Raw genomic sequence first — 121,885 nt, forward strand, 5'->3', positions numbered from 1 at the left:
ATAAAATCTTCTGTTACTCTATACATATAATGATGCATTTGTAGTTGAAAAAGAAGCTATTCTTGCAGCTGACAACATTTTTAACTTCTGTTTTTCTGACTGATGATTCATCCGCCCCCCTCTGGCATTCACACTACGGTAAAAGAATAATGAGGAAAAAAAAGTAAAAAATAAACTTGAAATTTAAAGCCTGTTGCATAAACTCGACACACTCACAGTGGTAATATATGGCAGGTCAAACAAAACTCCAGGAGAAAATGAAACCTTTTACCTCTCCTCCAGGGTAGCGGTAATGATACTTGTCCTGGTCTCTCATAGCATACTCCTCTGGGTATTTTTCCTCAATCATCTTATAGGTCATTTCTTCACACACTCCCTAAAATACAAAGTAATAAGATCGAGACTTATCATGTTTTCACTGTGTCTGTTCCTATATATGCAGGCAAATACAGTTTCACACATGAAAATGACACATTTATTGTAGTTTTGGCTCTGTAGACATCACAGTTGCACACAACGCAAACAATCAAGGAGTCATTAAAGTGCAGACTTTAAGCTGTATTTCAAGAAGTTTAACAAAAGTTTGTATATATACAACTTAAGTAATACCTACAGCATCTATTTCATTGAGAATCTTCCACTGTTCATAGGGAATACCCAGCTCCTCTGCTGTCTGAATGGTGCGTCTTAGCTGGCTGGTCCAAACTTTCAGGTCCGACAATTTATGCTCTTTCACAAACCTCTTCAGTGCTACTGCAAACTGTCAAACATAGCATATAAAAACACAAATATGTTTAAGAACTGACTATAAAGTCGTTCTTCCCATGTTCAGTTGAACTGTATTTTACAGGTTCAAGGAGCAGGACCATAAGAATCAAAAACCTAACCTGATTTAAAATGTTTAGGCTGCTTTTAGATCACTCTCTGCAAGTCCATTCTGACAACTTGCATGTGTTCTTTAATTTCACAACGATGCCCCTCCTTAAATTCTTCAATTGCCACCTTGTCGTGATGGACAGGTTTGTGCACCAAACAAGAAAGGCTAGAAACTAGCGGCTAGAAAAACTGAGTATAAGTGGACCATGTTAAGCAGCTCTATTGCCAAAGCTGAGAGCTACAGAGCTGTAGCTACAAAGTGCATGGCGGTAACCCCTGAACCAGATGATGGACACCAGAGGTGAAGAAGGAGTCAGAGTAGTAAGAGTCCACCATGGCTGCCCTTCATCAATGATTCTGTTCACATTTCTGCTTTTCACAGATGATGTGGTCAGACAGTGACCTCCAGTGTGCAGCAGGGTGGTTTGCAATGGTTGAAATGGCTGGGATGAGAATCAGCACCTCCAAGCCTGACACCTTAGCCGGAAAAGGGTGGATCAGGGACAAGTTACTGCTCCAGGTGGGAGGTATTAAGTATCTCAAGGTCTTGTTCACAAATCGGTGGAGAGTTAGATTTACTTTGCTGTACCGGCCTATTGTGGTAAAGTGAACTGCAGTCTAAAGTGAACAAAGCTAATTATTTATCAGTCGATTGACATTCTTAGCCTCACCTATTGCCACAAGCTCTTGGTAGTGACTGAAATAATGAGTTGCTGGATACCAGTGAGGGTAGCATCTAACAAGCATATCTCCTGGATGGATTCTAGGTAAGCTGGTTCGCACACTGTCCTACCAGCAAGAGCCCAAGTACATGCTGGAGAGATTATGTGTCTCAGCTGGCTTGGGATCAGATGGAGGGGGTGGTTGGGGAAAGCGAGCTCTGGGCATCTACTTAGATTGCTGTCCTCATAAATCAAATCCAGATAAATGGCAGAAAATGGATGTATGGATGACTTCACAACGGTCTTCACATTTATTTAGAAAACACCCCTTCCTGTCTTCAAATTTTTGTGTCCCGTATCATTATGTGGTGAGAGCTGTATAAATGCATAGTGAAATCTTTTATTTTTTTGCCTACAATATCTTCACTTACAATGTGGCCAGATTTGTCTCCACATCACATAAATAAAAATCAAGGTAAAAGTGTTGTTGATACACTGGAGAAGATACAGCACACATCGACTTTTTACAGGGTCATCTAAAACTAGAAGTCGTGTTGAAAACTGATTTTTGAGTTAGACGTCCTTCTCCCAGAACTTTTTGATCACACCTCTTTTTAAAGCTTATTGTTTTGAAGGTGATATTAGCCAGAGCCAAATCACCCATTACCCTCTATTTATCTGTTTATGCTAAAATAGCCTGTTGGTGTTAATATTAAATTTAAAACATAAATATGGGCATTGTTACCAATCTCATCTAACTCTTTACAAGAAAAAAAAGCACCTCTTTTCCTCTCTCTGATAGTTCAGAGTCTCCCCCTATACGTCCTTCCACATTGTGATGGCTCTCTCCGTGTCGGCAGAGGTAGATGGAGTGGGAGTGGACGTGGATGTTCATGAGGTAGTAGACTATCTTACTTTGAATGTAATCCTGCACCCTGTTGACCAAGAAACTACGGCCAACGTTGATGACCTGGATGAAGGACAGGTTCCTGTAAAGCAGAGGAAAAGATAACAATAAGTGAATCACATAAATCTCAGGCCAATAAAACTCAAGGGTAAAGAAGACATATCTTGTGCCTTTGGTATAGTGTAAATACACTGGGAAATTCTCTCTCAGTAGCTTGTTAACAAGGTCATAAGAAGTGAGAAGCAGTAAAAGGATCCACAACTATTCTTGCTTATTCCAGTTAAAAGAACACTGTATTATCTCAGTGAGATCAATAAAAATCTAAAAATATTATCAGTGTAATTATCAAAGACTTTAAACAAACCACTAAGCTTCCAAATTTTAAACTAAGTTAGTAGGAGTTGAGGAAGTAATGACCTCTGAATCACTGCTTTGCACTATAAATGAGCTTCTGTTTCCATCTTCTGGACAACTTCTGCAGGTACATGCTCTTTTACATAAAATATCTCCTTAACTTTAAACTTCCATGAAAAAAATATTGCCATTTTAAATTAGAGTTAGATTATTAGATTAGAACAATACAACTAGTAGGGGTATTCTTACTTGTCGTGTTCGTCTGGATCTAAAGGTTGGTAGGTCACTTTATAACATTCGATTCTCTTCAGAAAATCCCCCATGACGCTTTCTCTGTCCCTCTCAGGATAATCTGGGCTGGACACCTTCACGTCCTTTGTGAAGGAGCCATTTACAGTATATCATGAGCTTCATTACTTCAGGGATACAAGCTTGCTGATACATGAAGACAAAAAGCAAGTAAATGTATGATTTACCATAATGTTTTCAGCGATGACATCTGGATCATCACATACTGATTCAACAAAAAACACCTGAAAAATAGAAGTGCATAATTAGGGGGAAAAAGGTGTAATTTTACATTTTTAAACGACTGCAACACAAATTAATTACTGTCTGTTATACAGTTTGAAAAAGGCACTGAAACCAAAACAGTGTTCAGAAAAGAATGTTCAGCCTGTCCAGTCATGAAGATTTGGTAACCTCTGGGTGTCTTAAATATCTGAGATATGCTTCTTGGAAACTGGCTGTAAATGGAATTTTTTCCAAGAAAAGCCTTGCCAAGAAGAGCCATTGCATACTTCATTATATTACTGTGATCTGACAACAAAAGGTTGGTGATCACAAACTGTTTCATTATTCAGTTATAAGTGCAGTTCCAACCTTATATGCATTATCTTTTGCAAAATTAAGGATGAGTTCTCTCCTCTCTCTGGTGGTGTTGGTGGCGTCGAAAACCTGAGAGACAACATGGAGCATTCGGCATAAATCAAACCGTGCTTTAAATGTATTACGTAATACAAACAATGTTCAGGGGGGTTTTTTTGTGTCCTTACAGCAATCTGGCCTCCCTCCTCACTCAGATAGGTCTTCACATCCGTAAGTGCCACTATGGCACACTTTCTGTGGAAAAATAAGCAGGAAATCAAAGCAGGAGCTCATAAATGTTATCATCATCGTGTGATGTGCTGTAATAACTATGCCGCCATTTTGTTAAACAAACACAACGGGCTCAACAAAGGAATTTGCATGACTGACCTACATGGAAAGTAGCCAGGTGCATTTAGTGACAAGGACTACTTTATGAAAGTACGTTCGTATATGAATAGGATTTCATTTACTCACTTTCTAATTTCCATTGCTTCTTTATTGTCATGTCTGAAGAAGTCATAGGACTTGTACGACTTCACTGCGTTTCTCCTATACACTCCAAGATTAAAAACTACAAGGGAACAAACGAACAAACAGTCAGAGAATGACAATAAAACTAAGTGAAAAGGATTGCCTCTGCCTAACCAGCTGTATCTGTCAAACCAGTTCTGCTGCATTACGTATACATTGAAACATAGGTGAACAACAACAAATAGAGCCATGTGTTTAGGGATGTTGACATATACAACTACAAATTAAATAATTTGCCTGAAGATCAAGATTTTTATTAGATGGATATTTTTGCAGTCTTGATGATCATAGACTCCATCATAACCACCCTAACTTTGACTGATCTACAGTTTTATTTTTTTAACCTACATATCCGGTTTTACTAGCTTGATTTCCTGCGAAAAGGTGTCTGACTTTGTGAAACAGGCATTGCCTGATTACTGACCCTTTGTCGGTACTCCAATCCAGTTGAGGTAGCGTGTGAGCTTCTTGGACATATAGGTTTTCCCCCTAGCGGGCAATCCGATCATCACGATCATAGTTGGAGAATTGGTCATGTAGGAAGCCCAAGCTGCAGTTTGCATAAGTACAAAAAAACCAAACCAAAACAGATAAACTTTATTAAACTTTTAAACTAAACGATTAAACTTTATTAATCATTCAAGGACATTTCAAAACCAGCCGCCCCCCTCTAAAATCCACCCTTCAAAATAAAAGGGCAGGTATGCATACTGTATACAGTGACAGCAAAGAGTGGGAGTGTTCTGTAATAATAAAATGTCACCTCTGCAAAGTTCACTAACTAGTTAACCTTTATTTTACGTAACAATATCGTCATCTCTTTGCTGCAGGTTAATATTTCTATATCACAGCATAACCTTGTCTGCTCGAGCATGAAATGGAAACATTTCTAACTGATTTTTTTTCCCCCTTGCTTTTCCATCACTGTTTGTGGAAGGCCATTCTCTGGCAAGAACAGACATGACTGGAGTTTCTCACAGCAGATCCCATTAACACTGTGTAGTTAAAGAGATCTGCTGAATTCCTACTATAGTTGAATTCCTACGTTAGGCCCTGTCCCACATTCCAGATTGAAGATAACCAGATTAAAGCCCGACTGTAAAGTTAAAATTGAGCTCACCTTACAGACATTTTTACTGAGCGTTCAACGTTCAACAACATAATAATTCGTTAATAGAAGGTAGATTACACCTCTCATTTTCATATTGCATGTAAAGAACACAGAAAGGCAACCACTCACAGCACTTCTTCTCATTGGTCCTGGCTGAGCTGTCTGAAGCAGCCACAGGTCTCTGGTGCCTGGCAGCCATGAGGCGTCTGATGTGTGCCCTGCTGTCCTGGCACAACTGGTCTTGGTCAGGGAGCACTGGTCACTAGTGAAACATGTCAGACAGCAGCTGATAAAGCGGATCCAAACAGTGTGCATGCAGTCAGATCATATGCCCACCATTTTTATATGTATAAGGTGACGCAGATGTCCTCTGAGTGAAAAAAAATGTTTTATTTTGGAAAACCATTTAAACCAAAACATACAAGTGAATTATTTTTTACCCTTGATTCACTTGTTGATTATTTTGTGGTCCTGTCAGGAAAAAATAGTAGGTATGTTCTAATGTCTTGTTTTGTCCTACACTGAACCAAACTTCAAAACTAATAGTAGCTAAATTTCATTGAATACTAAGAGAACAAGCAAATACACATATTAGAGAAGCTGGAAATATTATAATAGTTGGATTTTTTCATTAATTCAAAAAGACGAATTTTCTTTTAAGAATATCTATTCATCAGCTACTTAATGTAGTAACTAACGAACTCAGTTGTACTTAAATTCATGCAATACAAAATACATTCTTCTTCTGCCAAATATGCCAGATATATGATTAGTGAAGCTTATTCGCTAAAAATCTCAAGCTAGTTAGATTTAATTCAAAACTGCAGACTGATTCTCAGCTTTTCTGATATTATCACAGGAGAATTTTGCGGATACAGGATATGCAAAACAGTGAGAGCAGAAGCTTGTATCAGTGTCATCCTGCCAAACAGGTATAGCTCTGACTGCCCTTGGCCTGTAAAGTTCATCACTTCTGCTTTCAGTTCAATATTATGTCGTTTAATAAGAACAAAACTGGTTGCAGAAAAGCCGCGATAAAGCGAACAAATGTATAAACTTACCAAAAACAAAGCGCAGGGATTTGTTTCGTTTTATTTTCTTTCTCACAGGGCTGTCATCAGTTGACGTTCAACGACACAGGAGACGGTTCCTTGTTCTTCACGGATGTTTTAGCTCCTCCTCCTCGGTTTCTGATACCGGAAGTTCAGTGTTAGTGTCAAGGAAGATTCTTTTCCGGTTACGATTTCCAAAATAAAACATTTTAGGGTCTCTATTTTCCAAAAAAGACGTCAACTATTAAATGACAAATAACGTCCGTGTGTGTCAATCTTTCTTTAAAGGTGATGGCTTGAAAAGTTTTGAATGAATTCTAATAACTTTGTAGAGGTGTAGAGTGGAGTCATGGTAGCAATACATCAAAATTTGGTCTTCAAGGTCAACTTACTGATTTATTGGTGGAAAAAACTTGAGGTGTGCATTGTCAACATATAAATGGATTGGTTCTTATGTATAACGTTTCTATTCTACATGAGCACTCAAAGCGCTTCGGTCACATTCCTTCAGGTTCAATAGATTGATCTGGAACTCAAAGGAATAATAATAATGCAATATAGAATTATTTAAAACTATGTTTCTAACTGTCCATGTGGTTTACTGACAACATGTAGGTGGACACGGAATTAGATCAGAATTCTGAATTTCATGTTACTTTGGACCTCTGACCTTTTATTTAAGGTCAAACCTTCCTAAAATCTATTTTATCTTTAAAACTATTTTTTTTTATAATTCTAATACATTTGTTAGCTGCCCAGTTAGGTAAACATTTACTGCAGTATAATAAGCTCAAGTTATATTCATGTCCAATCATTTACAAATCGTTACTTATTATCCATTACCTAGTCCTGCATAATGATTATGTAATCAAAGTAAACATTTGTCATGCTACTCTTTCTGATTTTTCCTGCACAACAAACATCTCCAAGTATGCTTAAAAAGAACAAGAAAAACAAAATAAATATAAAAAAAAAAAATACTGTTAACTCTTAAAAGTTAATAGTGCCTCAAGTGTGAGCTGCTTTAGCGGAGGATTACGCTCTAAGTGCTTCCTGTTAAATTTAGTTTTGAAAGTGCTTCATGCCATAATATACTATGTAAAAAGGATAAAGCTTCAACTTACTCAGTGATCTCCTAATCTTGACTTAATTGAGTGCTTTGCTGTAATTTGTTTACTTTTCACTGTAGAAAAAAAGCTGTTGATAATAACTTAAATAAAAAGCCTTATTGTTATATTGAAGGAAAGCAATGATAAGCCACTGAGCAGATTATTGTGAGAATAGAAAATATTAATGAGAAAACAAGTTTATAAATATAGATATTATTTACTACAATGTAAAAAATAATCCACCGCACTGCATAGGATTAAAAATGCATTTACAGTCCATTATGGTAACAGGTCCATAATTGGTTAGGCAAGGACACAATATTTGAAGTTTTGCCTCTGTGCACCACCACAGTGGATTTACCGGTAAATAAAAAAAAGTAATAATCAACATGTGATTAAAGTGCAGACTTTCAGCTTTAATTCGTGAGATTTTACAAAAAATACATTTCATACATAGTTCCTGAATTTAAGAGGTTCAAAAATAACCGGACAATTAAACTGAAAAGCTGTTTCATGATCACATGAGGCCTGTCCCCATGTTATTTCATGACAACTGAAGCAGGCATAATATATTAAATTGTTGCCAAGTGTTGAATTTGCATTGTATAGCTTTTAATTAGAATTTTAATTATGAGGGCCAAAGAGATGTCAGTACAAATGAGGTAGGCCATCAGACTAAAAGTAACTAAATTTATGAGCAGCTAATGCAACAGTCGGGTGTATTAATTAAAAGAAGCAATTCTCAGGCCAATTTTGTAACACCAAAAGGCCTGAAAAACCACAGAAGACAACTAAAATGCACGATGACAGAATCATTTCCTTGGTTAAGAAAAGCAGCTTCATAGCATCTAACTAAGTCAAAAACACTGTCAAGGATGTAGATGTATCGTCATGTCAAGGTCTACAATCAAGACCTTACACTCAGAAACATCTAAAAGAGCCTGCACAGGTATAAAAAATAAATAAATCTTTGGACAGATGAAATCAAGGTTAACTTGTACTAGATTAGCAGGAAGAGAAACGTATGGAGCTCGTGCTCGGAGCTCATGACTTGAAACATACTGCGTTATCTGTTCAACATGGTGAAAGGCGATGTTATAGCGTGGGTACGTAGGTCACTGATGTTTACTGATGATGTGACTGCTGATAGAAGTGTACAGGGCTATGCTCTCAGATCTCAATGCAAATGACTAATGAGTCAAAAATACTGCAAAAGCAACCCAGGAGTTTCTTAAGGCAAAAAAACCAGCGTGCTTTTCAGTACATGAAGATAAAACTTAATGCAGAGAGACCTGCAAAAAAACAAAAAACAACAAAAAAAAAAGCAGCACTTTAAGGCAGCTGCTGTTCTTACAAGTTCTAAGAACAATCCTCAAAATTGTGTCTGTCCAGTTAATTTTGAGCTTCTGAAAATAGCTTTATTTATTAAACATTTGTATTATTATTATTATTATTATTATTATTATTATTATTATTATTATTATTATTATTATTATTTATTAAACATTTAAACATCTTTAATCCACTGAAGAAAAGAAAGTCTGCACTTTGTCCAGCAAATTATGGACCCAACTGTATAGTCTCAAAAGTGGAGCCACATACTAATATTATACTACTATATACTGATCTATTAGTGTCATGTTGGCCCTGTTGCTGGCCTCGTTAACTGCTATTGCCCTGATGCCAGATAATATGGCATTTTACCTATGCAGTGGCTGACCTTTAGCTGTTGTGATTTTGGCTGCATAGACTATCATTATAGTTGTTATGGAGTTGAAAGGCTTTAAGATAGTTCAGTTATTTTGTATAGGAGGTGTAAATGACAGCAAAAATAAAATAAACACACAAAAATATAATGACAGCAACTATCAGCTCATTAAACATTTTATCATCCCAGAATTTCACGCTTAAAGTGCCTAAGAAGATATCTATTGTACTTGCTGTCTTGGTAGTGATATGTTTTCAGTTTCACTGACAGTGTTAAGAATAACCATAACTAACATAATATGAAGCACATATTATTAATGTACAAAAAGCTGCTGAATATAAAATGAGCTGAAAACTCAAATCCAGAAGACTTGCAAGTGTTCACTGACAGAGAATGTCTCTAAGAAAACCTCTTCTGCTTTTACTAGAGTCTGTGTTTTCAATTATTATCACCCACAACACTCTCCTCTATGTTTCTCCCTCATTTCATTTGCTCTTTTTCATCCGTTCTGCACTGTAGTTGTAATGTAGTAATAGGGATCAAATGACAGGAAGTATGAGTGTGATGCAGCACAATGCAACAGGGCAGTAAGAACGTCTTTGCTTTGAGCATGCTTTTGTTTTGGTTGTGTTTTGTAATTGTTATTTTTATTTCCATGTGTTAACGTTATATGGCAAAAAAGTGTGTTGACACTTTCATATTATGCTTATATGTTATTGCTTTTCGGAATACAATTGAGAGCTTGGATGTACCACTGGAACTGCAACTACAGTAATGGGAGGATTTTTCATGAAGTTTTGAAGCCTGGCTGCTGGGATTAGCTCTTACTAATCCATGAGAACATTTGTGAGGTTGGCCAGTCTTGTTGTGTGATACGGGGTTGCTCACAGTCTGTGTTCAAATTAATTAGAGCAGTGTTTGACTGGGGTTTATGTCAAGCCTCTGTGGAAGCAGGTCCAGTTGCTCAACACACAAACTGACTTGGTTTAGTGTGTCGTGTTTGGTGTGTGTCGTGCTGAAACAGGAAAAAGCCTTTCCCAACACTTAAAACAAAGTTGGACACTATTTGAAACATATTGGATTATTTTCCATTCATTTTAACTAAAAGACCAAAAATAAAAGCCAAAGCAAAAAAGCAGACAAAAGTGACAAATAAAGTAAGAAAATCCTAACGCTTGAACTGAAAAAAACTGACGACATAAAGTACTCCACTGGCACTCTTCTGGAAGATATTCCCTTAAACTGTGTTTTGATGATCACTATTCAGTGACTCCTTGTGTCCCATATATGGAGGCATTGTCAGTGTGGAAGAGGCCACTCCCATTAATATAGAAATGTTTCATCATAGATTAAAGGTAATCTTAGCTATTGTATTGTTTTGCAGTGTGTTTGCATTCAAGTACACAAGTGGAACAGAACCTTCCTGCCATCAAAAAGCCCCCAGCAGGATGGAAGAGCCTCTGAATCTCTTACAAGAAGGGTTACGGGTTTGTTTCTCTACATGTCCTTTGTCATTGTTAGTGTTACCAGGACAACATGCCTAGATGGACTAAAAAGCTGCAAGAACAACCAAGATAGAATTGTGGTATCTTTTTAAAAACATATTTCCAAGGAAAAAAACATACAGTGAACTTCAAATATGAGTGGCATTCCCATTTAATTCTACATTTAATTAACACAGAAAAAGTGCCAACTCATAACTCATGGGAATCACAATTCTTTATTCTCTTAAAAGAAACTAGCCTCACAGTGTCTAACTAATACACCATAACATTAAACAACCCTTTGTCTGCAAGATATGTGCTTATTTTGTAAAATAATGTTTGTCAGTACGAGATAATCTGGAACTACATAGTTTTTGCTCATTTTCCTGGCTGGTCTCTGAGATGACAGATATGTGGCCACAAGGGTGGGCACTGAAGTCAGAATGGGCTTTCTGTCCATTAATCACAACCATTGACCCACTTTTTACCCAAAAGATTACCCAAAATGTCTGTGTCTTCAAAAACTTCTAGAAACGTCTTAGCCGAAGAATATTGCCTCGTCCACATGGTGGCTGAATAGCAAATCCACATAATCTGCCTCTAGAGTTGCACCTTCTGGTCATCATGTGTCCATTTTGTAGCCCTTTGAAACTCAGGAAGTACTGGTAAACAAACTGTCTGAAGATCCCTGATCAGGTCTTGCTCTCTTAAAAGTTCAGTACACAGGCAAATAAAGGGATCCAGCTCTCAAATGATAGAAGATAAAAAGTAAAGGACTTTCCACCATTTGTCACAGTAATAAACACTTACGTACAGTGCATACCCTGAATGCCTTACACAGATTTAATAGCTTCAGATAATTTGTAAGACCCATTATATGGAATACTGAAAATTCACTGGCAAGGATCTTTGTATATTTTATATGTAAGAAGGCCATGCTTTTAGAGATTACACGGTAACAATAAAAGATCTACTCTAATGCTTGTGATTTATCTGTGTAATATTAACTTAGCAGCTAATATTACTACCGTTTCATGAATGAGTGCAATAAAAACGACAGCAGGAATGATGACAGGACATGTAGCAAAGGGATGTTTAATGATTTCTTTGGACAATGAAATGCACATGTCCATTGTTGATGTAATACAAATAAGAGAATAAGAAATTTGACAACGCAGTGTTGTGTCAGCATTCCCAGTTCAACTTCGTGTCTTTTTGGACGTTAACTAAAAATTCAAAATGGAGCAGAACAAAATGTCTGGAGTGTCATGCAAAAAACTGACCAGTAGGGGGAGAGCCAGCTCTTGCAACAAAAAAAAAAAAGAAAAAAAGAACAAGTGAGTCAACCTACACTACCTACACTTTTGCATGAGTATGTGCTATGCCCTGTTCCACTCATATACCCTTGGCACTTGAGTTTCCATTTAAGAAACTGGAAACATGGAAACTATTCCAGTCCCATAGCCAAAGTGTCATGAGCTCATACAGAGATGAGGCATAGTATATCTGGAGTGAGCAGATGCAAACACAAACTTTTCTGAGAATGCACACACAGGCAACTGAATTCATGAGCAGATTAAATAATAATAACATTAAATAAAATCCTAATAAGATGAAACTAAAAGGTTGATGATCATTGCCACGTTGGCACAATATGAAATCCCTCGCAGCACCATTTATTATTGTAAATTACAGAAGTCCACGCATGTTTAGATTGATCTCATTTTGGATGAATGTCACAAAAATGTGTCAAATGGCATAAAAAACAAACAAACAAAAAACCCCCAAACATTGTACCACAGTTCTTCGTTTTCAAAAGGGGTGGGAGTTCTAGCTGCTAGAAAGGGGAGTAAAGGAATCGTGATTTCAGAGTCAAACTGACCCCTTTCGTTACATCACCGAACTTTACCAAAAAGTCCTTTTCCTTATAGAAGATCACCATGTAGGCCTGGAGTCCTATGGAATATTTGGCAAAGGCTCCAAGATTTTGGCCCAGAGGCTGTATAATAAATATTCCATCCATAGTGGTTTCTACTGTTGAGCTTAAGTGTTCAACCTGAGATTCTTGTTATTTTAAGGAAAGTTAGTTCATAGAAGAACAAGAAAAAAAAAAAAAAACATTCATCCTTCATGCTAATAAAGTCCTACTGGAAATGTTGATTAAATAACTTAAGACTGGGTACCTACTGCATTGCTTGTTCTAATATGATTTTATTATTGCTATGCTATTCCATTTTCTTTCCAGAAGCAAGGAAACCCCCACCCTCACACAGTCTGGTTGAATGGGAATGCCATATCAAGTGGTGAATGTCTTGGTCCCCCTACATCGCATGAGGATGTAGTGAAGGTCAGAATGATTAGGATAACAAAAGGTGGGCAAACTTGATCTGAGGTGAATGGAAAGTGCAGTGATCAAGTCAACATGAGCTGCAAACGCATACATTTCATACATTCCACTTTTTCCTCACTAGCTGGGCGATCCTTCCTCATATCCCTTACCAAAAACTAACCAAAGTAAGATTTTAAGAATGGGTATCCACAGACTGTGTAATGTGCACTGGTGAAAAGAAGAGGAAGATAAATGGGGAGTGAATGATTGCATCAAGTGCTAATATATCATGACAGTAAATGTACTCGATCTATAAAAAACTACCTTGGTACTGAACACTGACCTCTTTCTAACAAATAATCTGGTATACAACATTTACAAAATGAACATTGTAATAGTGTGATATTTATAATATATATGCTACTGCCTTCCTCTGGTTCTCTGCATTTTAAACCTCTGAGTACACTAACGCCATCTTATAATTCTTACACAGTAAAGCGTACACACCACACCCAACGAGTGGCAGCCAAATACAAAGAGAGAGAACAGGAAGACTCTGTGGACAGTGAGTACACCTGCATGTGTGTCCTGAGTGTGTGTGGATGGTCGCTCAGCTCGTAAACCTGGCAGCCGCAACTTGCCGGTAGACTCAGCAGTGAAGGGAGTTTTTAAGAGAGTAAACTTCTGGGATACCAAGATTCTTCAGCTCACAAGGTACAGGATGTCCTTATCGAAGATACTTGCACATTTAAGACAGTCTTGAAATACTTTAGGAGATAATAATAATTATTATAATATCAATAATAACAATAGTATTTAACATCTGTCAAGGTTACTTCTGTCCCATGGCAGCAGGTTGGTGATCTGCATTTTTCTTGATTATTTGTGATCCCCCACATAGCTCCTGTGCTGCTATGAGGGATCGGCCTCTGTGCATCCAATATTTTATTTATATATATATATATATATATATATATATATATATATATATGTATATATAGTGTGTGTCTCAGATTTGTGTTGTGTCAATGAATGTCTGAAGTGCGTTAGCAATTTTTTTGATCAGTGCTGGTTTGCTCTCAGAGGCGGGTCTGGGCCTCGGGGACATAGATTTCGATGCTGTCAGCACTTTCTGTGGCGGAGTTCTGTCGTACTGATGCCGCACGCTTTGCTGCCATCAACCTTTTTCTGGCTTCTTGCCGCTGCTTGTCTGCAGCAGAGTCCACGCTCTTGTCCTTCTCTGCTGACAGCCGCGGCTTACTCTGCTTCTTTGGCACAGATGATGGAAGCTGCTTGTTTTCATCCTGAGGAAATTATGTCAAGAGGGGAAAAGAGTGAGATATGGTGTGGCACTAGCAAAACACACTTTCAGTAGTGATGATTAAGTGTCATATGTAGTCCATTAAGCACTTAGGAAATAATTTAAAATCCTCCAGGCTTGCATTTACAACTGAAATTAACACTCATTATTGATCAAGCTGTCAATTAAATTAAAATGTCAGAAAATTCTGAAATATCTTCAACTTCCTTTGGCTTAATGAGCCAACTATCCAAATAACAATGGTGTCCAATTTCTAGCCATTTAAAACAGAGAAAAATTCACACTGCTAAGGAGCTGGCACCAGAGAACATTTAGCAGTTTTACTTGAAAAATTACCAAAAAAAATATTATGCTGATTAACTTTTTGTTGAATGACTAATTATGACAACTCTACGCATGGCACTAATCTAAAAATCTCAAGTGAAACAAAAATGTAAGGTACCCAACATCACCTTCTTTTCGGGAAGCTGCCAGTTGTTGGCTTTAAGTTGGTAGAGCTCATCAAACTTCATACTGATGTCTTCTATCGAGAGCTGTAGCAGATCCCAGAACCCTGCAAGGTCCTGCGATGTTGGTCGTGGGTTGGCATTTATATTCTAGGGAAAGGAAAGCGAGACAGATGAATGGATTTGGACCAAACAGAGAAAATTAGTCACATCCTTACCCACACAAATACTTCCCGGGCAGCCTGCCTTTAAGCAAATAGATGAAAATAAAATACATTTGACGCCAATCAACAATTAGAATATTGCAGTAGGACAAGTGAACAATCATGTAAGATCGGTGTGAAGTTTGCATTTCTGCTTGAAACTTTCCTAATTAACATAAAATAATGAGATCTCACTTTATGTAGGACAAATAATGGAAAACAAATGATCTTTTACAATTGGGCAACAAAAGTAGGACAGCAAACACACACACACACACACTCAACAGGACATAATGAAGCCACTCACCAAGTTCTCATTACAGAGCCCTCTGAACTGCTCAAACTTCTGTGATATGAGGAGCTGAGCACTGCCTACTGCACTGCGGATCGTCCCCAAAACTACAAAGACACAAATATGACAAACCCTTAACAAGCAAAGAAACATTTCCAGTTAGAATAAAAAGACACATTAGAAACAAACTTTGAGTTTTAGAGTTAATACAGGAGTCTTTTTGCATGTCTGAGTTCAAGTACATAAAGGGTCAAGATGTGAAGGGGTGTGATGCAATGTGTTTACTAACAATTACCATTTAACCTTGCTTGACAGTAAATAATTTTCTTACGAGTATTTTATAAACTCTTTCATAGCGTTGACAACAAAAGATTCTTTATTCAGTCATTTTCAGTCAAGTATTTGCATGTAAATGGAAATTCATAATTCAGGTCCACAGAGAGTAGGAGGAATGATCATCTGAAGGAGCCTACACTGCTCATCTGCTTCTTGCTCATTCATATTTAAGGCACTGCAGAGATTGATCTACTTAAGAGCCTGAGTGGTATTTTGGGACATGAATAAGTGAAATGAGTCTGCAGTGGCTCTGTTATAGCTAAACTAATGCTTACCCTGCCCCCGTCCTCTCTAATAAGCTGTAGTACTGTGAGTCAATGGCAGTAATAACTCTGTCATGCTTTGTCTCTGTGTCCTTAATCAACAGGGATGAGACCTGACCTAGTGTCCTGTCTGTGAACTTCACTAACAGGCACAGCAACTCAATTCTTCTTGGCAATTAACTGATAGCAGATTTTTTCAATTTTTATACAACTATGGCTCTTTTAAAAAACAATATCTTTCTTTGTAGCACATTAACATCTAACGTTGAAAGATACTCTTGAAATCAACCTAACATGCTTAGTTTTTTAATAATTTCATTTCAATTTTTCATCACTAGTTGAGGATTCAAGCCAAATGTTCAAAATGTAAAAAATAAGTACCAAGTAAATACTGTGCGTAAACACAGCACTTTCTTACATGTATAAACTGACATTCATCTCACATGCTGTGGGATTTATCTGGCCCTTGATCTGTTTTGCACTTGAATGACAACAGAGATAGTGCTGATCTGCATGGGTGAGTGAGAGGGAGTAAGAGCGACAGAAGCGATAACACCAGTCTGGAAAAGGTCCAACCCCGATTTGCATGTTGCGTGGGAAAATTAAGACAGATTGCAAAGAGATTTGTGATCTGGCCAACAGACAGACATACAGTATATGTGGCAAAGGTCAAATGAGATTATTATATCTTATCTGAAAACAGGACACATGACAAAAGTAAAATGGGGCCCATGTAAATGTGCTGATAACCACCTTATCCATTTCTGTCACCTACCCTCCTCTGAGAGCTTGTTGTCTTTGGTCTCCTGCTCCATCTGCTGACACCATCCCTCCATGCGGCCTGTTTCAGCCTGCAGTAGCTTCAGAAACCAGTTGCCGTCTCTGAGACATGCTGGCGTGGTAGGCTGAACAGCATCTCCCTGGCTGCTGCAGTTTCCAGACTCGAGGCTGGGATCTGGAGGCGGCAACGAGGAGGGGTCTAAAGCTGGGTCGAGAGTCTCTGGGGGTGAGATGGATATCCTGGATGGTGCTGAGTTGTGTTTAAGTGGCTGCTGCTCCATGGCTTTGTCCTGTCCATTCTGCGCAGTATTCACCGTCTGACTGTTGGCGCAGTTGGTTGTGTTGTTTTCTATGGGTGCGGCATCCTTAGGCTCCTGAGGCTCAGTCTCTGTATTTTGTCTGGAGGCCATGCTGCTGTCCCGGCTGAGACTGCAGACACATGCATAAATATCAGCTTCTGACAAACTTCGACAAAAAAGACAATTAAGTGATGGGGCAAACATGTTCCACAGTAACAGATCTAGGTCAGTGCATTTGGATTGACAAGACTGTGGCAGCTGATTGTGCATTATCATTTACTGCAAAGACTCGGAAAGATAGCATTGAGGATGTGACAGTACAGATATAGAGATTGACAGACCACGTGACTTTCGCGCATTGCATGCCGGGAACTGGTGGCAAAACAATCCAAGTACCGCATCAAATGCACGCATTTGCAGCACCGCAAAACGTTCATTTGCCGGTTTCAATGCCTTCTTGCTTTTTCTTTGCTCCCCAAAAAAGGAATGTACAAAACGAAGGAGAACAATGCCGGACCGTACAAAGACAGACTCGACGAAAAGGCAAAGAAAAGATATGAGGAAAAAATCAAAGGAGTGAAGGGGTTAGACCCTTACGAGCACACAGAGTGGACAAAAGACGTCAGCGTGCTGCTCAACTTTCACCACGCTCAGATTTATAATTATACGGTTCTTGGAGTGAGTGCATACACTCATGAAGTTTTTAGTAACTTCAGGTCACTGCAGCAAGCCCAGGTACAGTTTACCGACGGATGGGTACAGGACCTTGAAATGCACTGTGTAGAACACAAGACCATCGTACGAACAAAGGTAAGTTTACCAGTCTCACAAATCGTCGTCATAAATACACATTCGTTAACCGTTTATTAATAGGAACTTTGAGCTCAACGGGAATTAATTAGTAGTGGAAATAATTTCTGGTACGCATTACAGAAATGTAGCAGTGACAATAATATTGTATGCTGTAACCGTACTGGGCAATTAGTGATACAAAAAACTGTTTTATCCTGTGAATAAAAGTATATGTTTTTGTCAATGTACCGTGGTAATAACAGAAACGAAACGCAATATTCTGTCAGGACAATTCACTATTTATTCAAAGCTGAATATTTACTGTCCAGGCCATCCGTCGCCTCTTCGTGACTTCGGAGACATGGCTTGGACAATTTCTCTTCCACGCCGGAATCTGATAAAAACCAATCGCTTTACCCGTCGGCTTCACGCAGCTGTCGTTCGCCCGGCTTGTGCAGTTAATAATACAACAGCTTCTTGCCATTTTTTGTTTCTTTTTATCGCTGTGTAACTGATTTCAATTGAAAGCCTGCTTGCGCTAGTACCTCTTGCCACGGATACCCACAATGCTTTGCGGTTTTACCCCTCAATGACGTCACATTTTCAATCTCTATTAGCAACAAATCAGGTATACAACATGAAAGCTTATCAGACAACTGGCTTCACAGATAATGAGCAGGAGAAAAAGAGTGGACTGTCAAACAAATGTGATTACGGGAAATTACAGTGCTCTGCAAAAGTTTAAATGGCCTCTTTCTCACTATGTTCAGCTCACTACAGTCAAAACAAGAGTAAAAATCCATCAATCAGAGCGCTATGCTGCTGCCAGGCTGACTGCTGAATGACCTTAGCCACTCACTGCACGAGCAACAGAGATGAAATAATGAGACAGTAAGTGCATGCAGTTAGGAAGGGAAAAGTACAAGAGCTACAGCACATCAAAACCAGGCCTGACAGTAGAGTTAAAAAAAACAAAACAAACACCACCACCAGAATACCATTGTTTTAAAGCCATTAATATAACTATAGCACATATACTAAACACTAAAACACAAACAGCCTATTTAACATTATCCAACCCTCCCCATCTTGTACTGCTAAAACAGGTGTGACCCATCTGGGCATATAAAATGGACCTCTGCAGGAAGCTGATCGATGAAACTCAAATCAAACCATTAATGACAAAAAATTAAAAATTAACATCTTCTGTCACAAAATCTATTTTCTTTCTTTATTGTGTTTTACAATTATAATTATACTTCTACATCAGATCTACCTCGTAACTTCAGGTTCCAGTGTAGGAATGAAAGCAATTTCCAGTTACCTCATAAATTAGGACATAAATTTACCGCAGAACTCTAAATCAGGCTTAAGCCTGGAAACACTGCAACATGAGTGTATACTTACGGCCTGCCGTTTTCAACTTGAACTCCAATTGACTGAAACTTAAGAGGTTTAGCCAGTGGCAGGGGTTCTTCTCTTGGAACTGGCAGAAGACAATCCACCTGAAAAATGAACAACACAATATATCAGTGAAATGCAACTCTGTTTGTCTGTCTGTCTCTGCTTGATTATATCTCCAGCAACAACAAAAAAAAGAAACTTGCTTGAATTCCAATAGAGGAAAGTTTCCTCTTGGGTGCAGTCGGGGGCTGCTCTAGAGTGGTACCAGTGCTTAGGGTGTCATTTTGGGACTGAGTAGATGTGGAAGTGGTACTTGTAGCAACAGTAGTGGTTGTGGTGGTGGTAGGTGGGAGGTCACGGGGGGCTGGAACAGGAGGTATGGAGCCTGCAGATGGTGCTGGGGTTGCAGCAGGGACAGGCGCTGGTGGAGGCTGGGTCCCCTTAGCCAGGCTACCCGTGCGTATGCTACAGAGGCTGTCAGAGGAGTTGCTCCGTCCTGACTGGCTGTTGACCTCACTGCCACGGTCCTGCTGGTCAAGGTATGTGTCTTGGGCTGACTCGGTGCTGCTCTGCAATGTCACTGAGATGAGGGGCTTGGAGGTGGTACGGGGAGGGACTGGAGGAGGAGCTTTCCTATTGCTGACTGCTGACAAAAAAAGAACAGAAAAAAAAAGAAAACAAAAAGAACGAAAACATAGGGCTTAGAAAGGGAATCCTGCACTTTGTCACATAAGACTACTGAAACAAAGCAAGACTAAGCCAGCCCTAAGCCAGCTGGTGTGTACCAAATGCCAAAACATAAAACTATTAACATGGCTATCTGAAAAACAAACGTGTACCTTGCCCTTATTGCTGTCTCTATTGGGCCGTACTAAAAGCTACCTCTATGCTTACAGTAATGTACTTCTGTTGGTGGCTGTGTTCCATTGACGTCAGCCTGTCTCTGGAGAGCTTCCTTTACATGCCACACCTTCACAGGCCTTTTGCTCTGGGGACTGTCAGGCAGACAACTCTGCCTTCTCTAGTGATATTCAGCTCAACAGTTCTAGGTCTTATGGATCCAGGAACTGAGGGTAGCAGCCCATTTTTGAGCTTTTGTTTGTGTTTTCATCCCATTTGAAGTACAGATTAGTCAAATAAATAAAGTTATCTTGTTGTATTTTGCTTTTTTTCCCCAGTCATGCTTGACATGTTTCAGTAAATGTATGAATGGAAAGGAAGCAGGAAAACGCAATTCAAAACTTGACTGGCTATCTGTGTGTGTGATGTTTTTCTTTTGTCTCCACAGCATAACAAAAAGGAACCAAACAATTGTATTTTATTCCCCTCCTCCACTTGCTCTGTTCTTTCAACTACCATTGAGCCTCCCCCTTTCATTTGTTCTCAATACATTCAGCTTTGTTAGACCAATCAGCGACAACTGGCCTTGTGAACACTATATCGGCAGCAACATACATAGATACATAGAATTTGGTCCATTTCTTATCATCATTTCCTCCTATGGATTTTTGGCTACTAGTTCTTAATTTTTCAAATCAAACAGGATAGAGTGGATCAACTAGAAGAGAGAAACTCCACCGATGACTAGTGTTTTCAATGATGACATTTTCATTTTACAAACTCAAATCCAATACTCAACAATTACTATTTTATAATTAAGTATTTAGTAAGTAAAAACTAGAGATGGCACGATACCACTTTTTTTATGTCCGATACCAATACCGATATCATAAATTTGGATATCTGCCGATACCGATATGAATCAGATACAGTGTATTTTTTAATTAATGAAACTGTTTTTTTAATATCTTGCTGCATTTTGTATAAGTTCATACTCAAGTTTAAAAAAAACAAAAACACTAAAGCTATTCTGTTATACCTGTATGCAAAAAATACACTGCACCCAAAATATTTCATAGTTCAGCAACACTGATCAATCTAATAAACTTAAACCTACACATTCCTCCCTATTCTGGTATTTTAAAGAGTACTTAGCGGAAATATTAAGCAACCTAACTAACAGGGTTGCAAACTCCCAGCAAAAAAAAAAACATAGGGAACCACCCCCCACCCTCCGCCTCGCGATGCTTAATCGACATAATCAACTTTAATTTAATGCATGTGTAAAAAAAAAAAAAAAAAAAAAATGCACAGAAATCAATATTCAATCAATTCAATAATCAATATTCCACAATAATTAAATAGATTCAACATCTTTCTTCAACAGAATTGCAGACTGCACAGATGGTACTTTCCCAAAGGAAAAAGTACTATAGCTTACTAGGGTATATTAGACTTAATAGTTACTATATACAGTAATGGACTTCTATACATTTTACATCAGATTAAAACTTTGGGTGTAAGATTCAGATAATTATTTATTAAAAGCTAGACATTTTAAATAAGAATAAGAAAGAAAAGCATGTCTTTGTGCCCCCCTTTTCCCTGTTAATGCCCTACCTGCCCCCCTGGCTAAACTTTGCTAGACCCGCTCCTGCACAGTTACCAGCTGTCAGCTACGTAGAAAAGGATCCTGGTGTAGAAAATAATATTAAATACATTCTAACAACAGCTTATCAAGCTTAAACGTGCTGCTGTTGTTCAGCCGCCAGTTTCCTCTTTCTGGTGCAAAGTGGGCCAAAAACAAACAAGAGAGACGGGAGTCGCGACAGAAAAGCCGATCAGCCGATCATTGATCAGTTTCATGACTAAAGTAGCAACAGGAGAAGGAGGGAGAGAGAAAAGGCAGTTGCTCCTTATTCAGTATCAGTTGTTAAGCTTAACGTGAGAATGCTTTACAAACATTCAGAGATGAACTTACACACTTGCTTTACTTCTCTCTGGGATAACTTTCTCAGAGATGAAATGCCGGTTTGGTAGCGAGGCTCCAACTGTTCAACCAGACCACCGACAGGTCTCGCACACCACAGCCGCTCTATCACGTGACGCATACTGCTCCGACGTGCTAAGGTAATATGCTGAGTTAGGCCATGTTGCAAGTTTTGTGAGGCGCTTTCGTGATATTTAATGGATCGGATTACATTTTTTATTTCTCTCCGATATCCGATCCAGTAATTTAGGTCAGTATCGGACCGATACCGATACGTAATATCGGATCGGTCCATCTCTAGTAAAAACACTGTTTGTCTTTAGCAGAGCACTTCTTTACATAAAGCTTCATATTCTGGCACTCAGAAACACATGAAGCATGCGCTTACAAATTCTTTCAAGGGAAACTGAAATGAGGCCTGAAAGTGGATTACCACTGAACTAAGACAATCTGACTCAGGGTGAAGGAATGGGAACGGTGCCTCTTTTTCTGTCATCAGTCTGAATGCAGGGTTGTGGTGCATGATATAGAATGAACTACAATATGAAAAAAAAGCAAGGAACCAGGAAAAACCACAGGCTTTCTACAAGAAATAAGGGGAAGCATGCTATTTAAACAGTGCGATAATCAGCAACATATGCCTCAAAGAGTTGCAAAATACACAGTAGCAAATGCTTCTGCCCACATACAGCATTTACTGACACACATGATGGATGAAATATTTCTTTAAAATTAGCTGACCAAGTAATTTAAAGCTCACCACTTTGAATCAATAATAAAAATGCAGTATTTATTCTACCCGGTAGTGGTTTCAATTTAAATAGCAACCTAACACCCTGTAATTCTGTAGGCACTGCACTCCCATCATCAGCCTGTGACTCACAGAACCAGTAAAGCCCTTATTAAATCCCACAAACATACACAAACATGTCTGTGGATTGGAATCCACCCTATGTGTCGCTCATGCAGCCCTGGCGAGCAGTGCCAAACTCAGAAACCATGCCTTCGTAGGAGCAAAACAGAACATTTATTATTTCCAAAGAAAGGCACTTCTTGTAGTACTCATAGCTTGGATGCATGAAATTCCCAAAGTTAATTGTGTCGTACTACATACAGAGTCACAGCACATGCCTCAGTTGCATTTGCTGGGTGACTGCACTGGGTCTTAACTGCACACTGCAATAAAATTGATCATAAGCCAAATATCTGTCAACACTTAACCACACATGTGCACTTTTCATTCAATTCAACAATAGCCCAATTTATAACAACAACAAATAGGTTAATGGGCCTTTACAAACATTCAGTCACAGTGAAGGGGGCTGACTGCAGATTGTTTACACCTCTTGCAAGTGGCATAACCTATTTTGCTATCCTATATGTGATATGACAGTTGCCCTCATGTGCCATACTACAGGGGTAGTGCAGAGAAGCGATGGACGAGGTCTGCGATGCCTGAAACATTGGGTCAGGATCAGCTGATAGCCTGATGATGGTTTATCTTTGCTGCCAGAACTTCAGCCAGTGTATGACAAACCAAGAGCACCTCCAAGTCTAAAAAGCCCTGCTGTCCCTATTTGCTGTTTTATACATGTAAAAAACAAAACAAAACAAAAAGCTAAAGTAGAAGTATAAAGAATGCTATAGACTGTTACTTTTTGTTCAAACTAGAAGTTGGACGTAAACTCATAAATGGCCTCCTAAATATCTCAAACTTTGGAGCGTGTGCACCTATGAAAAAAAACAAAAAGTAAGCATGAAGCTCTGTGTGGCCAAACTTAGTGCTATGAGTGCGCCGACAGGGAACCAAAACAATAAAACCGCTGGATGGTTAGCTAAACAATGAGTTGAAACTCTTAAGTGTCATAAAAACTAGGGGAGTTGCACAATTTACTTACATTTCTCTGTAGATTCATCAACACAAGAAATATATTTCAAGTTGTTTCCAATATTTAATCGAATACACTATTACTGTAATCATTGTTATAGTAAAACAAATTTTTCATTTAATAGTAGTTTCCATGTACCCACTTTGAAGGGCTTAAAAGCTCAAACATTTCATCTAATCTCTTACTTTTTACATTTTCTATTCTTAGTCTAGCTATTTGAGACATTAAAAGCCACTAAGCTAACAGAACTCAGAAAGCCCATTGCCAGTTTGAAAGGTTATATGGACAGCAGGAGTCTTCAAATCACTTATTTGAGGTGCTCTCTCTTACTCAGAAAACAATTTAGATCAATTCCAATGCTGTCAACACCACTATGATCATCAAACAATTCTTAAATTGCTTCCCTTATGAGAGCTATGCAGTCTCTGACCTATAATATGCTCTGGCTCCATCAGCAGGTCTGTCTGAGTGCTATCAGATGACCACTAATGCGACCTGAACACCAGCCTCAAACATCCATGTATATGACTGACTATTTTCATAGCTGTGTACTGATGCCATTAGAACTGTTTATTATTTTTTTTAATTTACTTTCTTATTTTAATTTAAGATATCTGGTGTGCCAGTTTGGGATTTGAGTTGTGATCACAGCTGATCTCATTTTGAGTTCTGACTTACAGTCTGATGTGTTAATTAGGCTGCTGCAGAGTGAACTTCAAGGGGAGACACTGTGCTTTAACATTAGTTTCTACTGAAGCACCAAGTTCGGTGTACATAAAAGCAAAGCACACACCAACCCTCACAAACAATATTGTAGCCTATTGTGAATAAACCTTTCGGGACATCAGCCAAGTATCATGAAAAGAGGTGGAAGCTCTGTCCAAGATTAGCCAGTGTTACTGCACAACAGACAGACAGACTGTGGGAGTCACAGACTGAAAGATTAGAGCAGGACACATGCTGAGCATGACTTCTGACAAAAAAAACCCAAACAAACACTGTGCACACATACAGGAAGGCATTTAGAGATTCCAATTATATGTAAGCTGGAAATTAGTTTGAGTTTTATAACACATTTGAATTAGGCATGGGGTATCTGTTGAAATTATGGATATATTTACACGAGGGATTCTGCATCAAAAGGATCTTAGACGTCACAAAAGAGGAGGATATTTGAGTTTGAGTGTGTCTAGGCTTAAACCTGTTATTGTTTGAGGTACTCTTTGGAGGCGTGTCAGAGTTTTTAGTTAAACATTACCATAGCAGGATAACAAAGGAATGTCAAATGTTATTTAGAAAGAGAAAGCCTTGGACTTCTTAGACTTTTAAGGTCACAGCAGGTTACTATAATGTTCATGAAAACTAACACTTGGAGTGAAGCCAGTCACCAACAGTTGATCTTTTCCTGCACAGTAGAGCTGAATACAGCCTACTGTAAGGTTTTCATGCAAATTTTAGTTTTTGTATATATTTAAATGACAGGTTGGTTTGCGCTGTAATTTTGCTGGTTTCTACAGCTCCATTATGTGACATGTATTAATTTTGTTACCACAGTTTTAAGAATCGGGTATGGATTACATAGTGCTTTTCCACAACTCTTTAAGAAACAAGGGCAACAGGCTTAAAGGTGTCAGTGAAGACACAGTAAATCACTGGGTAGGGCAGGCAGACTTCATGGGAGAAAACTATCTATTGAGAAGGAAAGGCAGCCAGCCATTAAACAGACAAAGCTTACATACTGATAGGAAAAGCAAAAGTGCTTACACAAAACACAGACTGCAACATCAAACCAAAAGTACATTATGAAAACAAACAGCTATGGGTTCATTAATACTACAGTTACATGTTCTTCATTATTCTGTCTACTATTATAAGATTAAATGTTCCATATAATTGTCTACAGACAAAAACATGTCCAACTGTCCTACTACTGGAGATCATTTTCTACTGAATTGTCTGACATCTTTAAGGCCATCTGTGGTTCTACATCTGACCTGTTGGAGTACGTCAACAGTCTGGGTTGGAAGCTAATCAGTTAAATCAAGGACACATGCCACAAGTCTCTGAGATTAGCTCTTTCACAACTCCATAATTTTCACTGCAAAATACAGCACTCTCTTTCAAACTAATAATGACCAATTAAAAACACTAAGCTCTACATGAGTGAAGTGTGCCCCTTAGAAATATAACTGAAATAAATTAAACAACCTGAGGTTGATTTGTTTTTCTACACAGAAACACATACATGATTGTCAGTGTCAGTAAATATGTTATGTCTGATGTCTAGACTAAATTTAGGTCATCAAATTCTGATTGAAAAATCAGACCAACATTACACCCAAGTATACAGTCGAGATATTTTCATTGTCAATTTACAGTCAGTCAATAAGCTATAAGAAAAGTGTATCAAATGCCAACAATACCATGAGTTTGTCTGTATTTTCACACTCAAATACTGAATACTGAGTTTATTATAAACAGAAGAGCCAGCAAATATTAATATCTGCTAGAGCTGGGCGATATGACCCAAAATTCATATCTCGATATTTTTTTAAAGCCATAAAGTAAGAACAAAAAGAGAGTTCTTAGTCAAAGCTGTGTCCCAGGTGTCACACAGGCACTTTTATTAACATACAGCATAGATGTACATGAAAAAAACTACTCAAAAATAAATTATGAGCATTTATTAAATAATGATGCTCTATAAATAAAAGAAAACTATGTTGTTTTGTGCATAACAAAGAGCTCACAATTGTGCAGTCATAATGTAAACTAAAAGACGCTGAGCATAATAACAGACAGATTTCACAGCTGCTCTGTTCCCAACTTCTACTGCGTGACTGACAGCCTGGAGTTTGAAATCCGCTTCGTAACCATGTCTCTGAACAGGTGCCATTTATGGTCCTTATACACACACAATACGGTAATATTACGTTGAAGCACAGTACGTATTACTCCGCGAGGCTCCTCGGTAGCCGTAATGCTCCGACAATCCGTCAAGCAGTGCAGCTCCCTAGCTTACCAAAGTCGTACTAAAACATTTTTTGACAGATTGCTGAGCGCTGTGTACCACATAAAATCGGTTCGCGGTCATTAAGCACAACCACAATTCATACAAAAGGCGCGCAGTCAACTTTTGAGAAAATGAAAGGATTTCAGGCCGTGCAGTTAGGCGTTAGCGTGGCTAGCTCGTTAACACGTTGACGCCGTCCAGCCCCACGCACGGGGCGATGCGCAGTAACTTGTTAACGGAGATTTGCCGTGTCCATCTTGTCGCTGCCTGCAGGTGAAGCGATGGGGGAGGAGGGTGAGTTGTGTTCAGTGAAGGAGAGGTGAGGTCGAGTAACGTTGCGTAAAGACAAAAGTGGACGAAAGAGAGGCAAATTTGCGGCTCCGCAGCTATAATTATAACGTAACATAGACTATATCGATATAAAAGATATTGTCACATCTTATATCTCGTATAAAAATATATCGATATTTTTAAAAAACTCGATATATCGCCCAGCACTAATATCTGCTACATGAAACTTTATTATTCTTGAAAAACACATAATGACTATTTATTGAAGATATTCTCCTGATCACCTCAACTACTCATTTAAACTCCAAATATATCAAAAGCAAAGCACACAACTAAAATGTGTCTCAGTGTAATACGCAAAATGTGTCTATCAGCACGCAAAATACAACATAAAGTTAAAAATCAACTGTATTTTTTAGGAGCTGGCGATTTTGGATTGAACAAAAGTATTTCAACCAATGCGAAAGCAGTTCTGCATTCCATTAGAGCAGGAAATGGGACTGGCCTTTACTGTAATGTCCAACTGTGTTAACAAATAGCTCCACATTCATCACTAGAAAGCCCGTCTGCTGCTGACCTTACTGAGAAGCTACATTTGCTTTGCCATTCAGTCAAGAGATTACCTCATCAATGAGTGTGAGAGGAAGAGTGTGTAATACTGTGGAGAATGACTCATAGTCTGTCCATGATAAAACACAGCCACACCAAGTCTTGTTTAATGTAGTTCTGGATACAGTGAACACACCTTTTTTTCTGAAACTTCAAAGCCACCTAGTTTGATTACACCTGGTCACATGTTAAGCAGGATTTAAGTTTTTACTTTCTAACTTTACAATGGTAGTCAATTTAAACACTAAGGTACTGTTACTGTGTTTCGCTCTAATGTTACAGTGCTTTGTGTGCACATCCTAGTTGTTTCAGGGGTCCTAAAAAAAGCCTAAGCAGAAGTGTCCGAACTGCAAAGCACTACTGAGTGCAGGAAGCTGATAAATTATTGACTGTGCCCCAGGTCTTGAATGAATAAAGATGGCCCTTTGGACCAAATATAGCCACTTGTGCCAGGTGAGATAAAATCATTTCAAGAAGCTGGATTGTCCAGACAATTACTTGTTCCTTTCACACCACATGACGTCTAGAAAATAAATATACCGGTACCATTACAAGTGGAGTCGACTTAAAAATTACCTAGTTTCTGTCAACAAAACAACACTATGAGCTTTAGTACAGCACTCACTTTCTGACCTATGGGGAAGCATTTTATAGTAGACTAATATGATTGTACATGTGGGTTCAGATAAACGTGAATCATAGCTTTCTTCGTGCCTCTGGACACACATCACTGTCACATGCCCGGGATAAGAGAGAGCCGTTACCTCAGCTAACGTTAATCCAAAAGACCACCGGGGAGATCAATTAAATACCCAATGAGCTCAATTTAAAGCACACTGAGCCGCTGAGCTTCTTTATCGTTTTAATTAACGATCTGTGGCAGTGGATTACGACTTACAACCGTCTCTAATAAAAACTTATTTGGAAATATAAGATCAATCACCCACACAACCCACTAGCCACGGTTAGCTAATAAACGGGCTGGTTAGCCAAACTAAGCCCGCGCCGGGATGTCCCTAACGGGCTGGTGACGGCTCGGCTACCGTTAGCCTTTGCTGCTAGCCAGTCCAGGGTTTGCCGCGGCGTGCTATCACACAGGGTATTTAACGTTGAGTAATGCTACCCGGAGGCGCTGTATAGTTGATATCAGCGGGGCAACAAAGAGATGGCTTTTCACTCTAAAAACAGGCAGCCAACATTGCTGCTCCTCGCCTCGCTCAAACAGCTTGTATCAGGGTTTCATCCTCTTTCTTCATCCACGTTAGCTAGCTAGTTAACCTACCACACCATTAGCTTACGTTAGCTCGCTGTTGCTAGCGTAGCAAACAGCAGAACCATAACGCTCAACCGGGAAAAAGGTGACAAAGACCTTACTGTTAGTGGTGGACTCGGAGAAATCCTTATTTTCTGTTCATTCATGAACGGCGGACGAGATGGACACGGGTGTAGTGCCTAGGAGACACACAACGAACACTGTGAAGAAAAGATTTGTAGTACACGCCCTTGACGACGAGGATTGGAGTCCACGTTTTCTCCGTAACCGATTTCTCTAAACGATTGGACAGAGCCGGACCTCGAACTAATCGAATACGAAGGTGATTGGTTTATGTCTGGGTATTACGTTGTTTATGAATGTGTTCACGGTAGGTGCGCTTCAGTTCGTCTGCGGCGCCGCGGGAACGGACTTAAGTCTAGACATAAAAAAAATAAGCACATATCCAGCATGTGGTGATCTATTGTTACCCCAACAAAGGAGTGAACTGAGCTATTTCCTCCTATGTCCCCCCCCCCCCACTATATATATATATATATATATATATATATATATATTATAGCCTTATTCTCCTATTACAATCATGCTATAATGCTGTGATTTTAATAAAAAAAAAACCTGCAAGAAACCAGAAAAATTAGTCTTTGAGGCACGAGTACAATATAAATATAGGGTTTTCATATATAAGATTTTAATAGAATTAGGCACATGAAGCAATGAGACATGTGAATTGCAGTATAGCAAATAGATACCCTAGACAGAAAACATTTCTAAATTGCTGGGTAGTGCGTAGAGCTCAACCAACATTATCAGCTTATATTCATCTTTCACAGATATATATTGTATCGCTACACAGGTAAAAGTATTTGAAAAGTATTTCCCGAGTTCTTATTTTTTGTATGATTGTCACAATTTTATGTTTCAGATCATCCGACAAACCAATATTAGACATAGATAACACAAGTAATCATAAAATACAGTTTTTAAATTTATTAAGGGAAAATAGTTATCCAAACCTACCCGACCTTTCATGAAAAAGGTGCCCCAATAAACTGTATAACTGGTTGTGCCACCTTTGGCAGCAGTCAGGCGTTCGCAGTGACTAACAATGAGTCTTTCACATTGCTGTGGAAGAATTTTGGCCCACTTTTCTTTTCAGACTTGTTTTCTTCTTTTTTGTGCCATTGATGGTTGAACTTGTTGGTGTTGGTTCTCTTTCAGCATTTTCTGGTAGAGATCAGAATTAATGATTCCATCCTAAAGCAGCAAAGCAGCCCCAGACCATTACACTACCACTGCCTTGTTTGACTGTTGGTATGATGTTCTTTTTATGTACTGACACTGTGTTAGTTTTACCCTAGATGTATCAGGAAACAAACCTTCCAACAAATTCAACTTTTGTCTCAAAACTCCACAGAATATTTTCCCCAAAAATCTTGGGGAACATCAAGATGTTTTTTTCTTGGCAAATGAGAGAAAGAGCCTTTGTGTTCTTTTGGGTTAGCTGTGGGTTTTTTGTATCTCTCTGATGGATACCATTTTTGCCCAGTCTCTTTCTTATTGTTGAATCATGAACTCTGAACTTAACTGGGACAAGTGAGGCCTGCAGTTCCTTAGATGATGTTCTGGGTTCTTTTGTGGCCTGGATGAGTTGCCGATGTGCTCTTGGAGTAATTTTGGTAGGCTGGCCACTCCTGGGAAAATTCACCATTATTCCAAGCTTGCTCCGATTGTGGATGATGGCTCTCACTGTGTTTGACAGGAGTCCCAAACCCTTAGAAATGGCAATAGCATTGTAACCCTTTCTAGTCTGAGGGATGTCAATGACTTTGTTTCTCGTCTGTTCCTGAGTTTCTTTAGACAGTAATAATAATAACTGTGGAATGGTGTGTAGTTTTTAAGGTCTTATAAGCTACTTCACTTTGTCATACAGGTTTTATATAAGTGGTGTCTTGGTTCAACAGGTCTGCCAGTAATCAGGCCTGGGTATAGCTAATGAAATTGATGTTAGCTCAAAAAAATGTGGTTAATCACAGTTAATTAATGACTTAACAAGATGGGCAATAACTTTTTCACATAGGACCAGGTAGGTTTGGATAGCTCTTTTGCCTTAACAAATGAAACTCATAATTTAAATATTGCATTTTGTATTTTCTCAGGTTATCTTTGTCTAATATTACATTTTGCTTGATGATTGGAAACTTCCAGTGGAACAAGTATATAAAAAATAAGAAATCAGAAATGGGGCAAATACTTTTTCCTGACACTGCTGAGATGAAAACCTTTTCTTTACAGAACATAAAGAAGAAGAAAAAAAGATGTTTGTGGTCATTTAGAAAAAAAAAGTCACATAGTTTGTTCAGCAGAATAGCTCCAGCGTCATTATTCAAGATCTTCATTATTTAAGATTAGATCTCTCTGCAGTACATGTAGCAGAGTAGACAGCTGAGCAGAGGTGATACAGAGTCAAGTTCTGCTCTTACATTAGCTTGTTAACTATTTTTTAAAATACATTGAGTCCATATAGAGTCCAGCTTTTTCCCATTCGCATATGTACAGAAGCAAAAATCAAATCAGATAAAAATTAAAAACATTAATAATCAGAAAGTTTAGTCCCTAAAACTTTGATTCACTATTGACCTAAGAAAAATCCACCTGCCTCTATGTTGTAGTAGTTAACAAATTTGCCTTACATGTGAAAGATCCCTGTCTTGAGACCGCAAAGGGAAATAAAACCAGCCTCAGGAGATCAGAGGCTTGTGTGTCCCTCATGCTGGCCCAGATAAATCAGAGGGTGGCATCAGGGAGGGTGTAAAACTGTGCCAAATCAAACATGCAGATCTTTGTGGTGAATAGCTAAAAGTACCTCTAAAAGTATCTCGGACTATAATTAAAATTTTTAAAATACTCATAAGTATGAATTTATGATTTAACATCAAAGTCATATAGAACTCTTTAGAAGAAAAATACTAACCACACATCACAACTCTGACACTTTTAAGCTACAGGGCAATTTGTTCAATAATAATAATAATACACAAATATATACACACATGCACCATAAAAACAGAAGTGAAGCTTGATTTACCGCATGAATTTACTATAGACACAGTAGATGTTTTTAAGAAATGTTCAGATTTTACTGCAACAATGCTTGAACTGAATTGTAGGCGAAAAAATAGATAGTTTTCTTTGCTTATCTGCAAACCTCTCTATCTCTCTAAAACAGCATCTCTAACCTTCACCCTGTCAGCCTGGAGGAGTCATTATTGCGCACTTTTCCCTGAAAACATAACAATAATGTTACACATAAATGAAAAAAGATACAGAAAAAAATGTGCGAAGCAAAATGTTCTTGAGTTTAGTTTTCCATCTAATAATGATTATGTGAAAGGTGTTGTACTTCTTCCATCCATTTTCTCAGCGATAAAGAAGAGAGCAGCCTGCAATATCCAGCTGCAGACTGAATATGCTGCAAACTCTTATTGTTAAAGCATGAGCACCTTAATACCAAAAGCCCGTACTCTGGTAGATATGTGTTTATCTATTGCAATAAAACAAGAGGAATACTCTACATAGATCTTTAAAAGGATCTGCCTTCCGTATTTCTAAACCACAGTCATTTAAATTTAACACTTAAACCCCATAGGTAAAAAGGTAACACATACACACAAAAAATTATTATAAATTTTACAAAATGGCTGGGATTAGTTGATTTTTTTTTTGCATGTGCTACCTTTTTACTTTATGTTTTTAACAATGGAAAGTAACCTACTATTTATTTGAATTATACCTATAATAGTTAAGGTGTACAATATTGTCAAGACTATTATAATAGCAGCACATGTGGTGTCTTTTGCATACACTAAATATACACAGTAAAATTGTTACCCGGTGTACTTTTCAAAAACAGTAAAACAAGTTGGATTTCAGGAAAGTGGCCTCTTCCTTTAAGGGGCAATTTTCCAGACAATACTTATTTTTGCTATTATGAAGCGGAGTAAATACAGCAGAAATCATCTGACCCTGAACCATGCTTGCTTTAGGCTCATACTTGCCATGATGCACTTTCTTCTACGCTCCTCTTTTTTACTCCTGATACATTTTACCTTTGTCCTCTCTCCCATAGTTTGTCTTTCTTCTTCTCTATGCTCTTTCTCTCTTCTCATCTCCCAAGCCAGTGACCCTAGATGACTGCCCCTCCTTTAGGCTGGTTTGCTTGCTCACAGGGGATCGTCTGATTGTTGAGGTTTTTTCTCTAATATTGTAGGGTCTTTTCCTTATAGTGTAAAGCACCTTTAGGCCACTGTTTTTGTGAATTGGTGCTATATAAATCAATTCAAAATGAACTGAATGTCTCGAAGGTAATTTCAAATCTTTGTAATCTTATTGCAATCACTAAGACCACCTTCTTCTCTCGGGTACTCACTGGTGTTGGAGCTGTAGCTATAGCCTGGAGTGGTGGGTGGTGGTGACTCTGAATCCACAGAAGCTGTATCTTCATCCTGGGAGCAGCCTGCTTGGATGGCCCGCAGGTAGCTATGGCTGCGCGACCGGAAGCACGTAGGCGCAGGCAGATCCAGAGCCTCCACAGCCTGCGATTCCCCCTCACAGTACGGTACAGAGTGCCCACAGCCCTGCCCGCATACCTGAAAGAACGTGTGCAGACTCACACGCTAAGGGCAGAGGGCAGACTGATAAACATGCATTAAACAGACCTATGCTTATGATGGAAAAACTGCTCAGATATAAAAATCTTACTAAAGTAAAACCAAAGCATCAACAGCAAATGAAGCCAAAAGAGATGCGGTAAAAATGTCCCTGTGGTTGTGTGAGGAGTTTCCTAAAACTGCTTTATACATTCAAGTATTTTATGCAGTGGTTTTAAAACTAGGTCTTGGGTGTCATCCAAAGACTAACAAAACAAATCTGTGGGGTTGAGAGATGAGTGATGGGGTTGGAAATAAAAATGTGGAAATATGAAGTGTGTGGGCAGCAGTCTAAAAGTCTATAGTAAGTAATAAAGCTGTAGGATACTTTAAAGAGCGATGGCATTTTTAACATCTGTGTTCAGTGGTATAAAAATTGAATACACCTAAAACCTAGAATCAGGTTAATCGTCTTGTACTTGCCTCAGGGTCAGTATGAAAGTAAATCACAATGCATTGTCTGAGTTGCCTAAAATAGCTTTCATTGTTGCATGGATTTGTGTTGTCACTGCACGATGGGAAAAAGCATTGACATCCGGCAGCAACTGAAATGTTTGATCAAGCGACATAAAAAGAAGCAGAAACAAGCATCAGCAGTTATTTTTATATTTGGCATTTCAGGACCAAATACGAAAGTGTTGTGGGTGGCATATAAACAAGAAAAATTAGGCCTGCTCATTCCAAAAGCTGTGCATGAGTACCAAGAAATCCTTTAGGTCCGACTGACTTTACCTCTGGCCTAAATCGAGTCTCTCTATCATTAATATTAAACATTTCCAAAGATAGTGATGCCATTACTTCTCTATGAAAGGTATTTTTGCCTCCAATTCTGCTGATGAAGATGTACAACAAGCTCCCTCAGGTTTTTACTGAGTCATATCTTCCACTCTGACATTCTGCAAACACTCTGAGGCATCATTTTGATTCGTCAAGTTTATTCCCGACTGGTTTATTCATAAACCATCTCTGCAGTCTTATAGACATTTGTTTAAATATTCTCTCACAGTGGCTTCAAAATGTAAAGGTTGTGGCAGTCTATTTTATATACACGTTCTACGTTCTCTTTTCTTGGAAGTAGGGCGGGTTCTTGAAGTCAATCAAATTTATGCAATTTTAGAAATTTTAGAAGGTATGTATACTTTAAATATTGTTGCATTTAATCCAGCTTTAAATCTTTCCTTCATTAAATTCATATTTCAACTGTTTTCAAAAGACGATTGTTGGGTTTTTTGCAGTTTGTGATGCAGCGCTTTGGATTATTTTGTACACTGCTCACTTAAATAAAACAGCAAAAACTACTTCTCTGTGGGAACTTATTAATAAAAGACCCAATTCAAACAGACTAATTAAAATTATCTTTGTCAATAATAACAACAATAAATAATAAAGAGATCATAGACATACCTGAGTGCCCGAGCCTCTGCCCAGTGTGCCAGAGCATTGGCTGAAATCATTGTTCCTGTGGCGTGGAGGGGCCTCTAAAGGACTCACCAGGCAGTCTAAGTTATCAAGGCTCCGATTAGTGGACAGCTCTTTCAGGGACGGCAGGGTGCTGTGGAAGTGAACGTAATAATCAGCCTCTCAGAAGTCAGAGCCTGGAATAAGTAAGGGGCTGTGTTTAATTGATGATATCCAGGAGTAACCTAAACCAGGGAAATGTTCCCCTGGGTTTTTTCAAATTAAACACGACTGAGATGTGTGGATAGTGATGTGTGCTAGTGCTTAAATAGCAGTACAGAGGAAATAACGATACAAGAGTAAAACTGCTAAATAGAATTTGAGAGATTTGCATTTCAGTTTATTTTAAAAAATTTTTTTCCTCTGTTCTGCCTTGCCTAGTTGGCGCCTGGTGTTAGTGAAAATGTGTGTGCAATAAGCAACAGGGTGTGCTGGAGTGATTTTCATGGAAAGTTTACATATTATGAAATCAGGGCTTGAGAAAGTGGGTAAAAGTACTAACACGCCACTCAGGGTACCTGCAAGGTGAAAGATGGAACTGTGGGTGGAGAGGAAAATTACTGGCAGGGTTAGGCAAAAAAAGTGATGGAAAACAGTGGTAGGATCACTTAGGGTGGTTAGGGCCACACTGCCTGCCTCTAGGTTACACTGACCTCAGATGCTGCATAGAGCACGCACTTTGTAGAGGAGACCACAGATAATCCTCCCGCATGAGAGCGTAGCAACGAGGCCTGTCCGTTTGGATGTAGAGGTAAAACACATGGCAAAAAGTTCACCGACTGCTTTTGCAGCACATAAAAATGGAATGTATGTAGTTTCTTGTCCCCTTTCATTAGACTGCATCTTTATCTCCAATGTATATCTTCTATGATCTTGTTTTGACCAAGTACTTCTGCACATACTGACATTTATTCATGACAGGATGCTGCCACCTGCTGACTACCTTTGGAGGCATGAGAAAAATACCCTTATAGCAAATACCCCTTCAGTGCCTGTTTATATTTTAATGGATGTAATGTAAAAGGGCACAAAATCAACAGTGGCAAAACAATGAGCATGATAAACAAGGTCATATTTTGACTCACTACACTGTGGGACTCACTTGCGTGGCGTCGGTGGCGGCTGCTGCTCACTCAGTGACTGCTGGGTGGCTTTCATGTAGCTCAGGCGACGAGCTGCAGATTTGGGCGAAGGTTTGGGGCTTCCTTCTGAGTCATCACTGTCCTCTACGTCTCCCATAGCTTTGACATAACTGCCACTGCGCATCCTTCGACAAGGGATCTCAGTTCCTTTGGTCCTTCCATGACCCAAAGTTCCTGCCCAGTCGCCCAGGGGGACCTGGATTATGCAAACAAATGCTTTGTTAAAAACTTTAAAATACAGGATAATACAGTATCCCTGCGTGCATTTCCTAGTATTTCGCAATATGATTGTGAGGATGTGCAGCAATGGCTTAAAAAAGGTGATATGATTGTCACGACTTGTGAGAAACTCCGCAAATGTGACAATAAAGATTCCTGGTGCTCAAACATTAAAAAACAAGACATGCACAGAGAAATTATAAACAGATCCATGCAAACTTCCAAAAAATGATGATGGAGATGAATACTCACGAGCCCTCCTACCTGAAGGAACTGTTGTGCCAAGTCTTGGTGGCATGACTTTGATTTAAGCAGGGTCCTGTTGACTGTAGCAGAGCCCTTCTGCAACACCTGCCTAGCCTGGGTAAGTGTGAGAGTGGACCAAGAGCCCCTCTTCACCAGTGTATCGTCCTTGCTTCCCCTAGTTCTTTCTTCCTCTTCCTTGGATCCTACTTGTGTTGCTGGGCATGCCAGGAACTTGAGGTCACTGCTGCTTTTGGAGGTCTTGAGAGTATGTGCAGAAATTGTGTTATAGCCCTGTGGAATATGTCTTGGAGGGGCCTGGCTGTCTGACACCGCTCTGCCAAGAGTCATCATGCTCAGTGGGTTGCGGTAACCTACAGCTATAGTGCCAGCTTTGGTAGTGTCAGTGTCCAGGGCATCATCTGAGCCCCAGAGGCCTAGTGTACTAGGTCTAGGTCTCTGCTTTTGCCCTTCAGTCTTAGCCCTGTCTTTACTTTTGCTCCTGCGGGTTGGTCTACCACTATCTTCACCACTTCCTGTAGTCCCAGTCATTCCTCCTGCAGAGCGCCCATTTAAGCTACCCTTGATTGCAGAGTTTTCCAAGGACTGAGACTTGGCAAACAGCTTTTGCACAGAATGCATCAGGTGGCGTATGCGTCCTGGGCTCTCACTGCGTTGCTTTGACATACGGCCTCTGTGGAACTGCAGTGTACTGAAGCCATCACGCTGTAGGGGCAGGTGCCTCTCTAGCTGATCCAGTAGGCTGGAAGGTAACCGGTTCATCTTTGCTGCTGCTGCAGACGAGATAGTGGCCGATCCACTGGTGATCATAGGGGCACCAGTCAGGCCCAGACCCAAGCCCATACCCATAGACAAGGATGTGGATAGTGTCCCTGCCCTGCTGCCCTGCCCAACTCCACCACCAGTAGCCATACAGGCCTGGGAGCAGTCAACCTGGTCAGTCTGAGAGGTAAAATGCAGACGAGGGAAAGTGCTGCTGTTGGACATCTGGCTGAAAGGCAGCAAGCAGTCAGGAGTCAAGGTGGTGGGGCTGGTGGGAGGGCACTGGTGGAGATGGGGGTCCAGAGTGCCATAGTGGTTTATAGTAGGGCTCAACAGAAAGGAGCTGTGAGGGTCAGAGGTCAAAGGACACAGAGGCTTCTGGGAACAGCCCGCTGGTTCACACGAGTCAGACAGGTGACGACTGCGGTTGGCTCCTAACCCTTTCATGGTGGCTGAGGTATTGTCCTTAAAACATGTCTCCAATTAGCGCGGGTCTACTGACCTGCTGGGCCCATTCTGCAATGCAGACAAATGAAATACAGAGAAAACATCCGATTAAACAATGGAAATTCAAGTCTCTGTTGCTGATACTCAGTACATGCAGTCTGTTAAAAAGAGCAAATACAAAAATGTAAAGACTTCAGGGCACATTTGTGCCATATTTTTGTTATTTCCATTGACTGACTAGCTTTTCTTTCTTCCTTTCTTTTCTTTTTTTAACCCTTTTTAGCTGCCCTTTCTAAAAGTAATGTTTCATTTTCTTTTTAAAATGTACAGGTGTTTGTCCCATTCTAGGGATTGCTGACAGTCCACCAAGCCATTTGTGAACAATTTTAAGCTTCATAAAAGCATAGAAGTAACTCTACATTCCCATATTTAAAGCTAATGACCAAATTAGAGTTGGAGCACATTTAGAAGTGTTAATCCCTCTGTGTCCTTGGATTATCAGAGGAGTAACTGAAAAAAAAAATGTGTGGTGCATTTCACAGAAAAAACGCAACAATGAAAATAATGTGGAAAGGAGATCTACTGTCCTCTACAGCACTGTAAGTTCCTGCATACTGTAAGTCGATTAAAAAAAAACACCACTAGGTGGAGCACCAGTAGCAAGTGCCTACATAACAGTGTGTTGCTTGAGGGGAAATGTACACACACATTTTGTATTTGGCTCTTAAAGTACACTTCAAATTGAATATATCAAACTTAACGAAGTATATGTGTATGAAATATTAAAACAATCCTACTATGCGATAGAAAATTTATTGCCATTTAAACGCTCTGAACACTTTATAAGCAGTTTTCCTTCAATCACTGTCTCTATTATTCTGCCGCTGAATACATAAGTGCAATAGAGCCACAAGATTGAAAAAACAAAAGACAGTAAATCACATATTATTCACAGGGAATAGAAGAAGCTATTCAGCTTACTGTATGAATTGTTTCACCTAAGCAGGAAACTAGACAGCCAAGGGCCCAATATAAGACATCATTATGATGTACAGCCAGGAGATACTACACTGACAGTGCATAGGAGAACGATTGTGTGACTCATACATGTAAATGAGCTTTATATTTAAGAAGCACCATTTGTCTCCAAAGCAGGAAATAAACCCTCATTTCCACAAATCATTTTTGGTCCTTTGCCATCCTCTCAAATCTACTTACTGTACTAGGAATTGTGATTCTTTCTTTTCTAACTAAAGGGAACAATAAATCTTCCCTAAAGCTCACTAAAAGAAGAATTTTGAGACAAAGCAAATATTTTGCGGTTGCACTTCAGAGGAAACTATATTGGGTACAAGCGGAAATAAAAACAGAGAGCAATCTGAAATAAAACTTCACTCTAATGCCCATGTCACAGCTATAACCAGCAAACTGACAGGGGATGACAGCTCTGATGTGTAGCTAATGGCTGCTTTTTCACTGCCTTTTTGGGGTAACACTAAATCTAATGTAGCCTCCTCGTCAATAATAAACACCACAGTTTCCAGTGCAACAACGATAATTTTAACACAGCACTTCATCATCTATTGCATAAGATGTATCTCTGTCATAAAGTGCCTCAGCAACACATCAGCAGGATGACCATAAGCAGAAAAACAGACACACAATCGAGAGCAAATCAAGGAAAGAGAGATATTTGAGTGTGACTGTCACGTGTGTCTTCTATCACAGGTTTATTCATCCTCAAAGCTCACTATGAAAAGACAGTAATATTGCATCAAGGTTATGAAAACTCATAATTCACAAAGCAGAAATCCATGTTGCATTAAATTCGCTCCAACAGATGCTGTCTGTATCAGAGTGGAGTGACTCACCGATCAGTCAATGGTAAGAGCCCTCTCCCACAGCAAGCATGAAATCTTGCCTGGGAGCTGAATGCAGAATGTTAACTGCACACATTTTCATTTTGCTGTGTTGGTTTGTCACTTCTTACATCTCTCCGACCTCCCATACACAATTTACAGTGAGGGAGCAGCCACTTATCTGAGTCAGTGTTCCTGGACGGGCGCAGCAGTGTGCTGACAAATACACCAGCGTTTTACAACGGCGCAGGCTGCTGTAATTCATCCGCCTGAGCTGACTGTAGCCCCACGTGTTCGCGTCCTGTAGGTGCCACTGCTGACAAACTGACACACACCTACACATGCTGGCACACCAACACACACAGAAACGTGCTAATTCGCCCACCTACCCATCCACCGCACCAACGTAACCCTGTCAAGTGTTGAGCATCACAGGGGGAAGATGAGAAAGAAATACTGTTCACAGTTCATGTAACTCTGTCGCAGGTTCAGCGCATCTGTCTGTCTGTGAGATGGTGGCTAGAAGGCTACTGCATAATTACAAGGTGAATGAATCCTTAGACTGCAATGAAGATGGCACATTTAAGACCCTGTTTCACATGCTCACACACAACACGGGTGTAGCAGTGACTGGCTGAACAGAGAACTGGGTGTCACAAGGTGACGGAAATGTCTTTAACTAGCAGTTCCAGGTCCTGTGTTGTCATTCAGTATCTGAGGTGTGACCTGTCAGTGTTATACTAGCTACAGCTGTAGTCTGCTTAGGTAGTGTGGTAAGTGATCTTACAGTTCTTTGAGTATCCTGGTCCCATAAGGGTTTTGGAAGTGAACTATGGAAGGCCACAACCATCATTATATATAATACGAAAAGAGATGTGACACACAGAATGTGTTGTAAATGATAATTGGCTTTAATTGTCAGAATGTATGAGAGTTAGAATGGTTGAGAGAGAAGTATAGTACGTTATTTCTGTATTTGAAAAAACACCTGTAAGTCGTGCATGTTATCTTCCTGAAACCCCAGGCCTCATATTACATTACATTTTGGCATACTTTGTTAAACTTTATTGAATTACACTGTGAAATAAACTTGTTGTACCCATATGAGGACATGCTTTTGTTTAAAAAACAATTACTTCCCTTTCAAAGATGACATTCAGTTTTTATACTTATCAGGTCCAACTAACCCCAAATCGCTGGGAGAAATTAAAAATAAATCCCAAAGGAGAAAAGAAAAAGTGTGTTGAATGAAAACACAGAATATTATTAAAGAATCTTGCTCAAAAGCAAATAAAGTTACTTGATAAATGTATGGATTTAATGTAAAACTAAAACGAACAATATGCTCAATAAAACAAAAGCTGTCCCTAGTGATTTATACACTGGATATATGTTGGCTAAAAAAATGAACATTTATAATTATCTTACGTGTAAATAGCTTTTGAGGAAAATCACATTAGAGCTGTTGAGCAGATATATTGCAATTTCTTTACTAGAATATAACAAGAAAGTAAATTTGGTTTTAAATTCAGATTCTCAGGCCTAATTTGCTCCTTTTATGTAAAAAGCATGTTTTAAACCAGCTCAGGCAGTACCCAGCTTCTTGTGCCATTACAGCTGGGATACACTTGAGCCCACCCTCAACGCTGAACCAGATAAGCATTTAAGAAAAAGAATGGGCAGGTGTTTACAGTAAGATTATTTACCTCAGGCTACTTCTCAAAACAGAGAAAAAAAATCAAGATAAAACAAATCAGTACACTGAAAGTGAAAATTGCTAATTTCCTTACATCGTGTGGACAGAATAAATACTCAGCTAAGAAAGGAAAATGGTTAAAAATGTCGATTGCTTATGTTAGCATACCAAAATGTAAAGACCGAACTATTATATGTATTATCACACAAACAGAACAAAAAGGCCAGCAAATGATCACAACATCTGGAGCTTTAAAGTTTACAATTTATAATATTGTCCCTGCTAGTGACGCAATAAATGGAATATTATTTTATTAGAGTTGATACATATATGTATATGATTTATTTATGTATTTTCCTAGAACAAAGATAATTTGGGGAGTCTTCAATGACTAGTCAGTCATTGGTAAGTTCAACGCAATACTCTGGCAAAGACAAAAATGCATAATAATTAATTCAGTTAATTAACCGACTGCTCATTTGTAATATAATATGTCCACTCCTCCAATTTTCTTCCATCCAGATCGGGGTTGTAAGGTAGCTGAAGCCCATCCCAGCTTTCCCACATGCAGTGTTGGGGAGTAACGGAATACATGTACCACCGTTACGTATTTAAAATACAAAATATGAGTAACTGTATTCCGTTACAGTTACCGTTTTAAAAGTTGGTATTCAGAATACAGTTACTTTGTTGAAATTAATGGATTACACGGTGGTATTTTCCTGTTTCATAAGGCTATGAACTCCATATTTTTGGTTTCCACGCCGGTGGAAATCCAAACAAAACACGCATTAAGAGGCTCTAATGTCTGTGTCTCAATCTTGCGGCCCATGTCACCTCTACTTGCGGCCCGCATAATGACGTGAAGAAATATTTTAAAAGATTATTCACAAAATGATTTAATATGAAGGCAATAGGCAGAGTGTTACAGGCGTAGCCCTAAAGAATGTAGCCTCATGGGTAGTGTAGTCTGTGCTGCAGGGAGAATGGACTGCCATACCCGTTATGTGTCTGTGAGCGAGGGAGGGAGAAAAAGGAGAGTGGAAAAGTACGAGTTGTCACCGAGCAGAAACGGGAGATGGAAGCATGTAAATATATATATATATATATATATATATATATATATATATATATATATATATATATATATACAAAGTTGACCCAGACAACCAAGTAAAGCTAGTTTTCAGCTACGAGCCTGACACGGAACCCGACGTATTAGCCAGAGGTCCCTTTACTATGGTTCGGAGCCGCGGACCTGTTTTATATACGTGCGGAATAGTTTTCTATACGAGATCGCTGCAAAAAGTGCAGCCTTACCTAATGTCAACCTACTGTTACTCATTTATATTAAGATTTAAAAATCTAGTTGGTATTGGTATGGCGAGTAACCTTCATTAATAGTAATAAATCACACAGCAATAGCACATTCATGTAGTTGTAAAAGCATGATAATATATTAAGTAATCCAAAGTATTCAGAACACGTTACTCTCATTGAGTAACGTAACGGAATATGTTACAAAATACATTTTGGGGCATGTATTCTGTAATCTGTAGTGGAATACATTTTAAAAGTAACCTTCCCAACACTGCCCACATGTAGTGGGGCAAATGCGTCACACCTAAAGAATCCCTAATTAAGCTAACACAATGTCTTTGGATTATGTGAGAAAACCGTAGCAGAACCAACCAAGACAGAGACCACCCAGGTACAGAGACCACATGCAAACTCTACACATGAAGACACTACCTGACCAGGAAGTTCTACCCAGAGGCTTCTTGTTGTGAAACAACAATGCTAAGCAGTGCACCACTGTGCTGAACTCAGGTAAAGAGAATACACTTTGTTCATATTTTTCTTCTGCCGTCTGAAACCCCATTCTCCCTGTGACAAATCACACAGCCAAAAACCTATCGTCTTTTTTATCAGCTAAAGCAGACCGAAGAATCATCACCTATTCTCCCCAGACTGCAATATACTGCTGAAAAGGTTAAAAGAGCTAAACTGGAGAGACTTTAAAAAGCACTGGGATGTTTCAAGCTCTACAACGTGTAACACAGAGTTCATAATGAGCGCTAAAGCTGGCTTCATACTGGGAAAATAAAATGAGTTTAGTATTCATGCACAGTACTGAAAACACACTTAAACTCCTATTATGATAAACTAGATTTCCACGCTTGCCGAATTTGCAGACAACAATTCCGTTTTATTTTTGGCCACTCGGGTGCTGCAAGAACAATCTGTAAACACGACATTGACATATTATCACCTTTTAAGCTGATATGTTGAACTTGTTAGCAAACAGTTTCCTGTTTACACAGCCTGCAGACACAGTACAGAGCAACATTATCCTTCATTTGGCACTGTGCCGCTGGCCACCTGACAAATTTAAGAGCAATATTCGCTCTTCTTAAACAACAATTTTATCTCAACTAACTCTTGAGGTAAATAGCTGCTAAATGCACAGTTATGATAGCAGCTGGTTGGAAACTGCTTCAGTTTGGTGCTCAGCAGGTAATGTATAGTGAGTTTTTTATGAGCAGTGGGAGTGATCTGGGGGGAGCTGCAGACTCAGGTTATAGCTCTGTGTGGCTTAAGCTGCTCCATTCACAGTATACATAATCATTAGACTCAGCACATACTGATTACAGCTGCTTTAAATTCACTAAAGGAGTTTCATTTCAAGTTAGCTCTCTGTTCGAGTTAAAAAAAAATTAAGCTACAGATTCAAGAAGCCACTTGAGTCATAGAGTAAGTTCAGTTTGAATGCAGTAACACTGACAGTGGCTCCATTCTCTCACCATGGTAAATATTATAGATAGCCCCCAACACAAGTGTTGATTGTCTAAACTGTTGTACTTGGAGATAAATTGAAAAGTGGTTTAAAGGATTTAGATAGAAACATTAATATAACCCATTATATTTTAAATTGTACTAAAATAAACAGTGACAAACAGTTAAGTCTGCACTGTTGGAAGATAGGATCCGGGGTTCAGATGTCCTATATAGAAACAGATTCCCATCCTTAAGTAAAATTTTAATCAGCCAAGGCTCCTCTCTGGCTGATTTATTAAAGTATTCCTATTATACTGGCTGTTACTGTATGCTGTGTGCATGCGCGTATATGCGATTTTTTGAGTTGGCCCCGATACAACGTTGCTTTCGCATGCTATTGTGTTGGAAAATCAAAGCCAGATGACAAACAATAAACAAGCTCAAATATTATCAAGGCTGCAGCTTTGCAAACAGAATAAACGCTCATTGTTGGAAGACGTCAGTGACTTCCCAAATACCTTGCATTAATGTTATTTTCAGAGTAGCTTATCAAGAGAAAAATAAATCACAGTGGAGAAAAAATGTTTTTAGGATCCTTTAGATTATGCATCAGACTTTTCTACCACTAAATTAGAGATGTTTTTGATAATTAGGGAACTCCTGCTCAAACAAAATGAAACAACTTCAGTTATTTAAAATATATATATATAAAATGTATGTGCAAAAGTTTTTTTCCTTATTTGGCAATATTTTGTAGATGCTATATTTAGTAGAAATAAAATAAAAACCTTAAAATACTCAATTATTTCATGTCTATATCAATAAAACAGGATAGGTACTCATACGGTGTGAAAGCAATTAAGCACACATGTAGAATAATTAGTAAATCACTGGGATGTGATGCTAAGCAGTCAGTTGCTGACAACCCCGCATCTACATAAGACCTGTGTGTTCTGTACATGCATACTATAGTCCACCTAAATCACTGACAATAGAACATGATGAATAATAATAATGCATGAACAAAAAGTATTATCTCTTTATTTTCTTTCTTGTTTTTTTTTTTACACTTCCTGCTTCTATATTTTGTAAACCCAACTTCACAAAAGCATGGAAATTCAATAAAATCTTGATAACCAGTGAAAATGTGCCTGTCTCCCTCCACATTTCCACAAGTACAAAGTCCATGTTAACAGTAATAACACTTAAGATGGGCCAACACCATCCGCTATCCCCACTGTCTAGTGAGAATCTACTAATAGCTTGTTGCAGTCGCTAAGTTATGTCATTTGGTGCAACTGTTATTCTCTACTGCCCTGGGAAAGCAAGAACTGAGGATAACAGGACTAATGAGAACAAAAACCTTAAACATTTATCACAATACTTTTCCACATGATGTACATTATACATGCAAATGAGAGGAATTTTTTGAACATTTAAAATTTTCCCTCTCATTAACACATTTCCCCAAACCTATTTGTCAAACTGCCAACACCATCAATCACTGTCATCGGTACAGTGTGATATTTCGACTCTCTACATTGCTTCACCAATACACAGAAATTCACCAAAAACCAGAACAATATCTCATGGGTTTAAATTTGTACAAAACAACTCAAGTTTAAAAGTGACAGTTGATCTTTTTATGAGGTTTTCAACTATTTCGTGGTTAGAGTCATTTAATTTCTGGAATCTCTACTGTATGTTCGACAAATGCACCCATTTATATGTCAACGTGTTAATGGTAACTACACTCACAACAAAAAAGCATTGAAATCTTTTGCTTCTTGCATGACACAAACAGCTTTTATTTATTTTTAAAAAATAATATTACTCATATTGTCAAACTAGTCCTTTAACATAGTAACACAGCTAGAACACTTCCTGTTTCGTTATACCTTTTTGTTTTTTTCTGAGATTATCAGTATAATGTTCTGTAACATAATGCAGATATAAGAGAGCCATTCTGACAGTGTAGCTGTATATAGCCAAAAACACATTAATGTCAAACATCATTTATAACCTGAGGGGCTGCAACACAGAGGCATTTTTGTCTGGAAGGGATTTAACTGCCAAGTGTTGGTCAATCACATTACAGGGGAAGGCAGGGTTTGCTGAAAGAATCAACTACACTCAGGAAAATTGTACTTAATGTTATGATAAAATGCAATCATAATACAACTTTATGGTTGACACTGGGTATTTTTCCCCCAACAGAGCTGTCAATGTTTACAGTTTATTTTGAGCTTTTTTAAATTTTAAAATTTTAATTTATTTTTAATAACGACTGCCGAAAATGAAGTCATAACAGGTGCAACCTGAAGATCGGATTATTACTTTAGGACTTTCCATGCACTGAGTATGTCATTTACAGTGTGGTAAGACTCTGAGAGAGACAGCTGACAGCTTTGGTACTGCACCCCCTGTGTATTTACAGAAGGTAGAGGTTTTCCAAAGCACCTGCTTATCTCATTCAGTGACTGACAATGTGGATGGCATGCATGCACGCCTTCTGAAATCAGAAAGAATCTTCCTTCCACATTGCTGAACACCGAGGCCGCTGCACTCAAAACATGAAGCCTACTGAAAAATTCAGAGCTCGAAGCATTTGCTGTTCATGGGATTCTCATCAGTGCTTTGCCCATTAAAATGATCCCAAAGCGCTGCTCTCCCTCGTTCACCACTGCACACACTGAAGTGTAATTAGAGTGAGACGTTGCCATTTCCCTTGAGCCATTTACCATCCTCATTGTACTGCTTCTGGTTCCCGTCTGCATGTTTTCATTTGGTAACGTCTTGTGCCAGCACTTCAGCACTGCCTCGCCACAAAGATTCACTTCAGTGATTCTGCAAGACTGAACGTCATAGTGCCGGACAGAATAACATTTATGGTGCTCATTTAAAAAAAAAAGAGGCGAGCTGCACAATGATGTGCAAATCTCTCACAGCACTTGCTGGTAAGGCTGAACTGTGCTTGTGATGATACGAATAAGAGCAAAAGTCAAATTCTGGGTTTGAAAAAAAATAAATATTTTGTTCTTTTCATGAAAAAGAGCAAGCCTAAGCTGTAGGAGAGCTGTGAACTTTCCTCCCTGTCAAACAGACTTAGACATTACAATGGACTCAGGCGAAACAAGACATAAAGGACACAATGCTGCACGCATTAACCTCTGCAGTCATGTGCTGTTGTGTCATGCATGCTAAGCATGCACAGCCCAATGTCTACATTGTTAAAACACACTATCCATAAATTCAGAATAGAACTTGGGCACTGGGGAATTATTACATGCTATTGGTTAGTAGCCAGCATGGCAAATCCTCCGCCAGCGCTAGTTTAAAATGCTGTCAAAGCTTTAATAGTCCTGGGGGGCAGGGCTTAGAGAGGAAATTCTTCACTTTGAAAACTGAAAAGGCAGAACACACAGCACTATGTCACAGGAAACACAATGGGTCCGTTTGAGCTTTGTTTGAGTATTAAACTCAAATGTTTAAATCTTCTCTCTGGTCTCACTCTCGGTATAAGTCTATCTTACTAGCTGGCTGGATTTCTAACCCATTTGGGGTTAGAAACTATTGGGTTTAATTCTGGCTGGATTAAATCTATCCATTTGATTGTGAACTCTGAGTGATTATTTTTTCAATACTAGCTGACCTCTAGAGCAGGACTGGATTTTCTTCAATTTAAAGAAGGACAGTGACCTTAAATCATCGGATTTCATGTCCAGTAAAATAAAGATCCTCTTTGTGCCTACTCAGTTCTTCATGGAGTACCGTGGGATTATTTAAAATAGGTTAACCTGGTACCAGTGTGAGCATTTGAGCCTAAATAATAATAATAGTAATGAAACCCAGTGTGTAATTATTCAACTGCAAAAGGCAAAACATTGCATTGGGGGTTTGCAGTTGCATTACAATAACTTCAGCTATATCTTATTGCAGCCTGGGGTGTCATATTAAAAAGATTTCCAACAATAGTCCAATGTAAATCATATGGGAGGCAAGCTTAGGCCTGCTGAACATTTCCTAACTGCTCAAATTGGGTAATGTGCTAAAAACAAGATGAAATTAATATTCTGTTTTGGTTTCCGTACTGTGGAGGGATTAGAGCATCCAAGAGTATCAGGATTTAGGTTTCAGTGTGTACGGCACATGACCAGAGAGAGCAGTTCAGCTGCAGCAGTCAGGCCTGAGGAGCAGCATATCTGTTCATTAAGAGACACACTTAAACAAGAGCAGAAGCTGTTGTGAGGATTACGCCAAGGTCATATTTAATATGCAAAGATTTTTTTTTAAATAAAGTGCTGAAAAGTGGTATAATTACAGTGAACATCAAAGCTGTACAGCCAGCAACGAGAGCAATGGGATCAGAAGAATCTCATTTAAAACTATTGGCACAACAGTTTGTTTATGGCAAGAGATTTTACTGATATTACCTTGGACTGGCATTTTAGAATAAAGTTAGAACGTCCTTTTTAAATGTGGAAACCTAGATGAAAATTGAAATACGGCATATCCTAACTCGTATAATTGTCAGGAGCCTGTATTAGACTACTCCAGCTAAAGAACCACCCTCCCACAAAATAAATTATTGCATAGAAAAATGATAAGCTAAGATATCACTATCACCAAATTTATTGATAATCCATCCAGTGTGGGATGAACCTTTTCATTGATTTAAAAAGAAAGCAAAAGATTCCTTAAATGCTGACCTGTCATAGATGGATTTATTTTCTGTGGTTAAAAAAAAAAAGTTCATTTAACTGTTTTTCTTTCAGGTCCATTTCATGGGGGCAGCAGTCTAAGGGGAAATACGTAGACCTCCTCTAGCTCTTGTGGAGGTATATAGAAGCATCCCAGAGCAGTAATCTGTAATTCAGTAAAACCTCATTTAGGAGGAGGCGTCCCAGTCAGGTGCTAGAACCACCTCAGGTATTTACTTTTGTACCTCGGTGGTGGTGCTGAAGGACAGACCTCTAGTTTGCCACTTCATCGTGATCGAGAGGGTTTGAATGCCAGTGTGACCCCAAGGTTAACTGACCCATCATGAGGGGCCAGACTAAGTTAGGATAAAAAAACAAAAAAACAAAAACCTCTATGAAGACCACACCAAGGTGCCCAGAGACGCTTCGGAGCAGCTCATTGCTGAGCTTCAGGTGGGCACAGGGCAAGACAAAAGCTTCCAGAGCCTCGGGTGCTAGCATGGCTAAAATACTGCAAATCTCATTAGAACATTTCCTGAGCACCATACAAACTCAGCCCCTGCCAATAGTGGGTGGATGAAAAAGGCTGTCTTTTTATCAGCTGTGAGAGAAAACAGAAGACCCTTAGGACTACAGCAATTCAGACAGAGAATCATTGGTCACAGGGCCAGCTTAGCAGAGGCTGAGAGGTAGCATCAATGACCAAGGTCACTTGCCTGTACTTGTAGGGATAAACACTTTTGTCTTCTGTACCAGATTGATATTTGATAAACGTGGATGAAAAATATTACTTGTTAAATTGTTGGGCAGTCAGGGTAAAAGTGGGCTAAGGCCAGTGCCAAGGCTGTAATGCAGCTGTTTTATGTATCTGTCTTTCAATGTACTAGACTCAATTCAAAGTCATAGCTGACAATGAGTATACCAGACAGCTTCTGTTTGCTGGCCACCTTAACATAGTATGTAATCCCTGGCTGACCTCCAGGCCCTAGTCTTTTGTTTAGAGATGAAGGGGACTCCTGAATAGTTGCCAGACTGAGTGATTTTCATCCAAACTGTTTGACTTACACATATCTGTATGTAAATATGTATATAAAGTGCAATGATTTCTAAACGGTGCAAAATTTTGTTAAGTGCTTTAAAATAAAGCTGAAAGTTATATCTTCACTAATTCAAAACCCACTGTAGTGGTGTACAGAGACAAAATTAAAAAAAAAAAAAAAAAAAAGGCTCTAACTTTATATATTTTAGGACTTCCATTATTCATCACATTCATTAGTTTGCATAAATTTTACCAGTAAAACTGTCATGAGGATGGGAGAGTATGGCAGTGTAAGACCTGTGAGGGAAACTTGGCAGAATAAAGGCAAGCGTTCATTGAGGCTGATAAAATCCAAGACCAGAAGCAAAGCAAAGTCCAAAATCCAAAGAATACTTAGAATTCCAGAAATATACTAAGGAAACTAACAGGGACTAATAAAGGAAGAACACAGTATGACACAACAAGACAACACAGGAAAACTGAGAATACATATTTGTAGATGAGGTAATGAGGGAAGTAGAAACACCTGGGTAACAAGATACAGCTGAAACTAATGGAATGATGAGACAAGGGGAAGTAAAAGCAAACGCACAACATTAGAGACAAGTAAATACCAAAATAAAGCAGGATGGGGGGAACCATAACTAAATGGGAAAACGCAGACAGATGAATGAACTTAACAGTTGACACAACAGGATGGGACAAGAAATAAATAAAATTTAAAAATTAATAAATAAAAATTGATACCTTGGCTATTTTTAAGGTACCTGGGTGGGGGATACTTTTTATCAGTCAAATCTGGTAACACTGCTTCTAGCCCTTCTAGCATATCACACACTCTGAAGCTACCAGTACATGTAGCTGGAGGAATATTGTGGCACAAAGCGTGACCTGGAATTTGTCTGATCGCATCAGAACAGATTCTCAGATATCATAAAGCCTGCCCTGTGGACACCCATCAGCAGGCAGTCGGAGCACTGATGATGAACTGGAGGTAGGCTGAATACTTTGCCCTGCCAGTGTGGGTATGTCTCACAGATGACGCACTGTAGTTCCATCTTGGGAGAGTGCTGGTTGTACTCCCATATCCTCTGCTGCCATCTCACAGTTGACAAAAGCTCATCACTCAGTGCTCTCCAGCTGGTCTGTGATCCCATGCGTGCTTGACACCAAGGGACATGAAGCTGAGTAAATGTGGATCAACGAAGATGGGAAATGATGGGCAGCATTTAGCCAATGCAGTGTCAGACTAATTTACCCTTGACTACGCTGTCATCTTGGACGGGAGATGAGTGGCTAAGCTTACGGAGCGGGCAAAGTGAAAATAGAACATCATTCTGCGGATTTAGAAGCTATACTTCAAGTTTCTAGCAGCAAGAACTTACATTTATGTTACACAGCCATTTATTTATTTATTTAGTTTTACATATAAATGTATTCAGAGCTGTGTTTTTCCTGCAGAATTGTAGATTCAAGTTGATAGACACAGCACAGCCGAAAAACAAGCCTGCAAATGTAAATGAAACCATGTCACTCACCAGCTTGGCTCATTTTCATTCCCAGACATGTATACTGTACGCACACAGCTCATGATGTGCTGGCAACCCAGTGAGATTCTAGTACAGTACATCTACATATTTAACGTCCGCGGTGATGAAAGGAAGAGCCGTTTCATTATGAAAGAAAACGCCGTCCATAATTAAAGCATTAAGAACAGAATAGAAGTGAATAAAGCCATAAAAGAATAAAAGCCTTCCACTTATCTTTTACAAGTGGTCAGACAAATTAAATCTGACTGACAGTGAAAATGCTTTCTTCTATTGTAACATCTGAAGGTAGCAATGATACATATTTTTAAATGGATGACAAAAACAGCACCTAATAATAAATTCTGAATTTCTAACTTCAACAAACTTGAACTAAAACCAACCAAAACAATTTGATAAGTAAACAACTGTTTTTTTTTTGTTAAAATAGGACATTTATCGTCACATTTATACAATCAAACACACATTTAAGGTAATATAAAGGTTCAAATAAATGATGAGTATCAGTTTGAAATTTGGAACTAACGGCAGTCTCCACTGTTAAATGTCAACCATCAATCTGCCCGACCTCCCTATGCATAATTTGTGGCTCTATAGGTCCTGTGTGTGTCACTCCTGCTATACATTATCTGTATGACTTTCAGTCTTTTGTCCCACTCTACTCTACAATGTTGGTTCAGTTCATTTCAGGAATTTGTTTATGCACAGGACTCTTAAGGTCCTGCCCAGTGACTGTAGATCAATGACCCTGACACTGTTAGGTTGAGGTCTGGAGTTTGTAACACCTTCATTCTTTTCTTTTTCAGTCATTTTGATGTAGATTTGCTGCTGTGTTTATAATCATTGTTCTGCTTAATGACCCGATTTTGGCTAAACTTTAGCTGTCAGACTGATAGCCTCATATTTGACTCAAGAATACTTTGGTATACAAAGGAGGATCAGCTCAACAGCTGCAATGTTCCCAGGTCCTGTGTCTGCAAAAAAGCCAAAAACATTACCGCTCTACCACCGTGCTTGATACAGTCCCGATCAAAAGTTTAAAACCACTTGAAAAATGGCTTTAAAACAGCTTGTTTCAGTTTAAGTGTTGTTTTATATAAATTGCATCTTTAAAAAATGTTTTGTCTCTCTCCTATTTTTTCTTGTTGCATGTTGAAGCTCTACTTGGAACCTTGTTAAGATCCAGCAATGCAAAATATGATTTTTATTTTATTTTATTTTTTGCCATTTTTCAAGTGGTATTCAACCTTTGACTGTACTGCAGTTGGGATGAAATTTTCATGCTAAAATGCTAAAACCTGCTGTGCTGCCACAATCTTTTTAGAGCGCATAGGCAATGTTAACACATATCTGAATGCTCCAGAACAGCAAACTGCCTTTTAGAGGTTATCACACTTGTTGATGATCAGTTAATAAAGTTCATTTGGTTAGCAGCACCTAGCTACTACTTACCTTCTTAATAGTTTTTCACACACTACTTCTGCATTTTGGCTTAATTTGTCTTAAATAAGTAGTGACATGGCATAATATTCTTTGTAGTTCTTCTGAGGTTGTATTTACTGAATTTTAAGACCTGCCAGGTTATTTGACTCTTTTATGTAGAAATTGTGTTTCACTTATTCTCTAGTCAAGCAAAAACAAACAATTCTGCAAGAGACCAGGCAGTTTAGACTGGCTGGTTCATTGGTGTAGTTTAAAGATGCTAAATGGGACAAAATCACCTGAGATCAGAGCATGTGGAAGACTGCAGTTTAACTCAGTATCAGTTAACTGGAGCTGTCAGGACAGCATGAAGAATAAGGGTAAGAGGGTTATGACAAGCCAGCTAAAATTAGATTAGTCTTTAGTGCAGATGCTGAGAAATCTGTGGTTCCACATTTTTAAGGTGTTTATCCAATAAAAGCTTAAATCCAACTGAAATTACATTTAGACTTCCTCTTTTGTCAAAAATAACATCAAGTGAATATGCAAACAGACGAAAGTGGCGTATGCATATGTTTACAGGCTTTTTGGTGTTCTGTAAGTGAGGAGCTAATATGCTGTCTAGCTTAAAAAGTGACTTGTGCAGAGACTTTTCCAAGAATGTGAATATGAATGTTTATTTAATCAGGAAAAAAATATGTTTATGTTTGCAACTTACACTGCAGCTGTAAAAATGCAGGAAATTCTCTACAGTGATGTTATTTGTGAATATGATTTATTACCATAAATAAATAAATATTGCTTTTGATGTTGAGAAGAACACTGCCCTAGCTAGCAATGGGTCATCATTTTCAGGACTCATTGTAGTGACTGATCACATCTGGCTAATGTTAGTTTTCAGCATTAAAATGCACAAACAAACAAACAAACAAAAAATTCCAGAATTTTTTAATTGGTCCAATTTGGAGGGGGGGGGGGGTTAGTTAAGTCTTAAGTTGCATACTGGAGTGGTAGGTGTTGCTGTTTTGACTGACAGATGTCCTGACGCAGGCCGCTGAAGCCTATTGGCATCTGCTAGGCTTCACCTTGGCTAATTGGAATCACTGAACTGGACCTTTCCACTGTGTGTCTGTGAGCTGTTGGTGCCTTTCAGGGAATTTTCATGGATTATCTGACAAATATTATGACATGCTTTGTATTGCAGACCATCTCACAAGTCTGTGCTCCAGTCTTTGTGAATGAAATTCTGGTATTTTATGTGCGCTGTGTGCTCTAATGCATCCTTAAAGTTTAGGGATGCAGGTTTCTAAACAAATTTGTGAACGTTAGCTGTTAACGTCAATCCACCCTTTCATCCAAATATGTTAAGTTCTGGCTCCAAGAAAAACCAGTATGGCAGCAGACAAAATGTTAATGCTAAAGCTTAAAAATATGTACTGCAAAACTAGTGGGTGATGTTACATTATCTATGTCCATTATCTGTACGGTGTATAGCAAGAACAGCAATGAACTGTTTCAGAGGAACACTAAAAGAGCAGCATTTTAGCAGATGACAGTGTTACACTATAAAATATATAATCAATACAGTAAGTGTCGCAGTTGTTTAACCCCCGGAAAAACAACCTAGCTGCCAATAATGTATATCTATATTGATCGATAGATAGATAGATAGATAGATAGATAGATAGATAGATAGATAGATAGATAGATAGATAAAGGGATTAATAAAGTAAGTAAAGTAATTCGGTATCTGTAGCTATGCCTCTGTGTGACTGTCTGCTCTAACACATTGGATCACTACTTCCTGCATGATTTGATTGTCTGTATTAGAATAAGGTCTTTAACTAGATAAACAGACTATTTCAATGACCAAACAATGTAACCAGAAAAAAATAATAACAATAATTTTTGTTGGAGTTTAAGATATGACAGCAGCTGACAAGGCTGCAGACCAAAGCAGAGGACATGTATTTCTGCAGCCAGATGGCCCAATATGGCAGCTTTTAAAAGACATGCATAAGGGAAGTGAGTCCAGCTCTGTGAGACTGTTTAATGCTGTAGTATAGAGAGTTGACCCAAACCCTTCTCCTGGGTTTTATTTGTCTCCCTGAGCATGCTGCTGCCCACTGAGACCGAGCTGTGTGTTACAAATCAGGTGTGTGTGGATTGAGCTGCGGGATCACAGGACATATTCAAACAGCATTGTGTAAATTACTGTCAGCAGACCAGCCATCTGGATGGGCTGACATCAAGTGAATGAAGTTTTGTTTGAACCTTGTGGAGCATGTCTGAGCTGATAATCAGAATCAATAACTGAGCAGCTATTTTTTTAAGTTGCAGTTTCAAATTTCTTTAAGTTTATGTCACAAAAGCCAGAGTACCACACAGAAGATAATGTAAGTTATGAAGTGTCGATTTAGGGTTTGGGATTTTGTTTGGGATTTTGTTTAATATCTTGATGAGTGTGATCTAAACGCTTTCACGAGTGTCACAACTCAAAACATAGACATAAAAGCACTCAGCTTTTTATTGTGTTTTGATATACTTTTATTACCCTTCGATGCGCATCTGTTTTTTTCTTCAAAAATGATTATTAAAGTTAAACACAACACTTATGAAGAAGAATTATTTACTTCTGTCTCTCTATGACAGCTTGGTGAAAGTCCAGCAAACACTAAGACAGAAGAAAGTGTTATTATGTTTGTGAATAATAACTACTGGTTACTAAACATTCAAGAGACATTAGTTTATCATTTGAAGGTGTCCAGACTGAGCACAATAAACAGTACCACACTCACACATTTGAATGCTTTTTGTGTATTTTGCGTATTTGTGTATTGACAGAAAGCTGGCATTAAAACACAAAACACGCAGACATTCATTAAGCTCTAATCTGTGTATGATTTCTTTCTGTGTGACTCCATGACTGACGCTGATATCAAACATTCACATCATTGTGCGAGCACAGAATAGAGTATTAACATTCATCTCAGAAGTCTATTACTGATTCTCACAATGTCACCGCCACTAACAGCTATGGGATTGTGCGGTCGAGTCACAATGCTCATGACAACAATGACGAACGCTTGGCTTGTTTTGCGCTCCAAGCATCATATCACCACAAAACAATTCCACCAACACAACTCAGCCTTGACAACAGCATCTTACTTCTCTCTGAACAAAAATAAATTACAAAAAGGTTCCAAATGTGCCGAACATCTTATTTAGCAAACAACGCCAGTAAAAACTTTCCAAATGAGCATCTGAAGCTCCTCGGAGATTGTAGTTTCTCTGAAGGTTATCCATCTGTAGCTACATCTGCGTGCCTTCTGTTCTTCACATAGGAAACTGCATTATGTAGACTCAAAGTACGATCAAAGCTGAAGCTGCAGGTCTGGGTTCAGTATGTGATGGTTATGATCCCTGGCTTACATGCATGGTGACAGAGGTTTATGTGCAGCTCCCATTGGCATTAAGGCCTTATTAGAGACATATTTAAAGCGTTAACATGGGACTTGTTTTCACCAGATGTCTGCTCACGGTCCATGGTCACTGAACAGTGCTGTGAATGAATCTCTAACATCTTCTGTGGGAAATTACTGGCTTCAAATACACTTCTTTCATGTCAAAGTTTTATGTATCAGGACATAAGAAAAAAATCATCTGGTCTTTTCTAGGTTCAAAAATGATTTAAATATAGCCTGAGATGAACAACCACATGTAAATTTCTACACATTTATTATTTATTTAGCAAAAAGTGAGACAAAATACAGAAGCAGCATGTGAAAAAATAAGCATGTGCCATGCTTCAATAGTTGTAGAACTGTCAGGGGCTGGGTGTTTTACCCAGCATTTTGAGTTATTTTGCGTGTTTGATTTTTTATGTTATATTGGAAATATGTTAAGTTCTTGTGTTCTTATTATTAGTTAGGATTTAGTTGAGTTTTAGTCTAGGTTATTTTTCTTCTATGTCTCCTTGTTTATGAGTCTTTTTCTGTTTGTCATGTGTTGTCTCCTCGTCCATGTAGGTTCCCCTTGTGTCTCTCTCCTCTGTGTCTCTGTCCCTCTCTCACTCCCTCGCTCTGGCTCCTGTGTCAAGCTTGCGTGTCCCAGTTCATGTCTCTCTACGTTTCCTGTTTTATTTTGAAAGTCGTATTTCCATGTTCAGTGTGTTTAGTTTTCCTTCCCCTGTGGCATCATGTTCATTTGTATTAGCTGTTTGCACAGGTGTTTCCACTTCCCTCATTACCCTTCTGTGTTTTTAAGTCCTCTGTCTCAATCTGTTCAATGTTGGGTTGTCTGTCTGGTGTCATGTATGTCAAGTCTCAGGATTATTTTCAAGCTTTGGTTTAGGTTCAGGTTGCATGTACCTGTTTTGATTCATATTCACTTCCCCTTTGATAGTTTTCATGTTAGTCTTAGCCTATCCCAGTTTAGGTTTTAGTTTAGTTCTATTCTCAGTTCGCCTTTGCCTTTGTTTTGTGTTTATGATATCAGCCACAATAAAGGCTCGCTTTTTGTTATATTTTGTTTTTCTCCTGTGTCTGCGTTTTGGTCCGCAGTTCAAACACACCGGCCTTTTAACGACAAAAACTTAAAATATTTATTTTGTGTATGACTTTGTCAGTCTATCAGATCATTGTGGACCATTCTTCTTAATAACATTGCCTCACGTTAGTGAGGCGTACTTGCAATTGTTTATGCAAAGCTGTCTTAAGATCTTATGTTAGCATTTCAGTAAGGTTGATGTCTGGACATTGACTAGGTCACTGCAACACCTTAATACATTTCTTTTCAGCTATGCTCAGAAATATATTACTTGCACTTCCTGGCCTTGCTCTCTGTCATTTGTTCAAAATGCCCATGAACCTGTTGACATCAACTATGAATTTCTTTTGTGTGTCTTATAGAGTAGTTCATCAGTTTGCTAGCATTATAAATGATGTTTAGCAAGCCAAAGCAAAAAAGTGGTTCTCAAAAGAGGATGGAGAGAGGAGAGCAGGGTGAGTTTACAACCAGAACACTGGTTTTTGATGAGGTCTAAAAGTTAAAGTTGTGATTGGTGAGTAGTTTGTCTGTGTTTTTGTACAATATGTTATATGCAGTCATATTGTAATATGTGTGTGTGATATATCTAGAAGTTGGTTCACTGGAAACAGCTGGTGATTATGTGCTTTCTTGGTACAGTGACCCAGTCTAGACAGTCCTTGAGGACTGGAGGTTAATGGGCTTCGCTCTTTTGTTCCATGCTTAGAGACATTACAGTTGCATTTGCATTACTTTAGAAAGGCTAAATCTGTTTTGGGGTTGTGGTAGCATAGTTGAAGAAAATGATGTGAATTTATAGCATAAGTTTAAATAAATGTCTCCACTGAGAGAGAGAGAGATGGTGGTGTAGTAACCCCCCCCCCCCCCAGAGATATCTGCGGTTTGTTCAGCCACAACTTAACAAACCCAAGTCGTGTTTTCTCCTAACTCTTCCAAACAAGCCACACTTGCTCTGTTTTGTTCTAATTGTGCTGTCATGAACTTTAACCATTAACATACATAGGTGTAACTCTTGGGGTTTGTGCATTTTCTCTGAGCAATGCATGGTCTGACCTTGCGGTAAATTTGCTGGGACATTCACTCCGGGGAAGATTGATAACTGTCTTGAATGTTTCCCACTTGTGAATAATCTTTCTCAGTGTAGGATGATGGACTTCAAATTATTTGGAAATGGCCCTATAACCCTTCCAGATTGATGATGGGCAGCAAGAATTGCTTCTCAAAGACCATTGCTGATGTGTTTCCTTCTTGGCGCCTGAATGCTCTAGACCAGCAAACTGCCAAGAGCTCTGCTTTTATAGAGGTGGTTACGCTTGCTGTTGAATCAAGTGCATTTGATTAGCAGCACCTGGCTGCTACTTACCCTCTTAATTCCTATGGAATCAATAAAAGAGCACTTAGTTTTTCGCACATTGCTTCTGCATTTCAGATCATGTTGTTTCTGAGGACCTGATTTTTATTTTTTTTTTGTCCTAGAATTGAAAGATGATGTTCTTTCTTTTTCACATGATTGTATTGACTATGTATGTTGGTGGACAGGTAGTGTGCAAGCAGACAAACAAGTTGATGAACTCTTACAATACATAAGCACTAAAATAAAAAGTGCTCTTAGGCTGCAGGGCTAAGTACGGCTATAGAGTCAATTTCATCTCCCGTGAGCAACATCTTCACCATACAAACAGTTGTGTAACGTGAAAAAGGTGTTGTGTGTTAACCAGATGATATTGCTGCACTGGCCATATAAGAAAAAGCCCTGGAAATAAAGAAAGAAAAAAAATCATGGAAATATAAACAGATTTTAAAGTGCTGCTGATGTTTGTAGCCACACTGAGGTCAATAGAAGTCACAATGAATGAACACCCATAATAAACTTGTGTAAATGGACTGAAAGTGTCAATAGCAATTTAAGCAAAAGCCTCACTAATGCTAGTATGATCCTTCAAGGTGCCAAGCAGACAAGTTCATACTGTAAGTAAATTGGCAGAGCGACCTGTACTCCAAGCATTTGTTCAATTGCTTTTTCCTTCGATAAGGAAGTGTTGGAGCGGAGGATGAGTGTTAAACCTCTGACTGATGAACACAGAGCAGGCTGCATTTCTCAGAGTACCCTCTGCTGGAAGGACACTCATTTACCAGATTGATGGGGCGCTTTATTGCCTGCCACCTCTCTTGCTTAGGCTCTCACCATCCCCTCATCTCCTCCCTCCCTCTTATACCTATTTCTCTTTTTATCTCCTCCTCCCTTTCTGCATGACTCTCTCCCTTTGTCTAGCACACAAACTGTAAATTCACACACGCTCACCTCTCACTATCCTCTGTTTGTGCACGGTCTTCTTATGATTGCTTGGTGGGAGGATGATGAGGCTCTCCCAGAACCTCTTTAACACCTCCACCATCTCACTGGTGTTGAGCCACTGGTCTTTGATCAACAAGCAAGACAGAACACAGGCTCATAGTATCAGTTTGGACAAAGCATGATTTTCAGTATCAGTTTGTGGGTTTCTGACCATTAGTACCATTGGCATGCCCTGTTTTCTAAATCTAATGCACACACAAGAGTGAGCCAAAAGACATTTTGTTGGGGGATTCATATTTTCCACTGATTGACAGGTGGTGATTATGCATCCACAAACTTAACAATGCGATAGCAAGGGCAAGAAAGATGAGGAATCCTGATGTAAATAGCACGCACATGGGAGAAGTTTGCCTTCAGGACAAAAAAGGAGGTTTTATATGCAAATTTCTGATAAGAAATACGTTCAGCTTTTGTGTTACACTTTAAAAACAGACTATTTGTTTTTGAAAATGTCATTAAGTGTAAGCAGGCACCTTTAATCATTTAGTCTACAATCCTTATCACAATTTAAAGTCTGTATGTGAAAATCTAAGATTGTTTCTTAACACATTATATAGCTTTGAAACTGTCTGAAAATAGTAAATGGACTGGTTCTTATATAACACTTTCACCTCTACCTGAGCACTCAAAGCACTTTATACAACTTGCCTCATTCACACCCATTCATAAAAGTACTTTTTTTTTTCTGTGTAAGTGCTTTCTATCTAACATTCACACACATTCATATGAGCAACCCGAGGTTAGTATCTTGCCCAAGCATATTTGGCATGTAGACTGGAGCAGCCAGGGATTGAACCACCAGCCTTCCGATTAGTAGGTGTATGTGATCTGAGTTTTAGTGGCTTATGGAAGGAGACCATTGAACTGTGTTTGATGTGTTTAATGTTTTTTATATGGGCCAGAATGCCATGATGCCAGGTCTCTCTTGAAAATGAGATTTTTAATCTCAATGAGATTTTTTACCTGGATAAATAAAGGACTAATAAAATGAACATGTGACCTCTCACAGCTATGCCTCAGTTTCACAAAAGTATCTTTCCTGGATGCAAAAATCTGAAGAATAGTTCCGAATGAGAAAGTGAGAGGAGCAAAGTGCTGCACTGGTTAGCGTTGTTACCTCACGGTAAAATGGTTCGGAACCTTTCGGTAAGATAAATCCTTTCTGTGTAGACGCTGAATGTTCTCCCTGTGCTTACATGGGCTTCTCCTCTTCAGACTGTTAGCTTGTTGGTCAGTACTGAGTCTAACTTTGGTTATCGGTGTGACTGTTAGTATCTCTTGCTGCCCTTGTGATGGACTGGTGTGCCCATCCTACTGGCCAAAGTCAGCTAGGAGAGGCTCCTGCATCCTTGAATTAAACAAGCAGTTAGAATAATGAATGGATGGCTGATGAGATGAGGAGCTGCCTTGATGGGGACGAACCACCACCACCCACATCTGCTATGCTGCGGTCACTGCCCATATCCTCCTGTGCTTATGTATAGTTGACAATGCCCTCTATGGTAAGTCCAGAATGAAAAGACAAGGAATTAGTAAATGGAGGTTGTTATTTAATGCTAGCAGCTGCCATATTCCACGTCACAGTGTGACTGCATCACAGGAAGAATCACAAAGTGATACAAATATCCCACATCAGCTGAAATGATCCAAGCAAGGTTTGCATGTTTAGGGTAGTTCATCTGAGCACCAACGTTAAAGAGCAGAAAATGCTCCTACTTGGCATTGAACTTTTTTTCTCATCTAATGCATAAATGTAGCAGCATTTAGTGTGACAAAAATAGAAAATTGGATTTATTATTCATTTAATTTTTTATGCTTTTTTTCTCTACCAACAAATAAAACTTGACAACATTTACGCGCACTGTCTGAGAAGTTGGAAATAAATATCTAAAGTAGCCCTCTTTTATGTTCTTTACCAACTCTGCCCTGTTTTTAAGTTTCTTACTTTATGTGATGTCCTTCCCTCTCCTGAATGTTCTTGTCTTTATAAATTAAAAAAAGAAAGCTAAAAACTGCCTGCCCAACATCTGAAAAGAAAGTTAGCAGCTACCTGGTGAACACGCTGGACCATGAAGCAGGCAAAGCTTAAGATGTTTTCCAAAAGAGTTGATAGATAACAAAAACACATCTAAAAAAAGTAAAAATAAAAATCAAGTGTGCAAAATACAGTTGCAGTGAATATTAAAGATGCATCAGTTGTAAGTGTTTGAAATACTAAACTGTTTGATCGACTAAAAAGATATCAGACAATCCATCACTGACAAAATCTTTCATTTAGTTAACATTGTAAATAGCCATCGCCCTTATCCAAAAGGAACAGGAGTTCAGATGGTCAAGAGCTTAAAAAAACACAATCAGTCAGAGCAGTTGAACGAAATTGAATTTAAAAAAGAAAAGGAACAGCAAACAAATAAAATATGAAGCTCTGAGAATCCACTGACTGATAGAGGTGCCAATGTATTCTGAAAAACATGACACATGCATACAGATGTTATCATTGCAAGGGTCTTATTTATGGTCCAGCATGACTATTGCCATCAGACAGATCTCTGGAGTGAGCCCACATGTCAAATGAAATCAGTGATCAGCTGGAAAACTACTGTCTCATGCATAAGGAAAGACCACCTACGGCGTTTGTGCGCACCTGATCTCACTGGCGCACACGTAAATGCTGAAGGACTTATTTGTCCAACTTGAAGCACACTTCACACACATATGTGGACTTGTTCATATGAGGCTACATGCAGGAAGTAGACCATAAATTTTAGGTGGCATATGGATTTTATCCCCCGCAGAGGAGTGACAGGAAGACGAACGCATAGCTTCAGTCGGTGCCGCTGAGCTCGTTGCCCCTGGTTGACCTAAGATATGGGAAGGGGAATAGATGATGAGTGAGTATATTTTTGACCCTGAAGATGTGCTCTGTAATACGGCATCCATGTACTATCAAGTATTTTACTCCCCTCCCCTTTCTCTGTCTTTCTATCTGCAATACTACAGCGAGTGACTCACCAGCTGCTCTCACATAACAGCGCGATTGTATTCACACTGCCAGGATAAGACAATGCAGGTTTTGTTTTCTTTTTGTTCAGTATGTTTGATGTCAAAAAAAGCACAAGGTAGCAGATGTGAACTTTTTTTTAACACGGCCCTCTCTCAGACCTCGGTTATTAAATGAATCACCTGACACAAAGCTAGTTCTAAATTAGTGCTTTTTCACAGCCGGTGAATCTTGCCAGATTTGTACTTCGATGGATGCTGTTCCTGCAGTGGGACCATTAATAGTATTGTGATCAACATCGATTTCCCTCAGGTAATCATCATTTGTCACATTTTAGACATCCGAGGGCTTAATGCGGCATCACAAATGGCTTTCTGATTAATAGGAACAATGCTCAGAGGAGGCAGCAACACAGAGGCCATTCTCATAAGATCTGTGGCACCACTGCTTTACCACTACAACCCTTCTTTGTTTCCCGTCAAATATACAGATGGTGTAAAGCAGCTGAGAGCTGTGGCTTAGAGCAGAGATGCTAATTCAGACCGGACAGCAGAGCAGTGGAGGCGTACATATTTGGGATAATAATTTTGAGAGCTTACACACAACTCTTCCTCATGTGCTTTCTTGCCTTCAGCAGGGTTGAGTCTGAGGCTGTGCTGGTTTCCCTGTTAAACAGTTTGCAGCAAAAATAAAAACCACACATTAATCTCCAGCTTGGGTATATAAGAGAACGAGAAGAGAAAATGTCAGAGGGTCACGGTCTACGCAAACCACCCAAGGCACTAATACTGCTAATGATGACTGGCCTCACCGACCAGTCGCCACGTAAGAATCACGCAAGGGAGCAAAAGCAAAAGCTCACTCAGTTTAACGCCTGTATATATTTATTAAGAAATGCGTGTCAATAGAGATGCTCAGGGGTTGGGAATCATGGCGTAATTCAGTGCCAGCGATCACAGCTGGTGCTGGGGGTGATGTAGTTCTTCAGGGATAAAAAATATGAATGACTAGATGTTTTAGCAATGTATGACCCAACAAGCATGCATGCACCGCTTGCCTTATACGCACTTCTGTTTGTAAAAGAGAATGTGCACCTCATGTGTACCTCAAAAATGGTAACTGAAGACAAGCAACTGAAAGTGGCTGCAGGAAAGGCCCGTCAAATCATCTTAAGAGAGGACAGGTAGCATTTGAAGATGATTATGACATCTAAAAATCAGGCAGTCAGTGACTGCAAATTATGTTCATCCAAATATAAACAATAAGCCTTGTATTTAAAATGATGCCAGTGTATCCTTTGAGTGTGACTTTTGAGCCTCTGAAAATGGGGGACTGTGTGTAAAAATAGTCCTAAACAGTTAATGCAATGCTGTGAAATTCTAAGATCACATTTTAATGTGATTGTTGGTGTCATAGTGCATTGATTCTTTGATACGGGATACAGTCGTCTACATCATAATATCTGTGTAGCTAAAGAAGAAATAATACCTCTAAAGGGCAAAAAAGAGAGGAATTAATCCATTTATTCACTGCATTGTGATGTCAGCATGGGTATGTTATCATCATGATTCAATTTCAATAATGTGTCAATTTAGTTAATTAACTCTCTGATTAGCTTTCCCCTGCTGTTAGCCGTTTCCCCCGTGAGTTTTCTTCTTCACTGCAATTTGGGGTAAACATGAGTTGCATGGCAGCCATTTCTCACGTTCCACATGTAATTAGACACTGGTTTGTTTGCACAGGTTGACCCCCATCAAGCTACTGCACTACGGCCCACTACAGATTTTTTCGATCCTTCATCATTAGTCTTGTTTTGATCAGCTCTGATTTTAAAGTGTTTTATTTATTTCCTTTTTTTCAGATAAATGTCTGCGACTGTGAAGTAATGATCAGCAATTTTAAGCAGCTGCTCCTTCAGACATTTTTCTAATGTCTCTTCAGATGGAGTAGCCTCAGTTTTGACCATTTTCAGTTTTAATTAGCTGCTAGCAGCTCAGACCAAAAAGTTCTTGTTTTTTAAGCCCTCTTACTGGATTACACCAAATTTCTGCTTGTCTGTTTGCTGCAAACGGCTTCCTTGACCAGGCAAACTTGGCACAAAGGTTACATCTTGAGCAGCATCCACAGTGGAAGAGATGGCTAGACCAGAGACCAGAAGTGATATTACCCAAGAAACAGAGTGACTAAACTGACCAATGAGAGCACAGGATACTGATGACTGACATAGCTGGAGTTACGACCAGCAGTCAGCTTGAAAGCAATGGAGGACGAGTGAGTCGTTTTCAGTGTGGGTGTAGCTTTCGGCCCCTGAAGGTTTGTATCTACATCAGATATTATGATGTCATCATTGTGCCTAGCAGCCAGCCTACCATTGGGCTAAAATGACGCATTTCTAACATTTAAGTCTCTATAACAGCTATAAAAGCATTGTATCATTTTAATTCAGAACAATCACCTCAACAATCAGCAACATTTACCATTCAATTTTTTTTACCCTTGTCAATGTCATGAACTACATCTGATTGCCAATAGCGTGAGCACCTGCTCAAACTTGTTTAGTTAATTATAGATGTGGATAGTTGAAATTTTTTACCTAATTAGATTGCATTCATGCACCAGTGTAAAGTGACGACTAATCAGTCAAATCTCTAGCCATTACACTTTCTGGATAAGAAAAACAAAACTAACCTCAGATACCATTATGATAAAGAAACGATGGAAGTATTTGCTGCATAAATATGGTACTTATACAGCAAAAGACTCATTGAAAGACACGTCACCACCTTCACTATCTCACAAAGGTCAGGAGCCTTGGTAGCTCTATCAAGCCTGGTCTCTCTGACAATCGGCTCAAGGAAATACTCGTCCTTAATGAGAACAGATCTCTAACGTTCAGTAGAACCTAAACATCAGCTTATATGCAGCATCATGTCACATCTTTTCCAGCTTTATTCCATTTGTGCCTTTAGGTTTAGGAGTCAGAGGTTAAAATGTTGTGTCTTTATTCATCTTAGGGTGACACTGTGTGTCAGACATAACGTTAATCTTGTAGGATCAATTTCATCTAAGGCTACGTCCACACTAGCCTGGTTAGATTTGAAAACGGCGTTTTCGTCTGAAAAAGCTCCGCGTCCACACCAGCATTTTCAGTCGTTTTCAAAGAGTTGTGCGTGAAACGCAAGACGACTCGACCTGCGTCATTTCCCGCTGCCATTTATTTACATTCCGGCTCTTTGAAATGTGGCGGCGAAATGGCAAGACAAAGCACAGAATTCTCGGTTTAAGCGGTCACATCACTGCATCATATGACCAACATGCGTCATCATTTTCGAAAGTCTGCGTTTTCGACTTTCCACACTGGGACGGGACAGCTCCATTTTGAAATGTATGTGTTTTCAAAATGCTGCGTTTTTCCTTGGGGAAAACGCCTTCTCAGTGTGGACGGGAGGCCAAAACGGAGAGAAAACGATGTGCTTTCAAACGAAAACACATTAGTGTGGACGTAGCCTAAGTTAAGGCTTAGATGTTTGTCTTTACCTTGTACTTTACTAGGTTTTAACTCAGGTCAGTCAGCGCTCAACTAAAGTGTTAAAAACAGCCCTATGATTGCAGCCAGCAGTCAGAGGAGCCTGCCCAAACTGTGATTAAAGGAAGTACATTATGTCCACTTAACAGCACATTGTTTACTTAAATAGATCCACTCATGAGTAATAATGTGTTTATTGATTTTGTATCATTAAATGATAGATTCTCCAGGAGCAGAGGCTCATGATTTAGACTCAGACTCAGCATCACCTACATTCAACCCACTGTCTGAATTTTGTGAAAGTTTCCTGTATGGATGTTTCTGCCATCAAGTGTGATTCATCTTTATGATATCTTCTAAAGATTTATGAGTATTACCACATCTCAGATTTCACTGTCACAGTTTTAATGAATCTATTGTAAATGATGAAAGCCTCGGTATAAATTATCACTTCACTTTTCTTTCCACAGTCCAAAGACATGCTTAGACATGCTTAATTTGTGATTCTAAATTGGCCGTAGGTGTGGGTGTAACTGGTTGTCTGTCTCTTTGTGTTAGCCTTGTTATGGACTGGCGGCCTGTGTATAGTGTGCCCAGCCTCTTGACCTACCACAGCTGGGATAAGCTCGAAGATGGAGAAGGAGTTAAGAAAATGAATAAATGGAAGTACTTGAAGGAAAATGTTTACATTTTTATATTTAATTCTTTCCAAGAGTTAACACTTATCACAACATGTTTCAATCTACCAAATACTCTGCCAAAATACTGTCAAACTGAGCATGTGCAAAGCACCTCTTTGCATCACTGTCTGAGACATCAGGTTTAGTGAGATGCGTCTGCAACTCCAAACTTGTCACATGTGGATATTTGTAAAGGACCCCTTGTTGGCTATTTTATACACACTGGGTACCGCCTCAGTCACAGCCTGGAGACCAGTTGGCAACCCCCTGGCATCCCCTGGGACCCACTGGAAAAATATGTATCCTCCGACTTATTGATGAGTGATTGTTAGCTGTCACCAGGTGAAATTGGTCAGAACTGGTGTCTTTGTGACTGCTTTGGTTGTAGTTTGCATGGAAGATGCTGACTTGTCTACAAACACTGCCTGCTACTTGCTGACTAGTAGTGATACTGTAACAAGCGCAACACAAACCAGAAGCAGAGATCATTCACGTACATAGTAAAAGCTGTAACCAGTGACTCCAGCATTGAGCTACAGTTTTTAGAGCCAATCACATAGTTTTTCATGCCTAAACTTAACAAATTAAAAAGTGAGTGCAAGTATAACAATTCAGCGAGTGAAAACAGCACAAAATAAAGCATAAAACCCAAAGAAAGAAACAGGACCTGATGAAGATGGTGAAAAGTTTACTTGATCATAACAGAAAAATAAGTTTGTGACTTCTTTTACTCATTAACTCGCAGTAGCAGCAGCACCTGACAGAAAAGCAGTACTTGGTGCCCATGAACGAGAACATATCGGCCACACAGAACCTCCCCCTGAGTTCATTAAACAAAAACTGCCTTCCTGTGAAAATCTTTGTGAACTACTTAATATAAATTCATTACTTTAGCTGGCCTTCGATGCGGGATGTGTGGCTCTAAAGAGTTTGATTAAAAATATTAATTTCTGCATGCAGCCAAGCTGCAAAAAACAGATATATAAGCTAAAATGGGAAAAGTACTAAAATTTGATTCCTGATGCGATCAACACACAACACACGAAGCAGATGTTCTTTTTAAACTGCTACTGAAAAACTTCTGATGCATTACATTTTAATTAACACATATTACTGCCTGAGTTAAAGCCCAGAATTGAAGAAATATTTCAGTCCTCCTTTAAGATTATATAAAAAATCAAAATAGACTACACATAATTTCATTTTATGTCTTTCAGCTTTCCAGAAAAAAAACACACGCTACTCCTGGGCAAATATTGGGATCTTCTCACTTTTACAACTGAAAATGAAAACCAAATGTTTAAACATAACATTTGGCACATATATGACATCAAGCTGGTCCAGTATTAATCTTTCAAATGCTTCTTTTTACCAGTCTCTCTTTTGTGTGTAAAAATAAAAAGCTGAACCACGAGTAACAGGCATGCAATTTACCACAAAACCATACTCCACTAAACAGTCACAATAAACACTTTCGTCTGAAAGCTAGTCATTGTCTGCAGAAACTGACGGGATTAAACACAACCACATCAAACTCAGAAGACTTCAGCAAACCTTCTGTCATTGTATATGTATGAATAGACCCTACGGTGCCTACTAACCCTTCATGTGTCTTTTTTTTTCCATCTATTTGCTGGGACATTTTGTCTAGTAGACGGTTGAATCAATGACTTTCAGCGCAGGAGAGGAAAAGAATGAAAAGGGGAAAATAAAGCAGGCAGACGGAGAGAAAAGGAGTTTGTGTGAAAGATTTAAAAGGTTGAGATTGAAAATGCATAAAGGCAAAAGAAGGCTTAGCTTCAACCCAAAGTCGTTTGGCTATTTTTCTGACAGTCAGGACTTTGAATTGATTTCAAAGAGAGGGATGGAAGCCTTCACCAAAACTCCTTTGAATACATTACGCAAAATAAGTTGGCTATTTGAATCAGAACAGCTGACCAGACAGTAGACCAATCCTTGTGCCTACGGCATGAAGCAGGTTAATGTGAGAGCTTCACCCATCAACTTGTTTCTAAGTCCAGTTGGAGAATTAAGGTTACTTTGGTTTCGGTTGCATCTCAGGTATCTAGGACGATATATCCATCAAGTGAACCTACTCTGCTTTTCCTCACATAAAACCTGTTACAGCAGTGAATGTTAGACTTAAACCACGTGTTCTGTTATTGGCAGTTTTTTTAGACCCGTGGCTCTAAATGATGTCAAACAGAGAGAATATCCTTAATGAAGAGTGCTGAGTGATGCCACTGAGTGATGAGGGGGAAGACCGAAAACTGCTTTTTTTAGTGAATTAACTGAGCAGCTGCAGAGAGGCTCAGTATAAGATAAATCAAGATTATTTTGAACTGTAATTCATGCAGAGGTACACCTAACAGATTTTGAGAATGAAAACACGGAGCTGCAAATCTGGAAATAAAGCTGGTCCACTTTAAAGACACTGCCAAAGACCAAGTGCATAACACCACGAGTAACAACACTATGTACAGTGTTGAACTATCATATAAAAAATCATGTTTAGAGCTCATTTAAATGTCAAAGTATTTAATTTTTTTTTTTAAATTAACAGTAGAACTATGTTTAAAAAGTATTTCCACACAATGTGAAGAGAACTCACAATGTGAAGGGGTTGGGACTAAACAGCTGTAGAGCCTTAAGAAAACCACTTATCAGTTAAGCTAATTGGGACACAGGGTTTCCATTTGCTAGGGAGCCTAAAGATTGGACTCATTGTTATTATCTGGAGTTGCTTTAGTTTATCAGGATTAGGTTCAGCAATGTTATGCACTCAAAAAATGAGATCAGCTGACTATTTGAATATACTGAACTACCAGTTTTCCCGATCACTGGATTCTTTTCCTCCCTGATGTCAGCCGTATATTTCACATTGACATTATGAAAATTCATGGGGCTCAAGGCTTATGAAAGAGTGGTTCGTGGACCATTTTTACACTAGGATTGGCCACCACCGGGCCCAGACCTTAACCCCAACAAGATTCCTTCTGGAATGTGTTTGAGATGGGAAAGTCCCATCATCAAATCAAGATCATGGTGAAAAATTATAGCAACTGTGAATGGAAATAAATGTGACATTGTGACATTCCATAAGTTTATTGTAGTTGTCGTCAAAGTAAAAGTGTATATAAAGAGTTTTTTGTGCAGTTTCACATAAAAGTATATAGTTTCATTGAAGACGTGAAACAAGATGATTCATACAAGTATGGAAGATTGGTGTCTATATTGTCAAATACACCATTACACCATTTAATGCAGCGTGAGTAGACAAGCATGAAAGGTTTGCAAAAAGTAGGCTACCTATATGCATTTGGACCTTTCTACTGGCCCCTGCCTTATTATAGTCAGATATATGTCATTGTAAACTGACATATAGTCTCGTCACATGACAGTGCGCAAGCACAAGAAGTCCATAATATCTGATCACAACTTCGAGTTTGTTCTTAATGGACTCAATGAACTTTTTTAAAGAAATAATAGTTTGGAGCTTAGCTCAGGGGTACTATGTAGGGGGTGAGTGCTGCTAAGCATAAAAATGCTGATGCAGTTTAATGAAAGTGTAGCCATGCATAATGTGAAAAGGAGGTAGAAGAGGACACGTTACTGTGACCTCAAGTCTCTGTGTCATACTTTACTTAGCTTAGAAATGCTGTAAAATGTAAATTTAACGTTAAGAAATATGCAAGAGTAAGACAAAAAACATTTTATAAGTGGCTACCATGGTAACTCAGTATTTTGAGCATGATTACACTAATTATTTAATCTGTATTTTACACTATGAGCAACTTACTTACTAATCTGGATAAATATGCTGAGGTTGTCGTGATTTCATTATAAGATTGCACTAGACTTTTTTTTCCTGCTAAAAAAGTCCTCCAATTATAAAATCCAGTATTTACTTCAGGTCTCAAACTTCCTACAAAGACAAGGCAAGATGTCCTCACTCATTTCCCCACACTCTCAACCACAATGTCTTCTCAGTTCTTTAGTCTCACATGAATTATTCATAGCAGCAGAGATAAGGAATTATGTAAAAGAAGCAGCACATAAATCTCTGTGGTTAGGAATAGTTAATCAGAGTATCCCTAGGGAAGGTGATAATGCCACACTGTATGCAGTCGGAACGTCTTCTCAAAGTTACTTTTTTGTCTTTGCAGATCGCTGTGCGTCTGTGCGACCCTTTATCACCATGAAAAGATACGGAAAGGAGACCTGCCGGTCACACGTCACTTTCCACGTAGAAATCCATAAACAAACTTAGACCTGAATGGAAATTCTGCCCAATAAGGAAATGGGAAAGTGAACTGAAACCAGACTGTGGAATTTAAATGTTAGGTATCGTTATATGTACAATAATCCCTCTACTCACACATAAATTATCTGTCTCTAGTTATTATGTTAAGCATTTTAATATTAACCATCCATTAATTTTCTACCGCTTTCCTTTCCCAAGTCACCTTCTCCAACTCATCCAGGAGGATACTGAGATCCATGGCTACTCGAGAGACATAAACTATCCTGGTCCTGCCCTCTAAGTTGCACCTGCCCAAAACAACTCACCTGAGGCACCCATGAGGCATCTGGCGAGACGGTCAAACCACACCAGCAGGCTTCTTTTTGATCCAGAGAAACAGGTTTCTATTCTGAGGCCTAGACAGCCTTTGGAGGAAGCTAATTTCTGCCATCACTACCCCACAGCTTTGCCTTCATACTCAGCTCCCTTCACCACAGCACGTACCACAACCACTGGTACAGTGTGATGCACCAGTCACTCTACCTTTCCCCTGAACCCTGAACAAGCTGGAGATTCTTGCACTCCTTCACTTGAGGCAGTAACTCATCCCTAACCCAAAGTGGCCAATGCTTCTGCTTCCAGCTGAGAGCCATGTCCTAAACCAACCCAGTGCAAGTTGAAGGTAACCAGTGATCCTGGACCACCAAACAGACATCCTCAACCCCTTGAGTACACATCAATATTCTATCCATAAAAATGTTTACATTTTATTACATGTATTCCTTGTATTTCTTGTCTTTTGGGGTTTTTTATGGGCACAGAAAACTTTGGTTTAGCATATATGGAAACGTTTGCATTCATTGCTATACTGTAACTATTCTATCTCTGAGTTTTCTTATTTGGAAAACTGTTAGGCATTCACTTCTTCATCAAGTACTTAAATTCAAATTTATTCCCTCTAATAATCTCAAAACTCAAACCTACCTATTGTTACTTTTTAAAACCTAGTTTGGTAATATCTAGAGCATGTATACTCCAGACTATTGCGTTAATCAAAGTTTGACTAACTGAAAGAAACTGGCTGCACAATGACCTCTATCCTACTTCTATCTGTTCTGGGAAATATCTGGCCACAGAAATGGGGTGGATTACGCTGACCTAGTGTGACATGGGTTACTGGAGCAAAGCGAGTGTCAAAATGTGACAAATCTTGCTGAGCCCTCAGTTCCCAAGTCTCCTTTGTCCATTCCCACCTCCATACTAAAGAGCCACTCTGTCAAAGGAGGCAGCGCAGTGGTGAAGGACATGGTGGCTTTCTGCCTGAAATAGCTAAAAGGAGTGCTACGAAAAATAACCTTCTCGTTTTTAGAGGGGAAATAAACATACTCCCTATAAATATACGATATAATGTGAGCATATCGTGGAGAGAGCAATGGTAATGATGGTTACAATACTGATATTATCATCCATGTAACCTGGTAGAAACTGTACATCCAACAAAGCCTGGGGAAGTGTAGTGATGAGATGAGACATGTGCGGACTGAAATTGGTGTGAATGGAGATCTGCTGTGACACGTTGGCCCTGATGTGTGAGGCCATTGTGAGCACAGGCCTGTCAGGTCGCAGGCCGAGATGCCTCCTCATTGGACTGGTGTTAATTATGGGGCCAAAGGCTTTGCCAAGACCATTTGTCTTGATGAAAGCACTGGCAAGAAGAGCAAAAACCTTTTTTTGGGGGGAAAGAAAGGAGAAAATGAGAAACTTTCAAACTCCCCACAAAACTGATAATCCCCTCAGTTTGTATACATCTCAAGTTCCACTGTATAAACTATGCTGAGCAGTATTTTCTGCATGAACCATTAGATGACAGATATGCACCACACAAGGCTGACGTTCAGCAAGTTAACTTTTTTATAGAAATAAACTACAGGCTGGGAGCCATCTCCGGTTAGTTATCAATTATTCACAGCGCAGGCTTTTTCTTTAGGTTGCCCAAAATAATGACTGTCCAAAATATTCCCCGATAAAAGGACTGAATCAGAATAAGGAAAGTACATCATGTTGCATTGCCCCAAACAGTTATGGTTTTACTTTAAGTGCAAACACTCACCACATGAGTCATCTTAGCTTTCTTTAGGCCTGCTGAAAATGAAACTGGACAGTTTTTCCTTCTTTATAATTCCCCCGGTGGGCAAATGTACATAGTTCACAGAGAAAAGGAGGAAATGCAGAAGGGCCACCGTGTTCCCTTGTCCTCTCATCCTTCAATGGTCGATCGCTTTTGACAAACAGTCCATGTTGAGAAGTGAGTGGTGGGTTAGGGTTGTGTGTTTTCTAGATCACCTGCATCTACCCTTTATGCCAGTCACCTGTCTCCTGGTTGAGCCTAATGAGCAGCAAAGTCATCTTTCTGGATAATTAAAGCTGTGAGTGCAGACTAACATGTCCTGCAGTGAGAGATGAATGCTCACAGAAGCAGGAGTCCGGCTGTATCTGAGTTTACTTTCTGTGGTCTGTTACAGTTGCACACACTTATAAAAGAGAGCTCTGTTCTAAATCCTCATTGCCTTTGTAAGGAAACTAATTTGCCACTAAAATCTTATTATGTCATGACATTTCATGTTGTAGGTCAGCAATAACAGATTTTTTTTTATTGTACCATGTAGTAAACAATCATGTTAAAAGTCACGGGGTAAAAATACACAAAAAAAAAACCCCATCACTTTTAACCCCCTGGAGTTAGATGGCTCCAACAGAACAGCGGGGATAATTATTATTCTAATTGGGGGCAGGAATATCAATTACGTGGTCCACCACTGAAAGCCTGATGATATGCTGTGGAGTTTAGAATCAGTGTGAATGGTAACACCGCGGCTGTTTCCCTGTTTGCTTTGTTAGGTCGCTGCGACATCAAAGAGGAGATATTCAGGCTTTAACTACATCTCTTTTTTCCCCCTCACTACAAATAAAACATGCCTGACAACAATCTACCTGAGAGCAGCAGCGGGCGTGCATTCGCGCTCACATACAGGCGTACTCTTTATCTTTGCTGCTGCAGCTGCATAAATGCTTCCTCATGTTCTCCTCCTCTTTCATCTCATTGTCTTTCCCTCACCCTCCCCTCACTGTGAGCACAACACAAAATGGGAAAAAAAAGTGCTGACTGTAAAGGGGATGACGCAGTAAACATAGCTGCTCTGAATATCTAAATTAAAAGTGGCCTTGTGTATCGTTTGAATTATTCATAATGGTAAACTGGATCCAGCTGCAACTACAGGGCAAATGATCCCCTCCAAGTTAAAGTTACAGTCTGAAAGATTAGTCTATTTGACTTGCTAAAGTGTTAAATTATAGTTAATGAACTATAGCCCTAGAAAAGTATTCAGATGCATGGGTGAAATCAGTTTTGAAAGTGCCTTCCAGGCAGCAACAACACGTCTCCAAAGTGAATGAGATAATTCAATAGCAGGAGCAATAAATGTACAAACAACCTACCACAGTACAAAGCAGAACATAGCACATACAACAATCTTTAAAATAAATGATTTTAAATGTAAATGCAACATTATATCTACAGACTGAACAAGCAATTCAGCAACACACCATAACCACAGCATAGAAAGCATAAAAAAGAGACGGCATTTGATTATTAAAATAATGGAAGCCATCACCTAACTAAATATCCGGTATTTAGCACATCTTTGAATTGTCTGGTTGAAAGTTTAACAAAGGTAAGGAGTGTTTAAAAGGGTGACTTTACTTTTAGTACAGTTAAAACCCATCAAGATTTACTTAAGTGATCTTTTATTAGTTGTGTGAGCAGTAATGCCAGTCAGTTCAGAAGGACATATCGCAAAGCTGCTGGACAGGTCATGAAATCTATAGCTAGATAACGTAAGATGAAAACCAGTAGGGTTCACTTTATCATCATAGCAACTGATGATGTCATCCCAATGCCCACAAATCTTTTACAGTGGGTGGGTGAAGACCCACCTTGAGCGTTGGACGCTGCAACATCAATGCTCAAGCATATTCTCACCAGATGTAACGCCTTTACCAAGGGTTTTACACCTGGAGGCAAAGCAAAGTGCTCAAGTGCCTGGCAGATATATATGGAAACTCGTAGTTCTAAAATCAGTGCAAAGCCAGCCTGATGTCCATTCACCTGATATCATTTATAAGAGAAGTTGAGAATATGCCGAGGAAAACACCACCAAGCTACAGCTTGTCCATCAGAAATGCAAGGAGATTTCCATCCACCCAAGATGCGGGTGGATGGACAGCAACTTAAACTAGGCCCCTGAAACTGCCATTGCTAGCCTTAGATCAGACATTGTGCTGTGGTTGAACTCACATCATACTGCCTACTTTGTTGAGTCCACTGTGCCCCATATAAGAAGCTTTTGAGAGGGAGAAACTATAGTATTGTGAACTGGCTGTGAAAGCAAGGCAACCAGGCTGAAAGGTTCAGATTTGGCTGGTGGAAGTTGGATGCAAGGGATTTGTGGCAACATCTACAGTAAGACTCCACAAAGACCTAGAGATTAAAGGACAAGCATTTCGGCAAACCATCAAAAAAACATCACAAGCAGCAGAATGTTGCAGTGAGTGGTTGTGGCTGAAAAGAAACTATCACAACTGGGCAAAAAAGCCAGTGGACTAAGCAGACACTGAGAAGGGGTTGTTCTGGGACACCGGATCTCACTGCTGAACCTACTGGAGGCGTTGTGGGCCAAGTCAGCAAAATGCTGAGGATGGTATGCGCCCACTTGAAACCCTAATGATATGTCTGTATAACTCCATCACTCTTCAGAGCTGTAGCAGGAATCCACAATCACCTCTGGGGAGAGGAATAAGGACAGGATTTTTCACTATTTTCCTATTTCCTTTGAAACCTAGAAGTACAGCAGGAGCACTCTTCAACTTAGATTCATCACATTGGACTTTTAGCAGCATGTCCTGTGTATCACAAACAATCAGTGCTCCTATACTAAGCATTTTAGCACTCTTGTGCTCGCATATAGCTAAAAATACCAAGACAGTAAAACTATCAATATTCACTGTGTCACATTATGGAGTTAAGTTGTCTATTCAGTCAACTACTAATGATCTGAAATGTACTATTACTATAACCGGACTTATCATTGTGAACACAATTATATATAGCAAAGAACTCATGCTAATGTTAGCATTATACCTGAGCATGTTAGTGTGTTGGTATTAACTTTTAGCTCAAAACAATGCTGTGACTCAGTAGCCAGAGTCTCTTATTCCTGGACACTTTTATACAGTCATTCAACTGAACCTCAGGATAGGAAAGGTGATTTAAGTCACTTGAACATGACATGGTTAACAGCACCAGATAACCGGAAGAAAACAGTAACTCAAATAACCAATTTTACACCCAAGGCACACAGAAGAACATCTCTGAATGCACAACACATCGAACCTTGAAGATCAGCTACAGCAACAGTCACAATTTTCATGAACTCACCGAAATTGGACGTCGGAATACTGGAAAAACATTGACTGGTGTATCTGATATCCCTATGGTGGTGGTGTTCCTGCATCCTAATAATAATGGTGGTCCAGATCAACTTTGCTACTGACTTTGTTAGTGATAGTTTTTAATACCTTTAGCTAACTTCTTGGTTAATGCTAATATAATGCTCAGATACTGTCATTGGTCACCAGCATTATTATGATGATGTAGGAACTACACCAACACGGGGATATTAGAGCAGAATATCTTCAGAACAATTTCTGCTACAACAACAATTTTGGGTAAACAATATGAAAGCATGGACCCATCCTGCATGTATCGATAGTTCAGGCTGCTGCTAGTGGTGTAATTGTGTTCTGAATATTTTCTTGCACACTCTGGGCCCCTTCGTACCAACTGGGCATTGTTAAAATGCCACAACCTACCTGAGTATTGTCACTGACCATCTATTTACAACCACAGTGTAACCATCTTTTGATGGCTTCTTCCATCAGGATAATGTGCCATGTCACAAAGCTCATATCACCGAAACTGGATCCTTGAACGTGACAATGAATTTGTTGTACTCATGTAGCCTCCACTGTCACAGGTCTCCAGCCAATAGATTATAAATACACTAAAAAATATGAAAAAGCTTTTTTTTTTTTCCAATGCCGTTTTTTAATGCATGTTTCCTATGTAGACAGACAGACAACATCACCAATGGCATGATGTCAAACGGAGCAAATTAAAAGCTTTTAGGTGCTTCCTTGGGCTCATTAGCATAAGTACTCCATGGCAGGGACTGTGGCAGCTCTTTAGAAGACCAAGATAACCTCCTGCAATGACAACCCTTGAACTTCACCTCTTGAAGGGATATGGAAGAGACAGAGGAAGTGATCTCAGCTGCCGACTGAATGAGGGCACCTGGTGCGGGCCATTGTTCTATCAACCCCTCCCGTTGAGCCTTTAAATCTCATCCTCTTCACGAGAGTCACGTCTTCACTTAGATAATGAATTATGGATCCCAGCCTGGATGATATTCAATATTAGATGAACTGCATATCTTCATTTGGTGACAGTGCCACCGCCGCCATAAGGGACAATCCCTTCTCAACAGCATGAACCCAGGTACAGAGGAAAAGCTCATTACTATCAATATTCATGATGGGGGACTTATGCAGTGCGTGTGTGATGTGTGCATGCTTGCTTGTGTTGCACTCGTGCCGTGTAAATACCGTAAATGTGTGTATGTGTGTGTGTGTTTGTGTGAGCATAGAAGATTTACTTGGTTCTAAAGCAGGCATGTTAATCCTGCATGGTCTTTCTAAATGGGCAGATAGAAGTCACTATAGTCACTACAGAATGCGCCGGGCTGTTGTTCCTTCTGCCTCAATACACATGAGTGGACAGACTGATCTTTCCTTTGCTCTTTCTGTGCCAAAAAGACTATGACGCTGAACTCAGACATGTATAGTACATTTATGAGAACACGGGCCTGTAGTCCGTCTGAAGGCTCAGTGGAGCATACAGAAAAAACATCGTGACGTGTGGCCTTTTACTGCTGAGCTAGTACTATTATTCTCTACTGTCAATGCCGGTCTCACTTCATGACAACACGTGTTCCCATTTGTTCCCAGTTTCGGTGATATGAGCTTTGTTGCTATATTTGTCGATATATTTAGACCATCAATACACCATCTGAAAATAGTTTGGCATTTAAAAGATTACCGCTGTGTGGCAAAACACTTCATAACCTGACCTGCATGAAATTAAGCAGCCACGAACCTCAACATTAATTGTCGTATACTGAAGAGGGCAATACTATCCACATGACAAAGAAAAGGAGTTACAGGGGCATGCCACCAATTTTATCTGTCAAAACTTGCAGGGCATTCTCAACCTGTTAATAACACATAACTAAAGAAAAAATAAAACGCATGTACACTAATATTTAATGATAAAATTAATCACTCAATCTCTGTCTTTTTGTCTACAAACAGATATTATGATGTCGTCACATTGCCAGCCAACAACTTGCAGACTAAGACTCATTTGTAGCATTTATGCACCCAGTACACCTTGTAAAAGCATCGTATCATTTTAATTTCACCACAGTAACATCTAAACTATACCCACAAAACTTGAATTATATCTGCTATTTTGTGATGTCATCATGCTGCCCAGCAACCACCAACCAATGGGCTAAATTGACCTAATTGTAGCATTTATGCACCCAGAGTGCCTTATAAAAGCATCTCATGACAACATCAAATATATGACCACAAAACCTGAATTATGCATAATATAGTATGGCATGCACTGACTGCCCCTTAGCATTGCAGGTTTGTCTTATATGTTATGTTTAATTAGTCATTCTAAAAGCGTCTTTTTCTTCCACTAAACTAAAACCTCACTGATTTTAACAAAGCCAAACAACACACAAACGTGTGACTGTTTTCATCATCAGAACTTTGTTTCATCTAAATCTGTCTTTTAAACCTATATAAGGCGCTAAAGGTCACGATGTTTTGATGTATGCTGCATCTGTTTTGACTGTTCCTGGCTAAAATTTACTGCATAGCTTTTGACTCCCTCAGATTTATAGGAGTGCTGGATTGATCCTTCAAGAATAAGCTGTCTTCTGTCTCGCTGTGAATGCATGTCTTCTTGTGGGTTTCCTTTTAGAAAGAAAGCCCAGGATGTCTCAGTAAAGTACACGAACTGAATGCGCCATATGGTGCATGCCTGAGAGTGGAGTCATTCATTGCATATCCTTAAATGGCACAATGCTTCACAGAAAACAATGCAATGCCAGATAAAAAGGCCAGTAGTAGCAAGACGATAATTGTCTTAACCTCAGTGCACTGGAGAGGAACTCTGTTGCCACGTTCATCTCCCTTGTGGCTGTCTTTGAATTTCAAAACAACACATCACACAGTGTTCTTTGCTTAAGACAAAATGAGATGTTTTAAAAGCACATGGTGTACATCTGGCAACTCCGAGCATCATTTTGGATTCAATTAGAGTGATAATTATCCTAGCATGCAATTGAATTCTCTCCCAATTTTAATAGTATTAATGATATTTGGACCAAATAAGTTAAACATTACAACTTGTGTATCATATGGATGCAGTTCACAATCAAGTTTCCTTTCCTGTAGATCGAACTGCATTACACGCACGTTCTTACACATACATGTCCTTCGTGCACAGAGCTTATAAATATCAAACATGCCCATGAGCATCCCCGAAGTCACACGCAAATAACAAAACACAATGCATACACCCCTTTAAGTAACAAAGCATTGTCCTTGGATGCTCAGGCAAAGTTTGCTGCAATGTATTTGAGCAGACCTCCTTGCTGTCATGCTGCAGTAGTGCAGTCTACTCATTATCTTGTGTCATGTGACAGCATCTCTGAATCATTTGGCCCTGGGAGCTGAACCAAAAGGGGAAAAAACTCACAGCCGCTGCTAAACCCAGACGACAGGGAAAGCGAGAAATAACAATGCCCTTGTCCCTCCATGGATTACATAAGAAATTCCACTGATGTCAATCATGCACTAATAGGCACCGTCCTCCAGAGACTTTTTGTCCGCAGGAAAATAGGTACCATGCAAAACAGTGCGCAAAATGGGTTTGCCAGATGTAAGCATGCATGTCCTGGTTGATGAGTGCATGTACAATGACTTCATTTAGAGTGTCTTCTTTGCAATTTAGACATCCTTAGCCTGTCAGTGTATTTTTATCTTCTTTTTTTTTCTTTTTTTTTACACACCAGATCGCTTAAACAGACTCTAAAGCTTCAATCAAAGACTGATAAGCCCAGGATAAATTTCAGCACTGTTCATCTGTCATGAATAAGAAGTTGTTTGCCAAGGGTTAAACAGAGAAAATAGAAAGAGAAAAGACTATTTGAGAATATAAATATTTTAAGAAATCAGTTCAGAAAAATCCATCAGTTATTTTATGAATTTTATTTTATCAATATGCTTCGCTCTTTTGCTTCTGTGTTGTGGAGGCCTTTTTTCTATTTTTCTATTTGTCTTGGCTACACAGAGTAGAAAGCACACAAACCCTTTACTTACAGTGATTTTTTTAATTAAATTAAAAAAGTTTGAATAATTATTAATTTTTAATGGGGTAGGTATGTGGGCGTAAAGCAGCCCATTGTCAAGAACATCACTCCTGTGTTCTAATAACAAAATGCATTAATGCAAGCTAATGCTGAAAGACTAAGTGATCACTAGAAAACCCCTTTGCAATTATTTTAGGATACTTTAAAACTATTCCGCTGATCAATAAAGCAAGAAACATCTGCCTTTCTAGGTTTTATTACAGTTTTGAAATGGACAAAACAATCCTTTGTGCTGGAAATTCAAAAAACTGAATATGGTGTTAGGCAAGCCCCAGTGCCTGCTTGGCCACAGACCTTGCAGATCACTTGACTGCAGTTAACATAAACTGATGGGTCAGCTAATACTCTTCTACGCATCCAATTAGAAGATCTTATATAGGTCTTTAGGCTGATTTAGCCGCCAACGGTTTCTGTGTATCTGCAAGCCTCTTTGCAACCCACATTTATCCAGCTCCCTGCTGTGTCTGACTTATACAGTGTCATATCTATTGCCTACTTGGTTTTCCACTGGGGTCTGGCTGCTACTGCCTCTGCTTTTCCATATATGCACAAAGAAATGCAAGGAGATTTCTGCTGCCAAACATAAATTGCAGATGGAAATAACAACCTTCTTTGGACTATAATGCTCCTCACTAGAATGAAGGCTATTCAGTGCATGAGACTATCCCCCCAAAAGCTGAGGATTTTATACAACAATGTGTCCTATAGTTCAAAAGTGTCTCTAAGTAAAACAGAAATAAGACAGATACATTGGTGGCTCTAGTGTGAAACACAGATACCTCACAGGTCCCCAACTGGCAGCTTCATTAAATGTTACCTATAAAACACCTGTCTGATCGTCAACACAAGAGAGAGGCAGAAGAGAGGATGCTGACCCTCTAGAAAGAGTTGCAAATAAAGCCATATCTAACTAATATCTAAGGAAAACACACGTGCACACACTGGACAGGTGAAGGCTGGAAAAAGAGAAATTTAAGTTTCAGCTATTTGGTTCAAAAATAACTCTTGTTGAGCAAGTGAAAAATACTAAAGGAGTGCCTTACACCATCTTTGAAGAACTGTGGAGGAAATGTGACAGTTTAAGCATACTAGTGAGAGTTATCGTGGTTATCACTCCATTTTGTGATGCTATTCCACACCCTGTTGATAACACTTGACTGGGGGACAGTTTCCTTCTATAACAGGATAATGACCAAAAGCAAACTGGGCAAGAACTACAGAGGGAGGACGCAATCAGCTACTAGTCTGTGTAAAATAGAGTAGCCAGCACAGTCAACAGATCTCAAGCCTATTGAGTTGTTCTGGGGGCAGCTTGAGCGTATGGCACGTCAGAAGCGATTATCAGACCAATCCAATGTGTGGGAGGGGGTTAAAGAAACATGGGGTGAAATGTCTCCAGATTACAAATTAAGAGCTCAAGTGCCAAAGGTCTGAAAAGCTGTGAGTGCAGCAAATGGACAATTCTTTGTGTGAAGATTTAAAGAAGAAAAGAAAATACAACTTTTTCACTGTCGTGACTCTATTTTCTATTCACTTGAGAGTATGTGTTTTCAAGGAAAATATAAACATTTTTTAGCCCCAGATGTTTTGTTTTAGCTGTATATATTCTCAGGACTATTTTGCTGTAAGGCAACAGTGTTAACCACTGAGCCATCGTGCTTGTCTGGACCTTTCTGTATAACAATATTACCTTTGGTGCTGAATCCTTTTTCCTAATTATATATCTACTGCTAGACAAACAAGATATAAACAAAAATAAATAATGTGGCCAACTGATGCTATGCTCAAATTGAGTATAGCAGCCTTCTTCTAAAGCAAAAACAATAGCTACTCTAAGTAAAGATGTGTCTGAGTAGATCACAGCTTAATACACTGCAATGCAATGCAACAAAAACAATATTCTTCTTTCACTCTCAGAACAATACAGCTTCTTATCTTTTCCCCTAAATGTTAGACATTTTTCAGAATAGAATTTTGTCATTCTCATGGCACAGGAAAAGCCACTCTGTGAGATGAAATCGTTTTCTTTTTTTGCTAAAATGTATTCAAATGGGCAGCAGGAAGCAGATATACAAAATATATAAAGATCTTTGTCAGTGTGAATGTTAGTGGAAGGGTTTGTAAAAGGTCTGTTTTTCTTTAATTGTGGAGCCCACAAACAAATACTCCAAGAGCAGAACCAAACGGCCATAAAGCAATTTTTCCAACCATCTGCTGTGTTTATCTTCAATTATTTCAGCTATTCTAAAAAGCATGTCTGGGTGATGTCAGTGAAAGCAGACTCAATGAGCCACAATCTGAAGGAGAGAGAGAGAGAGAGAGAGAGATGACAGCAGACTGCTAACAGCTTAGTAACATCTAGGCGCTCTACTGGCATCAGTTACAACATGAACAGAAATAGTGTGTATGGCAATAACTTCTGTGGTCAGACAAGGGCAGAAAACAGGAACAGCAACACAAACCAATGAGTCAGGCACTACAGGTGGTCACGGGAAATGGAAGAATAGTGTGATTGGTTAGCAAAACTTTCAGTAGCCTTTGTCTGGGTTGTAAAAAAAACATTAAAAAAAAAGCATTTCTCTTAAAACTGCCTCTAGTATAACAGCATGAACTAATCAGAGAAGAAGAAGAAGATCCGGTGTTAAAATGGAAGTGCTCTCCAGCAATGCAGCATGAGTCTTAGGCTCACCTCTATGCTGGAGGACATTTACAGCTTGCAAAACAAGTCATAATGACTTCCTGCAGGCATGCCATTCGTGCCTGGCTTGGGAGAAGCCTCCCCGCGTAGTGAGTGTCAGAGAAAACACTGCTACTGTACATCAGGTGCATTGATGATTGAATCGAGCATGATACCTACACTTGGAGGAGCTGAGCACAATCAATTGCCTCTAATGTTGTCAGGGAAACCAGCGGCAGTTTTCCAAAGGTATTTAAATGCACTGTCAGCCCCTGAGCTAATGTACTGTATATATCTGTCAGTTTGTTTGCATGTGTGGTTTTTTATGAGCATACGATGGAAAGAAACAAAAAGAGACACAGAGCTGAGAGAAGAATGGGAAACTGTGTGTAAAGAACCAAGCAAATCATGTTTTTTTTAAATTATAAATTTAAAACTGTCTTCAATTCAGATGTGTGTTTTGCTTAGTATTGCTTTCACTTCACTTCATCTGCTCAGGATGAAGTACTGCACTGTATCTGCATAGACTGACACTAAAAGGATGTTTCATAGTCATCTGCTAAAAGAGTTTGGAATGCAAGAATTTGTAATACAAAAACTAGCTCATAAACCAGTTGTAAAATATGCAGTTCTGATGGTATGATGTAAAAATTTAAAGACTCCAGACAGACAGGTGTGGGGGAAACAAACCCCATATCAAACACAAATTATTATCAGATAGAGAATACTTACTTTTTATAGATCTCAAAACTGTGACTGGAGAATCTGATTATGTATTTGTACTGAGACTGTCTTCTAAGGAAGAATAGCATCAGCTGCAACAGCGAGGAAATAATGTAGTAGCTATTACAGGGTTATTAAAAGCTTCTCTGCTGGGAGGGGGGTCTGGGAGTGGAATGGTTCAATAAACCATCAGACTTTAAAGGAAGTGATTGCTAAACATTTCTTCTGCTTAAACAATAGCCAGCATTGTTGTGCCCAGAAATCTAAGCTAAATAAAAAGCAAGTTTATTACTACTTATAACCAAAACTAACCAAAAATAACATAATCATACTTTACATGCCAAAGAAGGCACTTTGCAGCATCATAACATTGTGCACACACAATGTCACATCAGTGTGGCTAACATTAACAGTGCTAGCACCGGCAGCCTTCTTTCCCTGCAGGTTAATGGCCAGACACCTTTGCAGAATGTGTTTACACATTGCTCCAGTCGAGTGGTTATCTGGCAGTTTATTGTGACATAGCAAACAACCATAAATTTTCTAGATTAAAGCACTGCAGAACCAGGCTGGTTCATGCAGCTGTTATCTGTCTTTACTTTCCACCTTGCAGGTTTACAACTTCACAGAGAAAGAGAAGGGTGTTGCTGTCTAGTGGTGGGTGGCAATGTAATTAAAACAAAAACCCAACAGTTAACTGGCAATGTAAAGTCAGGTGAAAAAGAAAGTTTTCACAAGCCTCTATGCAGTCCTGTGAAAAAATAACTGCATCCTTATAGGAATTAACAGGCCAGGTAACAGCCAGGAGGTGCTAATTAAATACATTTGATTAGTTGACCACCTCTATAAAAGCAGAGGTTACATCTCTGACTCTACAGGCCTCAGTTAGCATGGTAAATATAAAACTTTTATGGCAGTACAATTAGAAAAAGACTAAACAAGTATAGCTTGTTTGGACATGTTGGCCTCCTCTCTAAAAAGGGTAGTACGGCTTAAGTTAGGAAAACTGTTTCTGACCAACCCACAAGACTTTTGGAACACTATCCTTTGGACAGATAAGATCAAAGTGGAGATATTCGGCTATAATGCACAGCTCTACATCCGGTGAAAAACAAAAACAGAATATCACCACAAACACCTATTACTAGCTGTCAAGCACGGAGGTGGAGAGATTAAGATTTGTGCTTGTGTTGCAGACATGGCAACTGGGAACCTTGCAGTCATTGAGCTCTGTATAACAAAGTGTTCTGGAATCAAATGTGAGGCCATCTGTCCAACAGCTAATACTTGACGGTCATGCAACAGGAGAAAGATCACAGCAGCAAAACAACAACTGAATTGTTGAAAAGAAAAAGAATTAAGGTGTTAAAATGGTGAAGTCAAAGACACGACTAAAATCCTGCAGCAGGACTTCACAGGACTGCTTAGAGTCCGGTGAAAACTTTCCTTTTTGCATGACTGCACATCAATAAAAAATGTAATAAAAGAAAACTAAGAAAAATAAATACATTTACCAACTAGTATTTCTGCTACCAACTATCAAGGGCTGCTTTTAAACTTTTAGTCAACTGATGTATACATCCTCAGTATAAACCTCAGTATAAGGCACTAAAAATGGCCTTTCTGATAGTTCCTGCACCAGCAGACATCTCCAGTAACACATTTTGCTGTGGTTTACACACAGACACAGCTTTACAAGGTGAAAACAATACCAGGCTGGCTCTTATGGCTGGGAATGATGTCATCCTGCCAATAGCAGCATTAGACCATAAACATTTGTCATTGTGGAGGTCATGGACAAGTGACAAAGCCTGTTTTGTCATTTAATTTGGATGGCTTGTTACAGCCTGTTCATTCACTGAAGTTTGAGAAGCACCATATCAGATTCTCTACAAACTAAACTAATAATCAGTCAATGCACTGGTGGAGTCAGCTTCCATTATTAAATTCTTCCTGTCAAGTTTCATAGTTTCTTTGAGCATTTTCAAGGTACGGCAAATCATAAAGATCGTCTGATTCAACCTTTTTGCTGCAAGGAAATTCCGGTATGTGGTTTGTACCTGATGAGAAAGTCAAACTCTCTATACATTAAAGGTGAGCAACTAGGTGTTACAATGTTACATAAGCCAGTTAAACTGTATGTTTTTCATAATGATGCAGAAAGGATACAGAGGGACATTAATATTGAGCCAAGTCAGTTTTCAATGAATTAAGATGTCTAAGTTGTTTTTTGCTGTTGTAAAAATTCCCATATCTAATTAGATCAAATAAAAAATGTGATCTCCGTGCCAGCCTATTACTGCATCTAAAGGATGAGGGTCCATTTATTTAATCTCTGCTGTTCAAAAATATTTCCCCGAAGAGACTAAAAGCTAGCAGAGAATTTATACTTATCAAAAAGTAACCCGCCCATCCATTGTGAGTGTATGGTTCTTTCATGTGTTTTCAATAGTTTTTTGGACAAGAGTGGCACAGACACATAAGTGATTAGCAGGCTGTTGCTAAGCAGAGACATCATTTGTTGTGGTCTATTCAGGGGAATTATAAAAAATATAAGGTTAAAAGAATGGGAGGCTTATTGGGAACATGGAAAATCTACCTGCTAAACATCAGCATGTTATGACTGTGAGCATGTTATTGCCACGTTATTGTCATTACCACTGCAATGTAACCACATGCTGGATTTGGGGGCTTTCTCGGACAAATGACGCTCATTTTCTTGTGCAGACAGTTTCAGGATAACATTCGATTGCAAGGTTTCCTTCGTATCACTGCGACAGGACTCCTGCACCACTTGGTCCCTCTGCCACACACTGCACTGTGTGTCCCTGTACTAACAACAAATCCCCGTCTGATCAAATGTCTGCCACGGGGCTTCCAGAGGACAACACCCAGGAGACAACTCGAAACATCTCATCGATCTGACAGTAACATCAAGCCTGAAGTTTGACACACCACGTCCGTGACCACAGAGCTACTTGACCAGCAACTGAAATGATAAACAGTAGAGAATTTCTCTCCTTGGGGTGCGCTCCCCATAAAGCGGTCAACTTTCTACACTAACATTTATGAAACCTCGGTCAAGAGATGGGCCTCCACCATTAAAAACATTGATAGTGTCACACATAAACCTTCCACAGGGCAGTCAAAAAGAAAACAAGCTGGCTAAATGCAGCATTATGAATGACCTCTAAAAAGCTTTAAGTTTATTGTATCAGGGTGAGGTGGTTTGCCTGCGTGGGTCGGGATCCATTTCAGGTGAGCCAAGCTCTGGAGTATCAGCTGCAGCCATGCACTTCTCATTACTCTGGTCAGCCTGCTGTGAGCACTCCATCACACACAACCATCAAGCTGCTGTCAGGCCAGCTGCACCAAAACACACACACACACACACACACACACACACACACACACACACACAGAGGGGAGAAGTGCGGGTAACATAGCTTATCATCAGCCGGAGAGCTGCTGTCAGGCTGAGATCAGCTGCATCAGAGTTAAACTGATGCATAGCCACTGTATTTCCACTTGTTCCCCTCTCACTGCATTGCTGTTTACACAGTGAGTTATAGCTTCAAGAAAGAATAGCAAACACTGATCAGGCAGTGACAAGTGCTGTAGTCAACACGAAGCGTCGGTATAATGCAGTCAGCATTACAAAAACTGCAGCAAAGTCTTCATCACAGGAATTACAAATCCGTAAATTGACATTTAATGATCAGTGGAGCAGTGAGTCACATAAATGAGTTCTCCACAGAGACCTACAAATTTATTAAATACATAAAAAAAAGAGAGACAATAAGAATTAAAATAATAAAAGAAACCCCATTGTGATTTTCCTGTCTTCTTTTTAAGGGATCTGTGATATTACCACCATGAATTAGTCCAGAATTAATAATCCACAACATTTCACTTTTCACAAATTTTACATATTGTACTTATTGTGTTTTTAGCACACAGACTCTGCTGTTCTTCTTTATAGCATTATGCAGTGTTTCAGCTTATTCTTTTTATTTCCCTGTGTGCAACATTACAGTTTTGGTTCACTTTCAACATGATCTCATCAGTGTCACTTCAAGCCATAACAGCCAGTAGTTTCCAGCCATAAAACCCCACTCCACAATGCTAACCCAGAGGAGCATTTAGCAGCTAAAGAACAAGCAGCGAGTGTAGAGTGAAAACAGCTAAAAGGAAAGCAAATATTGGATTTAGACTCATAAATAAAAATTGCTTCATACCTGCTGGATGCACAAAGAAGCAATGTTTTACTAAGAAGTTCATCTTACAAAGTTTATAAGGGCATAACAGGGTTTACGGAGAATGGTTCAAAAAACACGAAAAATTCCTCGCTGGGTGAAAATGCCTTGTTGATGCTTTCAAGTGACAGGAAGCCAACAATAACTCAAATAAACACTTGACAAACGTATGCAGAAGAGCATCTCTGAACAACAACATATCAAACATTGAAGCAGATGGTCTGCAGCAATAAAAGATCACACCAGTGCTATCAGTGAAAAACAGGAAACTGAAGCTGCCATTTGGACGGACTCAACGAAACTGGACAATGTTGCCTGGTCTGATGGGTCTTGATTTCTGGCGTAAACAATGTGAAAACACCCTCCCCTGTACCGATGGTTCAGGCTGCTAGTGCTGGTAATTATGTGGGAGCTATTTTATTTTTGGCACTTTGCACCCCTTAGTACCCACTGAGTATCATTTAAACACCACAACCTACCTGAGTATTGTTGCTGACCATGTCCATCTCTTTATGACTCACCTTCAAAAGCCTGCTTCCAGCAGGACAACACACCATGTCACAAAGCTCAGATAATCTCAAACTGGTTTCTTGAACATGACAGTGTACACCAACAGCATCAATCTGAAACCAACAGGTATCATTTAAATGGGAGGGCAACCACTTTATGTTTGTCTACATAATAACAATGAAATAAAATCCTTCACTATTCACAGTCTGTGTACAGGATATTAATGTTTTTAATGGTTAATGGGTTTACTGTTGACTATAACAAGCAATGCAAGACACAATGCAAGACAGCATTGTGTATTTAAAAAAGTGAAATCAAACAATATTACTGCTAGCACACATAGTTTATATCATATACCTTTTTACATCTTTCAGAGATTTTTAACTGAAATCAACCCAACTCACTTACTAAATAACTGAAATATGATATGTTTTATGGTAAACCTCAAGTAATCACTATACTGAAGAAATTCAATTAGTTCTTCTTCTTCTTCTTCTTTCTTTTTTTTTACAGGATTTGGCATTATTGCCTGACATTAAGACCACACGAGGGCATTATTGGGGTTTGATGAGCTTAAAGTGAGATTTGATATTGAGGGGATCACAAAATAAAGAATGCGAAACCACTTTACTGCTCTAATAGCAATAATCAAAGGAACGGAAATAGCTGTGTGCCCAAATCTCAAAGTGGCATTGGCTTAAACCAATAATCTGACAGCTATTGTTACTGTAGTTAAACCACATTTGGTCTGCAGCCATATTTCCAACTCCCTTGTAGAGGATACAGAGAATGGGCCAGTTTTGCTTTTAGTGACTGGATGTGCTTCTGTTTGATTACTTATTAATGTCCTTTTGTGCATTTTTTTTCTAATGTGTAGAAATACACACCTAAAAACATTCATATGCAAAACCTGAAACAAAATAAAATATTAATGTGGTTGCATTCAGATTCATTATTTAGAGCTGTTGATACAAGGCCCTTCAATTTTGAGGCCCGCCTTTGTTATCAGACATATTGTGTACATTGACTAATGCAGCTCACACCAGCTGGCCTCTTGCACCACTCAAACTAAATATGTTTGCTTCCTTTTCTCATGTTATTAACTCAACTAGACTCACCGGATACCTTGCTAGTAATGGATTGGACCCCCTCACACAATTCCTGCATATCCATGATGAAAATCTCGCCTTCCACCACATCCCATGGGTGCACTGTGGTCATAAATGAATGGACATGGTCAACATCATTACTCAGGAAGCCTGTGGTCTTTAAACAACGCTCAGCTGGTGCTAAGGGATCCAGAGTCTACCAAGAAAATATCCCACAAACCATTACACCACCACCATCACTAGCCTGAACAGTTAATAGAAAGCAGGCTGGATGTTTTTATGTTCATGTTTTTATGTTGTTTACGCCAAATTCTGACCATGCCGTCCGAATGTTGCAGCAGAAATCGAGACTCATCAGACCAGACAATGTTTTTCCAGTCTACTGTTTTCCAATTTTGGTGAGCTTGTGTGAACTGTAGGCTGACAAGAATGGCACAGTGTAGTCTTCTGCTGCTCTGGACCATCTGCTTTAAAGTTCAGCGTGTTGCTTTTCTGCATACTTTGGTTGAAACAAGTGGTTATTTGAGTTACTGTTGCCTTCCATTCAGCTCAGAGCAACAGTCCATCCATTATGTTTTCATTTATGGTCTCAACTAAACATTTTTACCCAGAGAACCATTTACTGCAAACTCAGAAAAAATCAAAGTAGATCAGCAGCTTCTTAAATAGACCAGCCCATTTGGTACCAACAACCAAACCACTTAAATCAACTCTCTTCCTCATTCTGATGATCGGTTTGAACTTCAGCACATCATCTTGATCGTGTCTACATGTCTAAATGCATTGATTTTCTGCCATGCGATTGGCTAATTAGATATTTTTAAGTGTATAGTTAGTAAAAGTAAGTAAAATTTATTTATATAGCACTTTTTAAGACAGGAATCTGTTACAAAGTGTTTTACAGGGAATATAAAAACAAATCAGACAAAACAACATATTACACAAGAACAAGAACATTACCCAAATGCCTGTCTAAATAGATGTTTCACCTGTTTTTTAAAACAAGCCAAAGAGTCAATGGTGTGTAGAGGGGGAGGTAAACTGTTCCACAGTATTGGTGGTAGGATTTGGAAAGCGCGATCCCCCTTTGTTTTCAAACGGGTCTGTGGGATAATCAGAAGACCATCAGTGGATCTAAGGATCCGTTTTGGAGAGTAAGGGTGAAGAAGCTTGATGATATAAGTTTGGGCCTCTCCTCGTAAAGACGTAAAAGTAAGAGTGAGGATTTTAAACTGATATCTGTACCCAACCGGAAGCCAGTGCAAGGGACATACAGTATTTCTTTTTATTGTCCAGTGGATTAAATTTACTGGATTTAATTTGTATGTTTAAATAACACTAATGTTCTTAAGTTGTTGGATATATTTACAGCATACAGAGCAGAGTGTTTTTCTGGCTTCCAGGGATTGCTTGTTACATCACCACTACCCGGTGATCATCAAAAAACCTGCTGTGAGTCAGCTAGTTAGGCAGTTTGTAAGATGGTCATGATTCAGGCTTGCGTCTGAGGAAAATTTAAAATTCATGTATATTCTGCAGTGGTTTCTGCTGATGAGCAGATTTGCTGGATGCAGAGGATGATACATGAAATGATAAAACATGGGATTTTGGGCGGCTGATAAGATAAAAGGGTTACTCAGTTAAGCTGCTCTGACAGTAAATTAATAAAGCAGAGAAACAACATAGCATAAAAATATTTTAGACTGTCAGAGTGAATTAAGCTATAGTCTCAAAACAAACTTTTAAAACTATAAAACTGTCTTTACAAGGTGACTTCTGGTGTTTTATTTAAATTGCAACCGAAAGTTTCACTAGCAGCGCAGGAAAGGAGCTGCCCTTCCTCTGTTGACAGTGTCACTGATGGTCTTGGTCAGCTGGGGCTGTGTACCACCAGGATGAGAGCAGCTGTATGTCATTGGAGGAATAAAATACTGTTCACTATTAGCATACCAAACACCAAGCACATAAATAATGCAAAAGTACAGTTGTTTTGTTCAAGGATACATCACTCAGAACCAGGGATCAGCATTTTTGGTGCCAGAGTGCCCTGAGAACACTTTGAAATGTTGAATGAAAATCCTGACCACATTTTGAGCTGGAAGAAAGGCCTTGATCTCAGAACAAGAAAGGCCCAATCAATAGAGGATTTGTCCTAAAAAATATAAAAATAAAATAGCTACAGAAACAACTGTTATCAGTTCTGGAGAGTTTATTCACATGTGCGTTTTTCCAACGTGTGGCCTATTAAAGTAAAAGGCTTACAGGAGCTAAATCAAGGTGCAGATTTACAGATAAAACTGACAGTGCCAACAGTGGCCGAGGTGTCGTCCTCTGAAACACTGAACAAATCAAAGATTTGTTTCTCATTTACAGCAAGAAAACAAACATTTTAATGATAACTACAGACACGTGAAAAAGAAAGTTTTCACTGCACATTTATGCTGTCTTTTGAAAAACTGAGTACACCATTCCATAGAAATTAAAGGGTAAGTAACAGACACAGTGCTGCCAATTAGATGTACATGCTTAACCGATCACCACAAAGAGTGAACACCTCTATAAAAGCAGACATTTTGGCAGGTTGCTGGTCTGGAGCATTCATTTGTGTGTTAACACGATGCCACGGAGAAAAGACATCAGCAATGATCTTAGAAGAGCAATCTGGAAATGGTTATAAGGTCATTTTCAAAGAATCTGAGGTCGTCCATTACATCATAAGTGAAAAACATCCAGGAAAGTTGCAAATCTTCCCAGGAGTGAATGTCCCTGCAAATTCAACACATGATCGTGCAATGCGCAAAGAAACTGCAGAAAACCAAAGAGTTACATCTCAGAGTGTACAGGCCTGAGTTAGCACGTTAAATGTTAAAGTTCATGGCAGAACATGGCAGCACAGTTTAGGCGTGCAAAGCTGTTTCTGAATAAAAGACAAGACTTCTGTAACCAAAGGACATTTGGTTTTCTTTCTATAGTGGAAAACTAAACACAGCAAACCAAATGTCAGCCATGTTAGTGGAGGAGTAATGGGCTTGTTTTGAAGGCAGAGGAATTGGGTTCCTGGCAGTGCCTGAGTCAGCCATGAACTCCTCTGTATACCAAAGTATTCAGGAGTTTAAAATAATGCCACCTGTTTGACAGCTGAAGTTTGGCTTCAGTGAGAATCTACAATGTAAATCGTCATGAAAATAAAGAAAAACCATTAAATGAGAAGGTGTGTCCAAACTTTTGACTGGTAGAGTTTACATTACACTCATTTACAGCCTCCGTCCTGCACCTTGACAAATTATGCATAAAAGTACCCAGCACATTAAAATGTGATGCCAAGGGATCCTGGCCAGCAATCTATATCTGTAAATTTGGGAGCAAGAGCCACACAGAGACCAAGGACGATATGAACACTTCGCTGAGAAAGGAATGAGCTTTACAAAATGGAAGTGGTGTCGTGGTTTGTGCTGTGGCAGGCAGGATGTACGACCCAACGGATCTATCAAAATAAAACAGGAAACACACAGATCGAAACTCAGACTCCAGACATGCAAGCTTAACACAGTGACTGGGGAGACATAGGGAACATAGAGACAAGGGTGACTAGACATAAAATGTGGAACACGGGAAAGGCACAGAGTAGACGCGGGAACAGAGACTATACACAGGCTAAGATAAACACTGAGGGAGGAAGATCACTAAGAAATAAAGATAACCAAAACCATGAATAACGATAATCAAACAATATCAAACCAAAAACACAAACACTGTGTCACCAGACTCAGTACCGGGACAAATGGGTCTATTTGGTGCTGAGGGAATGAGGAGTGGCTCGTTACTGGGCATTCACTGGTTGGGTTTAGCAAAAGAGATTGATGTGTGCCTTTCACCATGTTGATTCTCATCAGCAACAAGATTGGCAGCATAATTTAAATCAATGAATGACTGTCGAGTATATGAACAAAAAATTAATTTCTAACACCCCCAACGAGCTCCTGCATATATCTCAGCCGCCATCGGTTTCGCTGACATTTCCTCTCACCTGTTCAGCTAAGTTCTGCCTTTAAGGCTTCGCTTTGTGATAAATGAGCCTGTTCTGCCCTGTTTACCCTCAGGAGCTGCTCACTCCTCTAATTTCAAACCCAAGCCTTCCTAATTTTTAAATACATTTTCCATCAGCTGTTTACTTTTTCCCACTCGTCTTGCTTTCAAGTGAGGCGTTACTTTTTTGTTTATCAAAACTCACATTTATACTTGCCGTGAAATGAAGGAGGAGGGAAGGAGTCAAGGAGCCCAATTCAAATGATCTTGGTGTCAGAAATGCAGGACAGTTAAAGGGCCAGTTCATCTAAAAAAGTATATTTCCTCTAACCTGTCGTGATTTTTATTCATTTCTATTATTCTGCTCAGCTTTGGACATATCAGCTGTAGATATGGTCATCTTCTGAAACCAAAACAACCCCCCCTCAGCTGAGCTGTAATGTAAACTAGCTCCAATCTTCTTTAGTCTGGTGGATATAGGCAAAAGAAAGTATTTCCTGCACACATGTTAATCTCTAAAGTCTCTAAATTGATTTATTTATTTATCGTAAGAAACTGGGTCACCTTTATTGGAAAGAGACTTTTTTTTCCTTTTTCTAAAACAATTTTCTTTTCATTTTTATTTTTTATTTTTTGCACTTGAAGCACCACAATCAAAATACCATCTCACCATCTGGTTCGATTACACTCAAGAAAAGGAAGACATTTCTACAGCCAATATCTCCAGATCTGGGCAGCTCACACCAAAGCAATCGAGATGGATTACTAGCTCTACAGGCCAGAGGAAAAATATGTGGATTATACTCTGAGCTGAACTGTCCCTTTAAAAGAAAGGAATGGCTACTAATGAAGGCACAATGAAGAAAGAAATTATGGAAAAGGTTATTTTAGAATTAAAAGCTCCCAGAAGAGAGTGAAAAATAAAAGTAGGTAAACAGAAATGTGTGGGAGTGTACCGCGGTCAAAGTGTACAGAATGAAAGGGAGAATATAAGTGATGAGGTGAGGCTGCTGCTCGACAGACCTGTGACAGCTTGATGTATGGGCCTCTTATCTAGCAGGACCAAATGCATTATCAAAAAGACTGAGACAACATGTCAATATGTCTTACTGTGAGCACATGAGGAGCAAAAGTGTGTGGGGCGGGGGTGTCACTGTCTCTGAGTCATGCCTGGAAAAACTCTCACTCCTGTGGCGTGCGTTGCATACAGCAGGTGCGAGGGGAAGCTAAGAAACCATGACGACTGAAATGCAACATCTTAAAAGTTAGATTTAGTGGGAAATGGCAAAGCACACGCAGCAGGACCCCGGTGCAATCACAGCTCAACAAAGCCCAGCATTGTCAACCAATTTATGTAATATTAGCCTACATCAATGGACCTCAAAGTACAGCTCTAATAATAACAAGTTTCATCTCTGGTTTCTGGAAGCGTTTTGAAGCACAGCGGTATGTGAATAGATGAGGTGATGCTGTGAAGGCTAAAAACAGAATATTGTATAATCAGGTAACTTTGTAAAGGCAGTGCAGTTTCATCTCATTGTCCCACCGATTGACTGAAGGCCAGAAGTGATGACGAAGCAGCACGAAGTGAGAGGAGGAGAATTTATCCTCTGGCCTTGAGGTGGAACATAGGACAATGGCCATGGGTGCACAGAGAAGGAATACATAAACATCTGACATGTTTTTTTTACACTTATGCAGTCATTCCTTCCCGTCATTCATGATCAGTATAAACATCACTTGGATTTAATGGTTTGAACACTGGGACAAGAAAATGTAAAAGACTTAAAAGCCCACCAGGTTGAGGCTGAGTTTTCTGTGAGATAGTGCTAAAGTTTTGGTCATGAAGTCCAAGTCAAGGCTCAAGTCCTCTGGAGGTTTTCAAGCATATACTGTAGCCTATATAAAAGACAAACACAGTCACTGTGACATCCCACTGGTTTGTGAAAACTCATTTCAAAGCCTTGATTTTGGCATCTTGATTTTTTGGGGCCCAGAATTAACCATATTAGATGAGGAGTGCTAAGTCATTAGTTAAAGCTAGCTTCCCTAGACTTTATGCATGCAACGCAGAACACAGATGGACTGCTAATTTATTAGTTAAGTAACTGAACTAGAATACCTGTCACCCAAAATGACTTCCTGGACATGCTGTTAGTGCAACTAACCACACAGCAAGCTGTGGTATTTGTAAGTATGAGAGAGGTGCAGTTCTGTGAGTTGAATTAGCTGAAGCGAGGCCTTGCAAACAGCTATAGAGCATGTACTGCTCTTTGCTAGTACCCATCTGTCAGTCAAAATGGCTAGATAGCCTATAATAAAAAGTCTTAACAAAAGTAGAACAATTTAAAAAGTGACAGCTAGTTACACAGTAACAATCAAGCAACAGCTAATGAAACATGAAAAACCCAGAAAATCAGTCAGTTACCTGCACTGTAAAGCTTCCACATCAATTATTTCTTTCTATAATCCATAAACAAAGAAAATGGTTGTGTGCAGTGAACTCCTGGAATCTTGTTATCTCCACATAACAGCCTAGATAAAAACCATTTGCAATTTTCACAATACCACCGACTGTAGTTGTGATTCTGAACAACTCATGCTACCTTTGTAAAGAACCAAGCTGGTTATTTCCTCCGTTTTCCAGTTTTTATGCAAAGATAGGCTAAGCCAGGCTTGGCCAACTCCAGGCCTCGAGGGCCGGTGTCCTGCAGGTTTTAGATCTCACCCTGGGTCTACACACCTGAATCAAAAGATTAGTTTATTACCAGGCCTCTGGGGAACCATTTAAATCAGCTGTGATGGATCAAGGACACATCTAAAACCTGCAGGACACTGGCCCTCGAGGCCTGGGTTTGGACACCACTGGGCTAAGCTGAGCTAACCTAACTATCTAGTGGCTGTAGCTTCATATTTAACATATAGGCATGAGTAACGTATATAGCACTTCTTTCTCTCATTATGACACTTAAAGAGGAATTAGTGTATTTCCCAAATATTCATGTTTGTGTTTAGTCTAACTTCCCATTTGAGTCTTGGGTAAGCTTTCCTCGTAGCCTGCAGCAGCTTTTGTAAAGACAAGGGAGAACCTCACCTTTGAGCACAGCTGCTTCGTCCTGGCTTAATGTCACGTGGGGCACTTTCCACATTTCTGTAGATATTCTCTGTCTTACCATTGCTCATCTTACTCTGGTACCTTTTAAATCTGTGATCTCTGGTTTTATATTTTCTTGGCTCATTTGAGTCTTCTTTGCTTGTGCTGCAGAAGTCTCAGTTTCACACATTTCCTACATCCAAAAGCTTACCCTGACTCACAAACATCTGTTTTGTTTCAAGAAAGATATTGGAAGTGTCATATGTTTTTCCCCTCAATGTCAGTTCTGTCCTTGGCCTGTACTGAACATCACCACCTGTGATTTCTCTACACAAGACGAAAGAGCTACAGCCAGAAGTGTCAAAGTAAATAAACAATAAGCCAGGCTGTCAACTACGTAAATCCAAGACGATCTGAAACCTTTTCCAAGAAAAACGAAATAACTGCTACAAATACAGTGCTGTGCAAAGCTTTTGGACACTTTAAATGTTTTGATCCTTTTCTATTATCCAGTATATTCAGTAATGCCTCTAATCAGCCCCAAATTTATTCTGCAGCATGATAAGAAGCCCAATCATACAGTCAGGCTCATAAAGGAATATTTTTATTGACTAGAAGAACAAATCCCTGATCACAACATAATCAAGTTAGTCAGGTATCACACCAAGCTACAGAAACTGCCACGACAGCCTAAATCCAGAGATGAATACTTGATGGGCTGCTTGATGCTTGCAGTACAACCTAAATACAGAAGCTCTGTAGGCTGAATCAGTATCACCAAACAGCCATTTCCCCAGTCTTACCTCAGCTGTAATTTTTTGTTCTTAAGCAGACTTATTGCTCGCCTTTAGCAATGACAGCGCCTTCTTATATGTACCCTTCTCTTTATACAGACATATGAAACATGAATTCCTGTTCTGTACATCCAGGCACAGACATCGCCTTTGATTGAATCATGACATTCAGCTTCTGACGCTCGCCCACATTTCAGTCATCCTTGGGAGGAGACAGAGCTGGCAGCCTCACATCGGCCATCCAGGGACAATGCGGCAGGCAGGCAGGCAGGCAGGCAGCTCTACTACTGTAGTGGCATGGCAGGTTCAGCTGAAGGAGAGGCGCTGACATCCATACTAATGAGACTCTACACAGCGCAGTGACCAAGCGTATGCAGGAGGATCAGGCAGAAACAATCACACAGCTTCCAGAGAGCATTTGAAAAAACCCTTCTCTCCACCATTTAAAGAAGAAAGTTACTTGCTCTTTCTTCTCCATCTCAAACCTCTCAACCTTCGAAACATTTTGACACACTACTGCACACTAACTGTTCACAACAGCCCCAACAAGGACCAAGCATTGATCTCACAGTGGAAACAGCAACCACTGTTGGTTAATTAGTTTAAGAACATGCTGCAGACTGAGAACAGACTGTCTGCTATATTACAATGTTCAGCTTTACATTTTTAAAATCTCATTACTGACTGCTGAAGTTAAATTTCCATATTTCCTTTTTGTCAAACAAGCTGGATTTGATATAGAGATGAACTGTCGTTGCTTCTACAGCACAACAAACAAGACAAACAAAGTCAGAATTCAGTTAACGTCATCGCTTATTTGACATATTAAAAGTCTTCTTTGTCAAACATGTACTGAGATCAGGCTCCAAAAACAGTAGTACAGCAATGCAAAGGAACGGATTGTTTATAAATTGTATAAACTGTGTGTCTCAAATGAACTTAATATCTTGCATTCTACTGCATGAAATGTGATTTTGGAGTTTAAAAACGGCTAATATATAAAAATGGTAAAATATTTATATTTATGTGCTGTGTGTGGGTGTAATTGGGTGAATGAGACTTCTAGTAGAAAGCGCTTTAAGTACTCAAATTAAGTAGAAAGGAGCTTTCTGAGTCCATTTACCATTTCAGCATGATCATGCAGTGATTGGCACTGTGGCCTCATAGCAAGATTCAGAATCTTTATTGTCATTGTAGCAATGAAACATTGAACAACGAAAATGAGGCGCAATTTAGTTTTAGTTAACTATAAACTTGATAGGCTTCACCCTCCCGGTCATAAGAAATTGGATGGATGGACCTCTTCCCTCACCATGTGTGTATACACCACTCTGCATTTGATCATTAGTTATTATTAATCTCTGGCTCTCTTCTACAGCATGTCTTTCATCCTGTCTCCCTCCTCTCACCCCCAACCGGTCGCAGCAGATGACAGGCCTCCCTGAGCCTGGTTTTGACGAAGGTTTCTTCCTGTTAAAAGGGATTTTTTTCTTTCCCACTGTCACCAAAGTGCTTGCTCATAGGGGCTCATCTGATTGTTTTGGTTTCTCTGCATAATTGTAGGATCTTTACCTTACCACATTAAGCACCTTACGGTGACTTGTTGTGATTTGACGCTGTATAAATCATATTGAACTGAATGGAATTAAAATGTTACCTTAAATATATTGGACTGTAGTGACAATATGCAGAGTGGCACCAAGAAGACAAGGTGCTATTTGTCAACAAAGAAAACACACCAATGGAAATATTTGACATTTGGTTCAGGTGATCAGGGAGAGGTTTAAACAAAACAAAAGCAATAATGAAAGAAGAAAACACTTAAAAGTCAGACATCCAGACTCTTTAGCAATGCTCCAGACACTTTCTACTATTTTTTTTGTTTCAGCTATTGCTGACCTACCTAAAGCAACTGATGCTAGGCCAAATGTGCCAAATCTCATTTGGACCTTTTTTTGTCACAGCTGAGTTTACTCAAGTAAAGCATGAGGCAAAAAAGTTGTAGCTATCTGGGATCCCATCTGCTATTTTTTCAAGGCTTCTGTTATAGTCAGGATATCCTTGTGGCAAATAATCATAATCAGTCATTGTTTACAAACACAGATATCTACATATATATATATATATATATATATATATATGCAGATATAGATATAGTTAGATAGATTTTTACTCACAAATACTACAAATGATCACAAATACAAAGAGGGCAAATTGAAAAATTAACAAAATGCTTCCATGACATCAACAAACAATATCTAAGGACAGCAGGAGCCAGGGTTGCTTACTGCTACTGTGTACTTCTATGTGATATACAAATGAAACTAAAGGATGGAGCATTGCATGGAAGGGAAAAGTAATGCATAAGAGTACACAGTGACCTTTGGGAATCCTTGCAACTCTCCACAAGAAATTCATTAGCATATCCAATAGATTAATGGAGTGAGATTGCCTTGTGATGACAGACAGATGTTCTCCAAGCAGGTGGCAAATCTGGGTTCTGACATTAGTCACTTCCTAATGCTCAGCTGTCAGTTCTGTAAGTTTAAGCTACAGAGATGTGCAGCATTCAAGAGGAGGTCTGAGACAACTCCTTTATCCAAGACCTACATCACAGTCGTGCTTCCAGACGGGATCCCCATGGGAAAGACTGATTCTGCCATATATCTCCAAGTCATCCAGGATTTGCCCTCTAGCCTCCTGTGAGGCTCAGGAGCCTCTTGCTGCCCCATTACCTGGCAGTCTCAAGGCGCAGCTGCCTCCCTCCTGCTGTTCTGCTGTTCCTGGTGTTTTACAGTTAGCACGACAGGGATTTAAAACAGAGCGCCAGGGTGACCTGTCCATCAGTTGACGCCCCACATACAAGGATAAAAGTGAAACAAGAGGTCAAGCCATGTTCAAGAAATTTAAGCAATTCAGACAGCCTGCTGTGGTGACTGTGAGTTTTAGATATGCACAAACACAAGACAGCAGAGGAACTGCAGAAGTCAGTTCTTTGCCTGTGTTGTTAATCCTGCCGCAGTGACAGAGCAACACAAGTGTCTTTATGACATCACACATTTTCTCCCTAAATCCAATGAAATTAGTGAAAACACATCACTGCTGTCCATTAGCCCACGATAATCAATTGATAGGCTGCTAATCAAATATGTTTGCTCCAATACTTATCTAGCACATATTGCGCTATACTCTCTATATGAACAGATGGTCATGACATAATGAATATGTACCGCTATTATGACAAGATCCCACATAACTGTGTTTTAACAATTATTCGTGTGACTTGGAGTGCTGCAAGCTCCACTTTGCGCAATGAGTGCGAATGCCCATGAATGCACGATAAATAATATATAGACATCAAACTGACGCAGAGGAACGAGGGCAGCTGTCATATGCGCTAATGCTCTTGTTAAGTTTAATAGTGTGAAGACGTGACCACATTGTCATGCAAATCTCTTGCAGTTCTAAGATAAAACAGGGAACACTAGATATGGTATCAGCTTAGTTTAGGAGGATTTATACCCTTTAAAAATTAAGAAAGGATGGAATACACTAATAATACACTTAAACACTTTCAGGCTGCCATTCATTGGTAGACCTGGGAAAATGCTGCTTCTATTTATATAGGTTTGGTACTGGCAGCGTTGTAACTTGGTACATAGGTGGGATAAATACACTTGCAGGATTCAGGACAACAGCAGGATTCAATGTAGCAGAGCTCTAATACAGCAAAAATGTAGTAGCACACCTCGTGTCATGTGATAAACCATTCTGTTTAGCTTCAAGGTTATAGTGAGGATGAGTGATCAGAAGTGTGTTTGTATTCAGCAATCCTGGGAGACTTGTTGCATCTATCTGTGAAAAAGGGAGACAGGCTTCAAATTGCCTCACTGCTGAGGATGACACAGCGCACAATCACTCCTTCCAGCTACAGTCAAAGTTTGCGTGAGTGTGTGTGCATGTGTGGGTTGAGGGGATGCAGGTGTGTAATGTCACAAGGTTGAATGTTGTTCTTGACTCTTTGCGGCCTTGACAGCAAACGGGCAGTTCGGGTGCGTTTACGTCTCTCCAGACCCAAAGTAGGTGTAAGTTTTGAAAGTAGTAAACCAAGTGCAGCCAGACACACAGAAACCTGATAAGTAAATGCACGAAAACAATTAAAAGGGATTTTTTCATGTCGTTTAACTAAATGAAAGTGATATATTATATGACTAATTTGTAAGAGAAAATGTATTTAAATGTATTTAGAGCAGCCTAAAGCCAGCTGGTTAATTTTCATCAAAATAAGTAGAAACGCATTTCCTCATTATGTTCATAATCACTGAAGTGCTAGCTTATAATGACGAATATACAAATAAAGTTTCTCTGCGGAGCTTTATATCCTCTAACTCATTTGTTTTCATTTCACCATCTCTGCTCACATTACATCATTTCTCAGCCACAACAGGCAGCTGTTTTCAGCAGAAAGGCTCTGATGAACCTGCCCTGTGGTAAGAATATACAGGTTTCTGAAAGTCAATGCATTACTATGGGTACAAAAAATCCCATGTAGTCTAAAGTAAAGAAAATGGACAAATTATGAATACCAGTAACTAGCACATAGGACCTGAGTATGTCTGAAGTCACAACATGTTCACATCAACCATGTTCACAGCACGTTTAACGCTGTATACCTTTTCCCTTCCATATCAGCCTATAAAATAAAACAGGAAGACTAAAACAGGATTATTTAATGGCCACCACTGACCTATTCAGGGTTGCTTGTGGGTTTAGGTCTGGTTATAAATCAACCCCTTTTGATGAAATTTTCCCCTATGTCACGTACCCAGATAGCAATCCACTGATTTAAAAGGGGCTATCAACTATTTTACTGTAATGTCATGGGCTTTTATAAGTTTTTGAGACCTCTACATCATTACTGTGACTCATGTTTCCCTGGAAAAAACAAAATAAATTCCCAATACATGTTTATGTACACCACTTTAGTGGTGTGGTGGTGACACAGTAGATGTAAAGATGTTAAATTTTTAAAAAGATTATCATAAATTATCAAACCTATCATTGATTGTTGCCTAAACTGAACACTTATGGAACTCACAATGCAAACAACAGTGTTGTCGCCCCAGTTCTGCACATTATATCGACCATCATCCAGCTACGACTTGCACATGAAGCTAAAAGGCAGAACGGCCTTCATTAAAAAACATTGCGTCTATGCATTATTTGGTTGGTAGGAACGTTCCACTAAAACATTTTTGGCTAAACAAATTAGCAGAAGGCTGTAATGTGATTTCCAGCTGACAAGGTTGTCACATGTTTAATTGTTGACTGCTTTGCACTTTGAGTTCTGATATGGCTACAGTTTTCTAACTTTTCTGTTATATCTCAAGCTGTGGGAGTGACTTAACGTTATTATTCAAAATCTCGACACCATGCACAGGCAGGATTAAGCCAAAGCAAAGCCACGGTATGATTTCCCAGTCTCCAACTTGAGCTTAGTTTAATCTGCATCACACAAAAGGCTACAGTATTCCTTCCTGAAATCCTTTGCCTAAATGAGAACGTGTGTGCCAGTGAAAGTGCACACATTACCACTTATGTGGACAGAAAATATTACTGGGAATGATGTAATGTTTTCTGTCTGGCTTGATGCAGCCTCTGTACAGTCATGGTGTGGGAAACGCACATTAGCCTCCATGTGAAACTCTTATATGTGCCAGTGTTTTTTGGGGGGGTAAATAATTTAATACCATTTGAATATTGTTGGCTGCCTTTGCAGCGGAGACATATTAACATATTAAAGGTCGACGAGCTCCTTGAGAAACAGAATTATAGAATTACAAACCTAATAATAAGAGCGTTTTGAACACAGAAAGACCTCGATTTTGTTTAAACACCATAACAATCTGTCCTGATTCGTGTGGGTGGGAATGGCTAATTACAAGAGCATAAAGAAGTTTTGTTTTTTGAATTTATTTGGTCCAGTTTAGAGGGAAAAACAATGTTTTTCTTATGTTTAATGGCCAAAATTAAGAGTATATGCTCTGTCTTAACAGCAATATATTACATACTTAATGGGTGAGTCTACGGTCAACATGCAGTATTTGCTTTCAGCAACAGTGCAGGACGTTGGAGTGTTGGTTTGGTGTGTAACATGTTTGACTTTTATGTAGCAGACTAAAGTTTGCGTGGCGTTCTTATACATGATAACTTTATAAAAATCTATACTTGGAAATATTTCAAAACGATCCAAATATAAACCCAGTGGAACTAGCTCTATGCTAGTTTTGGAAGTCCAAATCTTTTTTGGAAGGTAGACACATCTACAGTTAAGCTCATTCACTTTGAACTTCTTAAAATCTTAAAATAATTTTTTCAACAATATATAAAATCAGACACAAAAACAGGTGGAAATAAATGGCTTTTTTAAGGTGCCTTAACCTTACCATTTTTTTCTAACTGTAATAATTACAGAAAGAGAATGTAAATATTCATTATCAACTGGAAGTCCCTTTGTATAGCAGCTTTGACTGGTACTGTAGCAGCAGTCTATGATCCCTCCCAGCACTACAACAAGATAACCTACCTAAACAAAGGGAAACTTAATAATATCTACATGTGATCTAGCAGAATTAAATCTCCCTGATAACAGCCTTATTAGTTAGCCTCTCTTTACATCATGCATTGTGTGGTGGACCAAAAACTGTTCCTGCATCACATTAAAAAGCACTCAGCTGTCAAAAACAGGGTGACCGTGATCATTTACCAGAAGTGTATGTACGAAGCAAGACAACAATCATTTGTGGCATTAGTCCATGAATCGATACACTCTAATCTTCGAAAAAGTGTCATGAAACAGAATGGACAGCCACAATGAGCTGCTAGAAAAGCTGCAGGCAAGAGGCTGCACACCTCCAACTGGTTTCACTGTGTTCAGCTGTTGTGTGGAAAAAAAACTGTACTGTGTGCATGCAAATCATCTGCAAACCTGATCGTGTTTGAAATTATTTTATGACCGACTTCTGCGCTTAAACGATGTACTGTATGCTTATTTGGTTGCACTGTACACAAATGCTTTCCTTCTTTTGTATTTTTGCCCAAACAGCAGATGAGGAGAGCAGGATGTCAGAACAGAAACAGCACAAAGAATCTCCTACAGACCAAACGCTTCTGAAACGCTCCAAGTGTAATTTGAAATCGTGCAAAGAACGGAACGAACCTCGTCTGAGACGTGACAACACAGACATGCACCCAGTGTGCTCTCGGGGTAAGTGTTTGCTGTCACCATAAGTGTCACCACATTCACCAGGACTAAATGATTCTAACTTAAGCAAAACTTTGCTGCAGAATAGGTGATTTGATGTCTAAATTTCACAAAGAATAGAGGCTACATTTTTCTTTTTATCACTAATAGACCATAAACAAAACAGTTGCAGCTTGGCGTCAGTAATGAATTTTTCATCTCTAGTATCTTGTTGAATAAATTAGAGTCCAGTCGAGTATTTATTTCAGCAAGCATTCTTAATTATTATGTTTCAAAAAAATGCTGCAGAGATCAGTCCTGGTCAGAAGTGTTAATTATCTCTATTCACACTCGGACCCTGATGCTGCATGCATGAAATCAGGGGAAGCCATGCATGCCAAAAGGTCAAAATAATCTTGTGTTGAGGTGATGAGATGCAGTGCTAGCAACACACGTGATAACATGCAATGCCATGTCCATATGGTGCCGAGGGCCAAGGCTGTGACACAAGCACACACCCGGGGTCAGGTCTCGGTTTGAGTGAATGTAATTGGCGGCAAGAGCCAGAAGGCAGGCAACCCATAGTGTTAATCTTCAGAGGGCTTAGATCTGCTCTCTGGCTCCCTATTAAGCTCACTGTCTGTCCACTGTTTTGCAGTAAAATGAATATCTAGGCCCAAACAATTCTATACTAGTAAAGCAAGTTAATAATAGTTCTATCAATTTAACACTGGCTTTAAAGCAAACAAATCTTGCTGCAGGCATTTTAAGGTAGGAGTGGATCTTTCCCTGGATAATGCAACTAACACTTTATCTGCATGCTTGTGTTTGTTTACCACAATGTTGTCCAGCAACACATTAGAGCATGATGCGCATTTGTTATCCCACTGTTCTCTGGAATATGTAAGTGAATTTATGCATTTGGTTTGGACCTGCTGGAGGGTAGCAGGTTTCCAAAAGGCAAAATCTGTTTTGAACACCAGTTTTCTTATGTTTACAAAGAAGTAATTAAAGCCAACTTCTGATTCAAGGGCAGTGGATATTACAATGAATACCCGTGAGCTCAGTCCTCGTCCAAAAAAGTATTTTTACATACACAAAACCACCCACAGACACAATCATCGAGAGCTGCCCCAGAAATGCAAGCGAAGAATGAAGAAATTCTCTTTGTAGTTGCAAAACAAAATATCCCTGAGCTTTGAATGTCACCCTGCATTATTCCTGTAGCGTTCTGTGTCTCCTACAGTATTGCTTCTACCTTTCACACAGAAGACGTCTCTCAATCACGGTTTGTCAATTGTCCTTGTCTGTTAGCTTTTATTTGCATCCAGCTGCAAACTGGTCGTGTAGGAAAAAGCAAAGCAAATGTTTGTTCAACACCAAGAAAACTGTTTTTCACATAAAAAATAAAAAAATAAAATGCACACACATTGGCCTGAACAAACAACTGTTCCTGGGATTGTCTCTGCTGTGGACACATGAGACATAATTAATCACCAGGGGACACAGACTCATTAATTGCTGCGTTCTGATAAATTGTCCCTGGTGAAAAACGTTAAGCTTAACATGCAAATTTGTGTCAGAGGATCCATTCAGCGACGCAGCCCAGGCAGGGACTTATTGTAAAATGACACATGCAGGAAGATAACAAGACACTTGTCAGGGGCCTACTGTAAAACGGTGATTTCTATTTTGGGGCTCGCAAGAAGCGGAAAGTATGAGATGTTTCAACTTGAATTTGACGAACGCTGAAAGACAGTTGAAGTATGCCGAGGAAAGAGAGCTTTTTTGGTGCGATGTAGCGGAATGTTTATCATTTCATTTGATTTGTCCTTGGGGGTTGTTTTTGCTGCGTGAAACAAGCCGCTAAACAGAAGAGGGCACAAAGGAAGCGAACAGGATAAGAGGGATAAGAGGGTAGGAGACAGGGAGAGGAAAGCAGAGGAGCTATTTAAGCACAGTGACCCGATGGCAGGAAAGGTCACTGACTCAGCAGCACAGAGGACCATCAATGGAGGCAGACTTTAATCACCTTCAGCCGCTTCATCGGCTCCTGTGTGAGATGGACCGAGAGAAGCATTACCAAGGTCGTAAAATCTCTCTCTGTTTCGGACATACAGAATGAGATGAGCGACTCTCCTCGAAGCTGAAATCACGCCATCTTTGCTCTTAATTTGAGACGTCTTTCTCAACAAATTTAAGAGGGTGATGATGAGACAATAGCTGAACAGATGGAGCACTAAGACACTTCACCAATGATAAGGAGGAACTGTACACATGGCTGGCTTGAGAGCGCCATTCTTCTGCATGAACCGAAGTTACACCGGTGGCTTGTTGCTATGGTAAATACAAAGAAACAACAGCTTGAAATACTGTATGGGATTTCTTCTCCCGGTCAGACAGCAAACACAACGGGTCTCATTTAAGAACATTTTTGAATTCTTATTTTATCCATGTCTGTTTTTTGGGAGTTTTTTTTCAATGAGGATTTTTTTGTACTCAAGTTATATTCAATCAAATGGTTTCCATCAATCAGTCTGACTGTTTTTTACCCATCAAAATGTTAACAAAAACTCCATTATCTTAACTGCTGATCCAGTTTAGGATCACAGAGGGGGCCTGGAGTGTATCACAGCTACCTTTAGGTGAGAGGTGGGGAACGTTTTAGACAAGTTGACAGTCTATTGCAGGGCTAACACAGAGAGACAGACAACTATTCACACACAGTCACACCTACAGCCAATTAATTATCAGTTAAACGAACATGCATGCCTTGGGAATGTGGGAGGAAGCCAGAGTACTGGGAGAGAGCCCAAGTAGGTCCGTGGAGAACATACAGACTTCACACAGAATTCACCTTGAAGATCTCATGAATCCCTGCCTTTTTACTAAATAGTATAAGCAAAGATTTCCAAGGAGAGAATTTCCATTCTAGCCACTTTCATTGTGGACCTCAAACTTGTACAAGGGCAAAAGATCAGCTTGTGTTTTTAACTGATTCCACGTGCTGAGGATCATCGCTGGTGATAAGAGCTGGGTCCAAACTACGGGTTGTCATATATCATGCCGCCTACGATAACGCCCATATAAATTTTTATGTTAAAAAAATATGATGCCATGTGTTCAGTCCCCAGCATGCACAAGAGCAGCCAAAAAAAACCAAACCAAACTAGAGCTACCTCAACAAACTCCAACAAAATATGAAGCTGCTAAATACAATCTTCACTCCCTGTTTAGCAGATTTGCCTCCATGAGACTTCACTCTGTTACTCAAACTGAACAATCATCAATTTGACACACCGGAGAAGCTCACAAAAGTGCAAGGGGACAGAATGGGACCTCTTCTGAGCAATCTAAAAATAGCAGCTGTGTTCAAAACAGTCCAGATGTGAATAAGAAAACAACCTGAAGTAAACATGAGCCAAATGTAAATCAGGTATGGCTGTCTGATGGAGTGATAAAACCTTATTACTGCACTTGGTATAGGTTGCCATGTTGAAATGAACAAATTAAACAAAATTTTTTAAAAATTCTCTCAGTAACTTCATTTTGATGAGGCTACAGTGAACAGATTAGTAACTTTTCATTAAGTTTGTCTTGATTATATAGTTTAAAACAGTCTAAATGTAGTCCATTTCTGTATCTAAACTCCAAATTAATTCATTTCTAGAATTCAGGTCCAGTGAGTGCATTTTCCCTTTACAGGTGTGCCTTTACTGACATTAAAAATGTGGAACAAATAGCATCAATAGGCTACCTCAAACAGTAGTTTTATTTACAACAGACATATTAAATTCAGCAAACTATATTGATATCAGTTATAGTACTACATCAGTCAATATAACAGTGCGACATAAAGGCTGGTGACGCTGCTATACTGTATTTAACCTCTTGTTTCTGTCACCTGACCTTACTCCCACCACATACAGCTGATAATCTGGAGCGAGATGAGAGAGGAGGAAATCCAGCCAAATTAATAACAAAGGAGACAGAATAAGAAAACGTTGTTTTTCTTGTGCATTGAAATGCTTTTTAGGCCAATGCTATATGATATTTCTGTCTCTTCTAATGATACAGGTAATAACCATGGCCAGCCATACTTCAGGAAACCTTATAAACTGTACGTAAAAAAGACTGGAGAGAATTATCGGCTCCATTTGCTTCCAGGCACCCACTGTTTTATGTAGCTCTACAGTGAGGTGAAGCTCTCTGTCCACAACTTCATTTTTGATTTACTCCCACCTCTCTTACTCCCAGACAGTTTCAGCAACAGCAGACAACTATTTTCAGGATAAAAGATTATTTAACATTATTTCTTCTGCAACAGAAAACTGATGATTAGCGACTAGCTGGCTGCACATTTAGCAGGTTAATAGCTTGATGTTTCTCCTATAAGCTGGTAGAGACCAAAACAGAGATTAAAAAAAATGTTGCTTTGTGTCTGTTAAATGCAGTTAGGCCCAGCTTTTATTGTTTGTACTGGACTGTTTTGGTTTGGTTTGGTGCATTGGTCTTTACCTTTATTAACTGAGGAAGTACTCATCAGTATCTCTACATCTACTGTTTGGGGCTTTATTGTGAAAGCTGACCTGAATGGCCAGATACTTTTTTGTTACACTACATTTATCAGATTATTAAAACACAAGCCATGCTGGCGAACAATACAGCTCAGCAGAAATAAATGCCATTAATATCTGTATCTTGTCATACTGTCTCGAGTACAAGTCTGTGATCACGGGTGGACGGCTTCCTTCTGGATAGTTGGTTGGCTGGAGAGTGGAGACAGCAGAAAGAAAAATGTTCCTACAGGAAACTGCTTGCACCAAGATTTGTGGATTTTTCTTTTTAAATCGTGATTTTTTAAGAAAATACAAACATTTCTATAGCACATATCTCTGATACACATTGAAAAATATAGATGGGAAAAACCACTGCAGGTGACAGAAAAAATATCTGTTTGATTTTGGAGTGAACAACCCCTTTAAGGTGATATTTACCCATTTATGCATCAAACCAATGACTATTTTATTTTATTCTGAAAAGAGCCATTTGGGGTTTTTTGACATTTTTACCTTGAAATATATTTTAATTGCAGTACTTTCAGTTATAGGGATGCATATTTCTACACTCCAGCCTGCTCCTTTAACTTGAGTAACAGATTTCAGCACTTCCTCCACCAGTGAATAAATGTAGTGGAGTAAAAAGTACAATGTTTCCTACTGAAATGTGGGTGAGTAGAAATGTTACATAACTTAAAATGGAAGCACTCATGTTAGCATACAAGTTGTACTCAAGATTACACGCTACTCCGTGCACTTAAATACATTCTTTCACTAGGAGATACTACAAATATTCATCTTTGAGATTGTTTCAGATTTAAGAAAAATAATAATGCCTGGATAGTTTGCATGACAGCTCTCTAAATATTCACATAATGGGTTCAGTGTGATGGATTCTGCAACTCTGGCTCAGTTTCTGGATTTGTCCGGGTCCTGGTGTGAAAATACTTTTAATGCTCTGCGTCCTGTTGACGTAACACTGATGTGTGTGATACTGTATGCTATCTTTTCTAATCACTCCCTGCAGTAGCCCTGACTAAGCCGGTTTTTAAAACACCCACCATCCTGGACCGGAGCCAGCTGGGTTTCCTTCAAACTCCTTGGTACAGTATCATCATGGCTGTTGGCTCCCTGGCAGCAGATATGACATTGACACCGCAGTGAGAGGCTACAGTCCACCACCAACAGAGCTGTTTGACACTGGATACCCAGAGATGTCTTGTTTGTACTGCTCAACACTGAGTGTGTATGCTTTTAGTTTTCTGCTTAGAGCAAACAATCCAGTGCACATTTAAAAGTCAGCAAACAGTAAAGTGTGTATTTACCATCCTGCCTATATAGTGATGTGTAAACCTTCCAGCCTGCACAGCACTAGATTGAAGCCACTGTGAAGCCACAGGCATCCTTCAGTGTGCCATCCACAGATTTGTGGTTCCATTGAGCTGCAGATGAATTATTAATCAGTCTTTCACTAACAAAATGGGCTTTTAATTGTAGAGACCACTGTTCGACAATGACAGCTGAAACACGGGCCTTGATACAAACTGGCTATCGATCATCCCCCACGGACTCATCGGCAGCTCTACAATAGAAGAGAGCTTGTTTCTGTCCACACAAAAAATTTAGCAGGCAGCTCCTGCTCCCTCCAGAGGACAGGGCCCCTTAGAAATATGTCTTTCACATACTCGATAATAAAAACTGCAATATTTTAGGAGCGAGAATGATGAAACTCGAGGATAGCCTGAGTTTTTGCTGCTCGTATGGGGTTTTATTTCCACTCATTAAGGATCAAGAGAAGAAAAGAAAAAGCAATGCCACCATATATATATATATATATATATATATATATATATATATATATATATATATATATATATATATATATATATAAATTTGGTTCTGATTAATTCAAAATCTGCAGAGTTAAAAGCTAACAGAGATTCACCTAATTGTTCTCAAAAGACATGCTTTTCCCTTTCCAAACTCTGAATTCAGTGGCTGTTTCTCCCTGCAGGAATGATGAAAGCAAAGATTTGATAACTTTGACAAACAAAGATGTGCGCATAAGACTGAAAAGGGGAGAGAAAAAAGATTTCAGGCACCACTATCTTACAGGATAAACCGACTTTGGCTTTGGCAGGCTGAAGCCAGGTAGTCCAGGCATCCTGAAGTGAATAACTGTTACATTCACAATAAATCAAGCTGCTGACATGATACCTACATTGATTTATGTCAAGTTACTTACAGGGCTCTTTGCGCTAAAAGCACACTCGTATTTCGACAGGTGAAAATCGACCTAATCCAAACACCCAAATCAATCGTCAATTTTAACTCAAGAAGACTGGAATTGTCGATGCAACAATGCAGCCTGATGAGCTCCCATTTGAGCTGTCAGGTTTTTTGTTGTTTCTTTTTTCTTTTTTTCTTCACTGAAACCCGCAACGCCCGATGTAAATCCTGAACGTGTCAACAAGCTTACCTTTTTCATTTCACTGTAATCAGCGGCAGAAGGGTGTCGGTCACACAGGAATAGTTATCCAGCTCTTACATGCCGTAATACCACAGTCACCCGGCTGCTTATCTGTCGAGAAGGTAAACAAGGCGATCCTATAACATCGCTAGAAATAAAATTGCCTTTCTTTATCTCTTAGTTGGAGCCTATGGCACCATTTCTTTGCGGTCATTGCGTGTCGGTCCTTGCCCACAGCAGCTACAGCGGTGTCTCTCTGACAGCAGCTCGCCGGTTTACTCAGGGATCCATCGCGGCAGGGAAAACGCAGTTTGGAGGCTGCCGGTGATGCTGCAGCAGCAGCGTTTGGTCCGTCGAGACGCGGGATGAGAGAGGTGGGGGTGGGGGCATCCGAGGGCCCACGACAAACCACCCAGCTCCGTAAATGAACTCATCGGACCCGAAATCACGGTTTCATGAGCAAACGGTGGTTGATGAATCATTATGCGCAGAGAGAGGCCACATGAGTGCGTGCGTGCGTTTGGCTGTCTATTCTTTCCGTTTGTGAGGAGTGATGCTCCTTGATGATTCAAGGAGAGAGAAGAGGGAGTTTAAAGGAAAAATTCATTCAGAGAGCAGACCGCAGGCCCTAGCCTTGATTGGCATCGAGTTCGTGATGTTATCGGATGACGCTTTTTAAAGTTGGTCAGAAACAGTAGCTACGATCATTCCGATCACTGATTAATCAGCCGATTATTTTTATTTTCCATTCTGATTTGATAAACGCAAAGGACAAATATCCACATGCGGTAATTTGTTAACATCACAAGACAGAAAACAATTGTTTTCAGCCATTAAAAAGAGAAAACGGGGGGAAAGAATCTTTATTTTTGGGACGCTGGACCCAGAGTTCTTCCTAGAAAAGTGACTGAAAGAATAAACGGATTATCAATTAGTCTCAGTTGATCGACTGATTGATTTACAGTTGCTACATCCAAGTTAGATGGATGGGTTCAGTGGCGACTCCAGAGTCTGTTGGGGACCTCAACAAAAATCACAATGGGCCCCTCCAACCAGCCTTCCATCGCAGTTATATTATTACTGTCACTGACGGCAGAGCTGGGCACGCTAGGCTGCTCTGCAGTCTAAGTTAATTGATGTTAAACTTCAGCATAAACAAAAGAAGTCGAGTGATGCCACAGTAAGATGCTTTAGTCAAGTCTCTCCCACATTTAGGATCAGATGTGCAGCGTTTGGTTATTTGGTGTTATATTTAATCATTATTATCTACGCCACTCACCTCTGTCTCACTTTTTTTTATCCTCTTCCTGTCTATTTTCTTTCCTTTCTCACTTCCAGAAGGAAAACTCTTTTTCATTTTTATTGGAGTGGCTAACTCAGTGTAAATGAGACTTTAAAGACACAGGTACAAATCTACAACACGATAAAAGCTGCATCAGCAAACCATTTTCTCAGCTGTAATTGCATTCGGAGATTAGTTAAAAATACCTATACATACAGTACATGTGCTGTAGAACTGTTTATATAAACAAATACAAAGATTCTTAAAGGAGTCAGCTCACTTGCATTGACACACAAACACGCGCACATGCAGGCCTATAATCAATATTTGAATCATATCTAATTTTTCTGTTTCTTGAGAGACTGGTCTCTCTCGGGAACTCTGATATTAAATTATTACTCCACTTTGAAGCTCTTTATAGCATCTTTCAGTTTCAGTTTGTACTCTCTGGCCTTAACCATGCTGTTTTGGTTCAGTCACACTGTTCTCATATTATTATTTCCAGCTTCCAGTATCTGATTTCACCAAAGAAAGACATTAACTCACATAGTCTGTGCCTTTCTGCATTAGCATAGCATAGTTTCAGTTCACTCTGGAAACTACCAGTTTCTCTGGCTATTCTGATAATGCTTACATAAATGTCAGACACTTCTAGCTGTATGAATGCAAAATCCATCTACCATGTTGCCAGTCTGCTTTCTGTCTGAGCCATGGTGTTGCCCTCTTTGTTTTGATTCACAAACACAGGCTTAGCTTGGGAAATCTCTTATTGTCATTCACTGGACTGGATTATTTTTTAATCCAGATGGTTAGAAAGGTCTTTGGAGACTTTGAAGACACCCTCAGAACAGCTGTAAATTGATTCAAACATGTTAATTAGCTATCCCCAGTCTCAATACATGAAACTGGAGTTCAGGGAGTTCAGAGACAGAAAGTCCAGATGTATTATAATGTTGCTCTAAAATTGTGTTCACAGATTGTTACCCAGCTATCCAGCAAGCCCACTGTTGTTAACTAAAATTGTTAATGTAATAAACTGTTTGTTTTTTTTTAATATATAGACTGTATATTATCATGGTGATTTAAGTGGTGAATAAGTCGTTGTTTATGATCCTAAATTAAGTGAATTATAATTATATGAAGGTCAGGTTTTAATTATTAATGTCTCCAATTTCACACATAAAATACGCATGATTATAGCGAAATGCCGGGCAGTCTCTGAATCACTACCAGATTTTTGCCTGTGAGATGACCCACCGCTACAGTCTGACTGACAGATATTAATCTTCATATGTACAGAATGTAACACAAAAACAACTCATGAAGGTTTCCCGGAGTGAATAATTTCAACACAGATGTTTGTATGCCCAAATGCAAACATTATTAGACACACAGAAGCACACACATACACAAATACACATAGGTCTGTGCCACAAGCAACTGAAAGAATACGACTAATCTCCAGTTTGAAATCAAACTGACAATGAAAGACAATCTTTCCTCTCCAGAGTAATGCCCAGTAGCAAAAGCATTAAGGATGGCTGATTGGATAAAACCATGACTAATAACTCTGCTCCCGATCCAAGGATGGATATCCAAAGGGGGCACAGAGGCGGCCAGTGGTTGTGTTGTAAACTGAATGCTTTTTTTGTGTGTACTTCTTCTTTTTAAGGTATCTGGCAGTAATCCCTCACTTATTGCTTTTTTACAAGTTGGCTAGCTAGTTCCCAGTTCAACCATAATGGACTGTAAATTTACCTGCTCGATCATATTTCAGATATTAGTGGAAACATCTGTTTTTTCTTTGAACACCCTACAAGGCCTGACAGGGTTTTGATCAGTGGCATGTGTACCATCCCACCTATTGACTAAAGCCAATTAAATGGCCACTTTGCTGTGTGTTTGTCATGTCAGTGTGTTTTAATAGGTGAATGTATGACTATGTGAAAACAAGGACAATGTGAGGAGAGAATGAACATCTCCACCCACCACTGTCCTAAACCCACCATCTCCACAGTCACCAGAGTGATACATCCACATTGCATTGCCTTATTATCTCTATAGAAAAGAAGGTATGATGAGCAACTTTTTACAGTTGATTTTGCTGCCAAATAAAATTGCATTTGTTTAAAATAATAAAAATAATATTCAAATAATAATATTGTTTTGTTGTATCTATGAAATTTAAAACAAATTCTAGTTATTATAGTTTTACACCAATGACCTGTCAAAAAAGTTAGTCCTACTGCACAACATGCCCCGATGTAGAGGGATAATGAGCACAAGGATGGGGTAAATTGAGCCCTCTAGGGGTTAAACAGTCTTGGCATAATTTTGCATTTTGTTAATGCCTTTAAGTAAGGAAAGTAATCTAAGGCAAAATACACCCTTTCAAAAATACCATATATCATGTAATACCATATGTTTGCATCCTGCTGTTCAATATGATACCTGTATTTTCATGTTGAACAGCATGTATTTATAATTTCATAACTTTTATGTCATGGAATCTTAAAATGTTCTCCTATGTTTATTATATACACTTCATTGGGGAATTATTACTGCATACTGTCTGGATATTGCATATGTACAGCATTATTTATTAAAATAATGCTGCAGCTGGATAGTGTGGTGGTAAAACTACACACCTTTGGAGCGGGAGTCGCAAGTTTGATTTCCACCCAGTATCCAGTAAGGGTCCTGGCTAGGCCCCCCATGCTAAAACCAAGACCTGGAATGGCGCGGCTTTGTCTGCAGCCTGTCTGCAGCTCGCACAAAACCATTTCACTACACGTTGTACTCTGTATAATTGCGTATGTGACAAATAAAGGTTGTTTGTTAAAAAAAAATATTAGACCTATATATACTTTACATATGTGTACGTGTATGCTGTTGTTTGTAAATCAATTTTCCTAAACATTTTTTAGTGCTGTAGCACTGGAATATGTTGTCATGCATATCTGTGAATAAGTGTCCATCAAACAGTGACACTGCCTGTAATGCTGTTTTTTCTGTAAAGAAAAAACGACTCATAAGGAAATATTAATGCAAAAAATTATTATTTTCCTATTTTTGTATGAATAATAAAACCAAGAGCAGCTATAATAAAGAGTTACGCAGACCCAGATTTTCTTTGCTATAGTAAAAAGAGAGAAACATGTTAGACACTGTTCAGCAGCTTTATTGTGGTACATTATTTTCTTATTCAATAAAGGTTTTCCCGAAACACTTAAGAGATACAAAGACCATGTTTAATTTTTTTACAGTCTGTTACAATAAAGAATTTGTTTGAATAAGAAAGATAATAATGTTAAGCAAAGCATTACCATTCTCTTCTCTTTTTTCCTTCTTTTTTGACATTGGCAATTCAGAAAAATGAATAGCTTTCACAATCCATTTGCCATTCTTGGTGTGCTTTTTTGGTTGATTTGCTAGTGGAGAAATTTAAACAGAAACCAACCATGCAGTTTTAAGTCTCCTTTTATACTTGATATGTAACAAGATGAAGTTTGTAACTGGCTCTTTTCAGCATTGTAACCCATACAAAATCGTGACACGCTGCTGGCAAAGCGAGTGAAACTTAGGATTGTTTTTGCTTTGTCTTGGCCTCCTTGTGTGTACTCAAGCCAGTGAGTAGAGTACGGTATACAGTGACTGTTTTGGAGGAGGGAGAAAGCTGTTCGTCCATCAGCTGCCAAGCTCTGCAGCGAGCTTGATCAGATCAGTCCGCTCCCTCATTCACAATCTGTTTTATGTAACAATCTCTGTATACAGTACTGCGTCTAGGAATAACATATAACAAACTGTCTTTCAGAAAGCCTTGTCTCCAGGTGTGTTTGTGTCTTTCACAGCTGCTTAACATACAGGCATCCTGAAGTTGGTTAAATAATATACTTATAATGTGCTGCATTCAAAGACAATGGAAGATAAAAGAGGTTGGGACATTAAAAAGGACCTATTAAGCCTTCTTTTCTTTTTTTCTTAAATATAATATTTACTTTTGCAATAGTAAATGTTTATAAACATAATATATAAACAAGTCAATTGTGAGGCTTTCCTCAATGCCCAGTCAGACAGCTTTTTCTACATCTAGATCTGTGTAGTGTCACTAAGTAAGGATATCCATGGCATGGTCATAATGGATTGCATTTATATAGCGCTTTTCTAGACACTCAAAGCGCTTTACAATTCCACTATTCATTCACAGGCTGAGCAACCAGGCTCTCTGCACTGAATTATTTTTATTTACTTATTATTCAATTTAATTCAATTCAATTTTATTTATACAGCGCCAAATCACAACAACAGTCGCCTCAAGGTGCTTTATATTGTAAGGTAGACCCTACAATAATACATACAGAGAAAAAACCAACAATCAAATGACCCCCTATGAGCAAGCACTTTGGCGACAGTGGGAAGGAAAAACTCCCTTTTAACAGGAAGAAACCTTCAGCAGAACCAGGCTCAGGGAGGGGCGGGGCCATCTGCTGCGACCGGTTGGGGTGAGAGAAGGAAGACAGGATAGAAGACATGCTGTGGAAGAGAGCCAGAGATTAAAAACAAGTATGATTAAATGCAGAGAGGTCTATTAACACATAGTGTGTGAAAAAGGTGACTGAAAAGGAAAAACCCAATGCATCATGGGACTCCCCCAGCAGCCTATGCCTATTGCAGCATAACTAAGGGAGGATTCAGGGTCACCTAATCCAGCCCTAACTATATGCTTTAGCAAAAAGGAATGTTTTAAGCCTAATCTTAAAAGTAGAGCTAGTGTCTGTCTCCTGAATCCAAACTGGAAGCTGGTTCCACAGAAGAGGCACCTGGAAACTGAAGGCTCTGCCTCCCATTCCACTTTCAAATACTCTAGGAACAACAAGTAAGCCTGCAGAGCGGACAGGATATTTCTAGTTTTAGAGATGTTGCGCAAATGAAAGAAAGCAGTCTTACATATTTGTTTAATATGTGCATTGAAGGATAATCTGGTCAATTCCTCACAATGTTACTGGAGGCCGAGGTAATGCCATCCAGAGTAAGAATCTGGTTAGATACCATATTTCTAAGATTTTCAGGGCCGAGTACAATAACCTCAGTTTTATCTGAATTAAGGAGCAGAAAGCTAGAGGCCATCCAGGTCTTTATGTCTTTACGACATTCCTGCAGTTTAACTAATTGGTGTGTGTTATCTGGCTTCATAGGTAGATAGAGCTGGGTGTCATCAGCATAGCAGTGAAAATGTATGCTATGTCTTCTGATGATAATGCCTAAGGGAAGCATGTATAATGTAAACAGAATTGGTTTAATAATTATTAATTATTTATCATTATTATTATTAATCTCTGGAGCTCTTCCACAGCATGTGTTTTGTTCTGTCTTCCTCTCCTCACACCAACTGGTTGCAGTAGACGACCGAGTTCTTCCTTGTCACCAAAGTGCTTGCTCATAGGGGAGTCGTCTGATTGTTGGGATTTTCTCCTGTTGTATTGTTGTAGGGTCTACCTTACAATATAAAGCGCCTTGAGTTGTTGTGATTTGGCACTGTATAAATTGAATTGAATTGAATTGAATTGAATTGAATTGAATTGAATTGAATTGAATTGAACTGGTGGAGGGTGCTGACTTGTTCCAGACAGCGGATCACCAAGGCCCAGTTTAAGAGAAAAATAATTATTATCTGAACTGTGACTCATGCAAAGCTTTTATAGTGGAGTCCACAGGTCTGAATCCCATGACTAATAAATCAAAGGTAGCTGATATCCATGCATAAGATCTATGTTTTTAGCAGCCATCAGAGTTTTATATTAACTGGGACATCATAGACAACTGTACTCTTAATCCTCAAAAAGATACAAATGAACTGGAGAAGCATAAAGAAGTAAAATACAATATCTTTGACTGATCTGCACATTTTGTTTATGTTAAATGCATTTAAAGTAGAACAACAAACATTTCACCACATAAAAATTTGTTTGTCATTCTTTTTCTTTTTTTTTTGTTGTACTCACCTAAAAACCATAGTCTGTCTTAAGTTTCAATAGTATGTGTTTCCCTGAATGTACAGAGTCCACAGATCATGCCCAGTGGCATGCATAGCTGGGTTCTTCCTGTGGAGGATTGGCATTAAAATGCAGACTGCTCCTCATGCTCGTGCCCCCAAGATATCACGCCAATTATTTGTCTCAGCAGGGGCAACCTATTTGCGGAAGATTGTCTTAAAATAAGAGTGGGAAGTCACAGCTGCTCTACATCCTTTCTGTTTCCTGACTGGACAGTTTACACGGTCACATGTCACCTCTTGCTGTGACCCTGCAGGGCCATCTAACTTTGGCTGTGGAAAGGTAGTGACGTTGCAGTCACTATACAAGCTCAGGCTTTTGGATCCGTTCACACCCCTGCAGAGAGAATTCAGCCCCACTGTGCAACCCCGCATCTCCAGTTTAGTGAGTTAACAGATCTGTACAACGCGCCTACGGCTCTGTCAAAAATGAATGCCTTGATCACGCAGTCACACGGTGTGCGTCAGATGTCACAAATCAAAAATGGAAAGACAGGTGTCCTCGCTTTATCAGTTAAATCATAGTATCATATTCAAAAGACGCCAGGTTTGTCTCCGCTGTTTTTGTTTTCCATCTCTTTTCAAGACCTTTAATTTTTATAACAACAACATTCACTTGCTAATTAGGTGACTAATTGGATACTCGCCTCTCTGGCTTTGAGTGTGTCATCAGGTTTCACACTGTAATCCAGATAATTTGCTTTAATATGTGCAGACAATTTACAGCTGAAGAGAATAAATTGGATTTAGTCTCCCTTTTTATCACTGTAAACAATCACTTTCCACCGTAAAAGATTGCACTGGCATTCCATATGTGCAGTTGCTAAAGTCGAAGGCGTACTACTGACATATGCCACACCACTAAAACACACGCCATTTTAAAAAAGATAAAAAGATGAATCCAGGTATGAATATCAGAGAAAGGTAATCTAACATTCAGATCATTAAACACAAAGGCAAAGATAGTCTGGATCGCTCGCAGGCAGTGGGATGTCAGGGGCCACTGACGAGAGGATGCTGGGTGGGCGAGTGGCATTTCATCATACAATTCATGTACAATAATCAATGAACACTCACCAGTGGAGGGAAGAGGGACAAGAGAGTGAGAGTGCCAGTGGGCATGTCAGATAAAAGCACTGAAGGAGACACACTGGGTACAAGGGGAGGATGCATTGAATTTGATGGGGGTACCACAGAGAAAAGTGAGAGAAGTGTAAAAGAGCACAAACTGTGGGAAAGATGCAGAGATTAAAGTAAGCAGATGATTATGTAAGCAATTGTTCGACGGGGGAGACACACATGAAAGGCCAGGGAGACCATGTGCTGATTGGAAAGGCTGAAGAGCTCGCACCTCCTCTCCTCTGTATAATCCGTCTCTCAGTGATTGTGCTTCAGATCAAAGAGACAGGCATTTTTACACTAATTAAACACATTTTTGTCCTCACACAAAAACAGTTGTTTTATGTCTTTCACTTAATGGGTTTTTAAGTTACCCTTTACCTTCCCTTTAGGAAAAGCCAAACAGTGTTAATGTGTTCTGCAGGGGTTTTTGCCTACATCAGATGTTTAACTCGCAGCCAGCGTGTCGCAATCTCTGGATAGGAGTAAATCTGGTCAGCCATGGTTCTAATTTAAAAACACCACCAGCCTTGTAAGCCTGGCACCATTCAGACAGCACTACAGATGGCTTCTTAAAGCGAGAGCAAACATCTACTGCCTGGATTCATTTTTGAAATTTAAAAAAACGGGAAACGTTGAGACAAACTGTTTTTTAGAGTAGCAGAGCTCCACTGCATCGAGCGTGGGGGCAATCTATCGACAGCAGAGCGATTTTGAACCCAATAAACTGAGCCAGACATGATTCATGACTAATGTACGTAAACACAAAGGTGTAAACCATACTGTGTGGGACATTAGAGAATTGGATTTATTAAAGATTTACAAATGAGGAGAATAGAAAGTTGGTTACAGACAATAGCGGGCTATTCTGTCCATTGACTAATTGTATTGTGGGTGCTCTGATGTGCACCAGATTAA

The 121,885-nt window shown here is 39.2% G+C and overlaps 2 protein-coding genes across 8 annotated transcripts in view; both read right to left on the reverse strand.

Annotated features, from left to right (window-relative positions):
* The window catches only part of LOC134618860 (6-phosphofructo-2-kinase/fructose-2,6-bisphosphatase 2-like), a 16,690-nt gene extending 10,212 nt beyond the window's left edge, over window positions 1-6,478 (reverse strand). Inside the window, exons 1-11 of the mRNA XM_063464447.1 lie at window positions 6,373-6,478; window positions 5,441-5,573; window positions 4,625-4,750; window positions 4,144-4,240; window positions 3,855-3,921; window positions 3,682-3,756; window positions 3,276-3,332; window positions 3,049-3,173; window positions 2,320-2,527; window positions 614-760; window positions 272-376 (exon numbers count right to left, since the gene is read on the reverse strand). Coding sequence (XP_063320517.1) covers window positions 272-376; window positions 614-760; window positions 2,320-2,527; window positions 3,049-3,173; window positions 3,276-3,332; window positions 3,682-3,756; window positions 3,855-3,921; window positions 4,144-4,240; window positions 4,625-4,750; window positions 5,441-5,510 — 1,077 coding nt within the window. The 5' untranslated portion in view covers window positions 5,511-5,573; window positions 6,373-6,478. The remainder of the gene's footprint in view (window positions 1-271; window positions 377-613; window positions 761-2,319; window positions 2,528-3,048; window positions 3,174-3,275; window positions 3,333-3,681; window positions 3,757-3,854; window positions 3,922-4,143; window positions 4,241-4,624; window positions 4,751-5,440; window positions 5,574-6,372) is intronic.
* A 5,265-nt stretch (window positions 6,479-11,743) lies between these two features.
* On the reverse strand, window positions 11,744-113,047 carry dlgap4a (discs, large (Drosophila) homolog-associated protein 4a). Of its 7 annotated transcripts, none has more exons than XM_063463239.1 (12): window positions 112,524-113,047; window positions 36,827-38,104; window positions 36,304-36,539; window positions 35,855-35,932; window positions 35,148-35,295; window positions 33,464-33,683; window positions 19,333-19,772; window positions 19,133-19,230; window positions 16,630-17,063; window positions 15,271-15,362; window positions 14,767-14,910; window positions 11,744-14,297 (listed from the first exon to the last, which is right to left on the reverse strand). In XM_063463239.1, the coding sequence occupies exons 2-12, from the start codon at window positions 38,033-38,035 to the stop codon at window positions 14,073-14,075; spliced, it is 3,324 nt and encodes a 1,107-aa protein (XP_063319309.1). In that variant the 5' UTR covers window positions 38,036-38,104; window positions 112,524-113,047; the 3' UTR covers window positions 11,744-14,072. The 7 variants fall into 7 exon arrangements, with proteins under 7 accessions (XP_063319309.1, XP_063319308.1, XP_063319306.1 ...); XM_063463238.1 differs by having other exon boundaries at window positions 19,333-19,775; XM_063463236.1 differs by having other exon boundaries at window positions 19,333-19,775; window positions 33,464-33,710.
* Window positions 113,048-121,885: the final 8,838 nt, after the last annotated feature.

Source organism: Pelmatolapia mariae, linkage group LG20 (assembly GCF_036321145.2).
Source record: "Pelmatolapia mariae isolate MD_Pm_ZW linkage group LG20, Pm_UMD_F_2, whole genome shotgun sequence".
NCBI classification, from domain to species: Eukaryota; Metazoa; Chordata; class Actinopteri; order Cichliformes; family Cichlidae; genus Pelmatolapia; species Pelmatolapia mariae.

Coding starts and splice junctions, on each gene's coding strand:
- dlgap4a (XM_063463233.1), bottom strand. CDS start 38,035: ATGAAAGGGTTAGGAGCCAACCGCAGTCGTCACCTGTCTGACTCGTGT. Junction 19,776..33,463: donor TAGCTACAGCTCCAACACCA/GTGAGTACCCGA, acceptor TTTTTTTGTCAG/CAGTCAGCAATAGGAAAGCT. Junction 15,363..16,629: donor CAACAAGCTCTCAGAGGAGG/GTAGGTGACAGA, acceptor GTGTCTTTGTAG/TTTTGGGGACGATCCGCAGT.